At 36.4% G+C, this 144,179-nt stretch overlaps 1 protein-coding gene across 5 annotated transcripts; it reads left to right on the plus strand.

The window, feature by feature from the left end:
• The first annotated feature begins 22,799 nt into the window (after positions 1-22,799).
• On the plus strand, positions 22,800-107,147 carry MINDY3 (MINDY lysine 48 deubiquitinase 3). 5 transcript variants are annotated; one of them, XM_032880911.1, is made up of 15 exons: positions 22,800-23,112; positions 36,291-36,370; positions 40,046-40,106; positions 41,766-41,939; positions 45,419-45,470; positions 46,334-46,448; positions 49,088-49,161; positions 49,998-50,077; positions 63,035-63,105; positions 67,954-68,034; positions 83,634-83,706; positions 99,205-99,277; positions 101,657-101,744; positions 105,352-105,423; positions 106,860-107,147. In XM_032880911.1, the coding sequence occupies exons 1-15, from the start codon at positions 23,019-23,021 to the stop codon at positions 107,007-107,009; spliced, it is 1,338 nt and encodes a 445-aa protein (XP_032736802.1). In that variant the 5' UTR covers positions 22,800-23,018; the 3' UTR covers positions 107,010-107,147. The 5 variants fall into 5 exon arrangements, with proteins under 5 accessions (XP_032736802.1, XP_032736803.1, XP_032736804.1 ...); XM_032880912.1 differs by lacking the exon at positions 105,352-105,423; XM_032880913.1 differs by lacking the exon at positions 67,954-68,034.
• Positions 107,148-144,179: the final 37,032 nt, after the last annotated feature.

Genomic DNA, 144,179 nt, shown 5'->3' on the forward strand with positions numbered 1-144,179 from the left:
ACTATAAAATACTTATTAGTGACAAAAGAGGAAAAAGTAATTTTATGGTAGACTTGGATGTCACTATTTTGATCAGTTGAATGACCAAAGTGAACATCACTAGTAATGGGACAAATTGAAATTACATGCCATTTGACAGGATCCCATGAAGAGAACAAAGCATCACTATCAAAGATGTATAACTTGAGTCTCATCATGAGCAATATTAAACAGATGCAAATTGATTAAAGAGATGCAAATTGATTAAAGAGATACAAATTGACTGATATTCCACAAAATAAGTGTCCCATATTTCTGAAAGCGTCAAAGCCATTGTTATGAACTGAGACATGTCCCTCACAATTCATATGAATTTTGGATTGAAGCCCTAACCTCTGGTGTGACTGTACTTAGAGATAGGGACTTTAAGGACATAACTGAGGTTTAATAGGGTCATAAGAGCAGGATCCTAATCTGATTGGGTTTATAAGAAGAGAAAGAGAGAAAGGGAGATAAGTAAGGAGTGAGACAGAGAGAGAAAGAGAAAACTGTATCTCTTGTTCTCCATGCAGAAAGGAAAAGCCATAGGAGGACACAATAAGAAGATGTCCACAAGCTTAGAAGAGAAAGAAGTCTTATTAAAAACTGACACTGACATCAGCTTGATCTTGGACTTACAGCCTCCAGAAATGTGAGAAAATAAATGTCTCTTGTTTAAGCCAGTCTTTCCTATGGCAACCCTAATAGACTAATACAATGCAAAAATCAAGAAGACTAAGTAACTGTCTTTGCCTTTCTAATATGTACACATGAATCTTTCTTAAGCAAAAGAATTCCTAAATTTTATTAGCTATACTATTTGTCTCAAATGTCTTCTTTATGAATTTTGTAGAGAACATTGTGGTTAACTCCTCGAAATCCAATTCCACCTTTCTGCCACTATATATCAACAATATGGCTGAGTAAATTGCTTGAGCTCCAGGAAGAGTTTTGATTAATATAAACCAATCATTGCAATCATAAAGCTCTTCTTGCAGAGTGGTTAATAACTTCAAGCTTAAACCAACCACAGCATACCAATCCCCTGGCAACAGAGATGAATTTCTAAACTATTAGCCAAATTAAGGAAGAACACTTCTTCAAAGGTTAAAGAAGAGATGTTCTCTTTATTCCACTAGATACCAATGAGGAAATAGCCACCACCCTTAAACCCCAAGAAGAACAAGCCTTAAAAATAAGCATATACCTTGTATACCGGAGAAGAGCAATAGTGAGGATATAGTTCCTGAAGACATTCTTGAACTACGGAATCAATCAAGATTCAACTACGGAATCTTGACTTTTATTCTGCTTCTGAACTTCTGGTTATGTGAACCATTTTCATTAATGATTTAAGTCAAATTGAATTGTGTTTTCTATGTTGCAGATTAAAGCATCCTAACTGAAGCAGTAAGCAATTATTTTTTCAGTAAATACATAATGAATACCTACCATGACCGGCACTCTCCTATACATGAACAAAGCAGAAGCAATTGCCTTTCCCTCATACAGCTTATTCTAGCCAATTATCTTTATTTTGATTCTCCATTCTTTCTACTTTATCTACAATCACTTTACATATTGCTCTGATCTTTTGTGTGCATGCTGGAAGACTTATTCCGGTTTGTCTACTTCAGTGCTTAACTGATTTTCTACACCACTAATTATGTTGTTTATCACCTCTATGACAGATCTTTCTTCTTCCCTCTATTTTGCTACTATGTTTTTAGTTTCTTTATCATCCTCTCCCAATGTGAATCCATTTGGTATCATCCATCCTCACTTTCCTCCTTTTCTATAACATTTTATCTCATATTTTCTATCTTCATCAGTTTTTTAATAAAGGGAATTCCTTTTTTATACTATTGATGATGCAAACAATATCTTAAGTTGACCTCCTACAGTATTTTCCACTGAAAGCATTTTGTCTTCCTTGTAACTTCACCTGTTCTCTCTGACCTTCAATAATAACAAAAAATTAAATCCTCTATTTTCCCATTTCTTAAGTTATACAAACGTCATTTGTTATATGTTTCTATGTAATATACAACATGAATATATATAACTACTGTGCATAAAGTTTCTGTGAAAAAAATGATAAGCAACAACTTTTTCAAAGAGTAAAAGCATGCTTTCTACTATCAAGGAATAAAAAGTCCAACCTGATTTTGAAAATCATTATTCACTTCCCTGGCATAAAGAAAAAACAGCAAATGTAAAATCTTATGATCTCTCATAGAATGGATAAGTAAATGCAAACAAACTTTAGAAGAGCATAATGGCAGATGGGAATTGAATATTAATAAAATAAGTCTGGAATATACCTTTATTCTGTTTTGTGCCAGGAGAAATAATACTCCCCCTCTTAACTACTCCAGCTCAAAGAAAAACCACATCTGAAAATCAGAGATTTGCCTTCAGAATTTAAACCCTAATGAAGACAGAATCACAACATGGTAGGATAATTAATGAGGAAGATAGGATACATATCATCTGTTAACACAATTTAATAGAAATAACATTTGTACTATTCTATATACTACCTTTGTCCTCTTAACTTCCTCACTTACTATACAATAGAGTAACTATAGTTAAAATTTAATCTTTTCAATCTCCATTTTGTAATGAAAACATAAATTAGAGTGATCTGGCTTAGTCTAGGCTACAAGAGTTAATTTCAGTGTAACTTCTGAAGATTTATCTTAATTGTGAATTGCGAAAAGAAATGGGTTGTTAGAGTGGTATAATAAGAATCAATGAGAATAAATTTGAAAATATGTCTTTAAACCATAGAAATATGTTTAAAAATAATTACATATTAAACTTTTCACTAAAGGAACATAGTTTTAAGAATACCTCTTAGTTATTCATAAAATGAAACAAAATGTGTTTACTGTTTGATAATTATATCACTTAACATATAGCCCCTAACTTGGGTCTCTGCTCCTAAATGGATTATATTTTATCTACTTTGAACTGAAATTTCCATCTGTTGACCTACTCACCTAGCTGATACAAATGATTTTAAATATGTTTGTTTCATTTGTTGATATTTGTGTTGCCTCCATTTTTAGTACTGCTAAAGAACTGTATCATTTTCATTTACTTTTTCTCAGATCATCCATATCAACAACACAGAACTAATTAGCTTAGAAGAGCTACCTGTTCTGAAATCACTGAGGAGAATCACAAGAAGCCTCAAAGTAATCTCTGTCAATGAGTTCCCACTTTTTATTCCCACCTTCTGTAATCGTGCTGTGACTTTGACAACCACCCTTGAGGGAATAGTTTTGCCAGCTTACACAGTGAATCAAAGGCAGAACTAGGAAAGGGATGGAGCCCAGTATTTTCCACTATTTGTCATCTTTGTACCAGTGTATACAGTGTTTCCTATTCCAAACTGACCCTGCATGACTTTCTGCAACATGATAGGATCCCCACAGTGGTGTTATTTCTGGGAACACTTAAGTACAAAGAGAGCTCTTGACATAGCTTAACCAATGTAATATTTAATAGCATCCATAAAGGAAAAAATCACAAATGGGTATTGTCTTGCTTTTCTCAGTATTAAAAAAAAATACAGTGTTTTTACAAATACAAAGGAGTATTTTGAAATTTATAAAATTAAAATGAGAATTTGTGATGATCTAAAATATTAAATCATATATTGTAGATAGATATCAGAATACATAGCTACCTGTCACAAATATTATTTTGGGGGGCACCTGGGTCGCTCAGTGGGTTAAAGCCTCTGCCTTCGGCTCAGGTCATGATCTCAGGGTCCTGGGATCAAGCCCCACATCGGGCTCTCTGCTCGGCAGGGAGCCTGCTTCCTCCTCTCTCTCTGCCTACTTGTGATCTCTCTCTCTGTGTCAAATAAATAAGTAAAAACTTTAAAAAAAACAAATATTATTTTTGGTTATGAATTGCTTTCTAAACAAAATAGCATACAAGTGCTCCTACAATTTCTAAAAGTATAATATACATTAGAAGAATCCAGCCAATTTTATTCCACATGATTTTAATACTGTAACAATTTTTTTAAAAGAAAACCTAAAATCATGGGGTGCCTGGGTGTCTTGGTTGGTTAAGCAGCTGACTCTCGATTTCAGCTCTGGTCATGATCTCAGTGTCCTGGGACAGAGCCTCAAGTTGGCTGAGTGGGAAGTCTCCTTGTCTCCCTCTTCCTCTCTCTCTCTCCCTGCTCATTATCTCTCTTTCTCTCTCTCACACACACAAATAAATAAATCTTTAGGAAAAAAAGAAAATGTAAAATCAAATTTTCTTAGGGTATAAAAGCAATGACAGAATCATCTAGAGAAGGTGAGATCCTGGCTGATAGGTGCAATTATTCCAAAATGTTTTTCCCCCTTTTGCAATAGTCAAACCATAATACAATGCCACCACCTATTGATGGAATGGCAGAATTGAAATTCCAAAATTGAAATTCCAAAATTACAACACAGTATCAAATATTTATAGGAATTATAAATCAAGATACAGAACATAGTTCATTAATCAATGATTAGATGACATATATCAGTAATACATTGAGATGGTAATAGATTGTTTACATCAATTGCTTCTTTGACGTTCTGGCATTCTGTGGAATGGTGCAGCCTTTCTTTATGTGCCAATTATTGCTTGAACATAAGAAAATACATAATTAATGTTAGTTTCCTTACATATATTTAAAAGTAAATGTTAGAAGAAAAATATTGTAAGAATTATTTTTTCACACAACACATAGTCACACTGGATTGAATATTAGGGATCTGCAGAATACATTTTGGGGAATCTAGACTTCATTTTCCAGAAATGGATTGGATTGGATAACATCCAGTAAGCACATTTAAAAATAAACTTTATGCTATGGAAAATATACTCTCCAGTGCTTACTAACACTTGCAAGAAAGCAAGAGACATCCCACAGACCAAACCTAAGGAAGAATCCCAAGAGAAGAGCCATAAGCCAATGAGCTAAATATCTCCCAGATGCCCTGAAAGAATGTGTATCTGTGTTTGGGTGGGGGATGGAGGGGGAGTTGTTTTCAAAGTTCTTGGGCTTTAAGGTTTCAAATCAAAGACAATAAGTTGAACTTCTTTGATGTTGTAGATGAAACTGAACCTTTCAAATAGTTATATCTTTAGCAAATGTGCAGAATAGAAAAAAAATACACTCACCAACTCAGGAAAATAACAAGGAAGTAAGGTTGTGTTCACACAAAATCTAGACAGATCAATAAAAAGTTGGGCTTGAGAATTTGTGGTATTGGAGTTTTCCTCTGACAGGATGAAGTTCTTATTTTCGTTATCTATATGGTCCAAGAATGTTTCAGCTGAGAAAGCAAGATAAAGTGGTCTATGGCTGCATTACTGTACAATGTCACTGGAACATCTGGATGAATCAAATTGAAAATCTCTTTAAAGGACAAATAATCTACATTATAAAGCCATACCAGATTCTCACAAATAAAGCTTCACAGAAAATATGCTTATAATACAGAATCATAGGGCCAACAAGGAAACATTTCATCATAAAATCTAAAAAAACAACCAAATATTTTTGTTGGTAAAAACTAAAATCAATCATTGATATTTAAAATTCAGTAAGTTTGTTAAAAGCAGATGAAACAAAGCTAAGTAGAGAATTAATAAATAGAAGACTGTATTTCCCATATACAATGCTGCAGAGACATATACAATGCTGCAGAGACAATACAATGAAAGAGAAGTTGAGACATAGAATTTGAAATGACTAAACCTAATGTGTGCTTCTTCAGACTTCCAGAGATAAACAATAAGTGGAATGCCTGAGAGAAAATATTAAAAACTAAGTGGTTGACAAATTTCCCAAGCTGATGAAAAACATAAATCCCTTATGGATATCTGGGAGGGTATGTGCTATGGTGAGTGCTATGAAATGTATAAGCCTGATGATTCACAGACCTGTACCCCTGGGGCAAGTAATACATGAAATATTAATAAAAATAATTTTTTAAAAGACAAGAATTATTAAGGAAAGAATTATTTTTTCTAATTTGAAAATGTACAACAAATACCAAGGTAGATAAATACAAAAGAAACATACCTACGTAATACAATGAAACACAGAAAACCAAAGGTAAATAAGTGCTCTCGTGTGCAAACAGAGGGACAAGACAGGTTTCCTAAAAGAAATGACAATTACATGAACTACAGACTTCCCAAAAGAAATGGTAGATAGCAGACAATGGTAGAATGTTATTATTAAGAAATGGGAGAAAACAACTCACACATTATTCATGTATTATTATATTATATTATATTATATTATATTATATTATATTATTGATTTAGGGTTGACACATAATGTTACATTAGTTTCAGGTGTACAGCATAGTGATTCAACAAGTCTATAAATTATGCTATCCTCACCACAAGTGTAACTTACCTTCTATTGCCATACAACACAATTGACAATATCATTAACTATATTCCCTATACTGTATCGTTTTTTCCACATCACTTTTTCATTACATAACTGGAATCCTGTATTTCCATCCCCTTTACCCATTTTACCCATCCCTTTTCCTCCTTCACCTCTGGCAATGTTCAAATTATTCTCAGTATTTATGAGTCTGTTTCCACTTTTTGTTTATTTTGTTTTTTTTTAGTTTCTACATATAAGTGAAATCATATAATATTTGTCTTTCTCTGTCTGACTTATCTCACTTAGCATAGTATCTTCTAGATCTACCCATGTTATTGCAAATAGCAAGATCTTAACCTTTTTATGGCTGAGTAATATTCCATTGCATATAGCATTTCTTCTTTATCCTTTCATCTGTGGATGGACACTTGTGTTGCTTCTGTATCTTGGCTGTTGTAAAAAATGCTACAATTCACAAAAAAGTGCATATATCTTTTCTATTTAGTGTATTTGTTTCCCTCATGTTAATACCCAGTAGTGGAATGACTAGAGCATATGGTAATTCTGTTTTCAATTTTTTGAGGAATCCAAATTGTTTTTGATAGTGACTGTACCAGTTTACAACCTCAGCACAGTGCACAAATTTTCCATTTTACCCACATTCTCACCAACACTTGTTATTTCTTGCTTTTTGATTCTAGCCATTCTGACAGGTGTAAGGTAATATCTCATTGTAGTTTTGTTTTGCATTTCTCTTATGATTAGTGATGTTGAGCATCTTTTTATGTGTCTTCTTTGGAAAAACATCTATTCTGTAGGTCTTCTGCCCATTTTTTTAATTGGATTATTTGTTTCTAGGATGTTGAGTTGTATGAGTTCTTTACAGATTTTCCTTTACCAAATCTATCATTTTCAAATATTTTCTCCCATTCAGTAAGTTGCCTTTCTGTTTTGCTAGTGGATCACTACTTTGTGCAAAAGATATTCTTTGGTGTAGTCCCAATAGTTTATTTTTTCTTTTGTTTCCTTGCCTGATAAGAAACCTCTGGAAAAATGTTACTACAGCTGATGTCATAGACATTACCATCCGTGTTTTCTTTTAGAAGCTTTATGGCTTGAGTTTTCACATTCAGGTCCTTGATTCATTTTGAGTTTTTTTTTTTTAATATGGTGCAAGAAGGTTTAGTTTCATTTTTTGCATATAGTTATCCAGTTTTTCCAACACCATTTATTGAAGAGGCTGTCTTTTCCCCCATTGTATATTCCTGCTGCCTTTGTCATGGATTAATTGACAGTGTGGGTTTATTTCTAGGCTCTCTATTCTGTTCTCTTGATCGATGTGTCTACTTTGTGCCAGTACCATACTATATTGATTATTACAACTTTGTAGTATATCTTGAAATCCAGAATTGTGATGCCTCCAACATAGATCCTGAAGAATGTTGCACATCACCTGAAAGGAGTGTGTATTCTATTGTTCTTGGATGGAATGTTCTGTTTATATCCATTAAGGCCATCTGATGTAAAGTGTCACTCAAAAGACATTGTTTCCTTATTAACTTTTTTACCTGGATGATCTGTCCATTGATGTAAGTGGGTGTTAAAGTCACCTGCTGTTATTGAATTACTGTCAATTTCTCCCTTTATGTGTGTGTTAGTATTTGGTTCCTGAGCCCTCTGCACCAGGGGTGCTCTAGGAAGCTATCTGGATTTGAAGTGATGGAGACCTGTGTTCTCAGTGTAATGGCTGGAGCTGTAGACCCAAGGGTGTTGCGGTGTGTGCCATGTTGGGACCATATAGGCAGAATGGCTGGAGCTGGTGTGGTCTAAGTAACCAGGGCTCACTAGGCAGTGAGTCCTGCACTACCAGGGTGGAGAGGGAAAATAATCTGGGACACTTGCCAACCTGTCTGACCCAGAGAGTTCCAGCAGCTCCTCCAAAATTTGGCACAATTCTAGGTCTAATTCCTTTATATTCTTTTGCTCTTTTAAACCACAGCTTTTTTTCTGTGCCCCAGAGCATCCAGGGCGAGGGTGGGCTAGGGACCTTGCTCACCAAGGCAGCAGGCCAGCTATGGCATCTAGAACTAAAGATCAGATACTACCACAACTCACATGAATTCAGATCATTACTTATAGTTAAAGGAATAATTTTCCAGATAGAGAGAATAATTCTAAATTGATGGGTACTTTATATGTAATATAGCAAAATATAGAGCTGTGTCTGTCACAATAAGAAAGATATTGACAAATCCTCCTTAACAGTGGGAGATTTGACATTCTCTCTAAACGACTGAGCAACTAGATTTTTTAAAAAGGTTTTCAGACTGTGGATGGAGACAACAATGAATTAACCTTTTACTCTATTAGTGATACATAGGATGACACACTAAAAAATCAGGGAGGAGATACTCCTCTCAGTCGTGGACAAAACTGTCACAAAATTTGACCATGAACAAAGCCTAAAAACAAGTGTTTCCAAATACCAAAGTAACAAGATCACAAAATGTGTGTTCACTAAACAAAATATAATTAAACTAGAAATTCATAATAAATAAAGAAATACTTAAATACTTAAAATTTACTTGTTAACAATAAATTCAGGGAGAGAAATAATGGGAATATAAATATGTTTAAATGAAGGATGATTATGAAATAGTATATGCCAAAACTTGTTTAATTCTTACCAATTTTGTAGTACTAAATACTATATTAGAAAGCATTAGAAAGATTAAAAATTAATGACACTAACAATCTAATTCAGAAAATAAGAAAAAAAGAACAACAAACAGAAGATAATCATTTTGCAACTCCTAATGAAGTAATTGATTCAGGCGAAGTTTTTAGTGGATGCCAAACCGTTTGATAAAAAGCTGACATAAAATGGAATTGATACAAAACTCAAGTAGGGCCCACAGATTCCTTGCTAGTAAATGGGATCACCTTCCACTGTGATCAGTATTAGCAACATTAATAATTAGACAGCCAGCTTTTTGATGTAATTAATAAGAAACAATTAGTCTTATAATATTCTCGCAAAGAAGCATTTTATCAACTTAATAATGTACTCAAAGTAAGTCAAATAAAATCTTTACACTTAAACTTCTAATTTATAGGAAATACCAAAACCTACAGTGATAACAAATACAAAACAATCCACAAAGGAAACATATATACTTTAAAAATCAGATGTTCTGGGGCACCTGGGTGGCTCAGTGGGGTAAAGCCTCTGCCTTTGGCTCAGGTCATGATCTCAGGTTCCTGGGATCAAGCCCCTCATTGGGCTCTCTGCTCAGAGGGGAGCCTGCTTCCCTCTCACTGCCTGCCTGCCTCTCTGCCTACTTGTGATCTCTGTCTGTCAAATAAATAAATAAACTCTTTTAAAAAATCAGATGTTCTAAGGGAAAACTGATCTGATCTCTTCAAAAAACTAATGTCATAAAAAAGAAGAGAGGGGAATGCTCTGTATTAAAATATCCTTTAGAGAAATACTACATATTGCCATTGATTAAATCATGGTCTGAAGAAACTAGATTTGAAAGGGATTGTATGAACTAATGGAGACATGGATAATATTAAATAATATTAAATTATTTTAGGGAATGATTAATTTTGTTAGGTGTGATAATCCTGTTGTGGTTATGTAGAAAATTGTCGTAGTTTTAGAGATGGATACTGAAAGAATTAGGAGTATCTTGTTATGATATCTTTAATTTACATTTAAAAATTTACCAAAAACAGATGAAACCAATGATTTAATTGTTAAATCTGAGATAGGTGTTTATAATTCCCTTTATTTTTTGTGTGTTTGAAATTTTTTTAAATCATTTTTTAAATTTATTTTCAACATAAGAGTATTCATTGTTTTTGTACCACACCCAGTGCTCCATGCAATCCGTGCCCTCTCTAATACCTACCACATGGTTCCCCCAACCTCCCACCCCCCCACCTCTTCAAACCCTTCAGACTGTTTTTCAGAGTCCATAGTCTCTCATTGTTCACCTCCCCTTCCAATTTCCCCCAACTGCCTTCTCCTAACTCTCCATGTCCTCCGTGCTATTTGTTATGTTCCACAAATAAGTGAAACCATATGATACTTGACTCTCTCTGCTTGACTTATTTCACTCAGCATAATCTCTTCCAGTCCCATCCATGTTGCTATAAAAGTTGGGTATTCATCCTTTCTGATGGAGGCATAATACTCCATAGTGTATATGGACCACATCTTCCTCATCCATTCGTCCGTTGAAGGGCATCTTGGTTCTTTCCACAGTTTGGCAACCATGGCCATTGCTGCTATAAACATTGGGGTACAGATGGCCCTTCTTTTCACTACATCTGTATCTTTGGGGTAAATACCCAGTAGTGCAATTGCAGGGTCATAAGAAAGCTCTATTTTTAATTTCTTGAGGAATCTCCACACTGTTCTCCAAAGAGGCTGCACCAACTTGCATTCCCACCAACAGTGTAAGAGGCTTCCCCTTTCTCCACATCCCCTCCAACACATGTTGTTTCCTGTCTTGCTAATTTTGGCCATTCTAACTGGTGTAAGGTGTCAATGTGGTTTTAATTTGAATCTCCCTGATGGCTAGTGATGATGAACATTTTTTCATGTGTCTGATAGCCATTTGTATGTCTTCATTGGAGAAGTGTCTGTTCCTATCTTCTGCCCATTTTTTGATATGATTATCTGTTTTGTGTGTGTTGAGTTTGAGTTCTTTATAGATCCTGTTTGAAATTTTTATAACAAGTTTCAAAAATAAAAAGCAAAGAAAATAGAAGTAGCCTCAGAGATCTACTATTCTTAGCTAATGTGAACCAGACATCAGCCCATCCAGGCTCCAGTCTCACCTAGAGCTGCCTCCCAATGTTGCACAATGTTTGGCACTGAAAGATATAGGGGCAGAGGTCATTCATTCCTCAGCAAGCATGGCCTTCTACACTGAGTGATCATGACATTAATTCAACCTTCTCTGGTCTTAAACTTAGTATTCGAACATGAACTGGGAGTCAAGCAAATTTGGACAGCTCCTACTTGAAATAACCAAGAACACTGGGGAGACATTCTAGGATTAAAAGAAGTTTCAACTCTTGAAACCAATATTCCTTTCCAGTTATACCATTGCTGATTTTATTTAAATCCTGCCAAACATTTCTTTTCTGGCTGTCTCATTCTAACCAGATTATAAGCTTTATCTGAGGAAATTGCCTTTCTTCTTCCAGAATATGGGAAAAAGAATTATATTCTTATATGGATAAAAATTAAGCAGTCCAATTTCATATTCATTTATTCGAGCCTCAATCTATCCAAAAGGCATGCAGTATGTGCTATGAGGGACTCATAGATAGGCAAGCTCTAGAAGAAAACATAAGTGACATTGGGAAAGAAAGGTCTTAAACATTAAAGGCAAAGTTTGCTGCAGAAATCCAGAGAAAAAAACATTATCTATAGAATGAACCATGGGACAGGCTATGAATAATGATTTTGTTTCTACCTTATTCACCCTTTCATTTCTTTTTCTTGCCTTGCTGACTATGACTCCTTTATTAGGCTGAATAAAAGTGACAATAGCAGGCATCCTTTTCTTGTTGCCAATCTGAAAGGGAAATTTTTCTAGTTTCTCCACTAAGTATGATGTTGCCAAAGGCTTTTTTATTTTTTATTCCTGTAATGGATTCTATTGGTTGCCACCAAGGTTCTTTTCATTAAATCAGTCAGTGTAGCCAACCCCAGCTATTGAAAATTAACTGACAGTTTAAGTTTATAGCTGCCTTTTCCACAAAGAATTGTCTAGATCAAACTGGAGCCAGTGGGGCAACTAGTGTCTACTCATTGAAATAGGATTACCAAGACTGACCACTTTGTAAATACCACTGAGACATTGAAGAAAGAAAATTGTAGGCTCATATTTAGTAATCAGCAATCTAAGACAAAGTATGAGACTCAAAATTCTCCTTGGCAGCATTAAAAAAATATTTTTTGCCATAAGGTAGTAAATAAAGCTAAAGGCTAGATTTAGAATTTATTTGTGAGACTATCATAAATTCAGAGGAGGCCAGATTCTCCTTGCCTACGTCAGTGCCCTCATAATAAAGTGGGATCCTGAGGTTTGGGATGGGCTATCAGCCTCACTTCCTCTCTACATGTGCCTATCCACAGATGCCTTGGATATCTTCCCATTATGGCAGTTGGCTTCCCACAAAGAGAAGATCCAAGAGATCAGGCAAAAACTTCAATACCTTTTATAACCTAGTTTCAGAAATCAGGTACCATTACTTTCACAATATTGTATTGGCCACACAGTTCAGCCCCATTCAGTGGGAAGAAACCACTCAAGGGCATGAATATCAAGAGGCTTGATTCATGGTTGCCATCATGGAGGCTGAGTCCCACAGACCACACTTTGGTTTTTAATAATTCAAGTCTCTCCTACACATGAATTCTCATAAAGTCTCATACTCTTGCAGTATCGGCTTGAATTCCATGGCCCTCATCCTCTAAATCAGGGACAAGCATGTGTGTGCTTCCTTGAATGTAGTTTCTAAAGACTAGTGAATGAAGAGACAGTTACTGGTCTGCACACCCATTAAAATGGCGGGGCAGGGATAGGATAATCAGCATAGCCTCTTCCATGTAAAACTGGTAAAACAGGAGGTACAAGGAGTTATGGGCCCATAGCATTTCTAAAATCTAGAACATCAGACACGTGTTCATAGTGCCTTGATTAAGATTTAAGTTTTGGGAATCATTCACTGTGTTTCTGGATCTTCCCTCTGAACTTTTTGTTCTACCCTTCCTTCACTATAAAATGTGTCTCATGTTTGTAATTGGGTCATGTTCTCAGCCTTCTTCATATATAAATTTGAGGATTCGGTGTTCAATTTTTAATTTTATTGTCCCTGTTCCTTTCAGTTCAAATTAGTGCTGCTTCCATAGTATGATAATTTTTTTAAATTTTACATTACTGTTTTTTAAAGTTTTTATTTTAATTTCAGTTAGTTAACATACAGTGTAATATTTGTCTCAGGTATACAATATAGTGATTCAACACTCAACAGTGTGAGAAATGAATTCACAACTATATGGTCAATTAATCCTTGACAAAGCAGGAAAGAATATCCAATGTGGGGGAAGATAGTCTCTTCAACAAATGGTGTTGGGAAAACTGGACAGGAACATGCAAAAAATGAAACTGGACCATCTTCTTATAACAAACACAAAAATAAATTTAAAATGGATCAAAAGTCCTAAATGTGAAACCTGAAACCATAAAAATCCTAGAAGAAAACAAAATATGTTTATTTTTAAAATCTTTGTGGTTCTCCTAGGAATCTTACTGAAGTTTAATCCCTTAGATAAAAGCCACACTGCAAGTCTCTTTGAGATAAGCCTTTTTCTAATTGGACTTCCCAGTGAGGCTATTGAAGTATAACACACTTTAGATTCTTAGAAGCCCTGCTATTTAAAGTAGAGAGTCCATGAGACACAACATTAAAACATTATAAGGATTTTGTCTGACTGATTTTTCCAAGGTCTTTCCTGGCATATTCTCCTCTTCATCTTTGGACCATGTTTTCCTGAACTTTTCCTGTACTTAATCTTTGCCTGGGAGCCTTTTTTTTTGTTTTTCCTTGAGGTAGAGAGGTTTACTTTTATTTTTTTTTAATTTTGTTTATTAATTTCTTTTCAGCATAACAGAATTCATTGTTTATGCATCACACCGAGTGCTCCATGCCGTATGTGCCCTCCATAATATCCACCACCTGGCTCCCCCAACATCCCACCCCCTTCCCCTTCAAAACCCTGTTTGTTTTTCAGCCATTTCTAAATGTTTACATCATTCGTCATATGGAAAGTCTAGGAATTCTCCAAACCAGCAAATCCTTGATTTTCATGTTTAACAGTTATTTCCTGAGCATATCTCTCTCTCCTTGCATTTTACTACCAGCAACAAGAAGCAGCCAACTGGCACGTTGAGCAGTGTGCCTGGAAGTTACCCAGTTCACTAAAAAAATTTTCTACTCTCCATGTTAGTGCAGGAGACAGCATGGTACACAGGGAGTCCCTTCACTCCAGTAGTATTTTTCTCACTGTCCTTTAAGCCCTCACTGTCCATCTCCTTGGAATCACCTGGCTCCTATAAACAAACTCTTTGCTTCCATTTCCCTAACATTCCTTTTAAAGGCCTTCCCCCTTTTACCTCTTTCCTCATTTCAAAGCAATGCCCACATTTCTTAGATTTTTCTTAGAGTAGTATCACAGTCCCAATACCAAAATCTCTATTATCTATTGCTACATAAACAATTATCCCCAAATGTAGTGGTTTAGAATAACAACGAATATCTTCTATTCTCTTTGTTTCTTTATACAAGAATTTGTATAATTGTTTGTATAAATGTTTGTTTCTTTATATAAGAAATTAGGTGTAGTTTGGCTGGATAGTTCTGACTCGGGGTTACTCATGAGGTTCCGTCAGACATCAGCTGTAGTGATCTGAAAGCACAAATGGGCTGAAGGATCCACTTGAAGATGGCTCACTCACATGGCCACCAAGCTGATGCTGGCTATTGGAGGAAGGTTTCAGTTCTTCTCTATGTGGGCCTCTCCACAGGACTATCTCAGTGTGTCATGACATGTTAGCGGGCTTCTCCATGAATAAGAAATCCAAAAGAACTAGGGCAGAAATTTTAACACCCTTTATGACTTACCTTCAGAGATCACACACACCACTACACATGACATCATGTTAATTGAACCTGATAACTGAGAAATAGCAAGTACAGCTGAGCCTTGAAAAACGCAGGGGTTTAGGGGTGCTGACTCCTCATGCAATTGAAAATTTGTGTACAACTTTTGACCCTTCAAAAACCTAACTACTAAGAACTTTCTGTTGGCTGGAAGACTTACAAATTAAATAAGCAGTCAGTTACCACATATTTTGTGGTATGTGTAATAAACTGTATTTTTACAATAAAGTCAGCTAGAGAAAATAAAATTATTAAGAAAATCAGAAGAGCAAATTTCTAGTACTGTACCATATTTTAAAAATCCACATATTAAGTAGATCTGTGCCATTCAAAACTGTGTTATTGAAGGATCAGCTGTACTCTGGATGTCTGGTAAGAAATGTGTTCCAGACGGTGAGGGGTAAACTCTACAAAGTTTCAGGGGCCTATCAAATCAGTGAAATGTTTCATTGGTTTATTGGTCTGGTGTTTCTGGACTTCCCTCCAAAATAATGAACAAGTTATGTACCTTGTACTTCCAACCACTAAGGAAAGAGAACAATGCTTAGTAGCTTGCTTTTTGCCTCAGAGGCAGTACGTTCCATATTTGAGCATAATATTCTGTCTCATTTATCATGTGGCCCATGAATTCTTGAGTGGAGTCAGATGCAAAAAGATACCTTGCTGCAAGGTCAGACCACAGTAAAACCCCTCTGCCCCTTCAACTGTATAATCTTACAGGATTTTTAGTTCCCAAGATATCTGTGGTAGAGAAAGAAGCTGGGTAGACCCAACCCCAATAGGAAAGTTACAGCACTGAACAAAGGCTATTTCCTCACTTGTCCCCAAACTCAGAGTTTACCCTGCAGTTCTGCCAGTTGTCCTGACTATCTCTCCATTTGTCTCTGCATGTGATATTTCCTCTGTCTGAACTATTTTATTATTGTATATCTTGGCTCACTCTTTCATGTCTCTATTTACATGCTACTTTATCATGAGTTAGGGAAGAGCTAGATAAAATTGGAACCCCTACTCCTCACCCAGAGCTCTCCTTTCTCTGCTTTCCTTTCTCCAGAGGATTTAACATAACATACCAAATACTTCATTTATTTGTTTTTTGTATGTGATCCACATTATAATGTAAATTTGATGAGCGTAAGAGTATTTGTCAATTTTTTAACTGTTGGATCCCCAAAGTATATATAGAAAAGTGCCTGTATAGCAGAGAGTAAGAAAATATTTATTGGGTGAATAAAAGTTAGACCCCAAATTTTAGTGAACATCTAATGAACATCTTCATTTCAATGCCCTTGAAACACTGATCATTATCTGTCATTCCATATGGCAGACAGAAGAATAACTCCATCCAAAGATGTTCATGTCCTAATCCTTGGCAACTGTGAATATAATTTGTGTAGATTATGTGGAAAAGGAGAATTAAGAGGAAATTAAGATTGCTAATTAGTTGACCTTAAAATAAGGGCATTATCCCAGAGTAGCTGGGTGGACTCAGTATAATCACAAGAGTCCTTAAACCTGTAAGAGGGACAAGAGGAGGAGCTCAGAGTGATGTGATGTTTGAAGAATGCAACTAGCTCTTGCTAGTTTTAAAGATGGAAGCAGGGTGTGACAAGCCATGGAATGCAGGCAGCTTCTAGAAGCTGGAAGAGGCAAGGAAATGAACCCTTTGCAAAGCCTATAGAAAAATAAGTCTTGGGTTTGGCCTGGTGAGATCCTTTGTCAGGCTTATGACCTTCAAATCTAAGGTAATACATTTGTGTTGTTTAAGTCACTAAATTTTGTGGTAATTTGTTATGACTGCAATGGAAAATTAATATACTTCCTCCCTGTTCTCTTTAGATCTACTTATTCTCTCCTATACCCTCTTTATTACCAGGAACACAGTATAATACAGTGTCATAGGTTTCTTTTTTTTAATTTTTATTTATTTATTTGAGAGAGAGCATGAGAGGGGAGGAGGTCAGAGGGTGAAGCAGACTCCCCATGGAGCTGGGAGCCCAATATAGGACTCAATATCGGGACTCTGGGATCATGACCTGAGCCGAAGGCAGTTGCTTAACCAACTGAGCCACCCAGACACCCAGGTCATAGCCTTCTTTCAGGAGCAGTGTCGGCCTCCTCTAATCTAGTTTCTATGTAGTAGTTTCAGGAAACTTCAGTTTTTAGAAGATAAGCTCTTGCTTATTTATTCCTATTTCAATATCTGGAACCAAGCACACCTTATAGCTTTTATCCCCATTTGTGTTTCTAATCTGTTTCTGATACACAGAGATGCTAATCTTGTATTTAAACATAGTTGTTTTATTAAATTTTTAATGTCCCCTTACTTTCATAGTAAATCACTAAGTTTTATCCATTCTATTTCTAAAATGTTTTGTGGAATTTGTTCCTCACTGAAACTGTCACTGGTAATGTTCTCCTCTAAGTCCTAAGCATCTCTTCAGGGATTATTGCAGTTAACTTCCTAACTGGTTTAGCTGTTTCCAGGCTTTCCCATTTTAAGTCATTGTCCTCTGCATACTGCCAGTTATCATTATAAGATATAATGATGATGTTATTACTACACTTTTGAAAAATCTTAACTAGCTACTATTATATTTAAAGTCCGTAGTATTAAGAACTGAGTAGTATTAAGGCCACAGTCTCTGGAATCAAATTGCCTGTGTTCTGCACTTTGTTTCAATTCAGCTTCTGGCTCAGAAAAATCTGGGTGTAATAAGCAGAAAGAGTCAATTATCATATGGTTTCACTTATTTGTGTAGCATAAGAAATAACACGGAGGACATGGGGAGATGGAGAGGAGAAGGGAGTTGAGGGGAATTGGAGTGGGGGATGAACCATGAGAGACTATGGACTCTGAAAAACAATCTGAGGGTTTTGAAGGGGAGGGGAGTGGGAAGTTGGGTGAGCCTGGTGGTGGGTATTATGGAGGGCACGTATTTCATGGAGCACTGGGTGTCGTGCATAAACAATGAAATCTGTTACACTGAAAAGAAATTAATTTTAAAAAGTCTTCATTTAAAAATAATATTAATAATACGTGTTCCTTCACCATGTAGTTTAGGAGTCATGGTGAATAGCACATATATCTTATTTTTATTAAACATGTTTTTTAAATTTTTAAAAATATGTTTTCTTAAATTGAAAAAAAAAAAGAAAAATCTGGGTGTGCATCCTAGTTTTTCCATGTATTGCATGACTCAGGGAAAAGTTTTTATCCTCCTAAGAGATCACTGTAGTACTTTCTCCAGAGTGGTGAGTACTGTACTGTAATACATAGAAATTTCTTAGACAGTAACTGGCATGAAATGTGATCAATAAATATTAACTGCTTAACTATGTAAGGTAGTATTCAATGTTATTAAGATTCTGGTCCTTTATATTAGTCTGTCCAGGCTGCCATAACAAAACACCAAATATTGGGTGACTTAAGTAACAACTTAATTTTCTCACAACTTTGGAGGCTGCAAGTACAAGGATCCAAGTGCCTTCAGGGTTAGTTAATGGTGAGGCCTCTCTTCCTGGCTTGTAGACAGCCACCTTCTTAGTGTGTTCTCACATTGCCTCTTGTCTATGTGCATGTGGAATCAGAGAGATTTCTGGTGTCTTCCTGTTCTTATTAGGACACCATTGGGTTAGGGCTCCATCTTTATAACCTCATTTGGCTTAATCACCTCTTTTACAGAACAGTCTCTAAATATACTTATATCAGGGGCTTCAACATATGGATTCGGAGGGGACACAATTCAGTCCATGACACCCTCCTTAACCTGACATTCCGGACTCATCTCTTTCTAGTGATACAAATGCCAGACTCCTGCCATAATAGTATTTCATGTCAAAAATGCACATCCTCCCATTCTTCTCTATTCAGAGTTCTATCTGGTTCAAATGCAGAAATAACTGACCTTCCATCTTTGCTCCTATGTTACTTTGTTCAGACCATTAACATAGCTAACATGAGATTAGTATTTTTCAGGTACGTATTTCTTTTACATACAATGTTTTCTGTTAAATTTCATAAACATTGTATAATGTAATTATTATTAATTACCTTCCTTTATGAATGTAGCAGCTGAGCCTCAAAGAAGTTCTTTATTCATCTTATCAAAGTTGAGAACACTAAAAATGTGCTTGTTTGTAAAGGATGGTACTATTCACTGATTAGGAAATATTGAAAGAGGAGTAGGTTTTATGGGAAAAGATGTTTTATTTGACACATACCAAGTGCAAGGTGCCTATGACTTATCCAAGTATGCAAATATTCTGTACCCACTTAATATAGCCAGTCTTGGATTAACATACAATTTGGGACTTAATCTTCTCAGTCCATAATGGTTAGTACAAGTAAGTGTTTGGTGGCAAATAATCTCTTCTAGTAGTTAGTGAAGAATAATGTGTTAGTGAATAATAATGCTAAATTATTTGTTTATTCTATATGTTCAACATTTTTTTCTTCTCATTTTTACCACATATCTTAATTTCTAAGCAGACAATTTTTTAAATCATAGAAATAGACAGGATCTGAAGTGAACAACATGAGATAATCTAAAGGTAGTTCTTTTAATTTATAGATGAAAAAACACAGTATAGTTAAAGTGGCTCATCCAAGGTCACAATTAGTACTCACATAAGAAGTAACACTCATATTTTCTTTTTTTAAGTTTGTACCTCTTAATCATATTCATAATCGTAACATTCATGTTTTCTCATTCCAATCAAAAGCCTATTCTACCAGTGATTCTCAAGCAGTCTTCTGCAGAACATAAATTATGTGAGAAGCTCAGTGAATAAAATCATTCAAATGTCTTTGAACCCTGAATACAATCCTCTCTTAGAGAGTTGCAGTGAACAAATTAACCCAGAATTTAATTTATTTTTATTTTATTTTATTTTATTTTATTTAACCCAGAATTTAATGATAGAACCCCTTTTCCAGCATGTATTAATTCTAGTAGAAGATGCTTTGGGAAATTATGCACTATGCCATATTTGATTGAGAATGACAGTGGTTGGCTTAAATGCTTGGTAGGAAAATTTCCTGCTGAGATGAGGTCAGGCTAATGCAAAGGAAAGAATTTCATTTGTTTGGTAGATTTATACTGTTATTGGAAGATGTAGAGCATATTAAAAAATAGTTTCATTAGTAAATGAGTATAGGATCATTTGAGTAACTTCCTTAGAATGTATTAATCATATTGTAAGGTAGGTTTTTTAAAGATCCGATTTCTTTTAGGTAAATGGAATGTAAACACACTGAATTGGGTGTTTGAGGGCTTCTGGTTGGAGAACTGTTCTTTCCATAGTAGTTGCTGGAAACCAGGTAATGAAGTCATTGTTCTTTGTTTGACAAAGAAATTTTGGGAAAGATGGGAAGCTAAACACAGAGCTAGGATTTGACAGAGTAATTAATTCTGTTGCTGTGAAGTAGTAAAGAAGCCTCAAGGGAATTAATCATGATGGAAATCTCAGCCCAGTTTTACGGCTGTGCATTGACTTGAATCTGAATTAAAGGGAAATACTACTAATAACATTTACACATGAACAGAAAGTTTCTGATTTTTTAGGACTCTCTTTTAGGACTAAAGATCACTCATGCAAACTGTGTACATCTTAATGATACACATCACTTCAATCAAAACCATGGTACTAAGAAAAAAAAATGTGCTAAAATATGGAGCAATATAAATACTTCAAAGTAAATTTACATAATTTTCAAGTTATTTTGGTAAGAGAAAGGCATTATTGTCCTGTGCCAGTTGTAAATGCAAGAAACTCGACTACTTTCAATATGTATTATGTTTATATATAGTGAATAAGAAAAATTTAAATATTAATTTGCATTTCTATTATCTTTAAGCAAGTTCACATTTTAGATGTTATAACTAATGAATTAAGCAACATAATAATTTAACATTAATCAAATATTCCTTGTTAAAAATACTTCCTAATTAAAAAATTTTAAACGTTGCAAATAAAGAATATAACCTAAAAGTGGAAAGGACATATCAATGTACTGAGGATTTTGCCAGCTTATTGTAGCTGGAAACTTAGAAAAATCACAGATCAGAAATATTCTATTTTTAAAACTACATTTTGGAAGTTTAGCCTTTTTCCCATATCTATAGATACATAATCAAATCTACAACTACAACTATAATCTATAATCTATAACTATATTAATGGAAAGAAAACAATTGTGGCAAACACCCCTGAACTTAGAGGTCTGCCTTTTACATGCTCTATGAACGCAGACCCTTCTGTGTCTTTCAGGAAGTGAAACAAATCTATAAATTATAAACAACCAAGCAAACATTAGATATTTAACTGGACCAGTCAGTGCTACTTCCCCTGATCCCTACTTCCCCTGCAAGATAATGAATTTTTAAATTCAGTAAAGGCAAGCATCACTCCTCCTACTAATACTTATTGATCCACCAATGTTCAATGTGCCATACTAAGTACTATGAATAAGACAAGTCCTTCCATAAATTTATATCTCAGGAAAGTAAGTAATTCTTTGCAAATACCAGGATGAAGGTAATTATCATAAGCAAGTTACAGAGAAGTTATCACGAAAATTTCAGATGCTACAATTTTTACTTCAAATTGTAATGACTGGAGCCAGCTTTATTACAAAATGGCATTTACACTATGTCTTCATCAACAGGTAAGATTTGTTTTTGCAAAAATAGGGGTAAAGAGAATTCCAAAGGGAATAAAAATTAGGAGGGTTATCGGTACGGTTCAGGCACTTTGAAAATTCCTCTTTTAACTACAGCAAAGATTATTGAAGTCAAATAAAGTATAAATTAGCAAAGCCTCTTACTTGCAACCTGTAAGGAACCCATTAGATTTTGCCCTTTTGTTGTAAATTCAAAGGTTAGCCAATATGCTCTCTTCTTTTTCACCAGCACAAATACAAGGTTTTACACAAACTAAATTCACCTGAATGCTTGTCAATGACTAAAACCTGGACTTCAGTCCAGATGTTGTCCACACACCCTACCCTCTGGAGAGGGTAATGCTGTGAAGATGAAAATGCTCTACCATCTCCAGACAGGCTGTTTTCAATCTGTTTTCCCTATAAACAGCTTTGTAATTCTGCATTACCCCCGGTACAGACATTTCTAATGCACATTACACCACACCCTTTGGTTATGTATATAATAGTTGGTTGGGCTTCATATGATTTATCGAGGCATACAGGCTGATAGCCTTCAAATTATCGGTGGTTCTCCATACAGACATGGACGTTTCCTCCCTGAGACTCAACCATCCTCTTAAAAGTTGTAGTTCAGTGTAATTAATATTACAAATTTTAAAGAACGGGCTATGTTCCAGGCCCTAAAGCTTGGGCCTCAGAGCCCACAGCTAAGACTAGGGCAGCGCGCGGAGAGAGGTGTTCCTGGATGGTAAAAACTTGCCACCGCCCAGGGAACTGGGCCTGCCTTGCCTATTCAGAAACCAACACCGCACCGAAGGCCCGGGGGCGAGCTCCGGAAGGCTGGCAGACTCCAGAGAGCTCCGAAGCGCTTCCTGCCCCCCACTTCCGCTTCCGGGGAGGTGACTCCCGGGCCCTCCCGGCGTGAGGGGCGGTAGCGAAAGGGGAGACGGAAGTGGCTCGGCACTTCCGGTACGGGAAACTCCTTGCTGCCGCTGGGCTGGCTTGACAGGCGCGGTCACTGCAAGTAGCTCTGTCTCCTTTCGTCTTCCTCGCGTCCAGCCTTCCAGCTCTTTCGCCACCGCCGTCCCGCATCTCCTGTCTCTGCAGGCGCCCCTTCCCCATGTTCCGGGGCAGGAGTCCTGAAAGCGAAGACCCGCTCGCCGGTACCCCATCATGTCCGAACTGACTAAAGAGCTGATGGAGCTGGTGTGGGGCACCAAAAGCAGCCCCGGTCTCTCTGACACCATCTTCTGCCGCTGGACGCAAGGTACCCTGTCTGGGCTCTGACTTCCAGCCGCTTTGTTTGCCCTGCGAGAGGCTAGCTGGACGCCTCTGGCGCCACAGCTCCCCGGCTTGCCCCCGCACTGTGTCCCAGTTGCCCAGCTCCGCTCTGAAACTGGACTTTCTAGAAACGCCCTGCCTGCCTTGGGGGGAGTGGTTGAGTAGGAGAATGGTTACAGCTGAGTGGTGCCATTAAAGCCCCGAAGCGCCTCTGCCACTTCTGAGCTCCCCTCGGGCTGGAGAGCAAGGGTGGTGGTTGGGCTGCAGTGTGTGACCCTGAGGGTGTGCCCTGTGCCTCGGTGTCAGCGTCTCGGGAAGTGTTGCGGCCCCCTGAATCATGACCCCCCCCCCAACAAGGCTTCATGAAATGGGTGTTCGGTTTAATTTTGGAGAGCGCGAAGTCCGCAGGAAAGTCAAAGTGGCTAATTCCAGAAAGCAGCTCTGCTCTTTGTATTTTAATTATGTGGTTAGACGTAGTACTCGGTGTACGAATTTAGTGTTGCTTGCTATCAGGTGCTCTTTTGACCCAGAGTATCCCCGGCTTTGAGACGGTTTAGTGTCTATTACAGTTAAAAGCAATGTGGATAATAGTACTTCCTGTGCTGGTCTAATTATACAGATAGGATTTTGAGTTATGTAAGAAGTTTTATTAATACGAATACTCATGAAATAAAAATTACCATTTATTGAATTTCTGCGCTGTGCCAGGCTCTGCGTTAGGTACTTTATGCTAGTAATTATCTGTAATTCTGAAGTTATAATAAAACACAACGTGGCACACTGCTTAAGGTGACTTAAAGACTGGTGAAGTTAAGAGCCTTTGGAGTCAGAAGGATTGGTAATGTAAGTATGTAAAACATCACAGGCCGGTAAATAATAGCATTTCATTCTTATTATTAAATCAATTTTTTAGTAAATACCTGTTCTCAAAGGATTTGGGGGAATTTTAGCATAGTAAATCCAAGTTCCTATCTCATAGTGTGTATTTTGTAACAAAAATGCAGGGTTTATGTAAACCCCTTCCTCTCTCCCACATATGCCTCATTTAAGAGCTGGTAAAATTAGTCTCATATAATGTTTTACAGTCAGCTTATTTAGCCGATCACTCTTGTTTTGCAGATGAGGAAAATGAGTGGTGGGGCCATAAACAGGCCAGAGTTGGGCAAATTGAAAGAATGGGAGTGAATTACAAGTCTCCCAGTTCCTAATGCAGCTCTGTTTTCACTTTATTCCTTTGAGTTTCCAAACCTTAACATGTAATTAGTTTGGCTCTTTTTACTCATTTTAATTACATCACTGAAGTAATATTTTCTGAAATCTTGGTCTCCTGCATTTGCAGATTTTAAAGCTTGCTTTCCACTTTGACTTAATTTATCCTAATAATGAACAGCCCAGAAGTATACAAGGCTGTGAAGGATTAAGAAAAATTTTACTTCCTCTGTAATTAATTAGGATTAATTAAGCATTTACAACATAGAATAAGATAGTATTCGGCCTTGTTTATGTCAATACTGAGATGGAGATTCCAGGAGAATTCAGAGGCAGTTCTAATAGTGGTTAAGAGAAGGCTTTGGAACAGGTGTGCTTTGGTCCCAGATTCAAGTTATTTAATTTAGTTAAGCCTCAGTTTCCTTCTCTGTAAAATGCAGATAATAGTAGTGTCAACCTTACAGGGTCGTTGTGAGGATTGAAGGCATGTAAACCCATGGAGGCACTTAGCACGATATCTGACATACGGTAAACACTCAGATAATGGAAGTTCTTGAGACTTAATTTAAAAAGCGTTTAAATGTAAGCTAAGCCAAAGATCACTCTCTAGCCATGACCTGATAATTACAAGAAATTATTTGATGAATAATCATTATTTGTTTACTTAATTTTTTATTGAAGCATCGAGGATACATGATAATTATTATCTAAAATACAACTTTATAATGACATTAGAGAATGCTGGGCCAGGAAGTTCCTTAATAAGATTCATTCAGTCACTGCCATTTAAAAATAAAGAATTTTTTTTTCTTTTTAGAGTATGTTTATATTGTGGATATATAATTCTTCAGGGTTTTACCTTGATCAGGATTTTCAGGCAACCGAATTTGTATTTTTAATTTACCATCTCTGAGAGGAAGGTTGTTACTGGTTTTGCGATGTTAACTGTTGTATTCATTGAGAGGCAGAAATCATTGCTGAAGATTGCTTCAGCAGTCATTTCGGGTTGTGAGACTAGGCACAAGACACTGCTTTGCCGCACTTGCCTTACAGCATTTGTAATGTGACACCAACTTTGGCCCTATTTCCTAGTCTGTAACTGCTCTGACAACTGTATTCTTACGAGTTTTTTGGAAGCGATTTAAAAGCGTGAGATGTTTAGGGTAAATATTTGTAAAATTATGTTTAGGCATAGTCCATTTATGAACCTATATTGATCACATTCAAAATTTTTTGATACATTAGAACAAGCTGCAGGAGTTGCTGCAGCACAGAATTGTTTTTTTTTTTCTTAATTGATTTAACAATGTCAGATAATACGTGAAATCAGTAAGCCACAGAAGTGGCACATAGTTGTTTTAATTCATTTGGCAGTTTTAGATAATTCCATTCTATAATTCCTTTTTCTTTGGGGGAAAAAATGGGATTTTGTGGGATTTTGGTTTGGGTTTTTTGGGTTTTTTTGTGGGGTTTTGTAGGGGGAGGGGGGTTGCCAGTTTCTCCTTGGAAAACCGTAAGTCACATAATTTAAAGATTTGCAGTTGTTATTTTCTTTTCCTTTTTTTTTTTTTTTAAGATTTTATTTGTTTACTTGACGGAGACACAGTGAGAGAGGAAACACAAGCAAGGGGAATGGGAGAGGGAGAAGCAGACTTCTCTCTGAGCAGGGAGCCCAATGCAGGGCTGGGTTCCAGGACCCTGGGATCATGACCTGAGCTGAAGGCAGTCACTTAACAACTCAGTTGTTATTTTCTAACTTGGAAATTGAGTCTCTAGCCCTGCCTCCTTTTCTCCTGTTCAGTTGCCTATGATCATTTTTTAAGAAAAGTGTATATTTTCTACCTCTTATTCAGAAACACCGTTTATTCTCCTTGCCCTTTTTCCCACAGACTACAGCAGTGTTCAGGCCTCTGCAGGTTAGGATGGGAAGGCAGACAAACAATAAGCATAGCACAAATGAAGTACATGTAATAGAAGGTAAAGAAATAGGGAATTGTGGAATGGGGTGGCATGGCTAGGCCTTATTTTAAGATGAGATTTGAGCAAACACTGGAAGCAACTGAGTTAGTTATGCACTTATATCTGAAGAGTGTTCCAGGCAAAGAGAATAGCCATTATAAAAGACTTGATGGAGAGTATTCCTGGCTTTTTATTCAAAGACCAGGAAGGAAACTAGTTCAGCTGTAAAGGGAATGAGAGAAGGGGAGAGTAATAAAAGATGATGTAAGAAATAATTTTCATACAATGGCCAGTAAAGCCTTATAGGCCATGGTAAGGACTTTGGCATTTATTCTGAATGAAATGAGAGGTCATTGCAAGGTTTGGAGCAGAGAAGAGAAACAACATGACAAGTTTGTTTGTTTGTTTGTTTGTTTTTTAAGACTTTTTTAATTTATTTGACGGATCACAAGTAGGCAGGGAGGCAGGCAGAGAGAGGGGGGGAAGCAGGCTCCCTGCTGAGCAGAGAGCCAGAGGGGCTCAATCCCAGGAACCTGAGATCATGACCTGAGCTGAAGGCAGAGGCTTAACCCACTGAGCCACCCAAGCGCCCCCGACATGACAAGTTTTTAAAGGACTGATCTGACTGCTGTGTTTGAGGATAGACTGTAGTGACTTGAATGAGACAGCAAGATCAAATGAGAGACATTTGCAGGAATCCAGTGGGGTAGAGATGGTGGGTTAGACCAGGATAGTAGTACTGGGAATGGAAGCCAAGTGGTGCAATGGACCAACTCCCAGCAGAACCAATATAAGAGTCATCTAGATCTGACAGGAGTAAGTATAAATCTTACTATACATGAAAACATTTTGACTTATTGGGAATTTGTTTACTTTTCAGTATTGATTGTCTAGTTCAGTGTTTGGCATTTTTTTTCTGTAAAAGAGTCAGCTGCATTTGTTGTTTCTGTCTCAATACTCATCTCTGCCATTGCAGCAAAAACAGCCCTAGATAATATAGGTATGGCTGTGTTCCAGAACTGCATTCACAGAAACAGGTCAACCCCTGATCTAGATTATAAGCTCCAAGACACCTTTTTTTTTTTCCTTTCCCCCCTCCCTTTCCCCTAAGTTTTAAGTTATTTTATCATTTAACCTATTAGATTAACCCAAGAGGGAGAAACACAATTCCCGTTTATACAGTTCATTGCTTGGTGGGGGTTTGGGGGGGTGGATGGAGAATGGAGATATAGTTGGCTGAAATTAAGCATTTGGACTCTTGGTATAGGACAGTTTTTGTTATGTAATACAAAAAAAAAAAATAAAATTTAACAAATAACTTACGTTAAGTGAGGGATCAATTAAAATGTAAGTATCAAATGTATTTACAAGTTAATACATTTTTATGATTTAACATTTTACCAAGTAATAAAATGATAAGCCAGTATTATTATTGTTGTTATTATTGAGAGAGGGTGAGCAAGCATGCGCAAGCAGGGGAAGGGGCAGAGGGAGTGGGAATTTTTAGTGGGCTCTCAGCCCAGGGCAGAGCCTGACATGGGGTTCTTTCTCATGATCCTGTGATCATGACATGAGCTGAAACCAAAAGTCAGACTCTTTTTTTTTTTTTGTAATTTTATTTTATTTTTTCAGTGTTCCAAGGTTCATTTGTTTATGTACCACACCCAGTGCTCCATGCAATACGTGCCCTCCTTAATACCCACCACCAGACTTACCCAACCCCGTATCCCCCTCTCCTCAAAAACCCTCAGGTTGTTTCTGAGAGCCCACAGTCTCTCATGGTTCCTCTCCCTCTTCACTTTCCCCCAACTCACTTCTCTCCATCTCCCAATGTCCTCCATTTTATTCTTTATGCTCCACAAATAAGTGAAACCATATGATAATTGACTCTCCCTGCTTGACTTATTTCACTCAGCATAATCTCCTCCAGTCCCGCCCATGTTGATACAAAAGTTGGGTATTCATCCTTTCTGATGGAGGCATAATACTCCATTGTATACATGGACCATATCTTCTTTATCCATTCGTCCATTGAAGGGCATCTTGGCTCTTTCCACAGTTGGCCATTGCTGCTATGAACGCTGGGGTACAGATGGCCCTTCTTTTCACTGCATCTGTATCTTCGGGGTAAATACCCAGTAGTGCAATTGCAGGGTCATAGGTAGCTCTATTTTTAATTTCTTAAGGAATCTCCACACTGTTTTCCAAAGTGGCTGCACCAACTTGCATTCCCACCAACAGTGTAAGAGGGTTCCCTTTCTCCACATCCTCTCCAACATTTGCTTACTGTCTTGTTAATTTTGTCCATTCGAACTGGTGTGAGGTGATATCTCAATGTGGTTTTGATTTGAGTCTCCGTGATGGCTAATGATGAGGAACATTTTTTCATGTGTCTTTTAGCCATTTGTATGTCTTCTTTGGAGAAGTGTCTGTTCATGTCTTCTGCCCATTTTTTGATGTGATTATCTCTCTTGTGTGTGTTGAGTTTGAGTAGGTCTTTATAGATCTTAGTTATCAGCCCTTTGTAGTGTCATTTGCGAATATCTTCTCCCATTCCATGGGTTGCCTCTTTGTTTTGTTGATTGCTTCCTTTGCTGTGCAGAAGCTTTTGATAACAGACTGAACCAGGCACCTTGATATACCATTATTCATTAATGTTTCTTCTAAAAATGGGGATAATGTGGATCATTATCATTTCAGAGGTTTTTGTTGTTGGATGCCTCTTTTTTCTCTCAAGGATAAATATTCCTTTCTCCAGCTTACCTGAATCATGTCACCTAAGATCCAATTCTTTTAAATTAAAATTTGTAAGTTTATATGACAAAGTTAATTTCTTGGTACTTTGAATACATTATGTAAATTTTGGTTCAGAGTATCTATCATAATATCTTACATTGCATTATGCTTTACAGTTTTTCAAAGTCTTATTTAATCCTTGCAACAACCCTGAGAGACAGCAAAGGATAAATGTAGTTTTCTTCATTTTTATAAAGGAGGAAACTAAGGTACAGTTCAGATTTGACTCAACCAATATCACAGAGTTTATAATGACAAACCAGGTCTTTCTATGGGCTTTTGTTTACTTCAGAGCTTAGTGTTATGGAGGCAGAAGTTAAAAAACTGATTTGAATAACGTATGTATGGGTAGTAAGTCATATGAAAGTAAAAGATTGGAAAACTACAAAGATGTTCATGGCTCAGGTTTAAATTTGTTGTGAGCTATAAAACATTTCTATGTAGTACTGTGGGAATGTGATACTAAATTATATATTTACGATCATATGCTTTAGATGACTAATTTCAGATCTAATCAGAAAAAAACTATTTTGAGAAAAGATAATTCCTTTTAAAAGTAGGAAATAATTTGAACGTAAGAATACAAGAGAAATAACTGTATATCCTAAAAAACTCAAGTGAAACCTTATTATAAAGGGAGAAGCCTACTTAACCTAGTCCTATTTTAGCATAGAATATTTAATTTACATTTAGTTGACTTTATTATAACCTTTGTGCATTATCAGCACACTGAAACATGTATACTGTAATTAAACAGAATTTGGAGTACAGCAGATCTGCCTAGAATTCTCTCCATGGGATTTTTCTATGTAACATATAAAAGCAACTCACTGTAGTTCATTTCAGCTATAAGCCTTGCCCATGGATCTTGAAAACTGCATTACATTGTTATTTTAAGGAAGGTAAAATTCATTATTGATTCATGTTTATTACATACCTCAAATGTTTGATAGCTTCTAGTTTCACTTCTGCCCTTGGGCCCAACATCAAAGATCCTTTCCTGTTCCTGTAGGAACAGAACTGGATGGAGTAAGGGGCCTTTTGGCTTCATCTCTTGTTCCTAGATTGGATCTCAGATTTGGTTGTCTTGATGTGATAACCAGCACCCTTAGATTTCATTTGTCCTTATTAAATTTGTCCTGTGCATCGTACCTATTTCTCATCCTCCGTATAGCTTGTCATCTATTTTGTTTCTCCCAAGCTGCTGCGTATTGAGGGAGAAAATTGTGGTCAGCATCAATGCAAATGTAGTAATCAAACCTTAGCTGAGCCCTCAGCGTTTCTCTCAGTTCTTTATCTTGTCAGCTTTTCTTAGTACTTTTTAAAATTAACATTCCCTCAGTTCTCTTTTTCTCCCATTTCCCTCATTCTTATTCAGTAATACCGCTTCCTCTTTGTGTATATATTTAATTTAGAAGCCTGCTAAAATTCACTTCTGCCAGGCCAATGGCTTTCAAGTTTTTTTTTTTTTTAACTTGGGGCCTCATTATACTCTGAGAAAGTATTAAGTACTTCAATATGAAAAATAAAATTAATGAGACCTGAAGCATTATTTTACATTTCTGTAAGTCGCTCTAATGTCTGGCTCATTAGAAGACAGCTGGATCCTCACATTTGCTTCTCTGTTCAGTCTGTTGCAGTCTGTTTTAGGAAGAATATGCAGAAAATCCAGCTTCACAAAGGTTGGTAAGGTAGGAGTCGTACAAAAGCCTTTTCAGGTAATTGTGAATATTCATTTTTGATACTACACCAGAACTTGACTGGTGGTAGTTTCGTAGAGGTTATTCGCAGTATGGAATCTGAAACCACATGAATGAATTTTTTGTACTGTTAATTGAAAACCATTGGTTTGTCTTGTACTTTGAATGAATCTTTACCTGTGCATTCATATTTGACAGCCATGCCTCAGTCATTTGAAAGTTATTGGTCCACTGGTTTATTCAGATATTCCAAATGATAACACACTTCATTCTACAATATCAAAAGTCACATTTATTACTGTCACCACTGATCTCATTAGAAAAATATCCAAGAATTGAGATGTTGTCAAGTTCACAGTGGTAGATGCAAGTTTTCCAAAATTTTAGTTATGCTCGAAAGCCCGAAAACCTGAAATTTTATCACTGGCGAATATAACCGTCAGTTATTTTTCTTGATGTATCAGGCTCACTTCATTCCCTTCTGAGAAAGTGTTTGCCGCATACTCAAGTCTGAATAATCATAGTTTGTTAGTACCTCTTCAGAATAAAAACAGTGCTCAAAAAAGTACGTCCAGCTTGCAATTCAGAAAATTACACACATGCATTTTCTTGAGACAAAGATCAGTCATCATCAAGGTATGTAGCACAGGTGCTTTGTGGGTAGTTTCCATTTTGTCATGCAGAATAGTTTTAAAAAGGACACTTTATTCAAGTCAAAATTTAATAAAAATAGCATCAGCGAGGGCGTTCTTTAGTTAAATAGGCTTCTTTGTGTGTGTTTGAGAGAGGGTAGTTTTGTTTACTAGGATGGTGACTGCTAGTACAGTTTAATGACACACTTTGTGTTTGCTAAGACATTATCAGTCACACGTACTATTGCTCTTGTACCATGGCTATGAAAGCCAACACAGTGTAAAGGGCAAAAAATGTCTTAGTATCCTTATGAGAATTATTTTAACTCCTACTAGATACCCTGAAAGAGTCTCAGATTTCCAAGTTTCTATAGACCACATTTGGAGAACTTCTTTTTCTCCAGTCCTGTTCGCACCCCACCACTCCACAACTCTTTCAAGAGTTGGAGTCTTTAAACTCCCTTTTTCCCATGTAATCACTCTTGTCCTATGTTTAAACTCCTGCCCTTCAGTCCATATAAATAATAATTTTTTATCCAGCTATGCTTCAAGTTACCATGTTTCCCCTTCATTGGTTTAACAAGTAGTTTGCATTTACTCTCTCTCCTTACATTCTGAATCACAGCTCAACCCTTTAAAATTTGCTTACACTCTCCAGTGCTTTAGATTTTTTTTTGTATTCCCGGTGATGTGCTTAATGCAGTGTTTTATGTTTTACTCTACTCAGCAGCATTTGAAGCAAGTGACTCCTCTCTGCTTCCTGGAGGACTTCAGTGTGTTTTCCTCTTACCTTTCCAGTCTTTGTCCATCTTTACTGATCCAGCCTCTGCTAATTTTTTGATGTTCCCATCTCCATTATTTTTGTTTTACATATTCTCATTTACTTGACTGCCAATGTTGAGGATGATTCAGATTGTGTTTAATCCTAATACTTGCCCTGAGCTCCAGACAGTATTTCCCCACTTCTAAGAATTGTTGCCAAATGGGAGCTCCTGGGTGGCTCAGTCAGTTAAGCATCTGCCTTCCACTCAGGTCATGATCTCAGGGTCCTAGGATCAAGCACCACCTCGGGCTCTCCGCTCAGTGGGGAGTCTGGTTCTCCCTCTCCCTCTGTGATCTCTCTCACTTTAACTCTTTCTCAAATAAATAAATAAATAAATAAATAAATAGATGTTGCCAAATGGTTATCTCACAACTGAACTTGGCACACCTAGAAACAGACTCTCCCGTTATCTTCCCTTGCAACATTTCAAAAGCATTTATTGAGCATTACTATACAATATACTAGGAAAACAGTGGTCAGAACAGGCAAGATACCTGTAAGGCAAATATTAAACATGTAAGCAAGCAGTAATGTAGTAATCACAGATTATGAAAAGTACTAGTTGTGCTTAATGCTAGGAGAGACCTACTTAGATAGGTTTATCAGGGAATATCTCTGAGAAGTTAACTCCTAAATGAGAATGAGATGGATTCAGGTTTCTGAAGAGAGAAGGAACAGCAAGCACTAGGGCTAAAGTAAAGACATTGGGATGTTCTAAATTCACTGTATATGATGAATATGAAAGTGAACTAAGGAAATGTGGGTTTGATAGATCACAGTGTCTTTTAAGGCCATGAAAATGAGTTTGGGTTTCATTTTAATTGCTGTGAGAAGCCACTCAATTTATTAAGTAGGCTATGACAAAATCTGATTTCCAAGGCTACAGTATTCATCTGGTAACTCTATGGTTAGCATATAAGGATTGGGAGCAGGGTAAGTGGGGAGGAATGGGGTCATCTAGTTGGAAACTTTTAACAGTACTCTAGATGAGAGATGACAGTGGTTTGAATCTCAGGGTAGACAGAGATGGGATAGAATGGACAGATAATAAATCATGTTTTCGGGTCTTGAACCAAGAGGATCTTGCCTTAAGGTGACAAAGGGTTAACAGGTGTTTCAAGTGCAGGGCACAGTATGTTCAAAGGGTAAGAAACCTGACAGAAAATGGGTATTTAAGGACCTGAAAGATACTCAGCATGCCTGAAGTCCAAGAGGAAGAGTGGCCAAGGATGAGGTAGGAAATTTAGGTCGAAATCAGATCATACAGGACCATGTTAAGAAAACTAAACTCTCTTTACATCTGGGATTGTAATCTGGGCTCTGTTTGAGAATTCTCTGATTATAACCAGTAATGGAAATCTTGAGAGTAGATGAGTTACCCAAGGAGAATGTATGGAATGAAAAGAACATAGATCCTAAAGCCAAGACATGAGAAACATTAACATTGAAGAGGAGTTGACTGAGGGGACTGAGAAGAAACTGAAAAGAAAAATTTGCCACAAGAGGAACCAGTAAAGCCAAGGGGCAAAGGTTTTTCAGAAGAAGCCCATGGTCAGCATTTCAGATGATTCTCTGGAGAGTAAATAAGAAAAGACTTGAGAAATCGCCCATACTGATCATAGATGAACTTGGTGAGAATGAATTTGGTGCAGTGAGAGGTTGAAAATTTGGGGGATTGAATAAATTGTAAGAATAATATTGTAAGGTTAAATAATTATAAGGAGATTAAAAGAGTGCATGTGGTCAACTAGGTGGGCTTTGAGAGGGTGGTGGTTGGAGTTTTTGGTTTTTTTGTTTTTTTAACAATCAGCTGAATTTTTTTTTAACTTAGACTTTACTTTTTTAGAGCAGTTTTAGGTTTGCAGCAAAACTATGGGAAGGCTACAGAGATTTCTCATATACCTTCTGCTCCCACAACGTGCATAGGGCTCCCCTATTACCATTACACCCCACCAGGGTGGAATATTTATTAATTGATGAACCTGCACTGACATCATTATCACCCAAGATCCATAATTTACAGCTCACTCTTGGTGTTGTGCATTCTCTCGGTTTGGACAAATGTATAATGACATTTATCCATCAGTATGGTTTCACTGTATTTCCCTGCCCTAAAAATGTTCTGTGCTTTGCATGTTCATCCCTCTTCCCTTTCTCCCTCCACCAATCCCTGGAAACAACTCATCTTTTTATGGTCTTCATTGTTTTGCCTTTTCCAGGATATCTTATAGTTGGAATCATACAGTATATAGCCTTTTCCAATTGGTTACATCGAGTAATAGGCACTTAACATTCCTCCATGTCTTTTCATGACTTGTCAGCTCATTTATTTTTTTAGTGCTGCATTACATTTCATTGTCTGGATGTACTGTAGTTCATTTACCCACCCACTCACTTACTGAAGAACGGCTTAGCTGCTTCCACGTATTAGCAGTTATGTCTCAAGTTGCTGTAAACATCTGTGTGCAGGTTTTTGTGTTGACATAAGTTTTCAACTCTTTACTCAGAGAATTTTGGGAGGATTCTTAAGGAGGATTATTTGTTTTCGAATATGTGAGAAACATGTTTAAGCACTGTTTGAAACAGAAGGATTGAAAGGTTAAGAGAGCAGAGGTGGGATGAAATGGGATCCTCTATGCTGTTTCTTATCTCAATTGTTATCACCTACTGTCCCAAGCTAGAAACTTCAGAGTCTGCTCTAATTTCTCTGCCCCACTTGTACGTGCTCATCAAATCTTAATTTTTACCTAAGAAATACTATTTAGATATAGTTTCTCCTCTCCATACTAATGGCGATTTTATTAGGTCGTTAGCATCTCTATATGGCTGTTGAAACAGTCCCATCCCTGTTCTGTTCCTTTAAAAAAGGAAAAAAAAAAAGGCAGTATGATCATATTATAGTTTAATTAGTATTTGTCGTGGTCTGGCCTTTCCCAGTATTAACCTCTTGTTGGCTTTCCCTCCCATTTACCATCTCCCCCATCCTACCCCCATACTACCCTTAAGCTACATTAAATTTCCCCCTGTCCTATAAACTTGTCGCTTTTCTTACCAAACTTTTTCCTTAAATATAAGTTTTCTTTACCTGAAAGTCATTCCTCATCCTCGTCCTCACAAATTCCTGTTCAAGATCAGCCTCAAAATCACCTATTGTGACTTGACTCAGGCAGAGTAAATCGTTTCTTTCTGTATCCATAATACTGTTTTCATATCCATTTATTCTTTATTTGTTCATATGTCCATGTTCACCTGTACTGTTGGCTCCTCCAGACGAGGGACTTTGTCCTTCACGCATACATCCTAGATGCTTGCTATAGTATCGTATGTTCATTAAGTGTTCATGGGATGAATGACTGAACTACAACCATTAGTGAAACTTTACATATTCCTACCATGTTGGAATTAGAAATGATCATTTTAAAGATAACTACACAGAGACCTAGGGAGGCGAAATGATATCCCAACAGTGATACGGATAGTAACTCAGTCCTCTGGACTTCTGGCCCTATACTGTCTGTAGGAACATTTACTAGTTGCTCTTAGTCAGTGCTGGTTGGGTAGTAGTGAAATTGAGCTAGAGCTAGTATGAGCACATTCATGGTCTATGATGCCTTTAATTTTTAGCTTATAGAATGTGACTCAAAGATTTGAATGAAAATATATTCTATATGGAAAGGATCCTGAAATTCTGTTTGAAATCAGTAGATGGACTAGTCTTTTCTTCAAATAAATTATTTAGTGTTCTTTTACTAAGGTCCACACTTTATCCCCATGGTCCACTAAGAAGGATCCCTAGGTACAAATTTTGTGTGTGTTTGTGTGTGTTTACATGCATTTGGGGCACAGGGTGGGAACAGAGACTCCAAATATTTTTTCAGAGGGTTTCTTGATTTCCCCAAAAAGTTAAGAACCACTGTGCCTGAATAACTTGGAGATATTTTGCTTTTGTAATAAGTGATCTTTTTCAAAGCAAAGTACATTAAAAATTCTTTGGGCTGCTGTTTGAATTACCTTTTTAATCTTTGCTACTTGCTTTCATTTTTAGGGTTTGTGTTTAGTGAATCAGAGGGATCTGCATTAGAACAGTTTGAAGGTGGCCCCTGTGCTGTTATTGCACCTGTTCAGGTAACATAGACTACTTTACCGACTCCTTAGAGGGACATGTTCAAACGTTTCATATTTGACTTTTCGTTTTCTACTGTGTCTGTATGTAATTAGATGATCAGTTATCTCTTAACTTTTGTTCATGTAAATTGCTACAAATATCCAAAAATAAAAAATGAATTCAGAACATGGGCAGGTTATGCAGCAATAGCCTTTTAACTGTTTTTATTTTCAAGAAAACATAATAGGTGTTCTCTGACCTTCAGAAAATGATAGTGACATCTTTCTAGTACAGTGATCCTATCAAGTCATAATGTTTTATGCTATTATTAGGTATATCATAGCAATAATATTCTTTTCATTTGTACTTTCTGTAAAAATGATTTTCCTACAAAGTTGAGGATGAGTAATACTTTCATGCTCTAAAACCTTACACATTTTAAAAATAAGCTGTATTTACAGTTTTAGGCTGTTGGCTTTTAAAATAAAATTAGTAGTAACTGACTTCAAACAGAATTTCCAAAATTTAAAAAAAAGAGGTTTTTCTTTCAACAAGATAGTATTAATCTGAATGTGTTTGTGTGTGTGTGTGTGTGTGTGTGTGTGGTGTGTGTATGAGATTTGAATCCTAATGTATTATTCGAATTTCAAAGGCCAATTTGCTGCAAATGTTACATTGTTAAAACCACAAATTGAATTTTCAGTTTACTGTAATACTTTAAAGTGTCTGAACAGCAGTGTCACTTCACAGCTGGTCTAAGAGAAGCTGGAATTGATTATGTTTCAATCAGCACGTTTTGAAAATACATATTTAATGTAATATTTATTATTCCTTGGGCATAAGGAACACATTCCTGAACTTTGTTAGCTGCAAAGTAAATTTGTCTCTCAAGCCTTATAGTCCACATTATTAAATTAAAAATTTATCTCTGAAGGAGGAGGCAAAAAAAAATCTTTCATGACTGAGTCCAAAATGTATCCTTTATAGGTCATCATTTTTCTTTAAAGGGTAAATTTGATTTTTTTTTTTTTTGCATTAGTAGAATTACAAAAAAAAAAATAAGAAAAATTTGAATGTTTGATTGTTGGCTGGGAGTAACTGAATATAAAGAATAAAATTTAACTGTAAATTAGTATTAGAGTTGTTATACTATTATGCTGGGGACAGATTTTGGTTGCTTGCAGAATCTTATTAACTGAATTTGAAGATTCCTTATCTTGTCGGTATTTAAATTAGATTATATTAACACTGCCCTTCCTGGGTTTTTACCAAAAGTCTATGAATGTAGTTAAATGCAAGGTATACCACAGTTCCCTGTTTTATAAAATTTTATAAAATTTATAAAAATGTGAAGTTTTATAAAATTTGGTATATTTCCACAATGATAGCTGTTTTTGCAAGGAATAATTGTAATGTTCAAAGCCCTCTTGTATCTTTGAGGTAGTAATTTAGTTTCATAGTCACATAAATTTTCTCAATCATAGAATTATGGGTTTGTTTTTTTTCCTCACCGTAAAAGTCAAAACTAAGCCATTAAGCCTAATGAAGGGAAATGAGCAAGTCTAGATAGTAAAACTTTTTTAAACTATAAAAATTAGAATATGGTACTATAGCCAGAAGAGTTGGCATATTATGGAATATAATACTGGACAAATGACATTACAAATAGCATTTACCAAGAATTTATCACATACTACAAATCAATGGTAGAATAAAATAAAATTTAATGAATATCACTGATAAGATTGGCTGCCAGTTTTAGGGGAAAAAGTGAATTTAGACCATCTGATACCATATATCAAATATGTTCTTGATATAATATTTAACCACAGAAAAACTAAAACTAATGTATTGTCAACACTAGAGAAAGGATGAGTTCCAGGCTCAGAAAAATATTTGCAGTGAATATTAGCAGTAAGTGGATATTGTCATTCTTATACAAAGAACTTGTACAGATTGGTTAGAAAACACTAAAACTCCAGTGGTGAAATGATGTGTATACAGTCATCACAGGTGGAATAGTGATAGAGAACTAGAGAATCAAGATGTTCAATCTGACTAGGAATCCAGAAAAGTATAAATGAAACTATAACTAGATTTTATTGTTTACTCTTTCTAATTTTTAAATATAAAATAATTGCCAGTGCATATTATGGGTAGGATGATGCTGGCATATTCATAGTGCCATAAGTACATTTGTACTTTCATTTGTGGAGGGAAGTTACATTATAACAGGAACCATAATGCAGTTTTTTTTTTTAATGAAATCATTGAACTTCTATGAATCTTAAAGAAGTAATCCTTAATATGGAAAAGGTTGTATTCAATAAGAAACTTTTATAGTAGTAAAAGAAAAAATTATAAGCCTAATTTACTATAATGTAGTTTACACATGAAATGATGTTTGAGTAATTTTGATAGCTCAATAGACATTTAGTGATTAAGAATTATAGTTATGACTCCTGTGGGAAAGCCAAAATGAGAAACATGATCGCATACCCATTATACTTCTCACTTGTAAGAAAAACTAAAACAGGTATGAAAGACTGGAAGGAAGTATATCAAAATACTAACAGCATTTGTATTAGTGGTGAAATAATGGGTATCCCACCTAATTTTTCCCAAATTTTGTAATGTAGTTATACTCCACAATTTTATGGTTGTTGCCGTACTGGGGGAAAGCCAGAAACACTTGATTGCAGCATTGGTAGATTTTACTAATACAAGAATGTTGTAGAATATTACTTGGGTTTTTTTTTGTTGTTGTTGTTAAAATAATTGAAATGATTGCTTATTAGGTGGCAGGTACTGTGCTAAGTGCATTACACAGATTATTTCATAAAATCCTCACTGCAGCCTTTTAAAGTTTATGCTATTATTATTTTTAGTTAGTAAAGTAGTGGAACCAAGATGCACACCTAGGTGTGTCTGACTAAAAGCAGTCCTGTTATCAACACACTACCGCTTTCAAACATGTAAGTGAGAAACATCGAAGTAACCTTTTCTTGGATCTGCTTCCTGGAGGTTCAGATACAACAGGTGGTGCATAAGGGTCTTCATTTTTAATAAACAAGTCAGGTGACTAGGATGGAAATGGTCTGTAAACTGCACTTTGGGAAGGAAACACTACTGAACTGCTTTCTATCAAATCATTAGTATAATTCACTTAAGGAAAAGTGAGAGATCAGTTTGTTTTTTCTTTTAAATCTTATATATTTTTAAGTCAACCCAGGAAGTTAGAACTCGTGATAAGCGGAAGAGTCTTGTAGTGTATTTTTATGTCACAAATCAGAGCTAATAGAGCAGAACCACCTTTGTATTTTGATTTCTTTTCCCCCGAGGAACCTAAGAAAAATGTAGACTTGTTCCTGTTTCTAGGGTTTTCACTTTGTGAATGAGCAATTAAGTTTCTTTACTTTTCTGGTTATGTGTCTGTTTTTTTGAGTCAGTTGAGTCACTTCTTCTATGTGTCAGAAAATATGTATCATGAAAGAAGAATTTTATGGGTCTAGAATCAAGTGTATAGTAGTATATTCTGAATAATATCCTCAATTACTGTTGAATGTGGTGAGAAACTCCGAAATTTTTATAGCACAATTTAGTAGATCATAAAGGTTTTTTTTTTCCATTTTAAAATAAAAGAACAAGGTATGCTTACAATGCATTCTAATAATTATTGCTTTAATTGTGTAAAGGCATTTCTTTTGAAGAAGCTCCTGTTCTCTTCAGAGAAGTCTTCTTGGAGGGATTGCCCAGGTATGATCGTGGTTGGTCTTTGGTAAACTTTTCCTTCACCTTCTAATTTATATATGATCTATGCAGCTTTCACTGGCAATAGTTTAACTGAAATTATTTATCTTTAAAAGTAAACTATAAACAGGATATTTTTTCTTGAGGTTTATTTTTTTCGGTGTTTCAGAAATTTTCATGAACAGTGACATTTTAATATGTGTATTACCAAATTTGGTTTACCCAAGAGTCTAAGACAGGATAATAGAACTAAGGGCAAAAACCTTTGGGCTCTCACTAAAAAGTGGTGCCATTTCCCTAAACTGTTAAATGATAGCATATCTTAAGGAATGGTCATTTGTGTTTGTTTTGTCTTACTTGGCTCTGAGCAAGAACTGAGTTATCTTTGTATTCCTGCAACTTTTAGTAAAGTGCCTTACACAATGCAGATAACACTGCAAACGAAGCTGTCCTAGCTTCTGCACTATGATTAGGTCAGAGAGCTGTGTGGTGCTACCTGATAATAAACATTTGCATTCCTCTTGACAGTTTACAAAGTCTTTCCTTCAATAAGGGGACAATTTCATGTGAACATCACAATAACTTTTAGAAGAATGGGGGATATATTATAATCCTGGTTTGGCATATAAAGGCAAAACCGTTTCCATTCCAAACCATACCCATAGAATCTAATGATTGTGAATTTAAGAGCTAAAGTGTCACTCATGTATTTTTTATTAATAGTTGAAAAGCAAAATAAATTGTAGAAAATAAATCAAGAGATATAATTATTAACATCAATGGTTTATTGATAAAATTTATAATAGTTGTTATACAGAAATATATTTACATTGATAAAATATATAACGTTGTCATAAATGTAAATGTCGTGGTGGTTATAAAATGAATGACCTAATTCTTGCCTTTAAAGAACTGCTAGTCTATTAAGAGAAGTAAAATTCTCCCCATAGCATTAAATTTTACGTAGGATGTGTGTACACATCGTATCCCCTTTGAAAGTTTCAGGGGCAGTACTACTGTTAGAGAGCTATCCTGCTTGGAAAGGGGAGGTGGCTAAGGCCCAGGAAGAAGTTGAGCATTTTCTCATTGCCCCTTTCTATAAAAGTCTAATGTTCAGATCACTGCAGTATAGTATCAGGAGCTTCTGTATTATGCAGCGTAACCGCAATGGCGTCTGCTACTGTAATGAATTGTGGTACAGTATGTGCTGTGTGTCACCTCGTTATCCTTACCCCTATGGGACACGGAGATCAAAGACATGAGACTAACTCAGAAATGAGGAAAAAATAGAAGTCTCAGCAGGCCCTCACATTGTGCCTGGTCCTGCAGTAAAGGAGCCCTCATGGCTCCCAGTGCTCCCTTTGCAGCCTCAGGAAGGGGAGCGATCAGTACCAGGTTATTCCAAGTAACGTATTCTTTCTCCTAATGTTTAGTTCTTCATTTTTCTGGATTCTTTTTCTAATTAATGGCCATATTTAATACTGATGACATATTAATCCTTAAGCACTTTTTTTTTAAACCTAAGTTGTTTATGGGGGGAGGAATCCTCCACTTAAAATGCTTGGTTTTCATTATTAAGTTAAAACATTCTTAATATTGTTATCCATGACAGGATTTTTTCTTTTCAAAGAAAACCATTATAACTGATACTTTGGTTATTTTTAGAGGAAGAGCGGAAGGAACTCCTTTGTCATACCTTATGTGATATTTTAGAGAGTGCTTGTTGTGACAACTCTGGATCATACTGCCTCGTTTCCTGGTTAAGAGGAAAGACAGCTGAGGAAACGGCTAGTATTTCTGGGAGTCGTGCAGAGTCTAGCTGCCAAGTGGAACATTCTTGTAAGATACATTTTTATTTCCTGAAGTCATTTCTTGTACCTTTGTTTTAATAAAACTGTTGAAAATTTTAAAGAAAAAAAATACTTAAAATTTTCATAACACTTCTTTTTTTTAGCCTGAGCTTAATTCACGAGCCTTAGAATTTTTCATTTCCCTGTCAATTATGTTAGTTGCTGGAAGATATTGCACTTGTTTATCATGTCATTTTTGGAAAAAAGAAAGGATTTGCATCTCTTAAACTTCTCTATAAGTTTTAGTTAGTTTCTGCTTGATGACAATCTCTTCTGAGCTTTGGAACTCTAATACAGAAAGTTTAAAGAACATAATCCTACGTACTTTAGTTTTAGATCCTTTAATGTTAATTTTCTTGCTATTGGGAAAAAAAGGATTTTTTGGGACATTGGAAAATTTCTTTTTTTTTTTTTTTTAAAGATTTTATTTATTTATTTGACAGACAGAGATCACAAGTAGACAGAGAGGCAGGCAGAGAGAGAGAGGGAAGCAGGCTCCCTGATGAGCAGAGAGCCCGATGTGGGACTCGATCCCAGGACCCTGAGATCATGACCTGAGCCGAAGGCAGCGGCTTAACCCACTGAGCCACCCAGGCGCCCGACATTGGAAAATTTCTTAAATATCTTTAGTTTCTCAGAGCAGAGATGGGAACATTATTCTTCATTACATATTATTTCTTTTCCTCCTGAACTTTTTGGACATTGTGTAATGCAGTCTACATATATAGATTATTTTAAGGTAGTTTTAAAAAAGGGTTTAATTATTCTTTCAGGTTTTTCATTATTGAAGATTTCTCTTTAAACAAAAGCTATTCTTATTCATAAAAAATACATTTTCTGTGGATTGTAGCCTTTGAAACTTCTTACGTAATCAACTTCAAAACTGCCAGAATGCAGTAGTAAAATGAAGACTTCTGGTGGTACTGAAGGTAGATAAAGAATTGCTTTTCTGTTTTTCTTTTCAGGAATGATCTTGCTAATATGTGACTTCTGATAATTGGTAGTTCCATGTGTTTATATTGAAGAAGTGACTTATTCTGCCTATGATGCATTCCATTAATGATCATCTCTGCAGAAATTATTTTTAAAGAGATTGGACACCTGATTTACAGAGAGTAAATTTTGATTACTCATGATATATATCTCAATTTCCATGTAGGATTATCCCTGAGGCACAATTGTCTCCACAGGCTGAAATGACTCTGTAATGTCAATGTCTTCTTTCTCCTGTAGTTATAGTGGCAAATTCTAATAGGTGTACATTTGCAAGGAATAATTTTTAAAATTTAAACAGTTGAATAACTTCCTTTTGAGGCCTTTTAAATATAGCCTTTCAAAAAGAATTTAATATACTTTGAGAGTCGATGATGACAGTTGAAGAAGAAAAGTGGAAAATATTCCCAAGGATGATTGTCAAAAATCTTAAGATTGGTTTTAAACTATTTTCCAGGTTTTACTGGGTTGCATGAAAGCACGTTTAATAGTTTCACTTAGGACATTAAAATTCTGACAGAGGAACAGTTGGACTAATTAAAAGTTCTTTTAAAGACTATCTGCTTAAAGCCAATCTATACATTAAAATGCAAAAAAACAGTACGATCTTTTAACATTTTTCGTTAGTATTTTTGTAGTATAATCTATACGTGCCATAGGATACACTGTATAATTTCTGTAGTTAGAGGTTAAATCACTCTAGGTTAAATAGCCTTTATAATGTATTAACTTTGGTACTTGAGTAACTAATTTAGGTGGTCATATTAGATTTAATTTCTTTTCAAAAAACATATTTTAGTAGTTTTCCAATTCACTTTGCCTCATTTTAAAAGTGGACATGAAATGAAACCATATATTAAATCTATTTTTAGGTTAAGACTAAAAATTTGAAAAGTTTTGTTAACTGAAAATTTGAGAATTTACCTTAGATGTTGACAAATGCAAAGAACTTACATTAAAGTTTTTATTCCGTATAACAATCTGTTTTACCTGTTCTTTCCTTTGTTCCCAGCTATGTTCTTTTTCTTGTGTTTTATATTTTTTCATCATCCTGCCTGCTAAGCTTTTTATTTTGCTTGCCTCTTCTCTCTAAATTACTATCTTTATGTCTACTTTCATAGTGTATACCCAGTAGAATTATTTAGGTAATCAAGCACTGCAGAGCAATTAGTACAGTTTGGAAAAGGTTAGGTTGAATTTTTATTTTATCCTGAAATTTTACATGTGAACTGTTTTTCCCCTTGTCCGTAGTACATTGTGCACAAACATTAATTTCATTGGCTTGTGTGGTGTGTGTAGTTTTGGCTTTCAGTAACGCACACTTGTTTGCAATAGTGAATGCTCAGGTTCAATTTCAGTTTGTTTCCCATGCATATCAAAAGCTTATTGAAATTAACCCATTTGGGCTGGTAAAGATTTTTAAAAGTAGTTTAAAGCATTTGAAAATCAAAGTGATTTGAAAAGGAGAGCCTAATGAAACATTTTTAATTGTAATTCAAAAAATCCTAATTTTGAATTCATAATGAATTTCTTTCATTCTCTGACAAGAATTAATATTTAAAAGTACTAAGATTTGCTTTATAAAATATATATAAAATTGTTCATTGTGATAAATTAGGAGTATTTTGATTCATGTTTGAGATCTTTAAAGCTGTTATCTTTGTAAAGGGAGCCAACTCTCTGGATTCAAATCTCAGCTGTGCTGTTCATTGCATTGTGCTCCAGGGAGGCTTCTTCTCTGACTTGGTTCCTCTTCTATAAAATGGGGATGATAGGGTTGTTAGAGGATTAAATGAAATAAAACCTATAGAGCATTTACAGAGGGGCCTGGCACTTGGTATAAAGTGCTGTATAAACATCACCTTGGATTTAAATGATTTATTTTATTTCCTTTGCTTTTTTAATTTATAATTTTATTAATGATCATAATCTAAATGAGTTACTGAAAACTTCTCTAACAATTGTACCAACAAATGAGGAAACAGACTTAAAGCTGTCGTTGAACCTGTGTAGTTTCAAAGTGCTATTCCTTTTTATACACATTAGTTTAAAAATTAAACTTAACCTAAAGACTTTATATTATAAAGGAAGAAGATTAGCTATGATGATTTTACTTGGATCTACGATTTGGAAGATTATTTAAAAGTGCAAGACACATTTCAGTGATGTGTGAAGCACTGTCAATAATTTCTCATATTTTATGTAGTATTAGCCTGACTGAATGGAAAATAAATGCTTATCATTTAATCGCCCTACTGCATTCTCAGTATTATATCCATTTTAGTTATAATCATGGTAACTAAGATCCTGAAATAAAAATCTGTGTTATAGTAAAGTTGAAAATAAACAGAGAATTTTAAGGGAGTAAGGAAATAGGGAAAATTTTGATTGCTTGAAAGTATTTACAGCCTGCTGTGTGTATCTTGTGTCATTTATTTGCCATGTGTAGTGCTGAAAAGTGTCTTTTATGTATAGCTGCCTTGGCTGTCGAAGAGCTTGGCTTTGAGCGATTTCATGCATTAATTCAGTAAGTAACATTGGAACATTTAAAATACTTACCTTGTGGACACATTGCCATTTTAAGTCTGTTCATATTGTGGAAAGGTACTTAGATTTATATAATTGAGGATTAATTTGTTATCAGTTTTTTTAATAGTAATTTATTAATGTTTACTTAAATTATTCTGATTTCTAAATTAGCTAACTACCAGAACACCTTTTTATAATATTAAAAGCTTCTTCATTGCTTACAATGAAAAAAATCATTCTAGCTTACTGTCTCTCTGACCCAAATGAATACAAAATTTTCTAATAAGATAAATATTGGAATTATTTTGTTTGCCAAAATATGCCTTCTATGATTCTCGTTAAAAGTGCCATATTTTCACAAGAACATTAAACTTTTTATTGTAAAAGGTAAGGATAGCTACATTGATAGTATTACAAGTGGCATTTGAAATACGACATTACTTTCTTTTAAAAGAAGCCACAAATGTACACCTTATCTTTGGTATTCAGATATTTATTATATAATTTTCAGGCTTTACAGAGTCAAGTTTTTTTTTTTTTCTTGAACACCTCTTAAAGCTACTTCATTCTTTAAAAATGTGTAATTATTGTAGAATTTATTGATGCCAGACAGTTCACCTAAGTGATGAAGAGTTTCCTGCCAAGTAGGCATTCTATTTTAATGGTATATATTTAGCAACATTTGTCAGCAGCAGCTTTTGCTTTTAATGGCTAAATCTGTATTTGAAAATTTGAGACACAGAAATCTCATTTGTACATATACAGTTTAATGTATAAGACAATTTTAAAAATTTCCCATTTGTCAATGTAGTCATTCTCATCTCTAATACTAATACTTAATTCTTTCCCCCCCGCCCCCAGAAAGAGATCATTCAGAAGTTTATCAGAATTAAAAGATGCTGTCTTGGACCAGTATTCAATGTGGGGAAACAAATTTGGAGTGTTGCTTTTTCTGTATTCTGTGTTACTGACAAAGGTTTGTTTAAGAAGATACTTCTTCTGGCTTTTATTAGTTTGAGTTCAGTACTGGTTTTCATGCTGTGATAAGTAATTTTATTTTTGGTACCGTTTCTAATCTCAGAATAAAAATCTCTTATGCTGATGATAAGGAATCATCTAGTTCTCTTTTCTTACCACTCACTTAGTACTTAACCACTTTCAAACTTAGTTTTACTCCTGATTTCTATGTTATAGAAGTTATCAGTGATATTCTAATTATGAAATGCACTCAGTTCTTCTGAGTTTTATTTTCTTTCATCTTAGCAGTAACTGGCATTTGACAACCTTAATGCTTTCTGGAAGCTCTTTGTGACTCTCAGTCCCTCTCCTAACTTACCTAATAAATCACTGTGCTAGTTCCCTTTTATTATTGTCTCATGATCCTATCTCCCCCAATCCTCACCGCCTTTTTTTGATAGCTTCATTTTCTTCTTTACCTGTTATCTCCAGCTCCTTTCTCTCCTGGTCCAAATTTTATATTGAAGAAATGTTCAGTCCCTGTCATCTTCACACTTTTTCTCTTATGGGCATTTTATTCTCTCAACTTACTTTTATGTGGTTAATTTCAATGCGTATACTTCTATCCTACCTTTTTTTCCCCAACTCCTAATCTATCTCTAACAGCCTGTTAGTCTCAGTTGAGTATCCTGCTAGATGTGTTATATCTGTTATCAGACTTCTTTCATTTGACAGATGTTTATTGGGCATTGACTCCCTGCTAGGGATTGGAATTACAATGTGAGAAACAGTTTTTTTAAATGATTCCTCACCAGTACTGTGAAAAACAAATTGACACATTAATAATTCCATGCGGGCTCTGTTTTTAGGTGTTTATTTCTTGCATGCACAAAGCATGGGGGCAGTCAGGGAGGTAGAATAGAAGGTAGCCTGAATCTTGGGTTTGGTTTGGTTTGGTTTGTTTTTGGTGGAATCAAGGATAGACATTACATAGTAGGGACCCTGTGGTGGATATAGTGTCTTGGTGGATGTGGAAAAGTTTTCTAGAAGAAAAAGCTGTGTGAAGATTTTCTGAGCCATGGAAACAGCAAGTATAAAGGCATAATGAATTTGGGTGTAACACCACAAGGACTGTAAGGAGTTCAGTATTACTGCAGCATTTTATTTATGTAAAAAAGGCTCAGAATGTTAAGGCCCTTGTATTCTGTCCAAAAAAATAATTGCAGTTTCACTTGGTCAATATTAGAACAGAGCAAAAATTTTAGACAAGGTAATAATGAGATCTTTTGTTGACAAAGTTCCTTAAATTGAGGTAAGAGTTGTGTGAGAGGGAGTTGCTGGTAAGGTTGAAGACTGGAGTCAGGAAAACAAGAAAGAGTGGTTACTGAATGGTGAACCTAAGCTACGGCAGTAGCCAGGGAAATGGAAAAGAAAAAGACCATATTTAGAAGTGTGTTCTAAATTTGGAAATTTAAAAAGCACATTTAAGAGAAAGAACCACAAGTACTTTGTAGTTGATTAGATGTAGTAAAGAGCAGTGAGGGTAGGACTTAAGATGTCTGGCCTTTTATGGGTTTGGCTTTGACTATTCATTATTCTCCCCTCCCCCGTTTTTTATGCTCAAAACTTTTGATGCCTCCTCTTCCCTTTACAGCCAATAAACCATCATGTCTAGTTCTTACTTGAGCTTGTGTTTGAGATGATGTCCCCTCCCTCACCAGTGATTATGTCACTTCTTCATATTACTCCTTTTGGCTGTATCATGGCCTGTTTTGTGTTGTTTACAAGGCAGCAAGTGCAAAAATCTCATACTTGTTTGTATTGTCCTACAATATTTAGGCGTTCGTTAAATATTTGGATTTTTGACTAATGCCTTTAATCCTTAGAAATGGCCTTAATCTGATAGAACCAGTGGTTAAAGTTAGGTGAATAGCACAGTGACGGCAGTTATTCTTCGTTCTTTCAGGGCTGACGAAATGAAAATGCCCTAGTCTTGGACTTACATAGACTTCTGGGGATTTGGATGCCCTTTTGAGGAATTAAAAAAAATACCAGAAAATTCATTTTTAAGAAAAGAAGCTTCCTGCCCTCCTACTTTGACACTTTATTTTATCAGTACATGTTTAAATTACTGATATTTCTGGGAATGCACAATCAGAATTCTATTTTCTTCTGTTTCAGACCTTTTCTATATTTAATTGATATCTCTATCAACACTCATGTGTATGTCTTTAATACTAATAAGTTTTTTAAAAGGCCTAAGTAAATACTTCAGATACCTTAGCAGATGTGTTAAATCTGAATTTACTTCGGCCTGAAATTAAATTAATATTAACTCATAGGATTTAAAAATTTTCTCCTCCCTCCTACTGAAATTTAAACCTCTCTCAGTGCCCCTTGAGCTAACATGCCATAAGATCTATCACCTATGAGATAGTCAGTGCTCTGCATAGAGCCCAGGATAGAAAAGATACTCTTAGAGGAGCTCCTCTTATCATTATCATCTCATATGTTCTCTCACATCAAATCTGGGTAATTTTTTAGGAGAAAAGTTACTTAAATAAATGTGTTTTATTCATTTATATAAAAAATGTCAATTTACAAACTGTAATTTTCATTTTTAGTTTTTGAACTAAGTGAATTTTTTGGTTCCTTTAGGGCATTGAAAACATAAAAAACGAAATTGAAGATTCAAATGAACCTTTGATAGATCCTGTATATGGACATGGCAGGTAATTAACTAAAATCTGTTCTTTCCCTTCATGGACTTAAGTTTTTAGAAACTTGACTTTAAGATAATCTGAGTCAGATACTTTTGTCAGTGTTGGCAGCATAAAGTGTGTGGATTTGAGTAGTCTGTGCTTTCTGTGTGAAATGATCATTTCCACTTCAGGTTTATGTATGCATTGCATTTATCATGGCTCATACTTTCTTTAAAGATGACAACAGAATTTTACAAATTCTGCTTTATGTTCCACTTAATTTTTTAATGAATGCAATTGACTCATTTTGACTTAGAAATAAGTGTATCCTTACCTATTTGTAAATGCTTTCCTGCTTGAGGGAGATATTTTTTTCCTTATTTTTCTCTGAAACCCCCCCCCCCACCAAACTCTGTATAATTGTACTAAAATCAGTCAAACAGTGATAGTGAACCCACTCTGTTACATAAGTCCTTCTCTTTAGATCTTTGTGCCTCAAAGGTTAAAATTCAATGGTCCATCAAACAAAAAAATAATAATTACATATATATTTATAGATGATTATAAATATAAAGTAAGTTATTAGTCTAAGTAACTTTCTTCCCATCCATTTAAACATAATATCTTAGATAAATTTGTTAAATTTAGATGAACATATAGAACAATAGATACCATTGTGATGATACACTAAGTGATACATTTCGAAAGCTGTTGTTGAGCATATAAAATAAAAATGTAAGGTATTCCTAACTTTGTTTCTTAACAGACATAATGTAGAAGTCATTACTTTATGCTTTACCACGGGATCATTTGATGTGAAAACTAGTTTATTCGTGTTTTAATTACTTCTACATTTTTATTAATAGCCAAAGTTTAATTAACCTCCTACTGACGGGACATGCTGTTTCTAATGTGTGGGATGGTGATAGAGAATGCTCAGGAATGAGTAAGTATATTTTTTGCTGTCTTTACTCTTTGATGATGACTATTTCCCTAGAGTATGGTTGATTGTTATTCACCTACTTAATGGCTCTGTGTTACTAAGAGGTTAACATAAGTGCTTTAATATAGAAGAATCTTTCCCTGTTTTCAAGGCACTGTCACTTAGAGTGTGGAGTTTGAAGGCAGACAAACTTGGATTCAAATTCCAAGTGTTTAGACTTCAGTCAAGTTACTTCATCTACCTTTAGTTTTCTCTAGTATAAAATTGGGATTATATGACTTACTTCTTTAGAAAGTAATAAATAGATCTTTTAAATCTATAAATCTTGTATGTTTATGCAGTAATATCTGTAAGTCTCAGACACTACTGCATTTTCTTAAAATTGATAATTATAAGTAATGCAATTTGAAATATGAGTCTAGTGGTTTTTCCTATATTACATTTAGTGTGTATAATTTCTTCTGAAATGCTGGGCAGAATTAATGTTATCTGAGAACTTTAAGTGACCCCCCCCACCACCACCACACCTCCATTTCTGGTGTCAGTTATTTCTTTGCTACAACTTCGTACATTCCCAAGATCATTGAAGTGAAACACATTATTGGCCAATTTATCTAGTTAAGAGCTAAGATATAGTTCTGAGTAAAATTCCCTTCAGCTTATGACTGGGTCAGTTTAAATTCAATTATTTACTCATTCAACTTATATTAATTACTACATACCTCTTTTTGGAGTATGTAAAGCATAGGACAGGAAGCTTCTATATAGGAAGTCTCTATAGTTCATAGGGAAATTTATTTATTCTATGAGCTGAAACTTCACCAGATAGCAGAAGTAAATACTATGATTGAGCTGTTCTTTTTACTTCCATTTAAATGAGTGAATCTTGATCTTAAATTTGAATTATTCTCAAGTTTTAGAAATAGGTTTTGCTAATTAACAAAACAGGAAAGGATATAATATTAAGGGGGGGTGAAGGTCAGTAAAAATTTATAATTTCAGGTTTAAAGCACCCTAGCACAATCCAACCCTTCATTTTACTATTTAAGAAATGTAAGAACTACCTTCTCTCCCTCTACACATTAGATAAAATATGCACAATCATTCACTTAGTGTTTAGGTTAGAATGAGAACCTAGTTGTGCTGATTTCTGGCAAAGGACAAAAAACTTATGGACAAAGAAACTACAAATTTACCTTGCTCTGTTTTTTTAAATGAGCCCATTCCATTCTTGAACCTTACTTTGATTCAAAGCTGTAAAGGCACTTAATCCTCCCAGTTAAAGGTATGTCATTCTTTCTTCAGTAATACGCTCTCACCGTATGGCTTCTACACACCCTCTCTTTTTCCTTCTCCCTATGGTTTCTGGAGCCTGGAGTATCTTAGATCATCTCAGATGATCAAAGGAATATCCGGCTCCTGTTAAACTTGGGTTGAAGTATCTCATCCCACTTGTCCCTGTCTTTGCTGCTACTCATAATTCTACGGCTCATAATTCTTTCCACCCGGACTTTGATGGCATTTCTCTGGCTCTTGATCCTAGTTACCATGGTCCTCCTTTCTCCTCATTCTGCAGATTCTCCTAAGCCTCCCCTCTCAGAGCTAGGCTATTCTGCCTCCCTAGGCTTTTCCTCCCCTATCCTCCCATAGGCTTTTTTCTTGCCATGAATTTTTTACTTTCCCACTATCCAAGTTTTGGTTCTTGATGTGTACAAATTTATTCTTTTCTGTTGCTTGATACATTAGCTTTCAAAGCTGTTGTCTCGCTGTGAATTTTTTTTTCAGTATAGCTTAAATATCAAAACTAAGCAATTACTTGAATTATCTTGGAAAAGAAGGTAGTCGGGGCATATGTCTTTCATTTTCCCTTAATTGTTAGGAATTATTAGGAATTTGTTTTCAGTCACCAAACTTAATATACAAACAAAAAGTATAAGTAGGTGCTAGTTGTACAGTCCTTAGGCAAGTCACTTTACTTCTCCTAGCTTCAATTTACTTATTTATAAATATGGAGGTTTAATGCCTTCCTCAAAGGGATGTTCTGAAGGTTAAGATCAGATTTCTAAAATGCCTCAACTGGCCAATGGGGAGAACTCAGCTTTCCCTCAAAAACACACACACCTAGTTTGGGGAAATCAGAATGTGCACCCAAATAACCATAATGCAGTATGAAATGAAGCTTGTTGAAATAAAGTATTACAGAGGAAAGAGAAAACCTTTCCCACTATGTTTATGTTGGGGTAAGCAGAGAGACTCTAAATAGGAGTTAACGTTTTGATGGGGCAAGATGGAACAAGTGAGAGGGCATTTTGAGAAAACCGCAGGTTGTGTTTCGGGGCTGGAGACAGATCAGACTGATTAGACCCCTGATTTTTTTTTTTTTTTAAAGATTTTATTTATTTATTTGACAGAGATCACAGGTAGGCAGAGAGGCAGGCAGAGAGAGGAAGGGAAGCAGGCTCCCTGCTGAGCAGAGAGCCCGATGCGGGGCTCGATCCCAGGACCCCGGGATCATGACCTGAGCCGAAGGCAGAGGCTTCAACCCACTGAGCCACCCAGGCACCCCGAGACCCCTGATTCTTAATCCCGACTAAACATGACCACTCAGGGAGCTTAAAAATATGTCAGTGCTCAGGCCCCAGCAGAGAGTAAATAAATAAATTGGAATCTCTGAGTGGTGGAGCTTGGGCATGATAATTTTAAAATTATCCCAAGACGATTCTTATGTGGAGGCAGGTTTGAGGACCAGTGGATGAAAGCACTGTACCTGTGAAGGAGACTGGTAAGAGGAAGGATCCTAAACATGGGGCTAAGTAAGAACCCAGAGTCTCTTGAATACTCAGAAGCTTACATTTTAGTTGGCAGACATGAGGAAGACAGTCATTGAAGGCATTTGGAATGGAAGGAAAGAGAGAGCAACTAGTATTTATGTACTTGGGCTAAGTAGCGTTTTAGACTGCTGTATATTCTTAATGTTGGTAGATAAAAAGGTGAGCCTCGGGATTGAGTAAGTTGACCGGTGTCAAACAGCAAAGGCATAAACTGCTGTGTCCACACCCAGAGCTCGTGCTCATTCCACCGTAGCACGTGCCGCTGTACCGCTCTGCCTCTTGTCAGAGACCACAGCAGAGTGGAAGCTCATGAGGTGCCTGAGGGTAAAGTACATATGACTAGGAGGTTTTCAGATAAAGCTTATTAAACAAATGAACACATGAAGAAGCATGGCAAGTGGACTTTGAAACCAAATCACAGAAAGTAAATATTTTAGCCATGTAAGCAAGGAAATTTTACTGGTGAAAGAGGGAGAGAGGAACTGATTGCCAAGGCAAGAGATGGTGTGTGTAGGTTTTGTTTTAGGGGATAGAAATCACTTAAATTGTTTGTTGGCCAGGGGGAGGGAACCACCTTTAATCAAAGTAAATGGGGCCAGGAGTAACTGTAACCTTGGAAAGATGCATAGTTCTAAAACAGGAAGAAAGAACGTGCTGAGAAAAGAAAAAGGCATTTGAAGTGTGAAAGATTTAAATAGGGAGAAATTTTGAGATTTCAAAGTCTGCTGAGAATGAGTGGACCGAGGTGAAGTTGGAGGCGTATCAAGGAGAGAAAGGGTTTGAGTCTACTGCTTGAAGAAGGAATTAAAAAAAAATGGATCGTGGGAGAAATTTTTAAATGCGTAGTCAGCAGTAAGAGGGAGAGATGAGTTTACATAGAGTGATTTAGAGTGGATCCAACCACTAAGGCTTATAGTTAGGCTTTTTCCTGCCAGTAAGTATAGATCGGGCAGTTGGAGAGAAAATGAATATTATGTGTTACCCAGGAAAAACCAAGAAGGCTTAGTGAAAGATAAAGAGGGCATATTTCTTGCCTTTAATTCTTAAGGATGTCAATGCTTGATCTGTCATATATTTTTTATATACAAATAATATAACATGCAATAAACATTTTTCTCAGTTTGTCTTTGCCTTTAGTTTATGGTGAACATGTATATTAACATTTTTTACTGTTATAAACAAATACTGCAGTGAACATTTTTGTTTATAAATTTTTACATATTCAGGTATTCTTATAGGCTAGATTTCTAAAAATAGAATGTGTGATAAAAATTTAGGCGTGTTATATTTGTTACTAATAGCTTTATCAAGATAGAATTCACGTACCACACGTGTGATATTATTTAAAATTTATAATTCCATGGTATGTATGTATTTATTTTAATTCCATGGCTTTTAATACATTCTTAGAGTTATGTGACCGTCACCAGATCAGTATTAGAACATTTTTTTATCAGTCCAAAAAAATACCCTTGTGCTCATTTGCAGCCACTCCCCATCATTGCCTTGCCCTTCAGCTCCTAGCAACAATCTGTTTTCTGTCTCCGTAGATCTGCCAAAACTGGGGATTTTTTATAAATAGAATCATGTAATATCTGGTCTTCTATGACTGGCTTCTTTTACTTGGCATGTTTTCAAGGTTCAGCCATGTTTTAGCATATGCCAGGACTGTACTCCTTTTAATTGGTGAATATATCCCACTTAGTAGAGAGACCATATTTTATGTATTCCTTCATCTGTTGATGGGCATTCAGCTTGTTTCCACTTGGCCGTCCTGAATGATGTGGTTAGGAACATTTATGTAAAAGTTTTTGTGAGGATGTATGTTTTAATTTTGCTTTGGTATCTACCTAAGAATGAAAATCCTGGGTCATATGATACCTCATCTATTTAGAACATCTGTAAACCTGATAGATAAAGCCAGATTACCTTCTAAGATCAGCCTTACCAACTGCTAATATATCAACTTTGCTTTTAAAAACTTAACTGTTTTCCTGTATCCTGGCCACACTCAGAACTGTCCATCTTTAATATGTCATTTACTGATAATTCACATTTCTCTGATTCCTCCTGAGCCTCTGATCATCTTTTTGTGTGTTTGTCAGCTTTTAGTATTTTCTCTTCTGGGAATTGCTTCTTTCTAGCTTTTGGCATTTTGAGGGGAAAGGTTACTATCTTTTCACAGTTGCTAAGAACTCTATTCTTTCTTTGTTTTAAAAATGTGATGCAAATATTTTCCCTCAGCCTTTTCTGTCTCTTAACTTTGTTAATGGGTGTCTATTATCATCTCGGAGGTTGTCATTTTTAGAAAGATAATCATTTCATCTTTTCTGTTATGGGTTTTGTTTTTTAGTTTTTTTCTTGAAACAGTTTTGTATTTCGCCACAAGATTAAACTAATATTTCCTAATATTTTCTTCAAATTATTTTGTAGGCTTTTTTTAATGTTTAATTCTTTAATTCACTTGGATTATTTATTTGTGAGTAGTATGAGATAGAGATCTACTTTTTTACTTTTTCCCAAGGAACTGCCTAATATTCCTAACTTGTCATTTTTCCACTGACACACCTACAGATTTTCCCATATGTGTGAAACCTTCTTTGTACTCTTCTGTTCCACTTATCTGTTTGTGAGTTCTTATGCCAAAACTACCTTATTGCCTAGTTTCATGTTCTTTGATATTTGTCAGCATGTTTCCTATGATTATTATAATAAAAATATTATAATGTAAAGTTATTATAGACATTTTTATTTTCTAGTCCAGTTGAACTTTTTTTAATTTTTAAAGTTGCAGTTTTAAGAAATTTGTAAGAATTCGAATGAGTTATGTTAAATTTGTAGATTATTTTAAAGAAGTGCCGTCTTTAGTGTAGTAAGTCTTCCCATTTAGATTGGGCTTTTTTGTACCTTTCAATGAAAGTATATAGTGTTGATCATATGGGTTCTGTAGTTTCCGAATCCAGGTATTTTAGTCTACCTCAACTGTTAAAACTATCTTTAGCTTCTGCAATAGAATACAGATAAACCTGCAGTAGAACTCGTCACCTAATTTCATTTTTGCCCACCCGCTATCTTTTACAGCAGCTAGTAGGATATTTTTAAAAACTAAGTCAGATCATGACAGTTTCTCACTTAAAACCATTCAATGACTTGGTTCCCCATGCACGTCAACTCCTGTCTACTGCCATCTGCCTTTACTACTGCATGTCTTTTGAGCTGAGATTTTCTTTGCTTTGTTTGCTTATAGATCAGTTTTTCAGTGGCTTCTTTCCTACCTTTAAGGTATTCTGTTGTATTTGTGCCCTGTGTTATTTTATGTATTGAACATTTACTGTTTACATTTATTTGATTATTTGAATGTTTTCTTCATTTTATGGGATTGACATAGAGTTAGCTCTTACAAATCAGAAACCCAGAGCTTCCTTTCTTTTTCCTCTTTAATAGAAATCATTATCACAGTCCATCCAGGCTACAGTTAAATAGTTCGTTGAATGTTCATGAACTTACGATACACAGACACTAAGAGACTCTGAACCGAAAATTAAGATCATTTTGAAATTTTAATATTTTTTAAGTAATGTGAATTGCAATTAAGTGGTTAGGTGGTATATAAATTTGAAGTGTTTGGTTTATCAAAATTTGAGGAAAAAGTCAGAAGTGCTTCTTTTCTCTATATTTTATTACTATAAAAATAGATATAACTAGCTGGACTTAAGTTGCCAGAAGCAATACAGGACTTCCAGTTAAATTTATTTGCAGATAAATAATTTTTAGCATAAGTATGTTCCATTCAATATTTGGAATATAATTTTACTAAATACTGGTTTTTTTTATCAGAAATTTAAATTTAACTGGGCATTTTGTGTTTTTATTTGCTAAATTGGTCTATCCTAGCTATATGTCAACTCTGTAGCAACCTGACTTCTTAGGAATACAATAACCAGTAAATGGGTTTAAGAAGCTCTTCACTTTCAAAAATAGATTTCACAAAGTTCATAGCTCAAATTGTGTGTGTGTGTGTGTGTGTGTGTGTGTGTGTATATATGTAATTTATGTATCAGTGACATAATCAAGTCTTTCTCAGTATCCTACTGCTTTTTAGTTTAGCTAGTCTAACATTCCTGCAACTAAGTTCATTTTAAATTTATCTAACGACAGATTTTTTTTCCCTTACTTACTCAAGGACCCCATATAATTTCATCCTAGCTTACTTCTCAACCATCAGAAATCTATGCTTGAAGAAAATTGTGCCAGTTGCTTTTATTTCTTTGTTTGTGCTACTCCTTTTGCCAAAGACCTATATCCCTCTCATCTGTGCCTGTGCAGTCATTCACTGCCTACTTCACAGGCCATCCCTCCAAGGAGAGCTTCCTGATTCTCGGGGCTGAAAGTGATCTATCCTTACCTCTGAGCATTTTGTTTTCATGGCACTTACCACATTCTACTTTGATGCCTACTGTTTAAGGGGGGGGATGGGATTTTTTTAATTGTAGTAAGAACATTTAGCATAAGATCTACCCTCATAATGATTCTTTTTAAGTCAAGTTACAGAATTAACTATAAACACAAAGTTGTACAGCAGATATCTAGAACTCAGTCACCTTACATGACTGCAACTTTATCTGTTCAATAGCAACTCCCCATTTCCTCCTCCTTCCAGCTCCTGGCAACCATCATTCTGCTCCACTTGTTTGAATTTGACTATCTCAAATACCTCATCTAAGTGGAATCATGCAGTATTTCTCCTTCTCTGACTTCTATATTTCACTTAGCATAATGTCCTAAAGGTTCATTCCTGTTGCCATGTATGATAGGATTTTCTTCTTAAGCCTGAATATAATAGTCCATCATACATATATTCCATAATTTCCTTATCCAGCCATTCGTTGCTGGACTTGTAGATTGTTTCAACATCTTGGCTGCTGTAAGTACTGCTGCAGTGAGCATGGGAATGCAAATATCTCTTTTGAGATTCTGATTTCAGTTCTTTTGGACTGAATACCCAGAAGTGGAATGGCTCTGTCACATGGTAGATGTATTTTTAAGTTTTTGAGGAACCTCCATACTGTTTTCTATAGTTGCTATACCATTTTACATTCCCATCAACAGTGTATAAAGGTTCCAGTTTCTACATATATCCTCACCAACAACTTAAGACTTTTTTTCTTTCTTTTTTTTTTTTTTTTTTTAATACTGGCCATCCTAACAGGTGTGAGGTAATACCTCTGTTGGGTTTTAATTTGCAACTCTTATGATTAGTGATGTTGAGCATCTTTTCATATATTTTTGGCCATTTATATGTATTCTTTGGAGAAATGTCTGTGCATGTTCTTTGCCCAATTTTTAATTGGGTTATTTTGGGTTTTTGCAGTTGAGTTGTAGGAGTTCCTTACCTATTTTGGTCCTTAACCTCTTATCAGATACATGGTTTGCAAAAAGAATCTTGCCAGCTTCATCTTTGTAGTCCCCATGGTAGCTTTGTATTTTTGCACTCTGCAGCATTGTTGGTGTTTTTGGGGTTTTTTTTGTTTGTTTTTTGTTTTTTCCAATACTTGACACTCAGGGTATGCTTCTTAAATGCAGTGCAGTTATCTGGTGTCCAAGTTAGCATCAAATTTAAAAGGCCCAAATGGGCCTTCTATAGATGTACTGACAGCAGTGAGAAGAGACAGCTGAAGTGGAAGAGAAGAAAAGGGGAGGCAAACAGGAATATAAAACTTTGCATATATATTTATGATCTCACTGACTGAAGCAGATAGGGTTGATAGGGAATCAACATGATTATAAGAAAACAAAGTTAGAAAATTCTAAAATAGGGGCGCCTGGGTGGTTCAGTGGGTTAAGCCTCTGCCTTTGGCTCAGGTCATGGTCCCAGGGTCCTGGGATCGAGCCCTACATCGGGCTCTCTGCTCAGCGGGGAGCCTGCTTCCTCCTCTCTCTCTCTCTCTCTCTCTGCCTGCCTCTCTGCCTACTTGTGATCTCTGTCTGCCAAATAAATAAATAAAATCTTAAAAAAAAAAGAGAGAGAATCTTAAAAAAAATAAATAAAAATAAAATTTAAATAGATGATATTCTAAAGAAATAGTTTAAATAACACCATTTAAACTACATATTTAAATATGTGCTTACTGACCTAATCTGAATAATTCATTACCCAAGAATTATGAACAGCTAGTTTTCTATAGTTAATAGCATGATATTATTATAAATATACTATTTTAGGTATTTGTTTAAAATTCCAAGGCAGTAGATGGTGCAGTATCTAATCATAACACTAGGTGGTGGTGTCCGATTTTAAGAAATTGAAGTGTGGAACTGTTTCTCAACATACATATTCTTTGACCTTAAAATCATTTAGTGCTTAAATCTCAGAAGAAAGAGGAAGGAATAATTAATAAAGCGATAGAGTACCATTTCTACTTACTAGGGTTACTCACCCCTACTCTCTTTTCTTCCTTTGAATGCTATAATCCAATTATTCACATGTTGTTTTGTCTCGTGCTGTTGACATTTGTATTTGTTTTGTTTTGGGTTTTGCATTTTTTGTGGGGCTTTTTTGTTTGGTTTTGTTTTTGTTTTTGCTCTTGTCACTTTTAAAATGATTGAAGATCTTGGGGGCACCTGGATAGCTCAGTCAGTTAAGCATCCAACTCTTGATCTTGGCACAGGTCAGGATTTCAGGGTCATGAGATCAGGCCCCACTGGGCATGGAGTCTCCTTAAGATTCTCTCTCTTTCTCTACCCTTACACCTCAGGCATGATGTCTCTCTCAAAAAGTTTTTTTAAAAAGTAAAATAAATGATTCAAAATCCCAAAGAGCTTTGGATTATATGAGTTATAAGCAAATAATGATCAGTATTTTTCTTCTTAGAAATTATGACTGAGGGGTGTCTGGGTGGCTCAGTGGGTTAAAGCCTCTGCCTTTGGCTCAGGTCATGATCCCAGGGTCCTGGGATTGAGCCCCACATCGAGCTCTCTGCTCAGCAGGGAGCCTGCTTCCCCTCTCTCCCTGTCTGCCTCTCTGCCTACTTGTGATCTCTGTCTGTCAAATAAATAAATAAATAAAACCCAATAAATAAATAAATAAATAATTTTTTAAGAGAATAAATAAATAAAAAACAAAAGAAATTACGACTGAGAAATTTAAAAAGGTGTGTTAACTCATTTGAAAATAATAATACACCCATTACATGTTAATAAAAACATAGTAAATATTTTTTCTTTTTTTTAATTTCTTTTTATTTTTTAAGATTTTATTTGAGACCGCGCACGCAAGCGGAGACAGTGGGAGAGGGAGAGGCAGACTCCCACTGAGCAGGGAGCCCAATGCAGGGCTCGATTCCAGAACCCTGGGATCATGACCTGAGCTGAAGGTAGACACTTAACAACTGAGCCACCCAGGCGCCCCTGAAAAGTAACTTTTCTAAAATGAGAAGAAAATTAGAAGAGTGACTCTGTAAGTCCCTTCAATGTCTAGGTTATTAGTGGAAATTCTCTTACATATTTATAGATTCAATCTTTTGAGGTGGAACAAACATATCATTGGACCTCTGGAAAACTTCACTCTACATTCGTGAAAGCTTAAGAGAAAAAAGCAATGTCTTTCTAGTGGAAATCATTTTGATTTCATGTAGTCTCTAAAAGGGTCTTGTGGACCCTTAAGAATCCTAAAACACAATTTGAGAACTATTATTATACCTCCCGAGTACCTGTAAGAAGCTAGTGAAAAAAATAGAAACTCTATGTATAATTACATACACATTCTATTAATTTTGGATTTGTAATCCAAAAGATTCAACAGCCAGTTCATAGCTTATACCATCTGAATGTTGTGTTTAAGATTACCTAGCATGACTAAGAATTGATGATATTACATTAATTAGAAAAACACAGTATCTTAATGGAAAAATGGACAAAACATGACCAGATGGTAAAAAGGAAACCAAGTTATAAATACGTTTTATTTATAGTGGGCATAATTTTTAACCAGAAAAAAATGCTTTTTAAAAATAAATCCCTAGATTACTATTATAGTTCCATTTAATATATGTTAGCTGAAAGCGATAGTCTATAAAACACTCGATTATCATTATAATTACATCTCTGTTGTGGAATAATCTACTCTTCATTTTCTGAGCTTTGTCTGTTCTTTATTACCCACATGCATGCCCTCAATTCTCCTCTCTATGCTGATGATTCCCAAAGCTCTGTATCCAACCTTGATCTCTCTTCTTTGTGATTCTCAGCCTTACTTCCAGTTGTGAATCCATCTCTCACTAGAAGTCCTGAAATTTTCTCCATCCCAGCTTGTCTAAAACCAAAGTCATGTTCTTTATTCCTACCACTTTGGGACTTCTTAATTTTTCCTTTTAGTTAATCACCATTTATCAGGGTCCCCAGACTAGAAACCTTTGAAGAAAGGTTTGACATATTCAAACATTAAATACATAGATTTTTTTTCATACTTTGTTGTTTCCTCCACCTTGATATTTCTTCATATTCTCTTCTCAGTGACCTGGAAAATTCTTACATATGCTTAAAGATTCAACTCAGATGTTGTTCCTTTTCTTTTTCTTTCTTTCTTTCTTTCTTTCTTTATTTATTTATTTTTTACTTTTTTAAAGATTTATTTAGGGATACCTGGGTGCCTCAGTGGGTTATGCATCTGTCTTCAGCTTAGGTCATGATCCCAGCATCCTGGGATCAAGCCCCACATCGGACTCTCTGCTAAGCAGGGAGCCTGCTTCTCCATCTCCCTCTGTGATCTCTCTCACTCTCGTTCTCTCTCAAGTAAGTAAATAAAATCTTTATTAACAAATTTATTTAGGGGCACCTGGGTGGCTCAGTGGGTTAAAGCCTCTGCCTTCAGCTTGGGTCATGATCCTGAGGTCGGATCAAGCCCCGTACCGGGCTCTCTGCCTAGCAGGGGGCCTGCTTCCTCCTCTGTCTGCTTCTCTGCCTACTTGTGATCTCTGTCAAATAAATAAAATCTTTTAAAAAATAGATTTATTTATTCATTTGACAGAGCTGGAGGGGACAGAGGGAGAGAGAATCCTCAAGCAGACTCCCCCATGAGCAGAGAGCCCCATGTGGAGCTCAACCCACAACCCATGAGATCATGACCTGAGCCAGAATTAAGAGTTGGATGCTCAACCAACTGAGCCACTTATGTGCCCCTCATATGTTGTCACTTCTGTATATCTTCCCTAATACACTAAGCAGATGTTCTTTTATCATAAGATAAAGTGTGTATGGGGAACCTGGGTGGCTCAGTTGGTTGGGGGGTTGGACTCTTGGTTTTGGTTCAGGTTGTGATCTCAGGGTCATGGGATGCCCAGGCACTCCCACCCCGATCCTGCATCGGACTCTGTGCTCAGTATGGAGCTTGCTTGAGATCCTCTCTCTGCCCCAACCCCTCATGGGTCTGCTCACTCTTGCTCGCTCTCAAATAAATAATGAAATCTTTTTTTAAAAAAGTACAGTGTGTGTGTGTGTGTGTGTGTGTGTGTAAGCATGTGTAAACAGAGAAAAGACACACATCTTTTCTTCTGTCTTTCTTGATAAACTTAGCATTTGTAAGGCAGACACCTTGTTCCATTTGTCTTTATTTCCCGAGTCTTAAGCACGCTATTTATAGGAGAAATGAATGGTATCAAATACCCCTGTTTTAAATATTGTGCAAGTAAGTTCATTGCTATCCAGTGATAAATTTTACAAATTAAGATGAGCATGTTCATTTGTTTAAGTCAAAGTCAATTCAAGTTAGCTTTTCTGCATGGATATTATTATCTCTTTCTTCTTCATTTTTGCCAGGAATTCCTTGGGTTTCAGAGGGGATGATGTCTTCATTTTAAAAGTTAAAGTTGAATATAAGGTTTTCTAAGTACATTTAATGTATATCTGAAGCATCACATCACCCACCACAAACGTGATCTAATGGTATTTTATATTAAGTAGTAATATAATGATAATTTGATGCAACCACTCAACAATAAATATGTGTGAGGTTTTAAAGTATACTTTTGGGGAAAAGTAAAAATTTTGGTGCAAAATATATATATGTATACATCTATATATAAGTAGTTTTCAGATTTATGTCTGTTAATGCAGTACAAACTTCTCTTTTTAGAACTTCTTGGTATACATGAACAAGCAGCTGTAGGATTCTTAACATTAATGGAAGCTTTAAGATACTGTAAGGTAAGTTGATTTTAATGGTACGTTTCAATCCTTTTTACTCACATGTCCACTGTTGTGGACAGTATTTTCTTCTATGACAACATATAGCTTACTGCTGTTACTATGTACTTCTTAATTCTTTCCTGATCTCCTTTCTCAAACTGACAGGCATATTAAGGGCAGAGTTAAGTTGGCTGATCATGCTGAGTTTCCTATTCATGAGGTTTGTTCCTTTTTAAGGGTAGAGGGCAGAACCCGATAAAAAACAGTTTATAAAAATAGAGACACCTATAATTGAAAGTAAATATATTTTTTTGTAAACCAAGAGAAGAGAATGTATTGTTTCTTCCTCATAACAGTATGCTTCATGGAAAAAAATATTGCTAGATGCCTGAAGTTTTAACTTTTGTTTGTTCCATCTGAAAAACGATTTCACACTCAAAAACAAATTCCAAGCATTTCATAGCATTAAATTCTTTAGCACATGGGCTAAGGTTAGAAACTGCCATGAACCTCTCATTTATTGATAAAAATTTCATTGTTTTCCTGCATCATCTGAAATAACTATTGGATGTTCCAAATAGTTTTAAATGGGATTCAAATCATTAGTGATTTATACTTAATGAGATGGCCTGATTTTGGAGAAAGGAAGTAGTAGATCCAATTTTCTTTTCCATTTTAGAATGTTGGGTCTGTAGCAGTAGTTCTGGTGATGGTGATTTAATAAAATAACAGTGTCTTGCCCTCTTTCTTTTCTTTTTTCCTTTAACTGGAAGTGTTCCTCTTTCATGACAACACTTGGAAAGGAGTGATATGGGTATGATAATCAGATAGGTTTCATCCTGTCCTTATCCATTAGTAGGGATCGTATTGTATCAAAGTAGTAACTCTTTTATTTTCTGTGTCTTTAATTTATAAGCTAACGCTGTTCTGAAGGAGCCTGGCAGCCAGAGCATCAGGCTGCATCCCATTCTCCCAAGAAACACACACAAAAGTCATTGATCCTAAAAGTGTGTGTGCATGCATGTGTGCATGTGTGCACACATACAAATGACAACTACATAGAGGTGATGAATATGTTAATGATATGTTAATTACAATAACATTAATATGTTAATGATGAATATGTTAATGATTTTGGTGATCTTTTCACAGTGTATACATCTACAAAAACATGAAGTTGCACGCTTTTAATATATACAGTGTTCATATGTGAAAGATATTTTAATAAGGCTGTTTTTTATAAAGCGTGTGTGTGTTTTGCAGGAGGATCGGGTGTGGAGATGAGACTGTGAAATCTTCACTGTGTAGCCTGTAATTCCCTGATCTAGATCCTGTCTATCCCTCTTCAATTGCTTTGCCCTGTCCACTGCTGTGCTCTAGCTCTGCTGGTTTCCTGCCAGATTCTCAAACATACCCAGGCTCTTTCCTGCCTGATAAGACTTCATACTTGCTGTCATTTCTGCCTGGAATACTCCAGTTTGTAAATGGATGGCTCCCTCTCCCCATCAGGTCCTACTTAAAGTGGTACCTCAAAGACCTTTTCCTCAGCCATTCCTTCAGTGACTCTTTTTCACAATTTCATAGCAATAATCACTCTATAAAGATCTTTTCTGTTTAATTTTTTATTAATCTTGAATTTGCTTTTTTATTGTTATCCCCAGTGGATTATAGACTCTCTGAAGCCAGTGAACATTGTTTTTCTGGGTACATATTCAGTGTTCAGTAAACATTTGGTTGAATGAATGGCCAATTTAACCAGAATTGTAAGCTTTTCTAAATCATGCTTTTGCTTTTCTTTAGCTGTTAGGAAGAACAGGGGAATGAATGCCTGTTTTCCTCCTAAGGTCTTAGTGGGAAAACAGTACTGGCTGTATATTCTCCTATTACATATTGCTTTAGTGTTCTAGCAGTAACTGGTATTTTTAAGATTTAAAGATTGTTTTAACGGCAGGACAAAATACAGTGGTACTCGGATAGATGAAAGGCAGAACTGTCTATTACTTACACCTCCAAACAAGGGAAGGCTACCAGACAGGGCCACAGCGGGGATTATACTGGTGGACAGTGCAACAGTGAGGTGCGACCATAGGTGGCAGCTTTGGTATGGGTGTTGGGATGGAGTTAGCTAGGTTTCATGGCCTCTGCTTGGATTGGAAAATTTCAGTGAGCTCTAAGACTTAGGGCTGTTTCTTCTTGTCTGACACCTAGCTGCAGGGAGCTTAGAGCCATACACAGTGACCCAGAGTGTGGGAGACCTGGAAGGGAAGTGGTTGGGATGGTGTGATTATAGCTTTTGGAAAAACTATTGGTTACCCTGGTGTGTTCATCTGTACATAACTATAGATGTCCCTCTGAAAACCTGTATACATTTACTTTTCACCAAACATTTAGAGAAAAGTATTAAGGAAATCATTGTGTTTGTATTAGTTTTGTGAATCTGAACATTTCCCTGTTAATATCGTAGCAACTTGCTCTCTAAAAATTAACATTTTCATATCATTTTGACTCTCTGTGTTCATTAACACAAATGAAAGTCTCTTTACACACACAGTGAAGAGGATGACGCTGAATGCTTTTGATGGTGCCCCCCCTCTTTTTAAAGATTTTATTTCAGAGATGCAGAAGAAAGCACATGAGTTGGGGGGAGGGGCAAAGGTAGAGGGAGAAGCAGACTCCCCACTGAGCGGGGAGCCCATTGCCAGGCTTAGTCCCAGGACTGGGGATAATGACCTGAGCTGAAGTTAGACACTTAACTGACTGAGCCACCCACCTTTTTTTTTTTTTTTTTTTAATAGCTAACTCACATAAAACTCACCATTTTAAAGTGTGCTGTTCAGTGATTTTTCACAAGGTTGTACAACCATCACCACTTACCTAATTTCAGAATGTTTTTCTTAACTCTCACAAGATACTCTAAACCCATAAGTGGTCACTTCCTCACTCCTCCCCAGCTTCTGGCAGCTTTATTTCTCAAATTTGCCCGTTCTGGACATTTCATCTAAATGGAATTGTACAATGTGTAGCCTTTTGTGTCTGGCTTCTTTAACTTAGCATAACGTCTTCAGTGTTCATTCTTGTTTGAACTTATATTAATACTTTGTTCTGTTTATGACCAAATATTCTGTTGTATTATATGCCGGTTTTGTTTATCTGTTCATCACCTGAGGGATATTTGGATTGTTTCTGCTTTTGTGCTACTAGAATAACACTGCTAGAAACATGCATGTGTATAAATTTTTTGTGAACATGTTTTCATTCCTGTTGGACATATACCCAGCAGTGAAATTGCTTGTCATATAGTGATTATGTGCTTAATTTGCTGAGGAGCTGTCAGCCTGTTTTTCCAAAGTGGCTGCATTATTTATGCACTCTTACTTATTTATATTAGTGTAAGACACTTAGTGAGTTCATTCATTTATCTTTTGATCCTTCTATGTATTATACTCATATTTTACTTCTACCTTAATCAAATACACACAAACACACACTCATTTTCTAAAAGGAAAATTAAATAATCACTAAATTTTTCACCACAAGAGGCAGCTACCACATGAGGAGTCAGAAAGCCTGAGTTTTAATCCCAACTCTGTACTAGTTACCTGTTTGAAATCAGACAAGGCACTGATCCTTTATATTTCTGTTTCTGATGTAAAATTGAAGGACTTGTGCTGAGCACCTCTAAAATCCCTTCTACTATGAACCTGTGATCAGACCTTTTCCTTTGTCTTTGTCCTTTGCTCTTATTTTCTGTTGTCCCCAAACCATCATCCTTCCTGCTCTCCTGGTTCACCATTGCCATTAGCACATCCCGTTAATCCTTCCCATCAGAGGACAAAGATACTGGTGTTTTTGTCCATGAATACAAGAGAGTGCCTATTTCCCACTTCCTAATGATAATTTAAATTCCAAAGGGCCGTCATGGTGTTTGAAAGCAGGGCATCCTATCAGGGCTAATGACGAATAAGGGAAGAATTGCCCTGACTGCTGCAAGTAGCCACTAGGCATTTCCCCATTCCAGGGAGTCTGTGTGAGAAAAGAAAATAGAGCAAGTGGGATTGGTAAGGTTGTTTTTAAGTTGTAATCTCTGTCCTCATAAGAGTATAGAATTGATTGATATGAACATGATGGGATTTCCCAAGTCTACTTGTTTCGTTGTTGATTTTAAACTTTCTCAGTCACACACACACACAAAAACTTTGGATACTGTGTTTTTTATAGATTAAATATATAAACTTGAGACAGACTATAAGTATAACTTTTTGTACAATTTAAGGAGACTTCATACTGTAGAACTCTGAATTACCTCCAATCATGAAGAGTCAAGTAACAGGATTCTTTTATGTTCTTAGATATTTTATAGTATATATTTTGCTTTAGAGAGATTATTATATTGTCCCAGGTTCTTTGAAGACATGATGTGCTTAAGGATTTTTCTCTTTCCTTATTTATTAGTAAATATATTCATTTGTTAATTTATAATGGTTTTTCTGATAAAGTAATTATTATCAAGGTTATAGTTTCAGGATTTGATCACCAAGCTAAAAATCTAGAACATTTTGTCTAGCAATTTTAATCAAACCTGAGAATGATTCTTAGGGCTAAACTAAGTTTTTCCAGCTGTGTTAAATCTGTATTATTGTTACTCTGATGTAAAGGTGCAATATAAACTTAGCCCTGACCATCTTTATAACATTGATTTTTACATTCGGCATTTGACCTTTATGGGTAAGGCATTCTGGCACAAAACATTATTCCATTTAAGTATCAATTGGACACTTCAGTTATGCTTCTAATACTCGTGGGCAGATACTCAGCAGGCAGTATAAAATTTTCATTTGTTTGTTTATCTTGCTACATTTGTTCTAGGTTGGTTCTTACTTGAAATCTCCAAAATTCCCTATTTGGATTGTTGGCAGTGAAACTCACCTCACCGTATTTTTTGCCAAGGTATGCTTATAGCAGGATTTTTTTTTTTTTTTTTTTTAAGTATGATATCAGGCAACAAGTAGTCTAAGTCCATATTTAGTTTGGGTCTTCGTGCAAAATTCAGTGTATTCCTACTAACAAGTGGATTGTTCCAAAACCTAAAAAATTAATAGTAAAGAAAATATTATTACACTGCTCTAGTTTTACAGTTATTTTAGTAAACTCTGTCATGATTTAGTTATAATTTCTTTATCTTTTGTGACTTCAGAGCTTTGGCTTTTGATATTTTTCAGAAATCACTGTTAAATAACTAAATTTAAAAGTTTTGGATTGCTCTTTTGTAGAAAAGATAAGAATCTCATATAATATAAAATAATTTTAGTTAAAACATCTAGGAAAATATTTTTAAATCTATTAGTAGTTCAGTGGTATAGAAGTGATCTTTTAAGAGGTAATGTTTCCTATAATTTTGATATATAAGGTTATAATATTGACATAGATTAATGCATTTGAATATGTTTATTTTAAAATTCTTAAAACAAACCTGTTTCTAAATTTCCTCCTTTAACAATAGTACTTCTTTCTCCACATAGCGTGGTTAGAGCTTTGGAGTCACACAAACTTCATTTGAATCCTAGCCTTACCACTTCTGATCATTCAGCCTCTTTCCCAGGTCTTTAAAATAAGGATTTCTGATAATACCTTGCTCTTAGATTTTTTATCAGGTTTAAATATATAATGTTTAGCAGTACCTAGTCCAAGTTAAGTGCCCAAGGAATCTTGGCTGTTGCCATCAGCCTCCTCACTGCCATCATTATTCTGCATTTAGTAAACATGGAGTTGCTGATGTTGGAGTAAAGGAAAATATAGGATTGTTTATTTTGAGGTTCTTTATGTCTAGAGGACTTTCCTGATTACCCCATACACTTTTTTAGATTGTACCTGTTAGTGTAATTTTCCTTGTGTCTGAAAAATTATGACTCGTATAAACTGTGCCAAGGAGTGAACTGCTAGTGCGAAGTTGTGTGGGTCTGTTTTCTCACTTATCACTGGATTACTTGTAATGTGCTGCCAAAATCTAGTGATTGGATTTAGAGTGAGTACTTCCCTTAAACAGAAAAAGCTATAAAATAGAACTAAAAAAGTACAGACTTTGACGGAACTACAGTAGTAAAAAGTACTGATAAGTTGCATTTAGTCTGAAAGCTTTTGCTGTTTATTTCCCTCCTAAAGTAGAAAAGAAGTTAAAAACATAATGTAAACTATAAAAACTGGACAACTTTGAATTCCAGAGGGAGGATTTCATCATTTGACTAATTTTTGTGTCAAGTGTTCTAAATTTCCAGAAAAGAAAATCAGTTCCAATTTACATGCAAAAATGTAGTTTCAAGCCAATTATTATTTTTATTTCCAGCTCCATATTTAAGCACAGGAAAACTAATGAATTCTATGAAACACTATAAGGTTCAAATACAAAAGACAGTGAGATGAAAATACTTTAAATCTTAAATTTTATGATTGACATTTAAGAAATGATTTTGTTATCAAGTAGCAGAAGAGACTTTACAGAAGCTTAATAGAAGGAACGGTGTCGGCTTAGCTTTGTAAATACAGACATTTTGTATTTTAGCATCTAAATATCAGGTCTGTTGATAGATACCTTCTTTTCTATGAAACATACACTTCCTACCCACGTGCGTGGTTTTCTTTATATTTTCCATAGCATTTGATCTGTTGTGCGGTTGAATTTATCACACAGTGCATTGTTCCTATGTCCTGTACCTTTTGTGTGTATTTCCTGTGACCAGCAGTGAGCCTTGTTTAGGACAGGGACCCTCTCATTCATCTTAATCACAGATCTCAACCACGTGCAACAAAATGTTGAGTGAGAGACATGAAGTGCGTAGAGAGAAACAAAAAACCCTACCACACCAGTTTCAGGCCTGAAAGAGCAAGCTCCGTGTATGCCCCCTCAGTCAGATGAGGTTTTCAAATAAATCTCCATTCATTTGCATCCCCGGAGCTACTGATAACCCAGACAGGAAAATGCACACACACAGAAAGTGATTAGAAAGAATTTTATGGTAAGATTTTAGGTTCTTCAACTATTATAAGTCCTAAAACTCACATTTATCAAGTACCTTATTTCTCTTTTAGAAGTCCTGAACTTTAAAATGATTGTTTTGGTACTTACCTTTGTATCTGTGGGTCTGATACATAGTCTGGCACATAATATAGGGGATTCATTAGTTCAGTGAATAAAGTCTACGCCTAAATTTTCCACACTTGGGTTCCAGTGATAATTATATCTTCTTAAAAATAGTTTTTCATGACTCATTCTGAAGCTTCTTAGAAGCATGGATACTTCCTCTTCAGTGAATTTTAAAACAACTGAATTTAGATTGTTTGAACATGGTTCTTTCAAAAGAGTTATAGGAAATTTTCCCTTTGAGATAAAAGGTCGAAGATCACATAAGTAGTAAATGAGATCGGTGATGCTTCATAATATTTATTAGGTCCAGTTTAAAAAAATTTTTTTAAAGATTTTATTTATTTATTTGACAGAGTTCACAAGTAGGCAGAGGGGCAGGCGGAGAGAGAGGGGAAAGCAGGCTCCCCACTGAGCAGAGCCTGATGCGGGGCTCCATCCCAGGACCCTGGGATCAAAGGCAGAGGCTTAACCCACTGAGCCACCCAGGCGCCCCCAGTTTAAAATTTTTTCTAAATAAAGTATTTATGTAGTCTTCATCATGTAGAAAATACTGTAAATTTTATTGTTCTGTACATTATAAGACCTGTTATTTGATCTTTCTTTGATATTTCTATATTTGATCAAGTAATTTTGGTTTTGTTTTTGTTACTCAAAAAATAATCTGGAGGTTTGTTTTTCTTATTTATTTTTGGTTTTGGTTTATTTATTTTGGGGAGGTTCACTGACTTTATGTTTCATGGCCTGAAACAAAGAGCAGCATAATGTAAATCCCGAGGTCTTTTTCTGTAAAACTGATACATTTGTATGGATATGTATTTCATTTGCTGACCTATTTGTGCTGATTATGATTAAGGATAAAGCATATTTAAAGGTCACAATTTTCAAAGTAAACTATAATTTAACATTTTAAAATGCTTTTGAAAAGCTGTGTAATTCTTCATGTGACATTGCACCTGTCATCATTCACATGTATATTCATTTGTCAAATATTTACTAGACATATACTATGTGCCTGGCATTATGCCAGGTGCTGTGAAGACTGTGGTGAGCAAAAATAGATGGGCTCCTGTTTTTATGGAGGTATATATTCTAATGGGGGAGGCATTCATCAAGGAATCATTTATAAAACTATAAAATTATAACTGATGAGGGCTGACAAAGCACAGGTCTATAAAGCTCTAAGAATGTACCTTAGTTTTGGAAGACTAGGAATGTTTCCTAAGGAGAACTGATGTCTACAGTGAACATCGAGGCATTAGTAAGGTGAAACAATGGGAAGAGGGGGAAAAAGCCTTCCCTAGACCAGAAATAGGAGCTCAGCGCTATGGTGGGAACAAACTGGAAGGGAAGAGTAGGAGCACGGAGGATTCAAGGGGCAAGGTATAAGATGAGGGTACAGAAGCAGTAGCAGGTCTTTGACTAGAAAGACTGTTCTGGGGAGATAGGAAGGAAAGAAACAGGATTAAATTTGCATTTTGGAGGACTATGGCTAATTGTGGGAAATAGACCTACTGGAGGATAACCTAGGGAGTGGGTAAAGAAGACTCGTAGTATTCTGGGTAAGCAGGGGATATGGTTTGGCCAGGGTGATGATGGTAGACATTGATGGGAGTACATAAATTTGAGAGATTTATTCCCGAGGTAGACTGATAGGACTTGGTGACAGATTGAATGGGATAGATGAAAGGTAGAGAAAGTTAATGAGATGAGTGCTTTTAATGATTAATCTTAGAGTCTCAGAAAGAGCTCAGCAGCTTTGCTCTTGTTGAATTCACCGAATTATGATTATAGCAATTAATGCTTCATTTGGCCAGTTGGCCCAGTCAAGAGTAAAGACTGAGACACTATAGTTCCAGGTCTTTCAAGAAAATAGGCCAGCCACATAATGCCACAGTGCGGTTTACAAGTCCCAGCCACACGGGCAATGCCTAGAATGCTTACATGAGAAATGAATCAAAGGAATAGGGGAAAGGAACTCAATAAAATAAATTTTAAAAAAAGAAAGAATGGAGATAGTATAGGACAGTATAGGGATCAAAAGAAAACTTCAAAAAACCAAACACTTTAAGAGAAGTTATTATATCCATGAAACTTTGGAGGCTATGAGGAAAGGACATTTGACAGACAAACTAGAAACTGAAATCTTACTGAAAAAATTGAAAGACAAATTGGAGAAAGCTCTCCCCTACATCGTTGGCTGTAGCTTCCCAACCGAGGACTATGCTGTTGCCCTTCAAGGAGCTGTAGTATCTATTAAAATGTAAGTCACTTCCTGTTACTCTTAATCTCTGAACCCTACATTGGTTCCCCTTCATTAAACATAAAAGCCAAAGTCCTTAGAATAACTTAGTAGGCTTTGCCTCACCTCATCTGATTATTTCCCCATTGCCTTTCTAATCACATTTCCTACTACTCCCCCTTCCTGTCTTGCTTAGCCATGCTGATCTTTCCTCCAGTTCAGAACGAGGCAAGCCCTTTGCACGTGCTCTTCCCTTTGCTTAAAATGATCCTGCCTCAGATGTCTGTAGAAAGGGTTCTTTTCTTCCTTCAGGTTGGTATTCAAAGGTCACCTCGCCTTCCCTGGCTACCTTTTCTAAAATGTCAACCCCTTATCCCCCTGCCTTTTCATTAACATTCTCACAAATATAGATATGTTTTAATTGAGGTGAAATTCACATAACAAAATTAACCATTTTCAGGTGAGGAATTTAGTACATCTTAGAGAATGGTGGTTGCAAAACATACATAGAAGCCATCCTATGTAAGTGGGAGTTTTATGCTTAGGTTACCTGCTAGTTCTCCTTGGTATTAACTGCGGGGAGCGCATAGGAACTGAGAGTCATCAAGCAGCAGGGGTCCCACAGAACTCTGTAATAAGGGGTTATGGGTGAGGTAAAATGCAGTGCATAAATGGACTTCTTCAAAGAAGGAAGCTTAATTTTCATTAAGGTGGAGAGTTATCCAAGCAAGTCATCTGAGCCATGACAATAAAATTTTCAAATCTGTACATTGTGAGAGAGCTTGCCTAATAGGTATGGGTAGTATGTTAAGTCATCATACCATAGTATTTTTTTTTTTTAATTCAAGTACAATGGAACTTTTGGTAAATTTAAAACTTAGGAACTTACTGTGCAGGTAAAAGAAATGATTTTGAGTAGTAGATGCTTGAATACAGAACCTCTATATTTGAACCTACCTTTCTTGAGTTATTTCCCTTGATTTCAAAAAAATAGCTCTTATTCTTAAAATAAGGCTGGGTAACATGTTTAAATCAAATTTTAGGAGTCAGGTCTTTTCATACTGAATCATATATACTTTAAATACCCAAGTATCACCTGAGAGAATATTTGGGCAGTTGTCCACTTACCTTTCTCTTCTCTCTAACCATCATTTTTCCCCCTTTGATTCCTTGTCTTCCTTTTCTTATATTTTAGTTTTAAGATTAAATTATTTGGGTCATTTTCATTATTTCCTCTTGAATTGGAACTGATTTTGAAATTAATTTTTAGAGCAAATTCAAGATGCGGGCTTTATATTTGAAAATATGATTCTCTGATTTTGTTAGAATTTTATGTCTACTATAAAGTAGACAACATAAATGTCTTACTTGTTTTTATTGTGCATCTCAATCTCAGTGTGGGATGACAGCTGGTGGTTTAATATAAAGATGGCTGGAACCCACCTATCTAACATCTAGTTTCATCTTTGGAAGATCAGTGACTAATTGCCCTTGTAATCCATTTCTTGCTGTCTTTTGAAGTTGGAGAGATGAGTTTTACATCCCTTTTTGTTCTCTTTTATGGTTATAAAAAAGACTCTATGTGTATGTGCAGAGCATCACCTTTGACCTTTTGTGTGACAAAAGCAGTTTTCCTTTTAGGTAAGAACCCATGAAAACACATGACCATTGAAACTCAGAATACAGAAAGAAATTGAATGCAAAGGAGGAACAAAACATGGCACTGTTCCTGCGTGAGCCGAGCGCTCTTGCTGTGCTGTCTGCTACTGGGAGTCAGTCAGAATTCTTTCTCCAGGGCAGCCTCCTTTTGTTTGTTCATCCTTGGGTGTAACGTTAAGTGTTAGGTTTCTGTTTTTAGGAGTTTAAAAACTGGACAGCCCTCCTTGACTATTAACATACGTTTCTCTACATGTTATAAACACAGTTTTAAGAAAAAGTGAAACAATGCTTCAGAGACTTTCTTATAAAGAAAATTCAGCCTCTGTGTATCTTTCCTGTTGGGTCAAAGTTGTGGAACTTGGAAGGCGGGTAAATTCACAGTCAGATCTTCTGTAACGTGTAGCATTCTAACATGTAGAATGTTGCAGTTTGGGTTTTGCTATATTAATGCAGTTAGTCGCCCCATCCATTTATCTTAAGTAAATTTATGAGTTTGTGTTTATGTTTCAGTGCCATGCCTTCTCTACTACAGAGAGGAAATGGATTTGAGACCTGAATTATTTATTTTCATAATTAAAGTCATAACTTGGCATGTATGCTTTTAACACCTTTTCTCTAATGTAAGAATAGCATCTGGTATTTGAATGACTTGGAATGTTTGGGTAGAAGTCTATATAAATTAACTATTTTCAGTTTTTAAATTGTTGAAAAACCGTGGATTTTTTAACCATAAGCTGTTTGCTAACTGCTTAGCACACTTTGGAGCTACCCCCCATCAGCTCTCTGTAGGGTTATGCCAAGGATTTGTGTGGTCTTAGTAAAGCATTTATTTTTGGCTGTTTTTATCAGAGATCTTTCAAAATGTATTATAAATATTCTTGCCTCGTTCAACAAGTGACAAATTGCTCTTACGTTGTCTTTCATACTACTCTGAATGCCTTTAAGCAGCTGTTTCTGTGTCTGGTTTTTACAATTTTTAGGATTTTGCTTTTTCTCTTTGTGCATCATGTCAGTCATGTCAGCCTGCTGTCTAAAGGCCATCCCTCTTTCCCTTGCAATTTGTGTCTAAGAGTTTTTTGTTACAGTAGAGTTATACAATCTTCCAAAGGTAATATGTTGTTGATAAAAAGGCCTACAGGTGTTCTGTCATGAGTAAAGTCTATATGAGTGTTAATGAGAATCAGCGTTTGATAGGTCGACGTCTCTAGGTGTCTGTGTGTCATTGATGGAAATAATTGCAGTCAATACATTGGATAGCAGAATGGAGCAAAAGGTCTTACATCATGTATTTAATGTATGATAGTGTTAAGAAGTTTGTGGTTTTATTTTTCTGTACTTTTATCTGTGTTACCCTCTGCCCAGAATGTGATCAAAATCCTGCTCATTGTTCATGTTCTAGCCTTGACATCTTTCTTGTTTTGACTCCTGCTTCTCTTACTCCCTTGCTGCTCCTAAAATTTCTTCTCTCTCTACCTTCTTGTGATCACTGATGTTAACTGCACTTTACCTGTTTTTCCCATAGTACCTATTATAGCTAACATTAGGCATTGTCCTAAGTCCTATTGAAATGCATAGATGAATGATGCAGTGTAGTAATTTTCTGTTTGCATTTACTGAGTGGTGCCGGTGTCAGGCATTATGCTAACCATCTCGCATGCAGTCCTGATTTAATCCACAGGTAACCCTGTGAGGTAAGTACCATTTCTCATCTACATCTAATGGCCTGGGGCCAGTGAAAAATAACCTCTCCAAAGTTACATATTAGCGCCAAAGCCAGGATTCAAACTCTAATCTTCTGACTCCGTAGCTTTTCACTATTTCTGTTCCTTAGGATAACAAAAAAACAAATAATTACACCAGGATGGAATAGAGACTGGAAGAGGGGAGAGGTGGGTGCACAGGATATGATACTTGAATGTAAAGGACATGTTAAGTTTTTGACTTAATATGAAATGAGGGCTGTATTCGAGACTTGGAGAAAAGATGAAGCAAAAAGAGAAGAGATGGTGGGATGTGATGGTCCACGCTATATTTGGGAACTAGTAGTTCATTCTGTATGGCTACACCATCCTGGTTGTGCCAAAAGATTAAGAAGGACACGAAGGTTGGGATCAGATATAGGACTAGCTGGAATAATCCTTTATTCCCAAACCATTTTTGTTCTATAATGTCTACATGCTTAGCTTGATATGGAATGCTTAACATGAATTTCCAAGGCATGAGTGTAAAGCACGTGCAAGGAAATTGAATAACCTTCATAATGAACAAGAACTTTTCCATAAAGCAAGTATTAGAAATTTGAATATTGTGACTATTTTTCATAGTCAAACCCTGTTTAATATAAAAGAAAGGATTTGTGGGTGGCGGGGTGCGGGGTGGTACAGTCTGGGCTGTCGCTCACTTTGCATTGACACTAATGCAAGCCTGTCAGGCTTAAATTACATAGTGGTGTGTGGCCTGCAGTGTAATTCTTGTAGACATTCATTTTCATATGAATCATAGAAGGTCTGTATATGTGGAGATTCCCCTTTATGCGGCTTATATTATAATCGATGTCAGAGGGCAAACATGAAGGGAAAGACAAGAGGAAAAGGTAGGCCAGCTATGAACAGGAAGAGCAAATATACATGGCACAAACAAAATAAAGCCCCAGCCAGAATATGAGGTTTTAATTCCCTTTGCCAGTTTCCTGAAGTAGTGACCCTGAAATCTCAGTGATTTATTCCATATTCAAGGAGGCTGTGAGAGCAGTCCACCCCAGGCAGGAGGCATATTTGACCACTAGAATTGTCTAGATTTGCATGCATGCGTTGGTGATCATAGAAGCATTTCAACAAGGTGAGTTTTGTTATATTTAAATTGTCTATAGACAGTGTACCCTGTATTTGCCTATACTGAGTACACTACTCCCACCATACCCTTTCTCCTCAAACACACACCAGAGCTTATTTCTCTCTTAATTTACATGGTGGCTGCAGGTGTGTTCCATGTACCTTCTTCTAAGATCTGGAGTGAAGGAGCAGCCTGTCAGAAGGTGCGATTCTCCTGGTAAAGGGAAAAGAGAGACACTGGCAAAGCCACAGGTGGCCCTGGAAGCTTTTAGGAGCTAGCAGAATGTCACTTTTGCTTGTACTGCTCTGACCGAAAGAAGTCACCTGGCCAAACCTGACATCAGTGAGGGTAGAAAGTAGACCTGTCCCACAGAGGTACTTCACAAGCCCATAGCCACAGGCCATGATAAATAATGCTCTTACAAAGCAGGGAGGCACAAGAAATTGAGAACAACAATATCATCTAGCGCCATAAGTTACATTGTGTCCACATGATGTAACAGAGTTTAAAATGATTCAAATGATACAAAGTCTCTACTTAGAAATAAGGAGGAATTTTCTGATTTTTATCCAGGTGATCATTAAATATTAACTAACCATTTAAAGAAGTCAGAAAATCCGTTTTCTTGAATTATGTAGGTATTGATGTGCTGAGAGAGGGATGGCTTAGGTGAGCTGTTCTCTTAATGAAATTCAGTAGTTAAAAGGCTAACCACTTTTCTCCACCTGGTTCTTCACATAAGCAAGAGAACACAGAAAATGCTTATAGATATCCAGCAGAGTCATTATTCAGAGTGGATGCCTGAGGCCTTAGGGATGAATTCTCTGGCAGAAACCAGTTGAGAAAGACTGGTAGGATTATTAAGGTGAGTTGTATAATTATGATAATTGGGAGAAAAAGAAGCCATTCATTAGTATTAATAATAGTCGTGATTCTACTCATGCCTGTATGACTTCCTCCTCCTGCCTTATTTCTACTTGTACATTTAGAGTTTGGTTTTTTGGAGAAAGAGCCTTGAAGGGCTTTTCTTTCTGTTCCTCCTCTGACTTCTCTGCTAATGCAACACAAATCAGCACTACATAGCAGTGGGCTGTTGTGGAGAGAGCCGGGGGCTTTTGCACATTTGGGGAGAAGAAATGGAAGAATAAGGAAAAAGTCCACTGCCCTAGCTACTTTCAGATGACGTGGCATCACCTGAATTGTTTCTAACAGTGGCACTGAAGAATATTATGTACTTGGTAATTGATTTGAAATCTGTTTCTTAGTGATTCCCAAAATATTTCCAGAAGTATAGTGAGTTTTAAAATCAGTATGAAACATCAAGTGATTTTAAAATGAAACATTAAAGTTTAAAGGGAAATTATGTACCAGCTAACTTTTTTCTTTTGAAGGGCTCTTCATGGCACTAGGTAATGTTGCCTGTGAGCTAAAATGTAACATATACGTGTGGTCATTCCTGAAGTTAGGTAAAACTCTGAGGTTCTTTGATTACTTAGGAGATTTATCTTGATAATGATGAAAGGTATAGTGAATAAACTGTAAAGACCTTTTTTCAGTAATGAGCTACTTATACCTAGCCAACAAACTGAACACAGGCCTGTCTTTTATTTCAGTAGGTGTTTAGAAGGATAGCTCGTGTTACAACATTTTAAAAGGTTTATGGCGAACAGCGAATAATTATAGTAATAGTGCAGGCAGAACTGCATGAAAAAGAGATACTTGTTTCATGACTTAGGATATTAGATAGTCCCATTACAGCGTGGCTTTCTTTTCCCCCTTCTCTTCTATAGCAGTTTGCCAGTTAAGGAAAGTTGGTTGAGGCTAGATAATTTTAAAAGCTATATTGTTTAGCAATCCCTGTTGGCCGGTAAATTGGCTAAATAGAAATTGTTCTAATATTCCTCTGATAAAAGCATTGGATTATTATATTTAACAAAGAGAACTACGTTTAGAGCAAAAATAATTTTGATGGTAAATCAGAGTTTAAATAATGAAAACAATATTTAAATATTTAACTATTAGGTTTAATATCTCTTCCCAGAGGAGGTACCTAAAAGAGTTTTCGATGCAATACATGTGGAAATTTTGTTCTACTTAATAAAGATAGTGATGAAGAAAAGAAAATGCTTACAGCTAGCCTTGTTGACTTGGATAACTTGGAATTACATCTTTGGAAACTATAACTCAGTGGTTTTCTGAGGATGGGGCAGGGATTAATGTATGGTTTGGATTTTATTTTAGGTAATTCCTTAATTTTAATACTGTTCATCAACATAAGTGTATATTAGCATATTTTTCTCTCTTCCGTTAGATTGTGACCATATACATACATACACACAGCCTAGGTCTTTCTTTACCATTTCACAGGCTTGCCAGCCAGTATTCAAAACGTTGTGGGTGTGTGGGTAGTTGTATGCAAAATATATATTAAATATAGAATCTAAAAACTATTGCTATATGAAGTCCTAGAAATGGAAATCTGAAGGGTAGAGTTCTCGCGTTCTTCCTCACAGTTTTACAGCTGTTACATGAGAGTTCTCTGACTTCATCTTTTATGTTTAGCAAGGAAAATACAGCAATTGTATCACTCACTAAAATATTTTGTCTTTAGATTATAAAGGACACTTTATCAGTTGAATGAATTCTTCCCATTCAAACTTGCTATGCAAGTATGAAATATATTTGACATTTATTATATTACCAGATTCACCACTGTTAAAGATCTTTAAATTAGGAATCTTGTTCAGAAGTGTTTAAGTTAAATAAATTGGCCAAAATTAGTGTTGGCATTTGTCATTTTAAATCAAATTAGAAGTTAAAAAGAGTTCAGCATGGGGGTGCCTGGGTGGCTCAGTGGGCTAAAGCCTCTGCCTTTGGCTCAGGTCATGATCCCAGGGTCCTGGGATCAAGCCCCGCATCGGGCTCTCTGCTTAGCAGGGAGCCTGCTTCCTCCTCTCTCTCTGCCGGCCTCTCTGCCTACTTGTGATCTCTGTCAAATAAATAAATAAAATCTTAAAAAAAAAAAAAAAAGTTCAGCATGGAACACTTTAATGGCAATAGGTGGTTTTATAACTTTTCCAGATTTCATCCATAAACCTTTAAACAGCATATAAATTTAAACAAGCTTTAACAAAAGATCATTTTCTCTAATAATCTAAAAAGCATGTAAACAATCAAAAACCGCAAATAATCAGGTCGGAAGACTGTACTGGCTTTGATTTGTGGATATAGACCTTTGGAATGTTTTCATTGGAAATTATTGTGGGGGGCAGGGCTTTTCCTTTTTCCTCCCTCTAGCATAAACACATCTTAAAATGAGTGGTATGATTAAAAACAATTTCTAGTGAGTTTAACAGATTAGCTATTAGTGTGTCATTGAGACAAAAGGAGCAAAACAAGATAAAAAAAATCATTGATGACAAAATTTACTTTATTAGTAATGACTGTTATAGTTGCTGGGCTCATTATGTGGAACCTGACCAGTGCCACTGGTTGTATTTTGGGAGGAGAAAAGGAATTTCTGTTTAGGTGGTCTGCATCTGGGTGGTTTGCTCATATCCAGTGTTTTGAGGTACTTGTTTCACACTTCTGAACTTCAACCAAGAAGCTGTCTAAATTCCTTTCCTACCATCCTCCATTCTGACATTTTTGAAGTAATCTGCTGTCCTCCATTTCCGTGTCTTGCTTTGTAGGTTTTCCAGCCCTGGCCTCCTCCAGTGCTCAGGTCCTGCTGCGCAGCTTGCAGTTGGCAGGCGTGGAGTGTTGGTAGTGTGCTCAACATTAGGAGAATGCCGTATGCTCTACTGGGATATATAACCATCACCTCCTAACCCCTCATGTTCACAATCAGATGCATTCTGCCATCAAGTCTGATTTCCCTTCCTCACTGAGGCTTTTCTCACAGTTCTAGTCCCCCACCTGTGGCTCTGCTAATTCCTTCTAGATCGGATTCCCTACCCTCTTTGTCTTTGAGCTGAGAGCCAGAGAATCTTTTTTGTAAAACCTGTTAAGGTACACGCAGATGTGTCAGAAGGATGTTGAATAAGTGCCAGTGCACTTGGAGAAATAATATATTCTCTGTGGGTCAGCCATATGTAAATTTTACAGTTTTAAATATCGTACAATATTTATTGGAACACATCCATGCTCGTTTGTTTATGTATTACTGTATTGTCTTGCTGCTGAGATCATGTGGCCCTATTTACTCTCTGGCCCATTACAGAAAAAATGTGCCAGCCCCTATTCCAAATGAAGATTTGTTAAAACCAGAGTACACTGAGAGTTGTGCCCACGCGTCAAACGATCATCTAGATCAGGCCAGCATATATAGCCTCTTCAAACAAGAATAATACATTTTCTAAAGCCTAAGTTTTTTGTGTGTTCATAACCAGAGGCAAGAGATACACAGTGAACATTTTTCAGTAAGTCTTAAATTTGTCTTCTCTATGTTAGCATAGTACATTTTGTTTATAGCACTTGGAAATAAGGCATCAGGTAATTCACTTTCAATTTTTTGACACACCTGCGTTTTCTGACCTCTTTAATGCCAGAGAATTTGATAAAAGCTTTTTCTGTGGTTAAAACTGGAATCTTCTTTGTTAGCTCAATAGTAATTTCCCAAAATTTAACTTTGTAAGAGTATTAAAGGAGTGCTTCAACCATATTCTCTGCACCTCTTCCCGTGAAAAGATTTTCTTTTGTGACTGAGAAAAACAGTACTTCCTTCCCCGCTATTAAATCGTATTTATATTTAGAAAATTCAAAGTCCTGTTTTAACAGGTGTTTTAAGTTTTTCCTCATCACTTAACTAATAACAAAGGTTAAAATGCAACAGATGGTTAATAGAAAGAATGTATCCTCCTCTTGGGCCAGTATAAGTTTACCCTTGGGTAAAATCTCATCTGCAGCTCTACCTACTTATCCAGAATTTCAGTGACAAATCCCCAAATTCCAATAGCCATTCTAAAGGGAAGAATTGAAAAGAAGTGGGGTTGGAAGTAGTCAAGGAAACTAAAACCTATGGTGAACTACATGGAGAAACTTCTGTAATTACGGTTGAAAGTGATAAAAGCAGGTAGGGGGATCATGATAATAGTCCCAGTGTTAGTAATTGCGCCCTGAATCAGAGAGCTGACATGCAGTCCTAGCGTCAGTACAAAGTGAATGGTAGGGCTAAGGCTGTACTGGTGATGTATTCTAAAAAGGAAAGAGTTTTTAAGAAATTAGGCTAAATAAACACTACCCAAGAATCTCGCATTGTCATCCCAAATTAGGAGTGCATTCTTCCTTTGACCCAGCAATCCTGCTCTGGTGCTCTGTCCTACCGATAAAACTGCATGTATGAAATTACATGTTCGGGTTTCTTTGGTGCAGCAGTGTTTTTCACAGCAAAAGATTAGACATTATCCAATTATCCATCAGTGAAGGACTGAATCATAAAATCAGAAGGTGATTGAAAGGCCAGATGAAAACATGCCACATGACATACATTTTCAAAGTAGTATTGAAAATGCAGAGAAAGGAGATCCTAAAAGTTGGTATCAAGGGATAGTAAATGCGAAAGAATTGTACATTCCCAAATCTTACTATGTTATAAAACAGCACTTTTTTACTTTATTTTAATACGTGAAATATGTGTAAGGGTTTGCATCTATTGTTTTCCCATCTGACTTCTATTCCCGTACAAACTCAAGTATCTTATCTCATGAAAAGACCTACACTAATTGATTCTTAAACTTTGTTCTTTCATCTCCAAGGTAAAGAGGGGGTGGTATGGTGATTAGGACAAAAGTGAACTATAAAAATTTATTTCCACAGAGGAACAGCATTTCAAATGGTATTTAACAATTTTATCCTATAACTTGTTAGAAAGGATTCAAGAAGGTAAAAGGGGATAATTAGAAACTTGTTCTCTGATGAGGTTTGTGTGAATGACCACAATTTGAGACAAAGGCTCAGATCAACGCCAGGAATAGAGGAAAACAATTACAGCCCAGAACCTAGATTTCTGTCAGTAAGGTAGAATTTCATAACAGTTTAAATATGTGGAGCAAAGGTTTGTGAAGAGTCTAAACTAACATTGAATTTTGTGATCATTTTTGATAAACTATAATATTGCTTACTACATAAAATTGCTTACTATAATGTAATTATCTCTTACTATAGAGAATTTTATGGGAAAAAGAAATCTGCTTTCTAGACATTTCGTGGCTAGGTATTGGTATAATATACTAACTAAAGTAATAAATACCAAATGCATTTCTATGTAATTATTTACTATCCTCTATCTCTGGATTTCATTTTTAAATATTTGAAAACTAGATATCTTGTAAGTTATTTTTTTATTTGAACAATAATTAAAGCAAAAGTATGTCATTAACTTTTTGCAGGTTGCATTTTATAGTAATTATTCAATATTAGACTTCTCAAGTGTTTTTATATGAAGCTTCAGTATCATGCTCACGACGACTGCCTATGGTTGCAGTATTATTCCCATTTTTCAAATGTGTGGTGAAGGCCCAGAGAGTTTGTGACTTAGCTAGTCACACACATGATAGAAATATCACTCAAAATCTTCTGACTCCAGATTTCCTCACCCTAGCCTCATACTTGTTCTGTTTATTTGTGAGGCCATGATATTACCATGTCTGGTTGATAGCATGCTTTTTGTCTTTTCAGGATATGGCTTTAGTTGCTCCCGAGGCTCCTTCAGAGCAAGCGCGGAGAGTTTTTCAAACCTATGATCCAGAAGGTAAAAGATTTTATTATTTTATTATCAATGGCTGAGTGTTTTATATCTTTATATATTTGAAATGGATTGATACCTGAGTTTTATTCAAAAGCATTTTTGGATTATTGAATGGGTTGCATTTCTTCAAAATTTTAAATTAGAAGTGTGAAAATGGGAACAAATAAGGATGCTTAATGACTGTCAAATTCTCACATGGTGTAGGGTTTGCAGGTTTCTTGGGGTAACAAAGTTACGGTTACTGCATCTTGACTTCTGATAATCTGTGTTAAACAGGAAAATAGCACCTTCTAAACAAGCTTTTTGAAAAGTTATTCCTTTGTTATTCAAATTATTCTGTTATTCAAATTAATATTAAATAAGTCTTCCAGAATGCCTTCTTAAAAATTGAATAAAATTGACCAATATTCTATAAATTTTAGGTATACAAAGTGTTGCTTTGATAATTTATACATTGCAGAATGATAAGTATAGTAGCATTAGCTAACACCTCTGTCATGTCACATAATTATCATTTTTCTGTGGTGACAACAGTTAAGATCTAGTCTCTCAGCAACTTTGAAGTTTATAGTACAAAATATTGTACTGTATACAATATACACAATACAAAAATAATCGTTATGCTGTGCATTAGCTCTTCAGGACTTATCTACTAGTTGCGAGTAACATCTTAAACACCTCCCCTGCTAGCCTACCTCCCCAGCTCCTGGTAACCATCATTCCTCTCTACTTTTTAAAATTCAACCTTTTTTAGATTCCACATATAAGTGACAATGTACAGTATGTCTTTTTATCTGTCTGACTTATTTCACTTAGTGTAATACCCTCGAGGTCCATCTGTGTTTTTTCAGAAGGTAGGATTTCCTTCATTATCATGGCTAATCAATATAACATTGGATATATAGAGATATGAACCACATCATCTTTACCCATTGATGGACAGTAGCATTGTTTTCGTATCTTGTCTGTTGTAAATAATGCTGCAGTGACTGGGGTAGCTAGTGCAGGTACCTCTTCGAACTATTGGTTTCAATACCTTCAGATAATACCTACTAGTAGGATTTCTACATCGTATAGTAGTTCTGTTTTCAATTTTTTGAGGATTTTTTGAATATGTTTAATAGGTGTACCATTTTATATTTTCGTCAACAGTGTATACTTGCTCTTTTCTCCACATACTCATCAACATTTATCTTGTGTCCTTTGGATAAAAGCCATCCTAACAGGTGTGAAGTGATGCCTCATTCTAGTTCTGATTTGCACTCTCTTAATGATTAGTGATATTGAATATCATTTCACATGCCTTTGGCTATTTGTATATTGTCTTTAGAAAAATGTCTTTTCAGACCCATTGCCCTTTTTTAATTGTATTATTTGCTTTTTGCTGTTGAATTCTATGAATTCCTAGTGTGTTTGGGGTGTTATCAGAGGTTTGGGAAGATTTTCTCCCATTTTGTAGATTGCCTTTTCAGTTTGTTGTTTCCTTTGCTGTGCAGAGGCTCTTTAATTTAATATGACCCCACTTCTTTATCTTAGGGGTGTTTTGTTTGTTTTGGTGTCTTGTCTGAGAAATCATTGCCAAGACCAGTGATGAGGATCTTTTTTCCTGTGTTTTCTTAGAGTGGTTTTACAGTTCCAGGTCTTACATTTAAGTCTCTGATACATTTCAAGTGAATTTTTGTGAGTGTTGTAAGGGGTCCAGTTTCATTCCATTTCATAGCCATCTCGTGTAGATACCCAGTTTTTCCAACACCATTTCTTAAAGAGACAGTCCTTTCTTCAGTGTTATGTTTGACACATCCTTATCAAAAATTAGTTGACCATATATGAGTAGGGTTATAGCTGGGCTCTCTACTCCGCTAAACTGGTCTCTGTCCCTGTTTTTATGCCAGAACCATACTTTTATTATAGCTGTGTAATACAGGTTGAAAATCAGGTAGTATGACACCTTTGGCTTTATTTCTCTTTCTCAGGATTGCTTTGGCTATTCAGTCTTCTGTGGTTCCAAATAAATTTTTTCTATCTGTGAAAAATTTCTTTGGAATGTTGATAGGAATTGCATTGAATCTATAGATCACTTTGGGAACTATGGACATTTTCACAGTATTCTTCCAATCCAAGTATATCTTTGATGGTATCTTTCCATTACGTGTCATCTTTGATCTCTCATCAATGTCTGGTTTTGGTTGTATAGGTCTTACATCTCTTTGGTTAAACTTATTCCTGAATATTTCATTGTTCCAGTGCGATTGTAAAATGGGATTGCTTGCTTAATTTCTCTTCCAGATAGTTCATTGGTGTATAGAAATGCAGCTGGTATCAGTATATTGATTTTTGTATCCTGCATATATACTAAAACCATTTATTAGTTCTAACAGTGGTTTCAAGGAGTCTTTAGGGTTTTATAAATATAAGATCATGTCATCTGTATGAATGCCTTTTCTTTTTCTTACCCAGTTGCAAAGGCTAGGACTTTCAGTACTGTGTTAACAAGAAATGACAGGCATTCCTGTCTTCTTTTCTGATCTTAGAGGAAAGGAATTTTTTTTCCATCGTTGAGTATGATATTATAGGTTTGTCATCTGTACCCCTTATTACACTAAGGAACATCACTTCTATATAAAATTTTGAGTGTTTTTCTCATGAAAGAGTTTCAATTATGCCAAATGCTTTTTCTGCATATTAAGAATGATCATATTTTATTTCATTTTATTACTGTGACATATACCACACTTACTGATTTCTGTATGTCGAACCATCTTTGCATCCCTGGAATAAATCCTGCTTGATCATAGTGTATGATCTTTTTAATGTGCTGTTGGGTTTGGTTATTAATATTTTTATTGATAACTTTTTGCATCTGTATTCGTCAGGGATATTAACCTGTAGTTTTCTTGTAGTGCCCTAATCTGGCCTCAGTCTCAGAAAATACTGGTCTCATTAATATGGTTGAGGAGTGTACCTTCACCTTGAGTTTTTTTGGTACAGTTTGAGAGGAACTGGCATTAATTCTTTAAGCATTTGGTAGATTCACCAGTGAAAATATCTGTTTCTGCAGTTTTGTTTGTTAAGAGGTTTTGGGTTACTTTGTCAGTCTCCTCTTTGTTCCGGATCTGTTCGGATTATCTGTGTTTTCATGATTCTGTCTTGGTAGTTTATATATTTCTAGAAATTAATTCACTTCTTCTAGGTGGTCTAATTTGTTGGTGTATGATTGTTCATAGTATTCTGATAGTGTTTCTGTGGCATCAGTTGTAATGTTTCCTCTTTCATTTCTGATTTTGAGCCCTCTCTTTTCTTGGTGTATATAGCTAGAAGCTTGTCTAGTTTTTCAAAACCAAGTTGTTAGTTTCCTTGATCTTTCCTATTGGTTTTCTGGTCTCTATTTCATTTATTTCCATTTTGATCTTTGTTATTTCCTTATTTCTGCTGTGGCCTTAGTTTGTCTTTGTTTTCTAATTTCTTGAGGTATAATATGAAGTTATTTGAGATCTTTCTTATACTTCTCTTAAAACTGCTTTTGAGGGCACCTGGGTGGCTCAGTGGGTTAAAGCCTCTGCCTTCAGCTCAGGTCATGATCTCAGGGTCCTAGGATCGAGCCCCGCATCGGGCTCTGTGCTCTGCGGGGAGCCTGCTTCCCCCCTCTCTCTGCCTACCTCTCTGCCTACTTGTGATCTCTGTCTGTCAAATAAATAAACAAACTCTTGTGGGGCGGGGGGGACTGCTTTTGCAGCATCTCATAGGTCTTAATATGTTGTGCTTGCATTTTCATTTGACTGTATTCCTTGATTTTCCTTTTGAGTTCTTTGACCCATGGGTTGTTCCGGAGCATGTTGTTGAATAGCCATGTATTCCAGATTTTCCTTGTTACTGATTTCTAGTTTCATACCCTGGTGGTCAGAAAAGACCACTGGTATGATCTCAGCCTTCCTAAATTTGCTAAGACATTTGTTTGATCTATCACGTGATCTATCGTGGATGTTCATGCGCACTTAAGAATATGCCTTCTGCAATTGCAGGGTCATAGGGAAGTTCTATTTTTAATTTCTTGAGGAATCTTCACACTGTTCTCCAAAGTGGCTGCACCAACTTGCATTCCCACCAACAGTGCAAGAGGGTTCCCCTTTCTCCACATCCCCTCCAACACCTGTTGTTTCCTGTCTTGCTAATTTTGGCCATTCTAACTGGTGTAAGGTGATATCTCAATGTGGTTTTAATCTGAATCTCCCTGATGGCTAGTGATGATGAACATTTTTTCATGTGTCTGATAGCCATTCGTATGTCTTCGGTGGAGAAGTGCCTGTTCGTATCTTCTGCCCATTTTTTGATATGATTATCTGTTTTGTGTGTGTTGAGTTTGAGGACTCTTTATAGATCCTGGATATCAGTCTTTTGTCTGTACTGTCATTTGCAAATATCTTCTCCCATTCCGTGGGTTGCCTCTTTGTTTTCTTGACTGTTTCCTTTGCTGTGCAGAAGCTTTTGATTTTGATGAAGTCCCAAAAGTTTATTTTGGCTTTTGTTTCCTTTGCCTTTGGAGACATATCTTGAAAGAAGTTGCTGTGGCTGATACAGATGTAGTGAAAAGAAGGGCCATCTGTACCCCAATGTTTATAGCAGCAATGGCCACGGTTGCCAAACTGTGGAAGGAACCAAGATGCCCCTCAACGGACGAATGGATGAGGAAGATGTGGTCCATATACACTATGGAGTATTATGCCTCCATCAGAAAGGATGAATACCCAACTTTTGTAGCAACATGGACAGGACTGGAATGAGTTTATGCTGAGTGAAATAAGTCAAGCAGAGAGAGTCAATTATCATATGGTTTCACTTATTTGTGGAGCATAACAAATAGCATGGAGGACATGGGGAGTTAGGAGAAGGGAGTTGAGGGAAATTGGAAGGGGAGGTGAACAATGAGAGACTATGGACTCTGAAAAACAATCTGAAGGGTTTGAAGAGGTGGGGGGGAGGGAGGTTGGGGGAACCAGGTGGTGGGTATTAAAGAGGGCACGGATTGCATGGAGCACTGGGTGTGGGACAAAAACAATGAATACTGTTATGCTGAAAATAAATTTTAAAAAAATGATAAAAAAGCAAGATGAGAAAAAAAAAGAATATGCCTTCTGCTGCTGTTGAATGGAATGTTGTGTATATGTCTAAAGTGTCATTTAAGTTCATTGTTTCTGTACTGATTTTCTACATTGATCATCTGTTTGTTGTTAAAAGTGGGGTATTGAACTCCTCTACTATTATTTCATTGCTGTCTAAAATTCTCCCCCATCTGTTAATAAGTGTTTGTGTTTAATATATTGAGGTGCTCCAATATATGGTACATAAAGGTTTATAATTGTTATATCTTCCTGAGGAATTGATCCCTTTATCATTATATTGTGACCTTTTCTCCTGTTAGTTTTTTACTTGAAGTCTATTTCATCTGATATAAGTATAGTTATCCCTGTTCTCTTTGGCTTCCATTTACTTGGAAAATCTTTTTTTTGATTCTTGAGAGTCCTTCAAGATTAAGTGAGTCTTTTGTAGGCAGCATTTGGTTGGGTTTAGTTTTTTTTATCCATGAAGCCACTCTTTTAATTGGAGAATGTAAACCATTTAGAGTAGTATTTTGATAGGTAAGGACTTACTATTGCTATTTTCTTAGTTGCTTTCCAACTACAGTTATATAGTTCCTGTTTCTCTTGCTATCTTTGTGACTTGATTTTATAGCAGTATGTTTTGATTCTTCATCGTTTATTACAGGTTTTTGCTCTGTGATTACTGTGAGGCCTTCGTCATATGTCTTATAGCCATCCATTTTAAGCTGATAACCGTTTAACTTCAATTACATCAGAAAGTTCTGCCCATTTATGTGCCCTACCCATAATTTATTTTGATGTCCCAGTATACATCTCTTTATACTGTATATTCATTAACATATTGTAGCCATAATTATTTTTAACACTTTTGCCTCTTATATGTTAGAGTTCAGTGATTTACACACCATTACAGAATGAGAATGTTCTGTTTGTTCATTGAGGTATAATTGACATAAAACAGTTTCAGCTGTACAACATAATGAGTATGTATATTGTGAAATGATCACAGTAAGTCAGGTTAACATCCATCACCATACTTAGGTTTTTTTCTTGTGGTGAGAAGTTTTAAGGTCTATGCCTTGAGCATCTTTCAAATATACAATACAGTATTACCTGCAATCAACCTGCAGCACATGACATTCCTAGAAGTTATAACTTGGAAATCTACACATTTGATGCCCTTCAACCTGTACTTCCTCTGTCCCCTACCACCAACCCCCCCCCCCCCCCCCGCCGAAGCAATCAGTCTCTTTATCCATGAGTCAAGTTTTGTTTTTCGATTCCACACATAACAGAAATCACAGGGCATTTGTCTGATGTATTTCACTTTGCATAATACCCTCACCTTCCATCATGTTGTAGAAAATGGCAAGATTTCCTTTTTTATTGATGAGTGATATTCTATATTGTGTAATTTTTTTCCCATTCAGCCATTGATGGACACTTAGGTGGCTTCCATATTTCAGGTGTTATAAATAATGCTGCAGTGAACATGGAGGCGCATATATCTTTTCGAGTTAGGTTTTTAATTTTTTAAGGAACGTCCATGCTATTTTCCAGAGCAGCTGCACCATTTTTTATTCCCATCAACAGTGCATAAATGTTCCTTTTTCTCTGTATCCTTGCCAACACTGGTTATTTCTTGTTTTTTGATAATAGCTATTCAACACATGTAAAAGGTAATATTGCATTATGGCTTCAATTTGCATTTACCTGATGGCTAGTGATGTTGAGTACCTGTTCATATACCTGTTGGCCATTTGTGTATCTACTTCAGATAAATGTCTATCCAGATCCTCTACCCATATTTTAATCAGATTAATGTTAGGGGGTTTTGCTCTTGAGTTGTAGGGGGTTGTTCATATATTTTGGATATTGACCCCATATCAGATGTATTATTTGCGAATATTTTCTCCCATTTGGTAGGTTACCTTTTCATTTCATTGTTTCCTTTGCTCTGTAGCTTTTTAGTTTTATGTATTTTTACTTTTGGTGCCTTTGCTTTTGGTGTTAAATTCCAGAAGTCATAGCCAAGACATGTCCTAGAGCTTACCACCTATGTTTCATAATAGGACTTTCATGTTTTCTGATACTCAAGTAATAAATGGATTAAGTTTTTATGTATGGTGTAAGACAGTGGTCCAGTTTCATTCTTTTGCATATAGCTCTCCAGATTTCCTAATGCCATTCATAGAAGAGACATACTGTCCTTTCCTTGTTGTAGATTACTTTGTTGTAAATTAATTGGCCACTTGTGGATTTACATCTCTGTTCTGTGCCATTATGTGTCTGTTTTTATGCTAATACCATACTGTTTTGATTACTGTAACTTTGTAATGTACTTTCCTATCAGGAAGTGTGATGCCTCCAGCTTTGTTCTTGCTCGGGATTGCTTTGGGTATTTGGGGCCTTTGTGGTTCCATATAAATTTTAGAAATGTTCATTCTAGTTCTGTGAAATATACCATTGGTATTTTAATAGGGATTGCATCAAATGTGTAGGGTGCTTTGGGTAGTACGGACATTCTAACCGTATTAATCCTTCCAAACCATAAGCACAGAGTAGCTTTTTATTTGTATCTTCACTTTCTTTTCATTAAAGTGTTACAGCTTCCTTATTAAATTATATTCTTCTTGATACAGTAGTAAATGGAATTGTTTTCTTAATTATTAGTGTATAGAAATGCAACGGATTTTTTTTTTTTGTATTCTGCAACCTCACTGAATTTGTTAAGCCATTTTTTGGTAGAGTATTTAGGGTTTTCTATATAGAATGTCATGTTCTCTGCACATAGTGACAGTTTGACTTCATCCTTCCCAGTTTGGATGACTTTTCTTTTTCTTGCCTAACTGCTTGGTTAGGACTTCTAATACTATGTTGAATAAAAATGGTGAGAGTGGACACCTTTGTTCCTTACCTTGGAGAAAAGGGTTTCAGCTTTTCACTATTGAGTGTTATAGTAGCTGTAGGCTTGTCAAACATGGCCTTTATTATGTCGAGGTAGTTCCCTTTATATCTGCTATGTTGAGAGTTTGAATCATGAATTGATGTTCAATTTTGTTAAAGGATTTTTCTACGTCTGTTGAGATGATCATATGATTTATTTTAGCCTTCATGCTGTTAACAGGGTATACTGAGTTGTGGATGTCAGACCTTCCTCATATCCCTGGAATAACACACTTGATTGTGATATATGATACCTTTAATGTATTGTTGAATTTTATTTGCTAATACTTTGTTGAAGATTTTTGCATCTGTGTTTATCAGGGATATTGGCCTACAATTTTCCTTTCTTGTGCCATTTTTGTCTAGTTTGGCTATCAGGATAATCATGGCTTCCTGAAAGCATTTGGGAATATTCATGTCTCTTCTACTTTTAGAAGAGTTTGAGAAGAATTGGTATGTATTCTTCTAACATATTTAGAATTCACCAGTGAAGCCAGCAGGTCCTGGACTTTTGTTTCTTGACAGACTTTTTGATTAGTGATAGTTTCCTTATTCACAATTGGTCTGTTACAGATTTCTAGGAATTTGTCCATTTCTTCTGTCTAGTTAATAGTCTCTGATCATTTGTATTTATGTGGTATCAGGTGTCATGTCTTTGATTCTGAGTCATCTTTTATTTTCTTGGTACATCTAATTAAAGGTCTCAGTTCTCTTAAAAAAAAAAAGAACAGCTCTTCATTGATACTTTTCTGTTTAGCCTCTATTTCATTTGTTTCCACTCTGATTATTATTCCTTTATTATTTTCTTTCTAGTTCCTTGAGGTGTTTGACATAAACAGTCTTCTATTACACTTCAGTAGAGAATTTTGAATTTGACTGTATATTCACCTTTACCAGTGAATTTTATATTTTAATGTTACTAATTTAGTGTCCTTTGATTTCAGCTTTAAAAACCTCAGTATTTCTTATAGTGTAGGTACATGGAAATAAACTACCTCAGCTTTTGTCTGTCTGAGAATATGATTACCCAGCAAAATTGTCATTCAGAAAGGAGAGAGAAAGTATTTCTTTTGAGCACTTGCTCTTTGGGCCTACAAGTTTTCTGCTGAAAAAGCTGCCTATAGCCTGATTGAGATTCCATTGTATATGATGAGTCTTTTCTTCTGTTGCTGCTTTCAAAATTCTGTCTTTGATTTTTGAGAGCTTGATTACAGTAATATGTCTTGGTGAAGAAGAGCTTTCAGGACCTTTGAGCTTCATGTACTTAGATGTCCCCTCTCTCTTCCCAAAGTTTTCAGTTCTGTTTTTTCCTTATGGGACTCCCATGCAGAATTGCGGAGAAGAAGACTATGTCCCAAATGAAAAAAAAAAAAAAAAAACAAGACAAAACTACAGGGGAAGAAAAAGGGCTAACATAAGGGAGATAAGCAGTCTACCCGATAAAGAATTCAAAATAATGGTCATAAAGACACAGTGGATGAAATCTGTGAGCACTTCCTCAAAGAGATAGAAATTATAAAAAATAACCAGCCACAGAAGAAATGGCAACTAAAGTGAACAATACACCAGAGGAAATCAAAAGAATGGGTCAGCAGTCTAGAAAATAGTAATAAAAAGCAACAATGCTGAATAGCAAAGAGAAAATTAAAAAGTGAGGATGGGTTAGGAGACCTCAGCAACATATCAACCATAATAACATTCTCATTGTAGGGGTCCCAGAAGGAGAGAAACAAGGTGGGGAAACCTATTTGAAGAATTAACAGCTGAAAATTTACCTAATATGGAGAGGGAAACATACATCCAGGTCCATAAAACACAGAGATCCCCAAACAAGATGATCCCCTGGAAAACCAAGATCCACACCAAGAAAATAGTAAAGAGAATCTTAGAAGCAACAAGAGGAAAAGCATACAAGGGAAACCCTATAAGATTATCAGCTAATTTTTTCAGCAGAAACTTTGCAGGCCAGAGGGAGTAGCTAATGTTCAAGTGCTGAAAGAAAGACAAAAAAAAAAAAAAAAAAACTTAGAGCCAAGAATACTCAACCCAGCTAGGCTATCGTTAAGAATTAAAGAGGAGATGAAGGGGTTCCTCACCACTAAAATCTTACAAGAAATGTTCAAGGGACTATTTTAAGTGGAAAAAGGCCACAACTAGAAGAAAATTATGAAAAGAATTGGATACAAAATCAATATACAAATCTGTTGTGTTTCTATACACTAATAATTAACAAGAAGGGAAATGAAAGAAACCATGCCATTTACCATTCTATCAAACAGAATAAAATACCTAGTAATAAATCTAACCAAGAAGACAAAAGACCTGTTCTCTAAAAATTACAAAACATTGAAAGAGATTGAAGAAAACACAAATAAATGGAAAGATAAACCAGGCTCTTGAATTGGGAGAAGTAATATTGTTAAAATTATTGATATCACCCCAAGCAGTCTACAGTGTATTCAGTGAAATCCCTATCAAAATAGCAATAGTGGCTTTCATACAACTTGAAGAAAAAACATCCTAAAGTACATATTAACCTCAAAAGCCACAGCAAGCTTGAGAAAATGAACAAACTTGGAGGTAATACAGTTCTAGATTTTATATAATAATCCAAACAGTATGATATGGCATTGGTCTGTACCAATGGAACAGGATAGAGAGCCCAGAAATAAACCCATGCTTATATGGTCAATTAAACTATGACAAAGGAGGCAGGAATATACGATAAGAAAAAGACAATCTCTAAAATGGTGCTGGGAAAAGTGGACGACTTTCTTAAACCCTACACAAAAACGCAAAATGGATTAAAGACTTAAATATGAGACCTGAAACCATAAACTCCTAAAAATGAACCCTCAGAAAACCTACATAGGCAGTAATTTGGATATCAACCTTAGCGATATTTTTCTGGATCTGTCTCCTCAAGGGAAACAAAAACAAAAACTATTGCATCTACATCAAACTAAAAGGCTTTTGCACAGCAGAGGAAACCAGCAAAACAAAAAGGCCAACCCTGAATGAGAGAAAGTATTTGCAAATGATATATCTGATAAGGGAGTATTATCCAAAATATATAAAGAATTCTTACAATTCGACATCAGAAAAGCACATCATCCAATTTTAAAATGGGCAGAACACTTCTATACACATTGTCCAAAAAAGACCTACAGATGGCCAACATACAGATGAAAAGATGCTCAACATCACATTAGTGGAAATGGAAATTTAGGAAATGCAACTTGAAATCATGAGATATCACCTCACATCGGTCAGAATTATCTGGTATCAAAAATGCAAGAAATAAGTGTTGACAAGGATATGGGGGGAAAAAAGGGGGGTACCCTCATGCAGTGGGAGTGGTAATATAGGCTGGTGCATTGTGGACAGCAGTATGGAATTTCCAGAAAAAACTAAAAATACAAGTATTACATGACACAGTAATTCCATTTCTGGATATTTACGAGAAAAAGTATTGATTTAGAAAGACATAGACACCCCTATGTTTACTGCAGCATTATTTACAATAGTCAAGATAATGGAAGCAATCCAAGTGTCTATAGAAGAATGGATTAAAATGTGGTATATATACAGGAATATTACTCAGCCATAAAAAAGAATGAGATCTTGTCATTTACAACAACATGGATCCAAAGGGTATAAGGCTAAGTGAAATAAGCCAGACAAAGGAAAATACCATATGATTTTACTTAGATGTGGAATCTAAAAAACAAAGGAACAAGCCAACAATACAACAACAACAAGGGTGACAAGAGAAACAGACTCATGGAGAGCAGATTGCTGGTGGCCAAATGAGAGGACGTTGGAGGGGCATGAAATGGGTGAAGGGGATCATGAGGTATGAACTTCAAATCTAAAATTTAAGCCTATTTAAAGCTAGCCTATTTAAGCTCATTTAAATGCTATTCCCTTATGTTTCTGAGATACAGTGACTCTGACTCTAGTGTGCATTTATGTAGCCTTGAGAATAATTTGACTTGGAGGTTGTTTCCTATTCATCATTCCTTAGGCATTCTCTAGAAATTCCTTTTGTTCAGTTCAGTCCTCTCTATTCCTCTTAATGGTGCCATTTTCTCCTCTGTTCCCTTGCTGCTTCCCTCCTGCCACCCCCACCTACCCCGACCCGTGTCGTCCCCGCCCTCCTTCTGCTCCATGTTTTGTAGCTTTTCTATCACATAATACAGGGGGTTTTGCAGGCCAACCTGTAAATTAATTTCTCCTTTCTTTCTGATTTTTCAAGTGCTTACACAGTGTTTTTGGTTGAACTATGGTGCCTGAACAGAGTACCTTGTTGAAACTTGAAGTTCGGGCTAGCTTGAACAGTCAGACATAACACTGCTTGTTGGGCAGCCATGTGTCAGGCAGCCCTTCCTCCTCAGGCGCTCCCATCTACTGGGGAGCCAGACGAGCAAGCCAGTAGTAATATGAAGGCAAAGGCCAAGGAACGCTGAAACATGACAAGGTCCGAACTTCATGATGATATCCTAAAATCATGATGAGCTGTCACCTCACATCAGTCAGAGTTATCTGGTATCAAAAACGCAAAAAATAAGTGTTGACAAAGATATGGAAAAAAGCCGGGGGACCCTTTTCGTTCCCTTGCCTGGGAACAAAGGTTGCGTACTTTTTTCTACCGGTTATATTACATTGCAGCTATGTGTTATTAAATTTTTAATAATAAGGTTAGGTAAAGTATAATACATCATTTAGTAAAAGAAAATTTATTATTTGACTAAAACTGGCATTAATTTACTTTTAGATCTCCGTTTTATTTTGTATTCCCAAAAAACTTGACTCTCTCACACCTACAGTGGTTTGAAAATGTTACAGTCCTAAGAGCTAACGTGTTCCCCTCCAGCCCCCCGTCCTCCATCTTCTCACAAGTTGTCTCCTGCTTTCTCTGTTAATTCTGGGATTTGCTTTCCTCCTGCAGCACAGTTTAACTAGTGACCAGGCTTTCCCTTTTCTTCCCTTGTCTTTCAGAACAGAAATCAGGATTTGGTGCAAATGGTGAAGCTTCTTGGGAAATGACTCCCTTAACTGTCACTTGCGCTCTCCTTCATCAGTGCTTTTTTACATTGAGTTATTCCTCCTCTCAGCCACTTGACACTTTTTACAGTCTGTTAAGTTAAAGCTTCTTTTTCTTCTAAACACACAGCTTTTTCCCTTTTCAAGTGTTTTAAACACAATTTAACCATACCAGAACACTTACATGTTACCTGCTTAAGATCACAGCTGGTGCACTCTCTTGTCCTCTCCTCCTCCCGTTACCCGTGCATTCAAGGTCTAGAGCTGTGGTCTGGTGTGACTGGTCAGCAAATGGTTCTTGCCGGTCTTTCCTCTGTTGTTGGTACCAAGGGCTTATCATTGCAGCATCTACTTCCATCGTCTCTCAGGAAGTCGGTGCCTAAATACTAGATGTCCTAAGCTTCATCTGCTTTCAGACTTAAGCATTTCTTTTTCTAAAAATTTTGCCAGATACTTTATTTGGTATGAATTCAAGAATAAAGTAACATCAAAATAAAGGTTTTAAAAAGGTAAGCAATTGTCCAAATCACCCCTTCTAATCGGGGGTATAATAAAAGTCTTCAGTGAATTATGAAAATTATAGTCTAGCTTTAAAATACCGTATGCCCTAAATGTAGAATCACTGGACTGGTAGTTACTGTTGTTCTCAAGAATGTGTGTGATTAAGATACTCATAGGTATCTTAAAAATATGTTGGACTATGTATGCTTGAGGTTAATCGTGTTTGAGTGAAGAAGGTTGTTTGTTGTCCCAGTTTTTGTTTGCCTACTTTATGGGGCCAGTTAGCTCCTGGCTTAGTCTCTAATTACGTTAAGAAGCGATAAGACTGCCCACCATTCAGGGTTCCTTAGGAACATTGTAATACGGACTGTTAATCAGGTGGATATACACCTAGCCCAAAAAACAAGGAAACCTATGGAGAGAATTGTCCCTTTCAACTAGTGGCCAAGTAAAGCCTGTTTTACATTTTGAATGCTAAGGTTTTAGCTGTGACTTAGCTAAACAGATGCGTTTTCTACCTTTTAAACTGATCAAATTTAAGCTTACAAAGCTTGAATATTTTTACACTTACCTTCAAACAAGTTCTTTACTCTCTATACCTCAGATTACTGGTAATTTGAAAACTGGGAATTAAGCCTTCACTTTTAAAAATTATACATTTTTACTTATCCTAAATAAGGGGGCCCCGGGTGACTCAGTTAAGTGTCTACCTTCGGCTCAGGGCATGATCTCGGGGTCCTGGGATCAAGTCCTGCACTGGACTCCCTGCTCAGCAGGGAGCCTGCTTCTCCCTCTACTGCTCTCCCTGCTTGTGTGTGCTCTCTCTCTGTCAAATAAATAAGTAAAATCTTTTTAAAAAAATATATAGATATAGGTACCTATATCTATATTTATATCTATATCTATATATCCTAAATGATTCTTTGTCTTTTAGTCAAGGTCAATTTTTCTTCAAATGGCTAAGCATCTGCTTAAGAGGTTTCAGACCATAAAATCTTAACTTCTTTCTTCCCTTTCTGAAAGAGTATATGCCACATCCTGAAAGAACCACTACACTGTATTCTGGAGTATGATAGAAGTGGGCCTTTTGTACATCTTGTTCTCCATGACAAGACTTTGTTTTTAAATATCTAATTCCCGAAAAGGATATTGTGTGGAAAGTTGATTTAAAGCTGAAATAGTCTCCTGGAATGAGTAAATGGGTAGAGAAACACAGACACTGCACATTTAAGGGAATGAACTTGCTTGTTAAAACTGTGATTTCAAATGCCCCTACACGCCTTCTTTGTGTGTCATGTGCTATTGCATCATCCGAGTTTGGGCCCTTTCCCAATGCTATTTCCTCAGCAAGCCCAAGAAAAGGAATACTTTCCATAAACTCATCTTCATCAACCGTTTGTTTCTGTCCTGAATCTCAACTTTTGAATTTTTCCCTTTAAGTGTATGGCTTTTACTTAAATGAAGTCTGTTATAGGGATAGCTCTTGGTCTTAGAGCAGCATATCATTAACATTCTTTCAAAAAGAATGACATTATAACTGACATTGTAATTAAAGGAATTTGTTGGTAAAGACTTATTTTAATTGGCTTTCTTAAAGGGAATTTAAAGGTTCATATTTTTATTCAGACATACCTAATTACTAAATAATTACGATAACTTTAAATAGAAAGATACTTTTATCTTTGACATTTATAACCTTCTTTAAGGAGTAATTTCACTTTTAAGTTTCCTGGGAATTCTCAGGTACAAGTCATGTGGAATTTTTTGATTAGAAAAATAAATCATTGCCTCTGTGCCCAGAAAAGTCGGAGAGTATCTAATAATAGGCACAGTTGCCTCTCACATGACTTTTCTCCTAGCATTTCTTAAAGCAAACTCTTACTCAAGATGCTAATGCTATTTTTCCCCCCAGATAATGGATTCATACCTGATTCACTTCTAGAAGATGTGATGAAAGCATTGGACCTTGTTTCTGATCCTGAATAGTAAGCAAAATAGGAAGTGTTGTTTAACTGACTCAGAAAGAGTCTATCACATTTAAAACATGACACAGTTTTGCCTTTTTAAAAAATCTAAACCTGAGTATAGGAAGCTTAGTTCTTAATATAAAGCAAAGATGTAAGGAGAAATCAGTATTTATAGTATCAGTATTTATAGCAGACTCAACATACTTAAAATGACCTTTTCCCCACGCTTTTCCTATTGTTTTTTCTCACTATAAAACCTTCTCCATTTTTAAAACTCTGTGCATATCTGAAAGTAATGACAGTTATCTATAATGTCCATATTGCTAGTCGTCTCACTTAAAGGACCGGCAAGCTTCGGACTTGGTCTTAAAGACATTTGATTGAAGACATTGCACATTGTATATCATTAAATTGACCTAAAACCTTTGTAAGCAATCCCGGTATGTTACAGAATATAGTTTTCAGTATTGCTAAATGTCCTCTTTTTATACTTTGTACATTGATACATCTCTAACTTTTCATAAATGTGTGCTTTTTGGTATCGATGACAATCTCTTTTCTTAAGGGGATACATCTTTTGCTCAAATATGAAAATACAAAGATCACCTATGATCTATACTAACTTTTCCTTCTGTAGTTTTTAATTTTCGGTCTGAAAGTTATCTGACAATGAGCAAATTAGAGCTTGCAAAAGCACCATCAAACATTTAAGTACACACAGTTTTTAGAACTTGATATATAAAACTGTTTTTAGATAGCTTGTTACATTTTCTTTGAGAGTATGAAACACATTTTCAAATTGCTCACATCTGAATTAATTTATCTATTCCTAGAGCTCTGATATTATTCATTCTTAATAGACATAATCGTTTCTAACTTAAAGAGGAAGAACTTAATTCAGAAAAATGAACTTGTCCAATAAATGGTATAATTATAATTATGTATTTTGTAAAATCGCAAATCGTTATTTCTTCTAAATGGATTTCCAAATAGAAACCATCTTGTTTATATCACTGTAGTTTGCAAAAGAGAATTGAACTCAAGCAGTTTTGATTGTTGACAATTCTTAAGAGGGAAAGCAGAAAAAAAAGTTGTTGTTTTTCCCAAATTCTTACGTATGTGGCTATCTATCATCTACTTAATTTTCCCTTTTACATCAGGATACATAACATACCTTCAATTATAAAGTTAGTACACTTGAGTTAGATTGTTTTTCCTAGAGGTAGCTGACAAATTGGACTGAGTTTTTCATTCTGTATTTTGGCCTACTCACATTTATAATATGTGATGGCCTATAAACAAATAGCACCGCATAAAGATTAATGAATTAAATACATTAAATATGACCATGCCTTCATTTGTTTCATGCCCTAATCTAACCTAACATGCCCAGTCTTACTCAGACCCGCTCTACCGTCATATCCTTTGCATTATATAACAAGGTATATTTAACCTGGCATGTAAGATCTGGGAGAGAGGGGCGCCTGGGTGGCTCAGTGGGTTAAAGCCTCTGCCTCTGGCTCATGATCCCTGGGTTCTGGGATCGAGCCCCACATTGTGCTCTGTGCTCAGGAGGGAGCCTGCTTCCACCTCTCTCTGCCTACTTGTGATCTCTGCCTGTCAAATAAATAAAATCTTAAAAAAAAAAAAAAAGATCTGGGAGAGAACATGGAAAATGAAAATTTTCTGCAAAGACCATTTTCATTTTTACAACTCTGCCTTCCTAGTCCCACGTAACCCCTTTCACCAGCCTTGGCTCCACCTAAATGGCAAGGGCTAAGCAAAGCATGTTCACTGTAGGCTGCTCTTGGAACAACGTAGTCCACACCTCTCATGGTCATTCACTACACTTCAGCATTCTGTACCTCTTCACCCTATACCCTTCAGTTACAGTGTCTAAATTTTAGCTGCCTTTGCATTTGGTTCTTGAAAGTAAGCCTTTTGGGAGATGTTTTTGATTATCTGATGTGCCTTTGACACGGTTTCTTTTTCTCTTTGAGCTTAAACATTTTTTTTTAAGTTCAGTGGCTCATATGATTGTTAAATTCAGGCATACCTATAAAGCAAAGAGAATTGCCTTTGGGAGGTTATAAGCCTGCGTTTACAACCCAAGCTTTTTAAATTACTTTACCTAATAAGGGGCAATGTTTCAAAGTCGTCATCATCATTTAAATTCTAAATAGTAACAGAGTACTCTGGTTTAAAAATAACCAAGTTTTGGCAAATTAGATGTCATTCCTGTGTATTTGTCACTAAAGGTCTAAAAAGAACAGCTCTTAAGATTTTTGGCAGTGAGATGTGTTATAGTACTACTCATTTAATCTCTATGAAAGAAGGAAAATAAGCTTTTTCTCCTTTGGTATCCACTGCTTTTCTTTTTTTTTTCCCTCCCCATAGTATCAATCTCATGAAGAATAAACTAGACCCGGAAGGATTAGGAATCATCTTATTGGGTCCATTCCTTCAAGAATTTTTTCCCGATCAGGTAACATAATTGAAGACACAACTATATGTTTTTTCTCCTGGGATGAACATTTCATGATTGTTTCAGCATTTCTTTTCTACTCATGTAAAATGGTATAACATGCAGCTAGAAGACGAAGAAAGCGCTGTTATGATGTAAATACTTCCCCATACAGAGAGGATAAAAGGGTGTGTGTGTTCCAGTACAGTAATGCAGAATTTCTGGGGAGGGGAAAGTGGAAGAGCGAGCAAGCACCAGCACATACAAAATAGGGTACTGGTTTTTAAAGGAGCTGTAACAATGACAAGTATGTGCAGTAAGAAGAGAAAGACCCTCTTTACCCACCTGCACCCTATTTTCCTTCTCTCAGGTCACTGTTACTCATAGATGGTACTTATCTTTTCGGAACTTTTAAAATACATGTAAATAAATAGAGAAGGTAAAGGAGTCTGTGCAGGGGAAACACCTAAGTTGCAGGAGAATTTTAGTTAAGTGAAAGTAGAACCTTGGAGTGGAGCTGTACTGTTTCATGTTAGGACATGTCTTCCACTGGGTTTCGACAGGTGCTAGTCTCCATACTCCTGAGTCACCACTACATCCGTGACAAAGCCAGTTCTGTAGCCCATGCCTGTCTTTTCTTCGTGTTTCCTAGCTCAGTGAAGGATGTTACTGCTAAACCAGATGCCAAATTTAGGCCAGGTATAGTGGGATCATTTCATCAGATACCATCATAGTTTAAGTTAAAGATCTGTGTTTCAGTAGAAATGCCAATTTCTATTTCACCTCTCTTTTATTAAGGAGATGTACTGGCAAGCTTAAAGTCATGGAGGGAAAAGGTCAAGATAGAGATGTTAATTTTATGTTTTAGGTCTAAATTATCTTTAACAGAGTAGACATTACTGACACTCAGTCTTGGTAATTAAAAGAGAACCCATATTTTCTAAATCTAGATCTGTTATGGTTAATGCGAGTAAAGAAAGTGAGGTGAAATTCAAAGTAAGTATATAACAGAATAGCTAGATGTCTTTTGGTAAATTTTGGTAAATGCTTCATGAAAAACTTTTTTCTGACATTATTAAAACGACTATTGGATTGTGATATCCTCTCTCTCTTAAATATCTTAAATGTTTAGTAAATTATAGCATTAACTTTATAACATTAAATTAAAAATTATTGCACTAAGTTTGGGGGCAGATTTTGAAAAGTGCTTGGGAAATATAAACCAAGTGGGATAGTTACCAACTCTTGGAAATCTGTATCTCAGATGCAGTTCATCACATGATAGTACTTACAAATATTCTAAGAACTTATTAGTTCAATAAATTAAATTTTTAATTGTATTATTCCTTTAGATAATTAAAGAGAATTTTAGTTCCCTGGTCTTTCATCTCCAAAAGCTTGTTAGAAATGCAATTTCTCAGTCCCTCCTCCAGGGGATTCTCATGGTGCCAGAGTTGGAGACTTGCTGCTTCAGAGAAGGACGGGGCACAGTCCCGCCCACTCACCTGCTTTTCAACTTTCTGTGGCGTATCTCTTCCGACCACGGCCCACACCACTGAGACCTCTTTATACTGCTTTGTACCTGACCAGTTTTGTGAAACTCAGTAAACCTTTAATCAAGTAAAGTTGCAAAATGGGTCAGAAGGGCAGCCCGGGAAATACTGGTCTACCTTCAGTGATCTCTACAAACATTTAAAGTAGGTGCGAGGGAAGAGCAACTTCTTTGCCTAAAGGAGAGGCAGAATGGAGAGGGAGGAGGTTGGGGGTCTGCGGAGGAATACAGAAGCATTGCCTTGAATTTATTTACAATAAGAATAGCAGAAGCAACTACCATTTTTTTAAAGCTCATAACTATGGCCCAGGTACTGTGTGCCTTATAAATTAGGTACTATTTCCCCTCCATTTTGGCAATAAGGAAATTGAGGATTAGAGAATATAAAACAATCGCTTGAGGTCATACAGCTAGACAGTGGCTAATTCAGCAGCCCCGGATCGGTCCTGTGCCGCTGTGTTACAATTTCCTTCTGTTGATATTTTGCATTTTCTGCCAGTTGTTCATGAGTGGAACTAAAGAATATAAATTGTGTATCTATTCCAGTAAAATATTTACTTTCTAAGTTAAAGTTCATTAACTCTGAAAAGAAACAGCCAAATTATCTAAGTAACTAATTCCATCAACTTATGTATGCAATTAAGAGAATGATCACATTTTTTATTTTTCTATTTTTTTGGAAAGCATTTTGAGTAAGATACAAGAGTTATAAGCTTAGATTTATTAGATTTTTTTTTTTTAAGATTTTATTTATTTGAGGAGAGAGAGCATGTAGGGGGGAAGAGACAGAGGGAAAAGCAGACTCCCCGCTGAGCAGCAAGCCTGATGCAAGGCTCCTTCTCAGGACCCCAGGACCATGACCTGAGCTGAAAGCAGACACTTAACTGACTGAGCCATCCAAGTGCCCCAATTTATTAGATCTCTTTTCTCAATTTTCAAGAATTTAAAAAATGAATGTACAAATACCCAACAGAGTCTTTTCATGGGAAAATGACTATTATGTTTGTCTACAACAGAAAAGTCAGACAACTGAGTAGTTGGAGAAATGGCATAAAAGCTAGACTGGTTCTGTATTTTAGGATTCTTGGTTGCAAATCACAGCCTGAGTTGACACAAGTGGGAAGGAAAGGTAAGAATTGTGAGGAACAGCTTATAGGCATTCAAGAACTGAAGCAGGGAGGACTGGGGCTGTCTGTCCCTCTCCCATGGTTTCTCTAGAAAATTGAAGCCACTGTTGCCAGCAGCTCTCTTCTCTAAGTTACAAAAATGGAACAAATTCTAATGCGGACAAGGACCAGCTTTTGTCCCATGCATATCCTTATATCAGTCAGATAAGGCAAGGGACACGAGGCCCTAGGCCCTGAGGGAAATCACTGGAGCCGGGTACGTTAGGTGGGGCCAGACCATTGATGGCCTTGAATAAGAGGTTAAGAGAATTGGACTTGATCTTTAGCTAACTGAGAATAGAAGGTTAAGGCAGGAAGGCTAACATGATCAGATTTCCTCTAAGTTTAGTAAAATGGGAATTTATAGGATTTCACTTCTTTATTGGATATTATTAACGGCTCTAAGCACTGTAATTCACATCTTCATTTCCCACCAGGCTCTTTTCACTGTTTAGAAGTTGACAATATTTAGAGGGGGGAGGGTGGGTGGAAACCCCTTTCCATTGTAAGCCAATGGAAAATATTGGTACATAGATGTTTGCAAGCTGACGAAAAGTGACATTACTACTCTTATGCATTTATTGAGAGGAACAAATTATTTACAACCAGAAAAAGGTAAGATTTTAGGAAATATTTGTGTGTTTTAGAACCCTGTCCTTTAAAAAAAAAAAAAACCAGAAGAGCTTATAATAAATATCAGTACTTCCTCATTTTACAGTGTCTTCCCCAGAAGCCCCTAGTTCAGTTTTTATGTTTTTAGTAGATAAGGTCTTAAGTTTCTTGCATCAGCAAATGATTCCCCCATCAAAGTGTATGGATTTAAGAAACTTGAATTTTCCTTTCAACTGCATTTTCCTTTCAAAGTATAAAAGTAAACTTTAAAGTTTTAATAGTATTTTATTTATAATAGGGCTCCAGTGGTCCAGAGTCTTTTACTGTCTATCACTACAATGGATTGAAGCAGTCAAATTATAATGAGAAGGTATGATCATTCAGAGTATTTTGTCTTCACCTTAATTTGGTAAATATGAGTCTGTAACAAGGTTTGATTCCCATAAAATTGTCCGAGAGTCTTTTACTCTCTTTACTGCTACAGCATATTTCAGAACTGGTTGTGTTTTGATTTGATCAGTATATGTTAGTCATTGAGATCTTCATTAGTGTTTTGGAACAATAGTTTCACTGTGACAAAACAGCTACATTTACATACATTCTATTACTCTCGGCTGTATAGCTATTACTAGATCAGATTTTGCCCATAAAATAGGTCCTGTTTTATCTGATAATTGTAATAACTTGAGTTAAATGCTTTGTGGACCATTTTTCAGAAAAAGAAGTTGTACTGTGGAGAGTTGAAAAATGTGAGTTGTAGTCTCATTGTATTAAATTGATTTCATCATATGGAAACTCCCAGTTAAAACTAATAAAGTTATTTCTTTAGGATGCTCAGATAGATTAGAGCTTTTATATTGGAAGAACATAATTAGAACAATCATGTGTACCAAACACTGAATATATAAAAATACATATACTTTGGAAGAAGACAGTCTGTATCTATTCCTTTTAAATTATACATTTGGAATTTCCCTTCCAAAAAAAAGAGATTAATGACTGACTTGTTTAATAAACACAGTGAGCTCTTTTAATGAGTTAGGGTATTAGTATATTATTTCACAGACAGTCCTAAAAGTTTTTTGCAATTAAATCAGAATAAAACTTGTTTCTAGTATCCATCTGCCCATGTATATTTTATAGGATCATCACCACTGTATATAAACTACCTGGCTAGTTTTACCTACCAGACTTTTCCTACTGTTTGATTTTTGTTTCTGTCCTGACAGCCTTCTTAATTTTTTTCCCATGGTTTTTCATGTAATATGGACTACAGTCATGAATAGCATTTCATTGACAAACATCCAGTTTGCTCCTATCTGTGGAAATTTTAACACTTTCAAATTTTAAAAGGTGAACTCCTCCTCTGAATATATAGCTCTTTTTCTATTACAGCTTCTAATCTCATGAGCTAGCATGACCATTCCAGTGCCTCCATATTAAAGCAGTAAGAACTATATTATATAAATAAACATTTCTTCCAACTGATATATGTTATTTAAAGGATGATATTTTTTCTTTATCAGAAACAACATGTATTTTAGGGTTCACATATGTTTTTTAAGTCATGATCTTAATATCTAAAAATCAACTGCCAAGCTATGAGTTAAAATGTGTATCACCATCTTGTTTCCAAATATATTTCTACATAAACTAGTAAGCAAATATTCGTGCTCATAATATCTATCAAAATAAAATTAAATATAAAATTCCATATGAAACTATATGCAAGGCCTTATTTGCTAGCCCATGCAAAGTTTTCTGTCCTTCTTAAGACTGACCTCTGTGGCTTTCTTTGTTCAACAGGTAATGTATGTTGAAGGAACTGCAGTTGTTATGGGTTTTGAAGATCCTATGCTACAAACAGATGACACTCCCATTAAACGCTGTCTCCAAACCAAATGGCCATACATTGAATTACTGTGGACCACAGATCGCTCTCCTTCACTAAACTAATTTGCCTATTTATAAGGAAGATTGTAATAGCAGATGTTGAAAGAGGGATGCAAGACTGGCAGTTGGCTACATGAAGCTATACACTGGTATCACTGATTAACTGTAAATAACAATTAAAAACACATTTTCAGTGTTTAAGATATGTTTAAATTATTTGCTTTATGTTAAAGGTTACCCTATTTTAAGTCTTTGTGTGAAATTTACTAGCAAAACTAAGCTTTAATCAGAGTTCGTCACTTTTACAGTCAGATAATTGGTCATTTATTGAATTATAAACATCCTAATACTATACAGCATTTGTATATTGAGTATCAAAGTTACTATTTATAAGCTACTTTGGGTTTTTATTTCATTCAGACATATTTTATGGTTTCAATGATTCTGGCTTGCAGTCTATCAGCCTCCACATTGAAATGCACAAGAGTTAAATCTTTGTTGTTTCTTCTCTAAAATCTGGTTTCCATTAGGAATACTGATAAATTATCAACCTGGATTTTTTGCCAATTGGCTTAGCTCTGGCATGTTTATAAAAAGTAGAAACTATAAGGGAACATTACCATTTATTCACTGATATATAGAGGATGTATTTCAAAAAAAATGATAAGAGAATCTGTTTGATAGTCTTAACACTGTTAACTCACTATATTGCCAAATACACTTGCCCAAATTTGTCCCAGCAGCCCTGTAAGCCAGTTTTCTTGTATATTTATGTGATAAATGCATGAGAACATCTGTTATTACATTAGTATATTGCATTATTTATTATGATCCTGGTGGATGGTCTAAATAAACACTTTTTTTTCTTTAACTGTGGCTTGGCATTTTTTACATTAGTGACTCAAAAGAAGCTAATACTTAACGGTGTTTCTGCCCACCAGTCCTTAGACTACATCATAGAACAAATGCCTAATGGACTTCTACAACCTTGAAAAGGAGACCAAACTGTACCCTGACAAAAGAGTTCTATAACTTACTTGTACAGCCAGGAGCACTAGAAGCTCAGGAGGCAAAGTTACAGAAAGCCCCATCCTGTTTATTTTAGAGAGAGATTTTACTTTATTTCAGTAAGTTTGTTGCCCAGCAATTTAAAAGGTGAATAGCTAGAAATACTTTCTTTCCTTCACTTGAGAAGCATTTGTCAAGTGTACTTTTAGGAATTTAGGAACTGAATTTCATGGACACCTGTGTGGCTCAGTTGGTTAAGCGTCTGCCTTCAACTCAGGTCATGTTCTCAGGCTCCTGGAATTGAGCCCCACGTTGGGCTCTTGCTTAGCGTGGCCTGCTTCATCTCTCTCACTCCCACTCTCAAATAAAATCTTTAAAAAAACCACCTAAATTTTACCTTCATTATTTAGCTGAATATGATATGTTTGTATTGGCTCTGTGAATTTGGGGTTTTACTTAAATTTTATTTTTATAAATGTTAACAGTTCTAGTATAAGGAGGTTTATAGCATAAGAAAAAAGTGGAAGATTTTATGTATGATTTTTGGTGATATTGTGTTCAAGAGTGTGATACTAGCTACTAGAATTACAGCTGTACAATGTCTTTGTTATTAATGTTGGCTGCTTCCAAATGTATATAAAACACGATGTGCTAACTCTGGTCCCAAATTCCATAGGATTATGAAGAAGCATAGATTTTCTCATAAACATTGAGCCTACAAAATAGTGCTTACTTTTTACGATTATTATATAACAAACCATCCCAAAAACTTCATGACATAAAACAATTGTTTTACAAATTCTTAGGCTGTGGACTTTAAACAGCACAGTAGGGAGGGCTTATCTGCTTCTCAATCTAGAGTCTCAGCTTAGAGAATGGAGGGATCTTTACTCACATGACTGGACCTTAGCTCCGTCTAAGGGACAGATATGGAACACATAAAGCTGTGGATACATTTTCCTTCCACATGTATGTGAGATGCTTACCAAGATCAACCATATGCTGGGCCATAAAGCAGTCTAGAGAAACCCCCAAAGTTGGGTAATTAAGCAGCACATTTCTGAATAACCCGAGGGTCAAAGGGAAATTAGAATTTAGAACATGTTTTACTGAATGAAAATAAAACTGCAAAAATTATGGACATGACTATAGCAATGCTTGGAAATGAATGGCTTTAAATATATTATTAAAAGAAAGGTTTGAAAATTGGAAAGCTAAGCTTTCATCTCAAAACAAACTCAAAATAAACCAAAGAAAGTAAACAAGATAAAAAGATGTATTCACATACAAAAGAATGAATTTGTACTCCTACCTCACACCATATGCAAAACATAACTTAAAATGATCAGAGGTCCAATTGTAAGAGCTGAAACTATAAAATTCCTAGAAGACACAGGAGTAAGTCTTAATGAGCTTGAACCCATAGTATGGTTTCTCAAAATACCAAATACAGCAAGATTGGACTTCACCAAAACTAAAACCTTTGTGTGTCAAAGGGCCATATGAAGAACATAAATATTTTCTCCCCATTCTATGGGGAGAAACCATATGTATCAGAGAATCTGTATCTAGAAAATATAAAGAATGCAATATTCAAATAAGTAGTTTTCAGGGGGCAAATGATTTGAAGAGCTTTATCTCCAAAGATGATACATAAATGCCCATCTAGTAAACACATGAAAAGATGCTCAACATATAGCCATTAAGCAAAATCAAAATCACAAAATAAGCATGTCACACCCACTAGGATATTTAAAAATCAAAGAAGATAAGTGTTGGCAAAGATTAGAGAAATTGGGACCCTCATGTTGATGAGGATATGAAATGGTGAAGTCACTTCGGAAAAACAGTTGTACAGTTTCTCAAAAAGTTAAACACAGTTAGCATATGATCCAGCCATTCAATCCTAGCTACATATATTTGCACAAAACATTTTCACAAAATCTTTTATGTGGGTATTCATAACAATGTTATTCATACTAAAATGGCAACAACCTAATTGTCCATCAAATGATGGATGGATATAGTATACACATACAACTGAAAATTATTTGACAGAATTCCACATGCTACAATATAGATGAACCTTGAAAACATTACAGTAAGATAAAGAAGGCTGTCACAAAAAGATCATCTATTATATGATTCTATTTTTGTGAAATGTCCAGAATGGGCAAGCCATAGAAACAGCAATGAGATTAGCAGTCACCAGGGGTTGAGAATAAATGGAATACAGAACCAAAAGCAAATGCTTCCAAACACTGAGGAGAAAACAATACAAATTGTAAACCAGTACCCCCAGGAAATAGACAAAACAATATTTATTTTTTGAAGCCAAAATGGTGCTGAAACGAGACCAGAACCTGACAAAGACTTTACAAGAAAGATTACAACCAAATATTTCCTATGATCATGAGCACAAAGATCCTATACAAATATTAAACCCATGAATAAATTTGTATGTGTGTGTGTGTTTGTGTATTTATACAATGTGCTTATATGTAATACATAACTAGTGAGTACTGCAGAAGTATTAAATTTATTTAATATTAAAAAATCTGTAGTCTAACAAATAATGGTAAGAAACTAGAAATCAATTTTAAGAACTGGAAAAAATACAAACAATGGAGGCTAAATAATATGCTACTACACATCCAAAATGTCAATCAAGAAATCAAAGAGGGAATCAAAAAATACCTGGAGAGAAATTAAAGCATAAACACTACAGTTCAAAATGTTTGGGCTATAGCAAAAGCAGCTCTTAGAAGGAAGGAAATACTAAAGATCAGAACAGAAATAAAACTAAAAAAAATAATAGAAAAGATCAATGAAACTAAGAGCAGATTCTTGGAAAAGATTTTTAAAAATAGTGACAAACCTTTAGTCAGACTACTCAAGATAAAAAGAAATTCAAATAAAATCAGCAGTGAAAGAAAAGTTAAAACTAACACCAAAGAAATACAAAAGATTTTAAGAGACTATTAAGAACAATATTATCTTTCAACAAACTGGATAAGCTAGGAGATGTGAAAAAAACACAAACTTCTAAGACTGAATCAGGATGAAATAGACTATCTATAAAGACTGATTAGTAGTAACCAAGTCAAGTCGGTTAAGAAAAAAAATCTCCCCACAAACAAAAGTGCAGGACCAGATGACATCATTGGTCCATCCTACTTAACGTTTACAGACAAGTTAATACATATACTTCTCAAACTATTCCAAATAAATACAAGAGGAAGAAAGGCTCCAGTCAGTCTAGGAAGCCAGCATTAACCTGATATCCAAACCAGACAAAGATACTACGAAAAAAAATTACAGACCAGTGCCTCTGAGTAACATAGTTACAAAAGTCCTCAACAAAATATTAGCAAACCAAATTCAAAAAATACATTAAGAGGATCATTTAACACAACCCAATGAAATGTATTCCAGTGATTTAGTATTTGCAAATAAATTAACAAGATAAACCACATTAAGAAAATGAAAGATAAAAAGCATATGATCATTTTAATAGATGCAGAAAAAGCATTTGACAAAATTCAATATCCATTCATAAAATCTCTCAACAAAGAAGGCATAGAAGAAACATAATAAAGACCATTATAACAAACCCATAGCTTACATCATACTTAATAGTGAAAAACTAAAAGCTTTTACCCAAGAATAGCAACAAGAAAAGGATGTCCACGCTCTCCACTTTTATTCAGTATAGTACTGGACATTCTAGCCACAGCAATCAGACAAGAAAAAGAAAAGCATCCAAACTGGTAAGGAAGAAGTAAAACTATTTGCAGATGACATGATACTATAAATACTATACTATATATACTATATATATAAATAAATACATACTATAAATAGAAAACCCTCAAGACTCTACCAAAAAAAAAAAAAAAAAAAAGAAAGAAAGAAAAGAAAATCACAGGCCCAAAATCTTATGACAGTTTATTCAGTTCCACTCAGTAAACTGGAACTTAACCCCTAATTCAACCTCCACCAGAAACACAGTCTTAACTGGTCAGGAATTTTCTGGTCAGCATCAATGAGATGACTTGCCACATAGGCCATCTTCGTCTCCAAAGGAAGAGTGGTATGCAAAATAAGATCCCCTGATCTTCCTTGTAAGGGAAGGTGATCTTGCCTTAATTAATCCTTTTATTTTGCTAGTAACTTTCTTGGCCTACTCTCCTTCCTATAAAAACCTTCCATTTTGTACAGCTCCTCAAAGCCTCCCTCTGTTTACTAGATGGGATGCTGTGTGATTCATGAGTCATTTAATAAAACCAGTTTTATGTTTAAATTTTACTTGGTTGAATGTTTGTTATTTAACAGATTTAATAGCAGTAATGGGATCCTAAGTGAACTCCAATAGCATTCAGTGACAAGAAACACAGGCATGGAACCCAAGAAGATTTTGAGTCCACTTTCCTGCCATTTCTGAGAGCTGCAGGTAAACTCCTCTCAGTTGTGAGCACCACGGTTTTCTTAAATTTGAGCTTCCAAACTAGTTGTATTTCCTTCACAGGGCAGGTCAACTTGAGAGGACAGACGGTTATGCCAGGAACCCAAAATGAGCTGGCAGTTTTGCACAGGGCCCAATTGAGCCAGCAGAAGGGTCCACCAGAGCTAAACCCCCAGCCTTTCATACCACAATTCCCCAGGTGGAAAACCTCAGTAAGGTTCCATGGGAATTGGTGGTGCACAAAGGGCCTTCTTGTGTCCCAGACACAGTAACATCTCTTCATTACTGCAGAGACATTAAGGTGCAAGTTTGTCTTGTTTTGTGTAGATAAAAGCTATTGCTAACAGGGATCTTGGAGGCCAAAAAGCTGCAAAAATCGGTGGGCACAGGCTAAGCATTTAAAGGCTGTTAAGGGGCTCACCACCTTAATAAGACTCCCATAACAGAACATGTTGCTCACAGCATGGGTTAGAATGACACTATGTCACCCACTGAACTCAAGAAAACTTCTATGCAATGAGCTACACTGTGAATCACACACAATCTCCAACCCTGAGGCACATCTGTTCTTCTAGGTGTTAGTTTGGCTTTGAGAAAACCAAAGCCTTAGCTAATGGGATGCTTACATTCTCAAGAGTCAAGCATACCACTTTCCAGCACACCTATATATTTTACGTCTCAGAACTATAGTCCCAGAAATTGCAGATAACTAGCAAAAACAGCAAAATCTTACTAAGCTTGTTTCTTAACCATTAGGTGGAGAGGGAGGTGGGCAAAATAAGGCCAGACAGAAACGTGGGTTAACTCCATTTGCACCTAGGGTCCTACAAACCTGCTGCCGGCCCTCAGGGGAATTAGGACTTAAGAATGCAATGGTCATTATGAGGAACATTCCAATTAGTAAGATCGCTTAAGAAATGCACTTGAAGGCAAGGGTTCCGGTTAAATGGAATGGGATACCTATTTTAGGTATCAAATTTAGGTTTCAAATTTCCGAAGTACTCTCACTGAAATTCATTACCAAAAAAGAGGAAAAGACACCTAGAACAAAAGATTGTAAGACCGATATAACTCCTGATGTTCCCCTCTATCATTTGAGGATGCATCCTAGTAATTCTCTGTCTGAACTGTCTTTGCACTCTTGAGTGACTATTACTTTTAAAATAATGGTACCCAGAGGGAAAGAAAGACATTCTAACATAGATGAATAGAGGTTAGTCCTTAATATCATTTAGGTGGCAACCCAGTTCTTTGAGGAATTAAAAACTGTCCTTGTTCTACAAATCTAGTCTTTACAAAAGCAGGGGTGTGCTTCCAGAAATGGTTCAAAGTCCACCAATCCTTTGTGCCAATTCTGAAAACCTCGCCTATGTCTTTTAAGTATTGCAAAAATTCTGACCTTAAGGGAATCAAAGCCTTTCTAGGAGAAGTGTGCATTATTCCCCTTTTATCCAAGGTCTTCCCCAGAACTCTCATCTAGACCATCTTTTTGATGGGGGTAATTCAGGCACATTTTAAATATGTATATATACTATATTTATAAAATATATATGCCAAAGTGGACATAAAAATCTTAACTGTGTTCTCCAAAGATAAGTGGGAAAGCTTAAACTATCTGGAAAGGTAACTTTAACATATTCCATCTATCAGAAAAATGAATTTAGATCCAACTTTTATAACAATGGCAATAATTTTAAGACAAGCCATAATTATGATCTCTGGTTTCACATGTTCATGTATGTCTATGTATATGTGTTATAGACATGTGGTGTTTTCTACCCCCAGATGTTATTGCTAAAATTAATTTGTAAGCTCTATTTAATTGGCTCAAAAAATTAAGCACCTATGTAATTAAACTTTCAAATATAATGGACATAACCCAAATGATATTCAAGTTCATAAGTTCTGGGGTCATCTTCAGTAAGTTAAATTTAAATCTGTTTTTAAAACAGACATGTTTAGAATTATCAATATTGAATATAATGCAGATAATCATCTTTTATTCTACTCGAATTTACCTGTTAAATTCACATTGTATCTGTTGCAATTTGTGAACAAAAAAATGGCTTAGAATGATAGTTGCTTTTGTCTAGCTTTTAATGGAGTTTTCAGAGATAATCTAGACATAAATGTTAAGAACAAGTAGATGGAATAAAAATTTCTAAGTAAGCTTTTTAAATAGTTTCCCAAATCTTAGTAACTTGAAATCTTGAAGGTTTGCTAAATGATAAGTTAAATTCACTGAAAATATTTGGGGTACCTGGCCTGGCTCAGTCAGTGGAACATGCAACTCTTAATCTTGGGGTTGTAGGTTCAAGCCCCATGTTGGGTGTAAAGATCACTTAAAAGTAACATCTTTAAAAAAAAATTCATTGAAAAGTTAAAAAAAAGTTAAAATCTAGATCATTTCCCAATAAGATAAAATAATGCAACATTAGTTACTGTACCTAAGTTTATCTACTTTGGCTTCTTACTACAGAGAAACCAGAAGATAACCGGATGTGTTAGTGAGATATTGGAAAATTGAAAAAAGCATATGTTTCTAGAAATTATGAAATATATTCATAAATTTGTAAATTTAAAGAATGCTGGTAAAGCACTTTAGAATCATTCACTTCCTAGTTTTCACTAGAAATGAAGGTTTCTAAGCATTAAGAATTCAAAATGATATGTGTAATTAAATGTACTAAAAATAATAAGGAAAACATTTTTGTATGCCAGGAAAGCAGGATTGGTTTTCAGAAAGAGAAGGTATGAGAAATGGAAATACATACACTTTGTTGTTGAGGGAAAAGAAACAATTTAATCCCAAGGCAAGTGTGATTATTTAAAGGGGAAAAACATCGGACAAAATCAGAATATAAAAAGAAAATTGTAGCAAGCTTGTGGAAAAGGCATCTTTAATGTGTGGTCAAGCTGGCTAAGATTAAAATGAATTTATTTTAAAATGAATTTTAATGTCAAAAGGAAGCTGCCACCATTTTAGAATTTGGTTTTCTTTCTGTTAAAAGGACAGTATTCTTGGACTTCTGGTCTGCTTCTGGCAACTGATTGTGAAAGTTTATCTTTTAATTATTAAGTTCCATGATTATCTGTGATCCAATTTAGACAAGTGCTTTAAAAACTTTTTTAAATATTGTTTCACAACCTTTCCCAAAATCAAATTCTAAGTGAAATCTTTTTAACCTGGAATATTCCAAGGGGCTTGTTAAAGTAACTGGGTTTATTTTATATGTAAATTATATGGAAAACACTGTCAATAAGTAATACTAAGCTTTTTTTACATCATTATTTTAAGATTGCAGCATGTGTAAAGTCCATTCTCCTTCTGCAAGAAACTGCCCCTCATTACCAGACTTTTGCCATCCTGATGTCCTTTTAAAATGGCAATGGTGTGCTCCTGAGTCAGAAATTAAGAAGACTAAATGATGGCTCTAGCAGTCAGGGCCACGGGAAACCCAAGACAACCATTTAGTTCTTCCTGGAGCCCTGACAAGCCCCATTTTTCAGTTTTTGCACTCCTTTACCTACCATGGTGCATTTAAACTGACTCCAATTATGAAAAGACATTGACAGAGAGACTCCTATAAAATGTCTTCAATACTCTACCAACAATGTCTGACCTATTAGCTCCATAATCCTAGAAAAACTGGCTTTGTTCCCAGAAGCTTCAGGCCTTCTTCTGGACCCGCTGAACACCTGCACCTGTACTTCATGGAGCTGCCACTGAGTGGGAGTTACCCATCTGTTCTTGCTTTTGTGGGTGTGTTTTCTGGATGGGTAGAAGCTTTCTCCGATGCAAGGCTGACGTCCTGTGGCAAAAAAGCTGTTAGAGAGTGTTTCCCACTTGCTATACCTTCCTGAAACTACAATGATTGAGGTGCCCAGTTTATAGAACCCCTATCATATGAGCCTTAACCAAAACCTTGCAACCTTCTTGGAATTACCATTGTCCCTATCATCCTCAATCTGCAGGCAAGGTCAAGAGAACTAATGGGATCCTCAGACTTAAAAGCAGTAAACTTGCCAAAGCTACCAGACTTCCCTGGCCTGAGGTATTGCTTTTAGTCTTGCTGACTGTTCTCAGTATCCCCTTTGGGAAACAAACTCTTTCCACACAGGATAGTCACTGACAGACCAGTGTCTATTGGTATACAACTTTCTGATCTTTCACTATCTTCTCATGCTAATATGACCAGCTCTGGTAAATCGTTTATGTCTTATGCTAAAGCCTATCATCAACAGGTTAAAGAAGTCTTCCTGGATTCCAGTTGAAAGGATCCTGTTGGTCTCAGTGTGAAGCCTGGTCATTGGGTGTTCTGGAAATATCATCGGAAAAAAAACAGCCCTCAGAACCTGATTGGAAAGTACCTTACCAAGTGATCTGACCATTGACAAGTCTGCAAGAAGACGCTAAGCCCTGGATAAATGCCTCATAGCTGAGTAAGTCTTCACCTAACATCAGATCCTGTATAGACACTGGGGACCTCCAAATCTAACTGATGAGGAAGAAAAGTAGCTGACATTGGGGTAGACTGCTTCTGCCCAAGACAACAGATAAAGATTTTCTACTTTACCTGAATATAAAAATACTTTTTCTTCTCTTCTATTACTCTGGCATTGCCCTGGAAAGATAATGCCCTCATCAGTACCTCCTAGGCCACTGGAACAACACTGAGACCAATATTTCAGCTACTGAGAAAAATCTAACCCTTCTCCTAACTTTCCACAAGAGAAGTACGATATCTCATTGGTTAACTCCCCTGACTTTATATGGTCAAGTTAGAAAAGACCTACTAGTGGGCTTTCATGATTTAGGAGTCACTCCTTCTGGCAGGTCCCTACTTCCCTGGTTAAAGATAAATGTAAATGAGGCCATACTTCTTAATTCTTGAAATTACTGAAGAATCTGCTACTAGAGAAATAGCTGTCCAGTAAAGCTTGGATTTTCTGGCCAAAAGTTGTATTTGGTAACAAGACAGCTCTTGGTTATTTTTCAGCTGAGCAAGGAGGATTTTGCACTGTGGCTGACATCACCTTCTATATCTGGATTAACACTTCTTGGGAAATAAACTCAGTTAAGATGATCACTGAGAAAGACACTTGGCTTAAAAGTGTAATTCCTTCAGTACAGTCTTTCTTCAGGAGTCTCCTGTGTGTTTTGCTTACATCCTTCGATTGTGTCTGAGTCACTTTTCCTTTCAGTCCAGATGTCTTCACTGACTCTCTGCCTCTTGTAGGCTATGCTTGTGCTCTAGGTTAGTGTGACCCAGGGCGGCCACCTCTGAGGGGGCATAACTGTAGAAGGGCATGGGGGTGGGGAGGTGGTGTTAGCAAAATTGGCACTAGTCCTAGGTCAGATCCCCTGAAGTGCAGTGGTGGCCTGAGGCATAGAGCATGGTAGTGGTTTTAGCCAGGTGTGAGCAGCATCTGTGCATCCAGGTCTGGGCTCAGCCACATGGTATCTGTGCATAGTGGTGGGGCATGGAGCCTAATGGCTAGAGCACATGGTACCTGTGCAGCTGGTGGCTAGGTGGGGTGCACAGAGCATAGCAGAATTGGTGCTGAGCCCAGGACCAAGGTCAGCAGGCTTCAGTGGATGATTCCTCAGAGAACTTATGGGTGAGGAACACTGCTAGCAGGTTAGGTAGCAAGTGTCTTTGTAGCACTAGCTTCCACAGGTGGCTCTGTATCTAAGCTGGGTTGGGGGGAAAAAATGGCACCTGCTAGCTCCTTTATTCCCAGAGAAGTAGCCCCAACATGTTCTGAAATCAGTATAAACAGATCTTCCTCCCATTGTGCAAACTGTGCTTCTAGTTGTATCTCTTCAGGCTGTTGTCTTTTTAAGGGTGGGGATCAGGCTATCATTCACCCTCTAGGCTCACCTAGTACTGAGTCAACTGACTTTTAAAACTCTGGGCTCCAAATCAAAAATTACATGCAAACAAATGAAAACAAAACACTATCATCCAAAACCTGGGGGATGCAGCAAACGCAGTTTTAAGAGGGAAGGTTATAGCAATACAGGTCTACCTTAAGAAGCAAGAAAAAATCTGCAACAACTTAACCTTAAAGCCAAAGGAGCTAAAAAAGAACAACAAAAACAAACCCAAGCCAGCAGAAGGAAGGAAATCATAAAGATTAGAGCAGAAATAAATTATATAGAAATTAAAAAATAGAATAGATCTTTGGGAAAAAAAAACCAAAATCAATAAACTTTTAGCTGGACTCATAACAGAGAGAGAGAAAAAGGACTCAAATAAAATCACAAGTGAAAGAGGCAAATAGGATGCCTGGGTGGCTCAGTAGGTTAGGCATCTGCCTTCGGCTCAGGTCATGATCCCAGGATCCTAGGATTAAGTCCCACATCAGGCTTTTGCTTGGTGGTGAGTCTGCTTCTCCCCCACCTGGACTACTCCCCCTGCCTGTGACTCTCTCTCTCTCTCTCTCTGGCAGATAAATAAATAAAATCTTTAAAAAAAAAAAAAGGAGAAATAAACAACCAACACCACAGTAATATGATAAATCACATCAATAAGAGAAAGGATAAAAACCATATAATCATTTCAATAGATGCAGAAAAAGCATGCTTAAAAGCATCAATAACAACCAACACCACAGTAATATGATAAATCACATCAATAAGAGAAAGGATAAAAACCATATAATCATTTCAATAGATGCAGAAAAAGCATGCTTAAAAGCATCAATTGAAAAACAAGTTGTTAAATAAAGGAGAACCATGATAAGAATATCAGGGGTTTTTTGTCAGCTTTGTTGAAAGTTATGTCAAACTTTCTGGGCCAGAAGAAAGTGCCACAATATATTCAAAGTGATGAAAGGAAAAACCAACAACCAAGAGTATCATACCCAGCAAAATTTTCCTTGAGAATTGAAGCAGAGATAATTTCCTGTCTGGAAAAACTAAATGAGTTCATCATTACTAGATTGGTCTTACAACAAATGTTAAAGGGAATAAGCTGAAACCAGGAAAACCTGTTCAAGTATAAATTTTACAAAGTTAAATATTTATTTAAATTAATACTATAATGCAATGGTGGTGGGCTAATGACTCTTAAATCTAGTATAAATAAAAGACAGAAGGAGTAAAAATAATTAAAAATACAGTAATTTTTAGGGACACCTGGGTGGCTCAGTGGGTTAGGCCTCTGCTTTCAGCTCAGGTCATGATCTCAGGGTCCTGGGATTGAGCCCCGCACCGGGCTCTCTGCTCAGCAGGTAGCCTGCTTCCCCCTCTCTCTCTCTGCCTGCCTCTCTGCCTGCTTGTGATCTCTGTCTGTCAAATAAATAAATAAAATCTTAAAAAAATACAGTAATTTTTAGCTAATGCCTAAGATAAAAATGCACAAATTGTGATATGAAATCATAAAACCTGTAGATTAGAAAAAAGGCAGTGTTTTAAAATGTGTTCAAACTTAACTTATTAACTTAGTAGACTAGTATAAATCTAAGATGTTTTATGTAAGACTCATGTTAACCACAAGGAAAAACCTACTATCTTCATAAAAGATGCACAGAAAGGAGTGAAGCATAACTTTAAAGAAACTCATCAAATCGCAAAGAGAGCAGGAGAAGAAGGAGCAAAGGAATTATAAAACAGAAACAATGAGCAAAATGACAACAGTAAGTCTATACCTATCAATAACTACTTAAATTTGAAATCTTCATGTTAAACTAGATGGACTTACATAACATTTCCACAACATTCCATCCCCAAGCAACAGAATGTACATTCTGCCAAAGCACAATGGAATATAATTCAGCATTAATCACATGTTATACCACAAAACAAGTCTCAATAAATTTAAGAAGACTAAAATCATATCAAGCTTCTTTCTGACCACAATGGTATAAAATTAGAATTACAAGAAAACTGGAAAATTTTAAAAATACATGGAGTCGGGGGCACCTGGGTGGCTCAGTGCGTTAAGCCTCTGTCTTCGGCTCAGGTCATGATCCCAGCATTCTGGGATCGAGCCCTGCGTCGGGTTCTCTGCTCAGCAGGGAGCCTGCTTCCCCCCTATCTCTCTCTGCCTGCCTCTCTGCCTACTTGTGACATCTCTGTGTCAAATAAATATTTTTTTAAAAGTTTAAAAAATTTTAAAAAAAATACATGGAGATTAAACAACATGCTAGTGAATGGCCAAAGAAGAAATCAAGGGAAAATTCAGAAAAATACCTTCAGACAAATGAAAGTGGAAAATACAATTATATAAAAATTAGCAGATGCAGCAAAAACAGTTGTAGGAGGGAAGTTCAGAGCAATTGACACATTAAGAAACATGAAAATTCTCACATAAATGACCTAACTATATCTGAAGAAACTAGGAAAAGAAGAACTAACTAAGCCCAAGTTTAGAAAAAGGAAGAAAAGACCAAAGGTCAGGTGAGAAATAAATGAAATCGAGACTAAAGAGAAAACAGAAAATATCAGTGAAACTAAGAGCTGGGTTTTTGATAAGATTTTTTAAAACTGACAATTAGCCAGACTCACCAAGAAAAAAAAGGAAGGACTCAAATGAAATCAGAAATGAAAGTGAAGAAGTTATAGTGGATACCAGAGACATATAAAGGATCACAAGAAACTATGACAAACAATTATATGTCAAAACACCTAGAAGAAATGGATGAATTGCTGGAGACATACAACCTATCAAAATTGAATCATGAATAGAAAATCTGAACAGACTAATTATTAGTAAGGAGACTGAACGGATAACTAGAAACTTCCCAACAAAGAAAAGTCCATGAACAGATGGCTTCACTGGAGAATTTTACTAAACATTTAAAGAATTAACACCAATTTATCACATTTTGCTCCAAAATTAGAAGAGGGAGAAACCATTCCAGACTTATTTTATAAGGCCAATATTACCCTGATAACAAAGCCAGGTAAAGACTCTCAAAAAAAAAAAAAAAAAAAAATCTATAGACCAATATCCCAGATGAACAGAGATACAAAAATGCTCAACAAAATATTAGCAAACTGAATTCAAAAATTTATTATAAGGATCACACACCATGACCAATTGGGATTTATCCCTGGGATGGAAAGAGAGTTCAACAAATACAAAACAATAAATGTAATATATTAATAAAATTTAAAAAATTAATATTAAATTGTCTGTGCTACCCAAAGTAAACTACAGATTAAATACAATCCCTATAAAAATTCTATTGACATTTTTCACAGAAATAATAGAAACAATCTCAAAATGTATATGGTACCCCAGAAAACCCCAAAGAGCCAAAGCAATGAGAAATAAGAAAAAAAACAGAGTCATAACATTTCCCGATTTCAAATTATACTATGAAGCTAGTATCAAAATAGTGTGGTATGTAAAAATAGACACACCAATAGAACAGAATAGAAAGCCCAGAATTAAATCCCCACATATGCAGTCAACTAATATTTGGTAAGGGAACCAGAAACATCTGGTAGGGAAAGGTTAGTCTTTTCAATAAGTGGTCATGTGAAATTTGGGTAAACATACACAGAAAAATTAAATTGGGCCTCTGTATTACTAATGTTTGAATTCTCATTCCTCTGCTGTTAAACGGGAATAATTACATCTGTCTCACACACTTATTACCAAAGTCAAATGAGATATGTTGTGACTGTCCTCGACTCCCATTTATAGTCGGTAGTAGCCGACTGAAATCATTTTCTCTTGCTTAATTTCTCAGCATAAGATTCTTGCTAACAATCAGAAAAAAGAGGTCAACTAGAAACAAAGGTCACACTGTGGGTCAAGTTCAGCTTTAGTTCTGACAGTATGTCAAGTATTACTTCCACAACATTTTTCAGTTAGAACGACAGATCCCCTTTTTATGGTGTCTCTGCGTCAGTCACTGGGCTTTTCCGACTTGTCAACAACCCTACTGCACTTTTACAAGTATAGTACCTGAAGTTTAGAGATGAAGTTCCTGTGCCTGATCGCATGATCAGAACATGGCAGAGCTCAGAGACAAGGCTGGGTTTGTCTGTCCCTTGTACCCTGTCCATGATCTCCAGTGGCCCTGGTGGCCCTGAGTCCAGAGAACGATGTCGCGTGCTTTTGAAGATAGGGCGACTTTTGCACAACTCAGTACAATGAGGCACAAAAATGCCTGGTCTCATCTCTGAATATTTGCTCCTGGTATGGGTTTGATCAACCTAAATACTTTTATTTGTATTTTATGTAAGATGAAGTTGACAATGATAGTCATTTTCACTCCCAAGAACTTAGTGCTCACGGCTATACAGACTAAATAAGATATTAAAGATAAAGCGTTCCAGCACACACTGGATGATCAATGGTTGTTTTTGTTTTCTTTTCTGCTCACCTTTTCCTCCTGAAGAAGATGGAATGTGAAAATCGCAGAATTGCCATATGGACTTGGAGACACTGCACTGCATTCCAAATTTACACCAGCCCGGAATTTGTAAAAAGTATTGATCTAAATGGAGGAAAAAAAAAAAAACCACATCATGTGATTTACTGGCATATAGACATAGTATAATATCCTATCAGGGTATATAACTTAAAACAATTTCTAAGTATGAAAAAAATGTTTTGCCATCAAAGTATTATGATTTGAGTAGAAGACTCACAGTACAAGTATTTTTTTTTTTTGCCCCTTTCCAAATCAGAATTAATACTAAACATCTCCACTGAAGAACACTAACTCATTCTATCAACACAGTGGTTACATTATGCAATAACATTTTCCTCCCTGTCGATGCACTTCTCTTGTTCGCACTAACTGGCTTACATATTAAACCAAATGACTAATTCCAAACAAATATTTTGAGTGAAAAAGCAAAGGCAAGCCATTTCTAGCTGTCTTGCAGAATTAGATTAAAACATTTTGTCACATAAACACACAAATAATCGTGTTAAAAATTTAATAGGGGAAAGGTGCCGTGTCAAAATCACAGTGCTCCAGAAAAACTAAAAAAGTTTTTTTTTTTTAATGTACTAAATCTCCTATAACGTCTTATTTAGTTACTGTCACAATTCTCATCTATTCATTCTTATAATTTCAAGATAGTCGATACCACTTTTTCCTCTATGGCAGAGTTCCAGAATCCTAATTGAAATACACAACCTTTCAAGAGTTTGGAACCAAAAGCCAACCTCGTGGACGTTTCTGAGGGCATGTGGACCCCTGACTCAGGTCCTTCCACTCACTAGCTATGCATTCCTGAAAAAGTTGCTCTGTTTCTATCTTGTTTTCCCCACCTACGAGATGGCTTATTGTGAGAATTCTAAATATTTTGCATGCACTTTCTGGCTCAAAGTGGTGGGAATTACAATGTTTATCATCAATTTTCAGGTCATTCACTTGCCATATAATGACTCCATACCCTGACCAACCAAAAATACTCTTTTCTAAAGGAGATGGTGCACAAATCTGGGACTGGACAGAATAAAAACAAAACAAACAAACAAACAAAAAAAGAAACACATTTAAAATGTTCAAGCTCCCAAACAATCCAGCCTCTTAGGGAACAGGATGACAGTTTTGAGTACATTCCCCAATAGAGGTCTGTGACCTCAGGTACAATGTTAATAATCACAGCAGTAAGCCTGGGGATTCTAAGAGGAAGCAACCAAATCTCATTCCCATCTGAGGTTCTAATAATGCCTTACCAAGCAAACTTGGGACTCAACAGTGGTATGTCGAGTTGTTATTCAATATGACACCCATTTTTAATCCATTTTAATAATCACCCACTTGAGTAAGGGAATTTTCATGAATTGCATTTTTTTAAGATTTTTTTTATTTATTTGAGAGAGAGAGAGTGTGTGCTTGTGAGCATGCCCATGGGAGAGGCAGAGGGAGAGAGAAAGGGAGAAGCGGACTTTCTGCTGAGCAGAGAGTCCAATGCAGGGCTCGATCCCAGGCCTCTGGGCAGATCCTTAACTCCCTGAGCCACCCAGGTGCCCATGAATTGATTTTTCCCTTAAACTGCTGGGGTTATAAGAGTTCCCTTCCCCCAGTCCCCACTATCCTCAGTACATGTGACACCTGGTACAACTACAGTAAAAGATAATGAAGAATAAAGTAACATTAAGTTTCAACTCACTAAAGGTCCCATACTCCAACCAGTGAGGATATTGGGTGGCCCCCCCGACTTGACTGGTGAAATCTGAAATGGGATTGGTTAGGAGAGTAGGTAAAAATCTCAGGTGATGGCATTTTTAAAATTAAAAAAAAAAAAAGACTGCTCTTGGTACAGAGGATTCTCTCTCTCCTTGTATGAAACAGAAGCTTGAGCAGAGAGCAGGTCTGGCTTGGCTGCCGAGGAGTCTTAACGTTTATGGAGCAAAAGCACGTGGGATCTGGGGGCAGAGTCCCGCACCAAGGAGTTGCAGTCTCATGCTTAGATGTTTAAGAAGACGGGGTGCAGAGTGCTGAGGTTGCAGAAAGAGAGGTGGGAGGAGGCCAAAGGCAAGCACCCTGGGGCAATGTTCTGAAGAGGAAAAGGTGTGATAGCCAGGACAGGGGTATTCAGAAATCAAAACCAGGCATTCCCAAAGGGGTGACATCCAAGAAGGGGGAGCCCTTTGCAAGGAGCAGGCAGGAGAGCTATCCAGAAGGGCAGACGGAGGCTTCTTGGTTGAGTTCATGTCACATCCCCACTCCACAGGGAAGAAAGCAAAAACTCAGAGGTTAAGGCCCAAGGTCCCTGGTAAGTGGCAGAGCAAGGGCTCAAACACAAGTCTCCGAGTAGGACCCATCCATCCCTAAGCCAAAGGCAAAGCCGAACTGACAAGCAGGGAGTCTGTGGTCTCCAGGGGCAGGGAGCCAAGCCCATCAGCACCCTTCCTTCTGCAATCAGTTCCCAGCCACCTCTAGCACTGGTTCTTCTGGTTCAGTAATGCTGCCCTGCTTTACCAGATCCTGCCCTATCGCCACTTTCCTCCTTTCTTTGTGTAAGAAAATGAGAGGAAGCGGATGAGCAGAGAGGGTGTCTGGGGTGGTGTGTCCTTGTGGGAGTGCAATATTCAAAGGGCGTTTCCTCCTCAAATCATGTTTGGGAGTGGGTCCTGGGACTCCTCTTCCTAAAACCAATGAAAGAGGCATCAGTGGAAACCCTTTTTATAACCATGGGTGCATACAGCATTGAGAGACCTTCTCAGACAGTAGCCCTGGGATATGTTCGTATGCTGTTTTGTTTTTTGTTTTTTGTTTTTTATTTTTTTATAAACATATAATGTATTTCATATGCTGTTTTGAACAACACAGAAAGAGAACTAGAGAAGCCTAGTGGAATGACCTTCATTTCTACTTACTGGGGATACCGGGGGTGGGCATGGGGTAGCTGTGTTTGAACTATGTCCAGGTGGCCCAGCTAGGAGAGCAGCCCACAGGAGTCTAGTATGTCACACATCAGGGAACTGTAGAAGGGAGCCCCTCAGCATGCTGTAAAGAGCTCATCCTTGTCCCCGGTGGAGAGAACACCACTGGGAACCCATACATGAGAGAATTAATGGCAGGTTAGTGTCACCCACGAAAGAAGCACAGCCAGAGAAGAGAGAGTGGCAAGATTTCCCATTTACATCCTTCCCTTCCCTCCCTCCTTGGCCCAGCACGTTGAAACCTCATCCCCAGCACTTTGCTAAGCCCCAATCCAAATAGGCAGAGTCGCAGTAAGGTGGGGAATGGAGGGAGAAGATCTTCATACAGAGTTTGAAATTCAAGCTTTAGACCAGATTCATTCTGTAACTTTAAGTGAGCTGAAAGTTAAGGACTCCTAAAATAATTCTTTATCTCCACCCCGCCCCCTCCCCACAATCAAACCAGCAAAGGAACCTATCAGTTTTACCTCCAAAATATGTCCACAATCCAGCCACTTTCACCACCACACTGCTTCCATTCTGGCTACAAGCTGCCACTTTCTTTTTCCTAGATTATTCCAAAAAGCCTCCCTGACCTAGTGCCCTGGCTCCCAAAACCTTGCCCTTTTACAGCTTATTTTCAACACAGCAGAAGGAAAAATCCTACTGAAATGCAGTTCAGATCATGTCACTATCCTGCTCAAAACCCTCCAACAGTTGCCTTTCTTGTTCTTGACAAAGCTTAAGTCCTTACACTGGTCAATATTGCCACGTAGAATCTGTACCCACATACATCCCATTTCTTCTCTCATCGTATTCCTATAACCACCCTACAAAGACACTGATATATTCCAGTCACAAGTGGCCTCTTGGCCAATTTTCAAATTCTCCTATACACTCCTGCCTCAGGACCTTTGCACTTATTTTCCCTTTCCTTGAAATTCTCATCACTCAGATATCCCAAGCCTCACAGAAACAACAGCCAACCTACAAAGGCCATATAATGTAATCTTTGTCATTGTCCTTGAAGGTCGTTACCACACAACTAACTCTAAGCTAACTGATACACTTATTTTATTATCTGTATTTTCCTACTAGAATGTAGGCTCTGTAAGGACAAGGATGTTTGCTTGTTTTGGTCACTACTGCATCACCAGTGTTTAATACACAGTGGGAATTCAATAAGCAATTGTTCAATGAATTACACTAACCAAGAATCTGTTGAAGGATGGGAAAGGAGTATTTAACAAATTATGGTTTAAGCCAGTGACTGGGGAGGGGGAAGGAAATGTTTTGACACTTTCACTACCACAGAGTTATCACACAATAAGGAACCACTTATCTCTGTGCCTGGTATATAGCAAAGGCTGCATTAAGGTTGTATTATACCTGTTATTATTTGTAGGTCAAGGATGTGTAACTGAAATGAGGGTAAAAAGGCCAAAGTTATTTCATGAAGGGAAAACTACATGTTGGGGCTGGGATGCTGGGATAGTGGGAAATTCCAAATGGCCTTGCTCATGTGGCTGAGTAGGTGCAGGCTGGCCCTAGGAATTCACATGGGGTGGTGTCCAGGGTCTTCCATTCATTTCTATGTGGACCTCACCACAGCTGCTTGAGTTTTGCCACAACACAAAAGCACAACTCAAAAGGAGTGGTCCAAGAGGCAAGTCTCAAAGTGCTCGTGCCAAGCAAGCTTCCACTCACATTTCATTAGTTGGTGTTTCAATGGCCAACATTAGACACATGGCCAAGCTCAGAGACCATGAATGAAGTGACTCCATCAGGACAGGAGCACCCGGAAACCTGATCATTGGGAGGAGCCAAAGGAACAGCTTCTCACAGCCATCTCAGGGAATGTTTGGACCAAATACAGACTAAACATCCAGCATCTCAAAAAGATCACTTAGGGCGCCTGGGTGGCTCTGTTGGTTAGGCGACTGCTTTCAGCTCAGGTCATGATCCTGGAGTCCCGGGATCGAGTCCCGCATCGGGCTCCCAGCTCCACGGGGAGTCTGCTTCTCTCTCTGACCTTCTCCTCGCTCATACTCTCTCACTGTCTCTCTCTCAAATAAACAAATAAAGTTAAAAAAAAAAAAGATCACTTAATCCAAGTGTAAACTCATTTGCGAGATCATTTCACACAAACCAACTTTGTATAGCCTGATTTATAAATTATGTCAATTCTTTAATTTTTCTTGGGAAATCTGCTTCAAATTCAATGCCATTCATGTACAGCCAACAGGTCCTTGTGAGGGGTCAACAGGAGATAAAAATCTCTGGATACCTGGTGAGCAAGCAATCAGTAAAAAAGGAGAAAAAAAATAAAAATTGTGCCTTATCAAAAGGCCATTTAGCAAGTTAATAACACCTAGCACTATCATTTTCCAAGTCAAAGAATATTTTCATCTCAGTCACTGCAACTGATCATTAGAGTCAAAGCAAGGAGCCCCATGGGTAATGCTAGAGAGAGCAACCTTATTTTACTCTTTAAAATTTCTACTTTAAAGACTTAATATTGACTTGTGCAATTATTATTTCAGAATTAAATATCACCAGATTACCAAGGACACATCTACTAGTTTAAATTTAAACTGGTGGTTTCTGGATAAAATTCAAGGATACTGGTTTCAACAGCAAAATACATACATAATATCCCACAGTTGTTTAGTTACCCTAATAGTTAATCACATTCACTCCTTTAAGCTTCTCCTTAGCAACAATTGTACAGAGAGATATTTTTGTACTTGCTTCCAACTACTAAAAGGAATATACCCTATTTGGGCATGACATTTGACAACAAATCTTTTAGAAACATCAGTCTGGCGTCACTCTCCAGAATGTTAGGAAAATATATAAAGACCAAAGATGGAAAAACAGATCAATGCTATGGACCATGACTAAGAAAGGGAAGAAGTAATCTGAAAAATCACAGAAAGAAAGATCAACAGTACTTACTTGGAGGGTTGTATGGGATATTGGGTACAAATAGAGGAAGTAAAGAGGACTCCAAAATTTTCCCTTAGAGGATTGAGAAAATTCAAATTGAGAAAGAAAGTCATTTAGAATCAGATGGAAGAATAGGATGAGAAATTATTGGAGGGAAATGCTGAGTTTCAAATACATTTATTCAGCCAATGTGTTTTGAGCTCCCACTATGTGCCAGACACTGGTCTAAACTCCAGGTCCCAGTGAGGGATAAGAGAAGGATGCTGTCCTTGGGGAGCTTACATTCTGCTTGAGAGAGGCAAACTGCAAATAGTAGGCAAATGAGATAATTTCCTATAATGATAACTTAGAAGTGCCATGAAGGAAATACATATAGGAAATGTGATAGCAAGTGAATGGGACCAATTGGAGAGGTAGTAACCACATTACCTCAGAAGATGAGGGAGATCTGAGAGCTAGGAGATGAGAGTGGGATAGTGAAGGAAGCATCTGGGAAGGCATCTGGAGAAGAGGGAGAAGCAAGTGTAAAGGCCCTGAGGTGGAAAGTAACTCTGCAAGTTTGAGAGCTGGCACTGAGAAAGACAAGACAGGAGATCAGTTTGGGAAAGGCAGGCAGAAATGATAAACCCAGGGGCTTCAGGCCATGGTGAGAACTCTGTACTTTACTCTGATCATGATGGGGTGCAACTGGAGAATGTGAAACAAGGTCACAGGATCTGATTTAAAAGCTCACTCCATTGTCAAATCAACCTTAAACTGTACACCTTAAACTAACACAATATGTCATTTACATCTGCAGAAAGCTGGGGAACACTCTGGCTGCTCCATAGGGGTAGATCATAAAAGATGCAGAAGTCAGGGCAAGAAACCAGCTAGGGAGCTATTGCAGGACTCCAGGTAAGAGCGGCAGAGGTGAGAACTGTCCTATGGGTGGGGGATATTCTCTGATGGAGGCCCCGTGGATGCATTCAAGAGGAATGTGAGGAAAAGAGATGAACACACAAGACGATCACCTGTAAACTTTAGAGAGAGATAATGTGAGAAACACACGTGCAGAATTTGAGGGACAGCAAAAATAAGGTTGCAAGATACTCAAGACTAGGGTCTTCTCTAGATACCTAAAAATACAGGGCTAGAATTTAGGTGAGAAGTTAACATTGGAGGCATAAATTTAAGACTTATTAGCTTGAGTATCATGGCTGACATGTTCATGCACTCTAATAGACTAAGCATAGAATGGGAACAGCCTGTCATGCCAAAGGGAATATTCTTATTTAGAGACAAGATGGAGAGTCACAGAGCCACACATAATTGGCCAGAGTAGGGAGATAGCCAAGTGTACTGAAGCCATGACTGAGGGGCTCCAGGTCTCAGAGGATTTTGTCTCTTAGCTATGCCCAATATAGGGACTTGTTTATTGCTTTGTCTAATCTGAGACCCAAGAAAATGTTTCTAAAATCTGAGAGGAAGTCCAAAAGGCTTTAGTGATCCAGGAGAATAAGGTCTTGGAAAAGGCCAGGTAATTAAAAAACAACAAAACAACATCTTATGGCAACTGTCTACCATGAAATCAATTAAACCAGCAATGAAATACTGCAGGACACCTATTGGAATGGGCAAAACCCAAAACACTGACTATACCAACTACTGGCTGGGATGCAGAGCAATACCAACCCATTCGCCATTAGTAAGAACACAAAACAGTACAGTCACTTTGAAAGACAGTTTGGTGGTTTCTTACAAAACTAACCACCATCTTACCAGATGATCTAGGAATCACCCTTCTTGGTATTAACCCAAAAAAGTAAAAAAACTGTGTCCAACCCAAAACCTACACATGGATATGTACAGTAGCTTTACTCATAATTGCCAAAACTTGGAAGGAACCCAGGTAACCTTCAGGAGGTGACTGAATAAACTTATTGTGGGACATCCAGACAACAGCTGATTTTAACAACACCAAGAAAGTAATGAATCATCAAGCCATGGAGGAAATGTAAATGCATACTGCGGAGAATACAAAGCCAACCTGAAAAATGTACATAGTTTATAATTCCAACTATAGGACATTTTGGAAGAAGTAAAACTGGAAACAGTAGAACGATCAGTGGGAGGGGACGAGTAGGCAGAGCACAGAGGATCTTTGAGGGCAGTGAAACTATTCTGTGGGATACTGCAATGGTCAATGCATGTTATACATTTGTCCACAATATGTACAACACCAAGCGTGAACCCTACTGTAAACTATGGACATAGGGCAATTATGATTGTCAGTGTAGGTTCATCAATTTTTATCACATGTCCCACTCTGGTGGAGGGTGTTGACAATGGGGGATGCTGTGCATGGTAGGGTCTAAGAGAAATCTCTGTGCTTTCTGTTCAATTTTTGTTAACCTAAACTGCTCTTTCAGTTTTTTAATTTAAAAAAATGGAATCAGATTGGTGTGGCCCAAAGTAAAAGACTAAAAGCCCAGAACCACAGCCAGAGCAACCAGTGAGATAAGCATGATTGCTACTTTTGGTTAGATAAACTTCATTCTTCCCATTGCTCTGGCCAAAAACCATGATGCTGTCTTTATTCCTCTCCTTCCAGTTCACGAGCAAATACTATTGGCTGTACCTTCAAAACAGAAGGTAATCTCTTCTTCGTCTCTCCATGACCTTCTTCTTACATTATTGCAAAAACTTCCTAATTAGACCTCTGCATCCCCTACCTTGACTTCTCAGGATCTATTTTCAGTGCTGGAGCTAAGGGATCCTATTAAGGTCAGAGCCAAAAGCCATGCTTCCACTCAAAATCCCTCAGACTTGGGGCACCGGGGTGGCTCAGTCAGTTAAGCTTCTGACTCATGACTTTGGTTCAGCTCATGATCTCTGGGTTGAGAGATTGGGCTCTCTGTGGGGCTCTGTGCTAGGTGGGGAGTCTGATTGAGATTCTCTCCCTCCTTCTTCCTCTCCCCTTTCCCCCACTCATGTGTGCATGCTCTCAAATAAATAAAACTTTTTTAAAAATCCCCCAGACTTCCCATCTCAGAGTACACATCCTTACATGGTCTTAAAATCCCCCTTTTGTGCAACCCCCTTTTCCACTCCCTATTGGTCTCAACTCACCTCACTACCTTCTCCTCCTGAATTCCAGCCACACTGCTTCCCTGTGCTCTAAATCCACTGGGAATGGCCTGTGTGCCTCCTGCTCTTTCTACCCAGATACCCACATGGCTCATGCTCTCATTTCCTCTAGATCTTTGTACAAGTTCTTATTGGTGAGCCCCTCCCTGTCTAAATTATTAACAGCTCCCTACAAATTTCTGACCAGACATTTGCTCTCCCCCTTACCTTGTGTTACTTTCTTCCACACCGGTTTTTACCATTTGCTATATCTTTATGGTCTATGACTTATTGTCAGTCTTTCCTCTCTAGAATGTAAGCTTCATGACTTGAAGGATTTTTATCGACTTCTGCTGTGTCTATCCACCTAAGATCTGGCACACCTCAGGAACTTGAAAAATATTTGTTGAATGAATTAATAAATTATAAAAGAAATTCCCAACTTTTTATTTAAAAGTGCACATGACAAAGAAATTGAAAAGTCAGAGCCTGAGGCTACTGAAATGTCTGTCTTCGTTCATTTGGGCTGCTCTAACTAAGTAACATAGATGAGTGGCTTAAAAACAACAGGAATTCGTCACAGTTGTGGAGACTGGGAGTTCCAAGATCAAGATGCTAGCAGATTTGGTGTCTGGAGAGAGCCTGCTTCCTGGCTCTTAGACAGCCTTCATTTTTCTGAGTGCTCACCTGGTAGAAGGGGCAAAGCAGCTCTCTGGAGTCTCTTTGATGAGGGCACTAATCCCAGTGGGACCTAAACACTTCCTAAAGGCCCCACTTCCAAGTATCCTTTCTTTGGAGATTAGGTTTCAACATATGGGTCTCACAGGGCTACATTAGTCTATAGCAGTCTCCTAGCAGTTTTTCCATATAATTTGAGAACAAATGGCATACTGCGGATTTTTATTGATTACAGAAGATCTGTGACTCTGATTATTCTGCACTGACCAAACTGATATATATTTTATATCTTTCATTTCAAATATATATATTTGACTTTTTAAAATTCATTTGCTCACTGTAATCTTTATGAACTGCATTAAGTTCTTAGGATGCATGGAGTTGACTATAAACTCCAACAAAGCCTGAATTTAGATGGCCTTTGTCTCTCAGTTGGCTGTTTTGGGATGCCTTTGCTTGAACACTGCAACAATGCAACTAAAAGGAAAAACAAAACAAAATAAAACAAAACAAAAAAACACTACACACTCAAGGACTAGACCACAAAACAACTGTCTTGTTTATTAAAACCTGATAAACTTTTCAAACTATATTTATCATTTGTTTATAGACAAAGCAAACTGTTAACAGGCCAAGCATGTTTTTGGTGATACATCAATTTCTGGCCACTAAGAAATTATAGCACAAGGAGAAATCATTTGTCTTTTTTCTTGGTGCTTTAACTATACTTTCCAAAGCAACAGATAAAACCAGCTTAAAGTTTTTAATAGCACCACTCAACGGGGGAAACATTTATCCCTACAATTAAGTAGTGCCACTGATATTTTCCTTTGTATCTTTAATTACTGTTAATAACACAGTTAAAGGAAAACATGGATCCCTTCATTGAGCCACTTGAAAATGGGACCAAAATTCCAGATTCTGTGATACCTTTACAATTACAGCTGTTTCTTTTCTACAGTTTTGTTATTGCTGTTGTATCCTCACCATCCCTTCAAACTTCCTTATTTAACCAGGAAATACATGAAACTTAATTAAGAATGAAGTAGGTCCACCTGGGTGGCTCAGTGGGTTAAGCCTCTGCCTTTGTCTCAGGTCATGGTCTCAGGGTCCTGGGATCGAGCCCCGCATCGGGCTCTCTACTCAACGGGGAGCCTGCTTCCCCCTCCCTCTCTGCCTCCCTCTCTGCCTACTTGTGATCTCTATCCATCAAATACATAAATAAAATCTTTAAAAAAAAAAGAAAAAGAGTGAAGTACCTCAGTACTCTCAAGGTAAGAGAACACTAGAAGTTTGTGTTGCGCAGCAATAAAACAGACATGAAGTTAAAAGTTGTCTGTTATTTCTATTAAGAACTTTGCAAGGTAAAACCTTACTGTAGGTCTCCATGGTCTGTCTCTATGGGAACTGTAAAACATCAACACATAGTTTGAAACAGGCAGTATTCCTCCTACTGCACATAACAAACCACAGTTGAGTTGGAAAAAATCCTTCATGGCTAATTGTTATCTATAGGTCCATGTTTACTCCCTCATTTCCTAAATTGGGGTTGGGATTAATCAACACTTCTTCTACCCATCTGTCCACATAATAGAACTATAATAATTAATAAAGTGTGATACAGACCCAGGAACAGAGAGATGAATGTGGCAAAATAGAAGTTGCAGAAATTAGCTCATATACACATAATACATATATGTATTAATATGCAGTATTTCAAATCAAAGATGGATTATTTGTATTTCAACAGGTATCCATTTGAGGAAAAATATTAGTTAGATCCCTATATCTCACACCTGGTAATAAAATATATTCAAATGCATTTGACACTATAGGAGTACTAGTAAGGGTTCCAGTTCAAGATGGAGACATAGGAGCTTTCTGGACTTACCTCCTTCCATGAACACAATATATCTACCACTGTATATGAAACAATTATCTCTGAAATAAATTCTGAAACTAGCTGAGTAACTCCTATACAGGAATGAAAATGCTGGACCCAACATATAGACCCCCAATTCTTAAGAACCGCACCTGAGAGATGGAACCTCAAAACACCCAGCTCTGAGAGGACCCACAAGGCTATAGCAAACAAACAGGATCACAAGGACTAACTGTGGCTAACCTCCCAGGGCTCAGCACAAAAACAGCAAACTAAAATGCCCATCTCTCAGTCTTTCCATGAAAGAGGCCTATTTGCTTATCTTTTCTTCAGCCTGAGGATCAGACTCCTAATTTAATACAAACCTAGGCACTGACTACAATCTTCTCCAGAGACTGGGGAGGCTGACGGACCCCATCTTTATATTCTCTCTCTCCTCCTCTCTCTCCTACTCCAGTTCAGTCTCCATGAAGGGAGCTTTTGCAGCTGCCATCCATAGAACATATCATTTGATCGTCTGGCTCTGAAGGTTACTTTCAACAATCCCAAAGGATGGTAACAAAGAAATTGGCTATTCTTCCAGAGTTCAGTGCAGAGGGCGCAAGCAGCTGCCTATTGCTATATATTTCCCTCTTAGAACTACTTTTGCTGTTCCCAGAGATCCTGAACCATTGTTTTCATTTTCATCTGTCTCCATCTATTTTTTTTTATTTCTTCTTTGATTGCTTTCTTGACCCATTTGTTGTTCAGTATCATGTTGATTACCCTTCACATGTTTGTATTTTTTCCAGTTTTTTTTCTTGTGATTTATTTCAGGCTTCATACCTTTGTGGTTGGAAAAGATGCATGGGATGATTTCCATCAACAGACAAATGGATAAGGAAGATGTGTGTACATACACACACAATGGAAGGTCATGCACCCACAAGGATGAGATCATGCCATTTGTGGCAACATGCATGGACCTAGAGGATATTATACTAAGTGAAATAAGTCAGACTGAGAAAGACAAGTGCCAGTGATTTCAGTCATTTGTGGAATCTAAAAAAAACAAATTAATAAGAAAACAAACAGAGCAGAATCAGACCTATACATACAGAAAACAAACTGATAATTGCAAGAAGGGAGGGTGTGGGTGGAATGGCAAAATGGGTGAAAAGGAGTGGGAGATACAGGCTTCCAGTTCTGGAATGAATAAGTCATGGGAATAAAAGGCCCAGCATAGAAAATATAGTCAGTGGTATTGTTATAGCATTGTATGGTGACAGGGGGTACCTATACTTGTTATGAGCATGGCATAATGTATAAACCTGCCAAATCACTATGCTGCACACCTGAAACAATGTAACATTGTGTGTCAGCTATACTTGAATGAAAATTTTTAAAGGATATGCTGCCTATAGCCAGGCTTCTAATCAGCCTGCATCTGGGGTGCTTAGACCCTTTCCTTTTGGACACTAAAAAGTCTTGTCACATGCTCAACTACTGGGAGCTACTAAAAGCAAAGAGCTTAGACTGAAAGTTCGAAGAAACAACCAAGAGCAAGGGCAGGGCTAAATGACAAGTTTCATCTCCCACAGGAGAACACTCCCTTAAGGCTGGGAATGGTGACCATTTTATCTAACACATAGAAATAATAATGAGAGTCAAGGAAAATGAAGAAACAGAGGAATATGTTGCAAACAAAAGATGAAACTCAATAAATAGACCTTAGTGAAATGGAGATGAGTGACTTACCTGATAAAGAGCTTTAAAATAATGGTCCTAAAGATGCTCAGTGACCTCAAGAAAATGATATATGAACAGAGTGAGAATGTCAATGAAGAAATATAAACAAGTACCAAACAAAATCACAAAGCTGAATAATATAATAACTGAACTGGAAAACCCTTGGGGCACCTCGGTGGATCAGTTGGTTAAACATCTGCCTAGCCCAGGTCATGATCCTGGAGTCCTGGGATCAAGTCCCATACTGGGCTCCCTGCTTAACAGGGAGTCTGCTTCTTCCTCTGACCCTCTCACCTCTCATGCACTTTCTCATTCTCTTTCTCAAATAAATAAATAAAATCTTAAAAAAGAAAGAAAGAAAAACCCAATAATGGGGATTCAACAGCAGAACAAATGAAGTGGAAGAAAGGGATCTGTGAGCTCATATATGGAACAGTGAAATTCACCCAAATAGAGCTAAAAGAAAAAAGAATTTAAAAAGTGTAGATTAAGGGTTATATAGAACAACATCAAGCAGACAGGTGTTTGCCTTATAAGAGTCACAGAATAAGAAAGGGCAAAAAGCTTATTTGAAGAATAAAGGCTGAAAACATCCCTAACCAGGTGAAAGAAGCATACATCCAAAACCAAGATCCTGAATGTTCTAGTTAAGATGAATCCAGAGAGACACGTTAAAATTAAATTGCAGAAATTAAAGACACGGAAAGACTCTTTAAAGCAACAACACAAAAACAACTTAACATATGACAGAACCCCCATAAGACTATCAGCACATTTTTCAGCAGAAACTTCAAAGGTTGAAGGGTATAGTACAATACATTCAAAGTGCTGAAAGAAAAAAAATTCAACCAAGAATCCTCTACCAAGAAAAGTTGTCCTTCATAATTTAAGAAAAGACAGTTTTTCAGATAAGTAAAACAAGAAATTCGTCACCACTATAATGGCTTTACAAGAGATGTTAAAGGGACTTCTTCAAGTTGAAACGAAGGGATGCTAGTTAGTAACAAGAAAACATAAAAAGTATATACCACACTGGTAAAGGTAAATATAAATTCAGAATACTCTAATGTCATCTTGGTGGGTAAATCACCTATAAGTCTAGCATGAAGTTTAAAAGACAAAACTATTAAAAATAACTACAACAAAATATGTAAAACGTGACATTAAAACATAAAACGGGGGAGAATAAAAATGTAGAGCCTAAGTATGCATTCTAAATTACATTCTTAGCTTAAAATAGATGTTTATATAAGCTTCATGGTAATCACAAAGCAAAAACCTTTAACAGATACACAAAAGATAAAGTGAAAAGAATCTAAACATACTGCTACAGAAAAATCATCAAATCACAAAAGAAGAAAGCAAGAGAATAAAGGAACAAAGGAATTAAAAAACAGCCAGAAAACAATTACAAAATGGTGACAGTAGCTATACTTCCATTAATAAAAATAGATGTTCAAAGAGGGTCATTATATAATAATGACGGGGTCAAGTCAATGATAGGATATAATATTTGTAAGATTTATATTATATATATACCTATAATTATGTATTTATATAATTTGCACATAATTATATTTTTATATAGAATATACTTTTATACATGATTATATTATTTGTATTTATATTTTTATATTATACATATTTATATTTGTAAATATTTATGCCTGTGATATAGAAGCACCTAAAAATATAAAGCAAATATTAACAAACCTGAAGGGAGAAATAAACAGCAATACATTAAAAGTGGTTGATCTCAATACCTCACCTTAAACAATCATCAAGATGGAAAATCAATAAGGAAACATTGGATTGGATCTATACCTTAGACTAGATGGACTTATACATCATTTCCATAACATTTCATCCAAAAGCAACAAAATGCACATTCTTCTCAAGCTCAATGAAAAATAGATCTTATGTTAGGCCACAAAACAAATCTTAATAAATTTAAGAAGATTGAAATCCTATCAAGCATCCTTTCTGACCACAATGTATGAGACCAGGAAGCAAATATAAGAAGAAAATACTAGAAAACTCACAAATATGTGGAGGTTAAATAACTTGCTGATGAACCACCAATGGTCCCAAGAAGAAATTTTTAAATATCTAGAGACAAATGAAAGCAGAAATACAACATAACAATGTTTGTGGGAAACAACAGAATCAGTTGTAAAAAAGAAGTTTATAGCAATAAACATCTACACTAAGAAACAAGAAATATCTCAAATAAACAACCTGACTTTACACCTCAAGAAACTAGAAAAAGAAAAGCAAACTAAGTTCACAGTTAGTGTGAATGGAATAATAAAGATCAGAGCAGAGATAAATGAAATGGAGATGAAACAATACAACAGAAGAGCTCTCCCACAGAATCTCCCTCAGATCTAAACTAAAACAACAACAACAACAACAAAAACTAAGAGGTTTGGTTTTTTTTTTTTTAAATGTAAATAAAATTAACAAACCTTTAGTTGGACTCACAGAGGTAGGAAAAAAAGGGGTTCAAAATCAGAAATGGAAGAAATTACAACTGAAACTACACAAATAGAATCATAAGAGACTACGACAGCAAATTATGCCAACAAATTAGACAATCTAGAGGAAATGTAAAAATGTATAGCAACATAGAACTTTCATATAAAATCTGAACATACTGGGGCACCTGGGTGGCTCAGCGGGTTAAAGCCTCTGCCTTCAGCTCAGGTCATGATCCCAGGGTCCTGGGATGAAGCCCTGCATCGGGCTCTCTGCTCAACAGGGAACCTGCCCCGCCGCCCCCACCCCCGCCTGCCTCGCTGTCTGTCAAATAAATAAATAAAATCTTTTTTAAAAAATCTGAACATACTGATTACTACTTAGATTGAATTTGTAAAACAAACAAACAAATAAACAAAAACCAAAAAACTCTACCAATAAACAGAAGTTTAGGACCACATGGCTTAACTGGTGAATTCTATCAAATGTTTAAAGAATTAACACCAATTCTTCTCAAACTCTTCCACAAAATTGAAGAGGAGGCAATACTTCCAAAATCATTTTATAATATTATCCTGACACCAAAACCAGACAGGGACACTACAAAATTACAGGCCAGTGTCCCTGAACATGGATGCAAAATCTTCAACAGAATATTATCAAAATAAATTTGACAACACATTTAAAAAAGGATGATACACAATGATCAAGTGGATTTATCCCTGTTAGGCAAGGATGGTTCAACATCTGCAAATCAACATGATGCATCATTTGAAAGACACAAGGGATAACAAATAGGTGATTGCCTTAATAGATGCAGAAAAAGCATTCTACAAACTCGATGTCCATTCATGATAAAAACTCTGCAGGTGAACAGGGAACATCCCTCAACATAAAAACATAAAAAAATTATAGAAAGCCCCAGGGGCACTGAGATAGCTCAATCAGTTAACTGTCCAGCTCTTGATTTTGGCTTAGGTCACGATCTCAGGGTTGTGAGACTGAACCCTGCACTGGGCTCTGCACTGGGCATGGAGCCTGCTTAAGATTTTCTTTCTTTCCCTCTGCTTCTTCCCACCCTTCTTCTCTTAAAAAAAAATTAAAAATTAAACAAAACATGAAAGCCATATATGACAAGCCCACAGTTAACTTCTTAGTCAATGATGAAAACCTGAAAGTGTTTCCTCAAAGATCAGGAGTAAGACAAGGATGTCCACTTGTGCCACTTGCCAGAGCAACAAAGCAACAAAAATGAATAAAAGACGCCCATATCAGAAAGGAAGAAGTTGCCCCACATCAGGGTCCCTGATCCGTGGGGAGTCTGCTTCTCCCTCTCACTCTGGTACTCCCTCTGCTATGCTCTCTCACTCATGCTCTCTCTCAAATAAATAAACTCTTCTTTAAAAGATTTTATGTATTTATATGACAGAAAGAGAGAGACAGTGAGAGAGGGAATACAAGCAGGGGTAGTGGAAGAGGGAGAACCAGTCTCTGCCAACAGAGAGCCCAATGTGGGGCTCGATCCCAGGACCCTGGGATCATGACCTGAGCCGAAGGCAGATGATTAATGATTGAGCCACCCAGGCACCTCAAATAAATAAAATCTTTAAAAAAAAAAAAAAAAAGAGGAAGAAGTAAAAACTGTCTCAATTTTCAGATGACACATTATATATATACATATATATGTGTGTATATATATATGTATATATAAATGCACCTATTAGAATACATGAATTCAGCAAAGTTGCAGGTTACAAAAATCAATTCACAAAAATCTGTTAGGTTTCTATACACTAATAATGACCCAACAGAAAGAAAAAACTTTTTTTCAGAAAGAAAAATTTTTAAAAATCCCATTTATAATTGCATCAAAAAGAATAAAATACCTAGGAATACATTTAATGAAGAAGGTAATAACCTACTGTACACTGAGAATAGAAGACACTAATGAAAGAAGACAGAAATAAATGCTTACTGATGGAAGAATAAATATTGTTAAAATGTCCATACTATCCAAAGCAATCTACAGATTCAATGAAATCACCATCAAAATTCCAATGGCATTTTTCACAGACATGGAACAAATAATCTTAAAAATCATATGGAACTACAAAAGACCTTAAAGAGCCAAAGTGATCCTGGCCAAGAACAAAGCAGGAGACATCACACTTTCTGATTTTAGACTATCTTACAAAGTTACAGTCATCAAAACATACTATTGGCATAAAAACCTACATAGATCAATGAAGAACAAAGACCCCAGAAATAAACCATGTATGTATGATCAATTTATGACAAAGGAGCTACGAATGTATGGGGGGGGCGGAGAACAGTCTATTCAATAGTGATGGGAAAATGGGACAGCCTCGTGCTTAAGAATGAAACTTGACCTCCCATACACAAAAATCAAATGGATTAAGGACATGAACATAAGACCTGAAATCATAAAACTCCCAGACAAAAACATAAGGAGTAAACTTGTTGACATTGTTCTTGGCAACGGGTTGTTTTTTTTTTTAATTTTATACCATAAGCAAAGGCAATAATAAAAACAAAAATAAGTAAGTGAGACCACATCAAACTAAAACCCTTCTATACAGCAAAAGAAAAGCCAACCTACTAAATGGGAGAAAATATTTGCAAATCATGTTATCTGATAAGGGGTATATGCATAATATATATATATATGCATATATTCTCTATATGCAGAATAGACAAATATTTCATATACTTCAATAGTCAAATAATAATAACAATTTGACTAAACTATGAGAAGTTCTGAATAGACATTTTTCCAAAGAAGACATACAGATGGCAACAGATAAATGAAAATATGCTCAACATCGTTAATCAGGGAAATGCAAATAAAAGCACAATGAGGTATTACCTCACACCTGTTAGAAGGGCTATTTTCCAAAAGACAAGAAATAACGAGCATTTTCGAGGATGAGGAGGAAAGGGAACCCTCATGCATTATTAGTGACAACGTAAATTGGTGTTGCCACTATCCAAAATAGTACGGAGGATGCTCAAAACATGAAAAATAGAATTACCATATGATCCGGCTATTCTACTTCTGGGTATTTATCCAAAGGAAAATAAATCACTATCTCGAGAATGTATCTGTGCCCCCATGTTCATTGCAACATTATATACAATAGCCAAGAAACGGGAACAACCTATGCTATTGTTTATCCGTGCACAAATGAATGGATAGAGAAAATGTGGTATACACACACAAAAGAATGTTATTCAGCTATAAAAGAGTGAAATCTCATCATTTGCAACACATAGATGAATCCTGACAGCACTATGCTAAGTGAAATATGTCAGAGAAAGACAGATATTATCTCACTTCTATGTGGAATTTTTTAAAAATAAAAAAATTGAATACCTAGATACAGAGAACAGACTGAATTTGCCAGAGATGGGGGTTGGCATAATTTGTGAAGGTGGTCAAAAGGTACAAACTTCCAGTTCTGAGATAACTAAGTCTCAAGGTTGTCATGTACAACATGAAGACTACAGCTACTGATCCTGCTTTGCATATCTGAAAGTTGATGAGAGAGGAGATCTTCAAAGTTCTTTTTTTTTTTAAAGATTTTTATTTACTTATTTGACAGAGATCACAAGTAGGCAGAGAGGCAGGCAGAGAGAGAGGGGGAAGCAGGCTCCCTGCCGAGCAAAGAGCCCAATGTGGGGCTCGATCCCAGGACCCTGGGATCATGACCTGAGCTGAAGGCAGAGGCTTTACTTTAACCCACTGAGCCACCCAGGCACCTGATCTTCAAAGTTCTTATCACAAGATGAAAATTATAACCATGTGATAGGATGGGTGGTATCTAAACTTATAACCATTTTGCAATATATACATGTATCAAATCATGTTGTTTGCCCTGAACTAATATAACATTTTGTATCAATTATATCTTGATAAAACTGGAGAAAATATTAAAGAGTACTAGTAGAAGTTCTAAGTGACTTTATATGGGCTTGGGATACAAAAAGACCTTCTAAGCGTAATGATAGCATGGACACATAAAATTTTATAATTTCTGTATGTAGAAACCCATAAGAAAAATTTAAAAAGGAAATGACAAACTAGAAAAGAAATACACACATGTGGCTGACAAAGGGTTTACATTGCTACCCTGTCCCAATAGGAAAATGCTTTTAGGATGTAATAGGATGCTCATGAATGAAGAAAAGTCTCTCTAAGCTTTAGTTTCTCTCTTGACAATTAACAATAATGATACTGCATGTAAAGAGCTTAGTACTGGCCTTGCACTTACGGTTTCTAATAAAAGCGGTGTTATTTATTGCTGCGTGTGTGTGTGTGTGTGTGTGTGTGCGCGCGCATGCACACGCACACAAGGACACCTGCACAAACTAGCTCCCCCAGCTTGCCCAGAACTGATCACGGGGAAAACTGAAAGTCCAGTATTGCAGGAAACTCTTCAGCTGGGCCCTGGGGATGGCTGGTCACCCTGTCACACACACATAAACGTACACAGTGAAGGACCCAAAAGAATGTGCACCAAGCTTTTAACACGGCTTAATTCTGGGAAAAAAGTAACAGAGACTCATTTTCTTTGTTATGCTCAATTGTATATTCTAATTTTTCCTTTAAATGAATGTGTTGGTTTTATAAGAAAAAATATTTTATTTTTTAAATTGAATTAACTCTTAATAGCTGTGTAATGATTTCCTAAATACAGACGGAGTCAAAATTAACAGCCCTTACTGTAAGAGAAATATCTTTTGACCCCAAGACGTGATGTGGTATCAGTTTGCCAGCACTAAAGAAATGTTCTCTGCACATGGTTTCTGCATTTTAATGTTTTGACAGTTAGCATGGAAAATACAATAAAGTTGTTTAATAAATGGCAAGATATGTAGTTATATTAGTATGCAATGTTTTCAGCATTGTCAGTAAAAATTAGAGATGTTCCATGTTTCTATTGCATGTAATACAAAGTCACTTCTGATGTCATCATTTCAAAGACAATATATGTGCTGAAATTTTGTCCAATGGCTGCTGGGATTATGTGATATACACTGAAATTGATGGCATGCTAATAGAAATTGTGATTTATACTTTGAGGGATTTTATTTTATTTCTTTAAATTTTTGAGTGTTTTGGGTGCCTGGGTAGCTCAGTGGGTTAAAGCCTCTGCCTTCAGCTCCCAGGGTCCTGGGATTGAGCCCCACATTGGGCTCTCTGCCCAGCAGGGAGCCTGCTTCCTCCTCTCTCTCTCTGCCTGCCTTTCTGCCTACTTGTGATCTCTGTCAAATAAATAAATAAATAATATTAAAAATAAATAAATAAATAAATAAATTTTTGAGTGTTTCTAACTTAAATACATACTTTAAAGTACCTTTCTTTGGAGGAAAGAGGCAGCGGAAGTGGGGGTAGGTGGGTCCCAGAACTTTGATGAGGAAAAGAAAAAATCTTTTCATTATTCTTTTAGTACCCAGAGAGCTATAAATTCACAGAAGACAGATGTGGCAGGGAAGGACAAACCATGGGGCCGCCTCTTCCTGTGACCAGGAAAAAGCTTCTCAGTCCACACAAAGGTTCATCAGTA

The sequence above is a fragment of the Lontra canadensis genome, unplaced genomic scaffold (genome assembly GCF_010015895.1).
Source record: "Lontra canadensis isolate GAN:19392208 unplaced genomic scaffold, GSC_riverotter_1.0 scaffold72, whole genome shotgun sequence".
NCBI classification, from domain to species: domain Eukaryota; kingdom Metazoa; phylum Chordata; class Mammalia; order Carnivora; family Mustelidae; genus Lontra; species Lontra canadensis.

Coding starts and splice junctions, on each gene's coding strand:
- MINDY3 (XM_032880911.1), top strand. CDS start 23,019: ATGTCCGAACTGACTAAAGAGCTGATGGAGCTGGTGTGGGGCACCAAA. Junction 49,162..49,997: donor CCTGTATATGGACATGGCAG/GTAATTAACTAA, acceptor TTTTATTAATAG/CCAAAGTTTAATTAACCTCC. Junction 99,278..101,656: donor CTTGTTTCTGATCCTGAATA/GTAAGCAAAATA, acceptor CCCTCCCCATAG/TATCAATCTCATGAAGAATA.